A 109,901-nucleotide genomic window follows, 5' to 3' on the forward strand; every position below is an offset into this window, starting at 1 on the left:
CGCTTTCCCCTCTCGGAGGTGCGGTCTGCAGAATGGGAGCCGGGACGCTCGGGCTCGCACGCTCCTGGGTCGCGCCCGATCCCGGCCCATCTAGACTGGTTCTGGCTGATTTTTTCCTCGGGTAACCGGAGTCCGCCCCACTGGGGCGAAGCTGAGCGGCCTCGAGAGGGGAGCGTGCAGGCGTGGGGGCCAGCCCCGGGCTAGCAGGAGGGGTCGTCGGGGCCGGGGGCAAGGGGCGGGGCCGGAAACGAGGAGGCCGCGCGGGACCCAAACAAAGCGCGGCCGGGTGCCCGCAGTCCTCCGGTTTCTCCCGCATCCTTCCGGTGGGTCAGCTCGCCGCGGTCTCGGAGGGCACGAGCGGGTTGTGTCCAGCGAGACAGAGCCCGGGGAAACCCCGCTCGCGCGGCCGCCAACGTTTGGCTTAACCCTGCTGCGCTCCGGTCGCGCCCGCGGACTCTCTGGTGGAGGGTGAGGGGCGAGGGGCCGCTACTCGTCCTCTAGTCCAGGTGGGCTCGTTGGTTGTGGCTTTGTTCTGAGAGATCCCGGGAATGCCACCCGCGACCCATTGCCCCCACGGGGCCGGTCAAGGTGCCAGGAAACCACCGTCCTTCCCCGGGAGAACTGCATTCCTCTGGCTGAAGATATTCTTTTTCTCAGTTTCTCTCTTTGGCCCTTTGCGTACTTCATCCCGCCACTTCATCCCGCCGGGCAACAAGAGTAGCATTGGGGAGAAGCCCCGAGGGGGGAAGCCCCAGTGCTCGCTAAAGAGAACCTGCCAGGCTTTCTTTTTTAAAACGTGTATTAAATTGTGCAATTTGTAGGCAAACCTGCAGCTTTGTAATCCGTCTATTTGAGGCCACACCTGCATGTCTGAGTACTTTCAATATTTTACGTTACAGTGTATCTTTTCCTTAGCTATTCCCTGGCCGGATAAACCAGAGTGTTCGGTTCTTCAACCTTTACAAAAGGCGCAAACCAAAACCTTTGCGCGGGTGGCGCGCTCCGTGGGGCATGGCGTCTTCAGGGTCCTCACAGGTTCAACAGGATAGGGGCGTTTTTATTGCGGTTGATACACTGTCAAACTCCTTTCCAAAGCAAAGCGCACGGGCATTTGTTTGCGGTTGTGTCGGGCAGAGTGTGGTGCTAGCGGTCAGGGGCGTGGGGACCCAGCCCCGCGGCTCCTTCCCCGCTCTTGTGCCCCGAGCCTTTGCAGAACGGGGGAGCTCCGAGGGCGAAGCCGAGGCCTGGGGCTTGGGGGGAGATGTAGGACGGGGTGGGGAAGGACAGCCAGGGAAACTTTCACAGCCCAGGTGAGGCCCTCAGACAGCTGCGGGCTGGCGGTTGTCAGGTGGAAACCGAGGCCGGCGGGGTCTGGCCAGACGAAGAGGGCAGGGGCGCCCACATTTCGGAGGGAGTTCTGAAAGGTGAGCGCTCACCTTTCTGATGAGGGCCATTGGAAACAGACAGCCTCATTACTGGGTGGCAGCTTTATTTTAAAAGATCGCTGTATTTAATAGAGGCATGATTGCATAATCATTGTTGTAATCGATTTTTTTTGAAAGGGAGTTTACAATTCTCTATTTTAAATACAAATTGTCCTCTAAGAAACAGTTCCTTCTCTCTAAGCTAGAGAAATGAGGGCACTTCAAAAAGTTCGTAAAAAATGGAATTAAGACGACTTAATTTTGCTCAAAAGGGTTGAAATCCAGTATATGAGGGGCTTACAAAAAGCTTATGAAAACTGCATATTATGGGAAAAGTACACATGGATTTTAGCCCAATTTTTTTGCATGAAAAGTAGACTTACATTTCATTCTGTTTTTCCATAAATTTTGGAGGTAGCCTCCTATGTATATTTTTTAAAGACTTGTTTATTTATTTGAAAGGCAGAGAGAGAGGGAGAGGTCTTCCATCTGCTGGCTCACTCCCCAAATGGCCACAACTAGCTGGAGCTGAACTGATCTGAAGCCAGGAGCCTCCCCTGGTCTCCCGCTCAGGTGCAGGGGCCCAACCACCTTTGCCATCATCTACTGCTTTCCCAGGCCATAACAGAGAGCTGGATCGGCAGAGGAGCAGCAGGGACCTGAACCAGTGCCTATGTGGGTTGCCGGCACTGCAGGCGGTGGCTTTGCCCGCTGCGCCACAGCGCTGGCCCAAACATTCTATGTATTTTTTTTAATAAAAGATTTATTTATTTGATTATTTTAAAGGCAGAGGTACAAAGAGGCAGAGGCAGAGAGAGAGGGAGAGAGGTCTTGGATCTGCTGGCTCACTCCCCAAATGGCCGCTACAGTCAGAGCCGGGCTGATCCGAAGTCAGGAGCCAGATGCTTCTTCCAGGTCTCCCATGCAGGTGCAGGGGCCCAAGGACTTGGGCCATCTTCTACTGCTTTCCCAGGCCATAGCAGAGAGCTGGATCGGCAATGGAGCAGCGGATCCAAACTGGCGCCCATATGGGATGCCGGCACTGCAGGCGGTGGCTTTACCCGCTTATACCACAGCACTGGTCCCGCCTGCTATGTGTTTTAAATCCTAAAAGCACTACATATATTATTTAAGCTTTCCTGTAGTGAGGCTATATTTATATATTACTTAATTAAAATAATAAATTAACATAAATTTGTAACATAATCAGAATGAAGTAAATACAATTCCATCTCCTGAATGTTTCCCCCAGAATTGCTTGGCTTATTTACAGTATTGCATGTGCAAATCATTTGTATATTTTCTCAACAATGATTTATACTATTCCAGCTACTCTGCAAATTGCCCTAAAAAATAGGTCATGATCTTACATGCTAGTGGACATAGCACTACATTTCTTTTAATAGCTGTCTAGATAACATTATATGAATTTGCTTCTATTTCCTTTGTAACAATTGTAACATTGTTTTGGAGTATTTGAGAATAAGTTGTCCACAGTATGTTCCCTTTTGCTGGCCTTATATTCCCTTGTGTGTATTTCCTAAGGAGAGCCTTTTCCTACATGATCATAGAATGGTTATCAAAGTCAGGAAATTTAACATTGATTCAATGCTGTTATATAGTCTTCAGGTTTTATTAGGATTTTTCCAAATTGTTCCAATAAAATCTCTTACACTATTTTTTTTCTGGTCCAGGATTTAATATAGTATTTTTAGGGTATTTCAAAAAGTTCATAGAAAGTGAAATTAAAAGATATTTATCGTGGTGCAAAATTTTTAAAAATCATGCATAGCTTTTAAATAATATTTATTTCCCATGAAAATTTTGAAGATCCCTTGAAAGCATAATTTCAAAATTTTTTTGCCCCAAAACAAACAAATCTTTTAATTTCATTTCCCACAAAAAATCCTGAGGTTCCTGTGGATTCATTACATTTAGTTTTCAAGTTCTTGCTAGTCTCCTTTAGCTGGAAACAGTCAACTTTTCATTGTCTTGTATCAAGATATTTTTGAAGAATATGGGTCAGTTATTTTGCATGCAACATGGTTTCTTGTTTTGTTTTAAACGGTCTGAAATGTACAGAAGAATTGTCAAGGGCAATGCAAAAACTGTCCTCTCTCACCAATCAACTGAGCATGCATGGTTTCTTCTGTGTTTCTAACAAACAAGGATATCTTGCCTCATAATTACAGCACAGTCATCAAAATCAGAAAAATTAACATTGTCTCATTGACTCCTTAAACATCACAAAGTTTCGCCACAGGTCCTGAAAATGTCCCTGGTTATCCAAGGATTCCAGCTGAGGCTTGTTCAGTTGTAATGCCTCTTTCGCCTCCTTCAAGCTGTGACAGTTCAGTCTTCACTTGACTTTCATGGGCTGTTATGTAGAGTGTCTCTCGGTGAGGATTTGTTTGATGTTTCCCAATGATTCACTTCAGGAGACGCATCTTTGGCAGGAATATCACAACAGTGATGCTGAATTATTCCCACTGTGGCCTGTGACCCATCAGGTGGGATGTGATTTTAATTTGTCACTGGTGATGTTAACTTTGATCATTCGAGTAAGGTGGTGCCTGCCGTTTCTCCCTGTGACATTATTGTTTCCCCCTTTGTAATTAGTAAGTCTTTTGTAGTGAGGATCTTTGAGACTATTGTGTGTATCCTGCTTCTCATCATAGTTTATATCAGTGTCAACAAATGGATTCCACTGTCTCTAGTGGGCTATAACTTGTTCTTATCGCTATTTAATTTACAAATTGTCCCAACTATGGGAGTCCCTTCAAAGTGTCTTCTTTGTCCTTCCTCACCCTGTAAGAGCTCCATTGAGCTATAATCTATATATCATAGACATCACCTAGCTAACTGCACTATTTCATTGTTTTCTAATGCATTCGCAGAATTGTGCAACCACCACCACAATCGGTTGTGGAGTATTTCCACTTCCCTCACAGGAAACCTCTTACTCTGAAGTTACCACCTTCTGACTCTTTGGTGCTATAGGCAACTATTAATCTACATTCTGCCTCCATAGCATTATCATTTCTAAACGTTTCATATAAATGATATTGTGCAATATGTAGCCTTTTGTGACATGTTGTTTTTAAGGTTCAACCATAATGCAGCATGTCTTACCAGCCCATCCTTTTTTGAGGTGGAATAATTTTCCAGTGTGTGGACATCCCCCATTTTGTATAACCATCCATCAGCTGATGGACATCTGGCTGGTATGAATCAGGTTGCTGTGAGCGCTCTTGTGAAAGTCATTGTGTGGCCGCATGTTCACAATGCTATTGGGTGTTTGAATATAACGGAGCAAGATTGTTGGGTCCATTAGTTCTGCATTGGAGAACTGCCACCCCTTTTCCCAAGTGGCTGCACCATTTTATGTCCCTTCACCTCCCAGCAGTGAATGAGCATTTCAGTCTCCACATTTTCACGAATGCTTGTTACTGGCTCTTTGATGGTAGCCATCCTAGTGGGCATGAAGCAGTACTTCATTATGATTTTCACCTTCATTTTCCTGGTGATTCGTGTGTTCACTGGCCATCTGTGTATCTTCTGTGAAGAAGTATGCATTTGGACTCTTTGCCTATTTTTATAGTGGGTTATTTGTCTTTATATCATTCACTTTTAAGTATTGTTTATCTATTCTAGGTGCACTTCTCATCACATATATGATTGGCCAATATTTTCTCTCATTCTGTGTTTTTTCACTTTCTTGATAATATCCTTTGACATACAAAAGTGTTTACTTTTGATGCAGTCTGATTTATGATTTTTTCCTTTGTTGCTTGTATGTTTGATATTATTTCTAAAAAGCCATTGCCAAATCCAAGATTTTTAAGATGTAGACTTATATTTTCTTCTAAAAGACAAAGTTTGGCTTTTACATTTAGAACTTTAATTTTGAGATAATTTTTGTATATTGTGTGATTAAGGACCCAATTTGATTATTATGCATATGAACATCCAGTTATTCCAGCACTATTCTTTGAAAAGACTACTCTTTCTTCACTGGACTGTCAACACCATTGTTTAAAGGTCTTGTTTTCTATGGGCATGTCTCTGGCACAGGACAGATCAATTTTACTTTGTACTTTTTCACACTCTAGATTTTGACCCTGCCATTTCCCCCCCAAGGCATCTTGGCTCTCTTAGTGGATAATGTCATTTAGAAGTCAAGGGCTGGATGCTAGCTTTGGTCCTTGCTCTTGGGGATTGCAGCTCCAAGACTGTCCCAGTGCTCCGAGCAGGGAGTGTGTGTGTGTCTGCTTCTATGCACATTTGCATGTATATTTATTGAGTCTTATGTGTTTGCACCAGTGACTCCAGTTCCATTCCAACCACAGGGCTCTTTCTAGTTTTTTCCTTTTCTGTATTAGTAACTCCCTCTCAGACACTGAGAGTCCTAATTCCTAGAATCCTTGATGTTTGTTTCATTAGCTCTCCAGGAGGCAACCAGTTTCTTGGTCCCCTACCCTCCCTTTATGGAAGTCTTTCTCACCCCACAGGGTCTGGAAACCCAGCTCCCCTACTGTGTTGATGTCTCCCTACTTGGATCCCAACACCCATGCTAGGCGTTCTCTCCTTTGTAGGGATGCTTGCCTTGCTTGGCGCCACCTGGTGGTCATGGAGTGGAATTACCAGGAAGGGAGGAGAAGGGAAGAGCAGCCTTAGGTTTGGAAAAATCCACACTCCTGTCGCTTCCCATTGATGTATGACTCCACGATGTGTGGCCACTTTATCTTCCTTCTCTGCTGTCCTAGGGGAAGATATCCAGGTGACTCCAACTCCCCTGCTACCCCAAATAATGCCACAACAAGCACCTTGTCCAGGCTTCCTTAAGCACGTATGGGAAAATGTCTTTGGGATCTGTACCCAGGATTGGTGTTTCTGGGTCTCATGTTATAAAAATGTCTACCTTGCCTGAATGTTGCCGGCTCACTGTCCATGCAGAGCGGCTGCTCCCACCACACTAACCAACAGCACACTCAGACTTCCGTGTCCACATCCCCTCCGCCCTCAACGTGATATTTCCCACTCTCGAGTTCTTGCCAATCAACAACAGGCATCAAGACATTTTGTTGTTGTTTTAATGTACATGCCTCTGATTAGCAATGCTCCTGAGCATCTCACGTGTGTTTATTGGCCGCTTGGCTTTCCCAGGTCTATGCATTTAGCTATGTGTGGCCCTCTATTTTCTTAGAACCTATATGGAATATGGAATATGGAATCTGTTCACATTCTTTTCTTTTCTTTTCTTTTCTTTTCTTTTCTTTTCTTTTCTTTTCTTTCTTTCTTTCTTTCTTTCTTTCTTTCTTTCTTTCTTTCTTTTTCTTTCTTTCTTTCTTTCTTTTTGACAGGCAGAGTGGACAGTGTGAGAGAGAGACAGAGAGAAAGGTCTTCCTTTGCCATTGGTTCACCCTCCAATGGCCGCCATGGCCGGCGCACTGCGCTGATCCGATGGCAGGAGGCAGGTGCTTCTCCTGGTCTCCCATAGGGTGCAGGGCCCAAGCACTTGGGCCATCCTCCACTGCACTCCCGGGCCACAGCAGAGAGCTGGCCTGGAAGAGGGGCAACCGGGACAGAATCTGGTGCCCCGACCGGAACTAGAGCCCCGTGTGCCTGCGCTGCAAGGCAGAGGATTAGCCCACTGAGCCGTGGCGCCGGCCCACATTATTTTCTTTCTTTCTTTTTTTTTTTAAAGATTTATTTATTTATTTGAAAGAGTTACACAGAGAGAGGAGAGGGAGAGAGAGAGATTTTCCAGCCCCAAATGCTTACACCAGCCAGCCTGGGCCAGGTCAAAGCCTGGAGCCAGGAACTCCATCTGGGTCTCCTATGTGGGTGACAGGGACCCACCTACTTGGGCTGTTACCTGCTGACTTCTGGAGGGGTGCATTAGCAGGAATCTTGGTTAGAAGCAGGGGCGGGGCTGGTGCTGTGACTCAGTGGGTAAACGCCTTGGCCTGAAGCCATGGCATCCCATATGCTGGTTTGAGACCTGGCTGCTCCACTTTGATCCAGCTCTCTGCTATGGCCTGGGAAAGCAGTAGAAGATGGCCCAAGTCCTTGGGCCCCTGCACCCATGTGGGAGACCTGGAAGAAGCTCCTGGTTCCTGGCTTTGGATCGGCACAGCCCCGGCCATTGCAGCCATCTGGGGAGTGAACCAATGGATGGAAGACCTCTCTCTCTCTCTCTCTCTCTCTCTCTTTCTCTCCCCACTCTCTTTCTCTGCCTCTCCTCTCTCTGTGTAACAGTGACTTTCAAATAAAATAAATAAATCTTAAAAAAAAAAAAAAAAGAAGCAGAGGTAAGACTGAAACCCAGGCACTATGATATGGGATTCTGGCATCTCAAGAGGTGGCTTACCCCACTGCCCCACAGTGCCTGCCCTCCGGTGCTCTGAGGAGCACTATATCAGCTCCACAGATACCTATAGCTTGAGTGGTCCCTAAAGTATTAAAGCCTTAAAGGTTTTCATTAGCACAAACAGTTGTCCCCACAACCACTCTTCAAGGCGCATCTTTGCAGCTATGCCAGAATTTCCTTAGATGAGCTCTTAGAAGTGCTGTTTTCAGCTCAGGACACATATAACAGAGTCCTCAAGTGTGGGAAGAAGTGCTCCCAGCTTTAGAAATGGGAAGCGGCACTGAGGCTGGAGTTAGGTAGTGAGGAGGTAGTCAGCAGCGGCAGAGCTGAGCACAGAGGAGTGGACAGCCATCTTAGTCGCTATGTCAGTGGAGGGGTTGGGGGGACCAGCTTCCCAAAGCTGCCCTATGAATCCTGTGGACTCCCTCAGGTCCAGAGGCAAGGACAGGAGTTGTGAGGACACTGACAGGTCTAAGAAGTACTTTCTCATACACCCCCCCCCCCCCAGCCCACGGTCCCGGAGTGGAGAGATGGACAGACATTTGCCTGGTCACAGACTTATTCACAGCCTGAAATTCTACTTCCCTGGGACTAACAGGATCAGAGTTCTATCATGTACAGCTGGGCAGGTTGTGCATTGCACAGAAGTTACATAGCTCAGAAGTTAAATTAGCCTGAGCTGATTTAAAAAAAAAACATTTATTTTACTTATTTGAAAGAGTTACAGAGACAGGTAGATCCAGAGAGAGAGAGAGAAAGAGAGAGGGAGAGAGAGAGAGAGAGAGAGAGAGAGAGAGAGAGAAACATCTTTCACCCTCTGGTTCACTTCCCAAATGGCCGCAACAGCCTAAGCTTAGCTGATTGGAAGCCAGGAGCCAGGAGCCAGAAGCTTCTTCCAGGTCTTCCACGTGGTGCACAGACCCAAGGACTTGGGCCATCCTCTGCTGCTTTCCCAGATGCATTAGCAGGGAGCTGGATTGGAAGTGGAGCAGCCGGGACTCATATGGGATGCTGGTGTTTGGGCTGCATGGGTTAGATGTGCTCTGGGCCTAGGGGGAAGACCAGGCTCCCTGGTCTCAGGCCAGCCACACAAAACTGTCCAGGGGGAGGGTCCCCAGTATCTCTCTCACAGCCTCCTCTGAAGAGGACTTGGTTCTCTTCCAAGCAGTCCAGCAGCCTCCTGGGAGAAGCCCACGCCGAGCTCCTTTGGCCAGGTCTGAGTGGGGCTGGGCAGCCTGCAGAAGAGTAGAATCTCCATGGGTTGCAGCTTGGGGCACCCGGGCAAGCTTCCAGGGACTCGTGGGCTCTGGGCAGAGGTGAGGGGGCTAGTAACAGACACGTATTCTAGCAGCTGAAGAGGCCGTGTCCCCTTCCTGTTGTTGGCATCCCCAGACTCGGTGACAGACTCAGAGGCAGAGGGGTGGGACTTGAAGTGGGTGGAGATCCCCACGTGGGCCAGGCTAGGGGAGAGAGCAGCTCTTCCCTTCACACAACAAGGTGGGCGCACTGCCTGCCCCAGGGCTCCCTGGGCCGGGTCTGAGAGGATCCGGATAGGGTGCGAGGGGCTGATGTCTGAGCCAGGGGCGTTCTGAGTTCCTGGCGTGGAACCCAGACAATCTCCTTCAGCTCTTCGGCTTCGGGCCAGCCTGGCCTGGGATGGTGCGGGCCCAGGCAATGCGGGGTGACGGACAGGCGCGGATACTCGCGCTCGGGTTCCGAGGCACCTTTTCATAACTTGTGACCCAGGTACCCGAAGCCTGGGTACAGAGCTCAGACACCCACGGGTGATTAAGGAAGCCCGGGCCAGGAGAAAGGCGCCCAGATAGGCGCCTTGTGTCTGCTCATGATTCAATCAGAAAGGTGCATGTAGCAAGCACCTGTAGTGCGTGTGTCCTTCTAACGACCCTGCAAGGTGGACCCTGTCTCTCCACTCAGTACACGGGCGCCCTGAGGCTCAGACGGGTTAGGTTTTTCGCCCGAAGTCACACAGCGCACGGCGGGCAGGGCCCGTCCCCTTAACCGTAGCGGGCGGCCTGCGGTGTAAACCGAGCGCCTGCACGCGCGCCCAGCGCCCCGCCTATGCCGCAGCGGCCAGCAGCTGAGCCCCCTCCGCTCGCGCGCTCCCGGGCCGGGCCCGGCCGCGCCGCCTCGCCCGCGGGCTCCTGAGATGCAGCCTCGTGCTGCCCTCTGCCGGTGGCGCTCGCGTCCCTGCGCAGGCGCCCTGGGACGCGGGCCGACTCAGCTGCCCTGCTTGCTTCCCCCATTTCGCCCCCAGCAGGCGGAGGAGGGGGCGGGGAGGATCTCTAATCCTGGTGGGGACCGGGGAGCGGGTCCCGCGTCTAGCTTGTCTGGTCACGCCTGTGTCTGCCTGGCACTGGAGCCCACGCTCCCTAATCCCTGTCTATCTGGAGCCGGCAGGAAGGGAGCAGACACTAGGGCCTCCTCCCCGCCACCTCCCCTCTCCCCCCAGCCCCAGGTCGCGAGCCCCCGGCGCCTCCTTGCTTCGCTGCTGAAATCCCTCTGGCGCCCTGGGGGTATAGGATGCTGCGGTGAACAACGGTGTGACCCCACTGTCCCACTCCCAGGGGCTGGGAGCCGCTGTGAGTGTCCGCAGGGGAGACCGACGTGGGCACAAATGCCACGGGTGACGCACACACGAATAACTGTGGGCGCAGAGCCCCGCGCAAGGCTTGGGCGACTCTGGGGAGGCTGGGCAAGGGCATTCCAGGCTGCACCTGGGTCTCTCTCCAGCTTCCAGTCGCGCATCTCGGCAGCTGCTGGCGATGAGGCGCTTTGAGGCCACAGAGCGCTCGTTCTTCCTCACCGCGTTTGCCTGCTTCACAGGTCCACCATTGGCTTTAGCTGAGCGGATGCAAGGCGACGTTGTGGAAACTGGAAACGTCGCGGCCGGGGGTTGGGGGGCTCGCGCGTGCTCAGGAGGACGGCGGGCCATTCTAGCCCGGCTTGCTGTCCCTGGTAGGGTACCCCGGGCAGAGGGCTCTTGTGCAGGGAAACAGCCACAGACGGAGGTAAGAGGCCTGGGCTTATTACGTCACATCCCCCCCCCCCCATTCATACGTTGAAACCTGGTGACTAGTGTGATGGTTTTTGGAGATGGGGCTTGGGAGGTGATGAGGTCATAGGGCTGAGTCCTTTACGAAAGAGGCTCCTTCCACCTGCCAGCGCCATGTGTAGACGTTGGGAGGAGGTGGCCAGCTGCCTAGGAGGCAGGTCCTCACCTGACACAGAGTGCTGGCACTTCCCCCAGAACCGGGAGAAATAAATGTCTGTCGTTTGTAAGCCGCTCCACAGCAGCCTGGGTGGACTAGGATGTGACCCTAAACCTGGCCCCTTTGAGCTGTTGGTTTCTGTGGCTTTGTTTTTTGTGCGTGCAGAAATTGGAGGCACTGGCCCTGGCCACTGGTTTGTGAGTCTATCTGAACATGGGGTTATGGTCAAGTCCCTGGCCCAGGATGTGGTGGTCCTTTGACGAGGACTGTGGTGAGCAGGTGGCATTCCCGTGGGCCAGTGTGTGGTTGTTGGTGTGACAATAGTGGGGGGGATGCCCCAGTAACTCATATGGGATACGGGGGTCCCTTGTGGCACCATGTAGATGATTCCTCAAGGCCAGAGGAGTGCTTGAGTTGGGGAGACGTGGCAGATATGCAGAGAAGTAGACCATGTGGTAGGAGGTGACCAGGGCCTGGAGCTGGCACCCCCCAAACTGCTGAGAGTTCACAGGAGAGAGAGAGCCTCATCTTGCTATGGGGTCCAGAGAAGGCTTAATGAAAGAATTGGCATTCTGATGGGCTGTGAAAAATGGCTCAGGCGTATCGCAGCATTAGGATATTAATGAGTCTCAGGTTGGGACCTGATGATCTGAAACTTCTGTTAACTTTTTAAAAATCCCATCGTTTAAAAATTCAGAGATTAAAAAACAGCATAAGAGCTTAAATTCCCTATTGCAGTCTGCAGTCACCTAAGTGGCCTTGGGAGGCCCTCAGTGCTGTTAAGTCCCTTGTGGAGCTTTCCAGGGTGTCCCCTCCATGGGCAAACAGAGGCAGCACACCCACAGATGCCTCCCTCTTCCCACAAGTGGCTGCACCCTCCCCCCACCCCCACCCTGGTCTGGAGATGGTTCCATGCCTGTGTGAAGGCTGGAGGCCAGCTCACCCAGATGGAGAGCTGAGACCCTCACACTCCACCTCTGAACAGCCCTGATCCCAGAAAGCTGCAAAGAGGTAGCAGTGGCCTTCTCACTTTGGGAAGGCTATGATCTTCATTCTGATTTGTCCTGCCTCAGCCAGTTGCTCTGTGAGAATGGCCTGGAAGGACTGTGCAGGTATCCACAGAGCACTATCAGAACAGAACACAGTCCCCGTGGGGGTGAGTTAACAGGGGAAAATGATTGGGAACACACTGGCCTCATGTGTTACCCTGTTGCGACTCTCCCACACACCAGGGCTGATGGGTCACTCTCCAGAGAGGACTCTATAAGGCTTTGCCAGGGCCCTGAAGTTGAAAGCTTGACTTGAAGTTGAAGTTGCCTTGTGGGATGATGGAAAGCAGGTGTGATTGATTACCTGTGGTTCTGGCTCTAATCCCTTGAGTTCACCCCCTTCCTTCTCTTTGTGCTCACAGGGCTGACAAGGACTGGGGTTTGATTCTTGGTCCTTCCCCCACACTCACTATTGGATGGAGTGATGAGAATTCTTCAGTTAATGTAAGCTCACCTGAACAGCTGAGACCAACTATCTCATCATGACAAACGAGACCATCTACGTCCCCTGATGTCTGAGTAGATGGACCAGTACTTCAGGATGAATTTGATAAATACGTGTAGGGAGACAAGGGAATAATGAATTGTAAAAAAGGAACCAAATAGAGGTTCTGAATATGGACAGCAGTTAAAATAGAGGCCACAACAGGTGTGAATGGGTAGCAGGTAGAATGGATGCAGTTGATAAAGAAATGGTGAGTTGGCAGATCCACAAGAAGTGCCCCAGAAGGGAGCAAAGATAACAAAGTAGGACATTTAGATAGGAGTATGGTGGATGGAAGTGCCAGTGCCAGGATGCAGATAACAGCAGTCACAGGAAAAGAGAAAATTCAATGTGCAGAAGAGTATATCTTCGGAGAGATTATAGACCTAAATGTCTTGAAATGTTAGAAGGGTGAACACCCTCAAATTGAAAAGGTTCACAGCATAGCAAACAGGACAGAAAGGGAAAACGCACTCCTACGTATGGAGTAATGTAAGAATATCCAGGAGAAGCAGAAAATTCTAAAAACTTCCAAAGAAACCATCTAGCATCTTAAGCAAATAGACGACTGCAGTGATCTTGCATGTACCCATTATCCAGACTGAACAATTGACTCTTCTTATTTTATCTGCATCCCGATGGTTCTCACTCCAGTTACTTTATTTTCTGTAAATACTTGAGTAAGGATCTCTGAGAAATAAGAACTCTTCTAAAAGACACATTAACCATAGCTGCAGTTGAGTATCAATTCTTTTTTTTAAATTTTTATTTATTTTTTTGACAGGCAGAGTGGACAGTGAGAGAGAGAGACAGAGAGAAAGGTCTTCCTTTTCCATTGGTTCACCCTCCAATGGCTGCTGTGGCTGGCGCGCTGCGGCCGGCGCACCACGCTGATCCGAAGGCAGGAGCCAGGTGCTTCTCCTGGTCTCCCATGGGGTGCAGGGCCCAAGGACTTGGGCCATCCTCCACTGCACTCCTGGGCCATAGAAGAGAGTTGGCCTGGAAGAGGGGCAACCGAGACAGAATCCGGTGCCCTGACTGGGATTAGAACCCGGTGTGCTGGTGCTGCAGGTGGAGGATTAGCCTATTGAGCCACGGCGCCGGCTGAGTATCAATTCTTAATACCACCAAACAGATAGTAATTATTCACATCTTCTCTTTTGTCTCATATGTGTCTTTTTACAGGCAGCCTGTTTCAGTCGGCTTCCAACCAAATGTCATACATTGTATTTATTTGTCACAAGGTCAAATACATTGTATTTATTTGTCACAAGGTCAAAGCTTTGACAGTCTGGAATGGTGCACCTTCCTCTGTGTGAAAACCAGAGCCTCTGACCTAGAAATGCCCACACTCTGGGCTATCTACCATGTTACTCTGTACTTCCTTCATCTGGCTGCTAGATCCAGAAGTCTGATCAGATTGAGGTTTGAATCTCAATTTGGATTTCACAGAAAGTCATGCACAGTGCTGGGTGCTTCCCCTTGTGCCTCCCCTGCCTGGCTGTCTCTTGTGGTGGGGACTTCTGGACAGACCAGCAAGGGAGGAGAGCTCTCTTCTTCTCTGGCTCCCTCCTGGCACTACTGCACCTTTAGGGCCCGGTGGGTCTCCTGGCCCCATAACCTTTTCTGGGGTTCATAGCGACCCCAGGTCTACATTTCCTGGACAAACTCAGGAAATGTTAGCTAACTTGTCAGGCCTGTGGTGCCTCTAGTTTGCCTTTGCTAACCAAAACATCAATTACTTATTTCCACAAATGGTTGAGTGGAGCATTATGGGTCAGAGTGGACCCTGGAGCTAGGCTGCCTATGTTGTCATACCAGGTTTGCCCCTTAATTGCTTCACAACTTTGAACAAATTACCTTATTTCTTTGGGTCTCAGTTTCTACATCTGAAAAATGGGACTGCTGCTATCTGACCACCTCATGCTGCTGTTGAGGAGGGCCTACGTGTTCGTGCTGGTCATGTGCTGAGGCATCTCTGACCCACGCTGGTCGCCCTCGGCACTCACTGCTCTCAGATGCCAGGTGCTAAGTGCAGGGGCTGCGTGGTGCACATGACCCAGCGCCTGCTCTCAAGGAAGACACAGCTGCTACGGAAGACGTGGCCTGGGGAGCTGGGAGCACCCCAAGGGGAACCTAAGTTGGTTTGGGGGTCAGGGATATCTGACTAAAGTATCCGTATCTGACTTGACACTTGGAAGAGTTGCAGAGGGGGAGAAGGGTGGCAGTAAGGTGAGGGCTTGGGAGTATGCATTTTAGCTACCTTGTCGGGCCTGTGGTGCTTCTGGTTTATGTTAGTTATCCAAAACATCAATGAATTATTGCCGCAGATAGTTGAGTGGAGCATTATTGGTCAGAGTCCATGGGCACTGCAAGGTGAGTGCATTGGTCCAGGTGGGCTCAGAACATGAGAAAGGGGGTGGGGTCAGGCCCGGGAGGAGGGCAGGGCAATTTCCAGAGACCCTGGGGGTCCGTGGTGTACTGGTTGAGGAGCCAAGCCCTTCTCCCAAGGGTGCTGTGAGTGTGTGTGGGGAAGGTTGTGAGGTATGCTACAGGGTTTGGTCTGCTTTGGAAGGCACTGGGTAGAAGGCAAGACTGGGGGCCTGGAGACCTGGGGCCGTGGTCCTGGAGGTGGTGGCGTGACCATGTGGATTGAGAGGTATGGGTGGACTCAAAAGACATTGAAGAGGTAACATCTAGTGAGTTAGACTGCAGGGGAAGTGGAGTACTTACAGGGAGCCACATTCCCCTAAATCTCAGGATGCAACCTTACTTGGAACAGGGTCTTTGCTGATGCAGTTAAGGTGAAGCTGAAGACAAGATTCTGGGAGTGTGTGTGTGTTTGACAGACAGAGTGGACAGTGAGAGAGAGACAGAGAGAAAGGTCTTCCTTTTGCCGTTGGTTCACCTTCCAATGTCTGCCGTGACTGGCACGCTGCGGCCGGCGTACTGCGCTGATCCAAAGCTGGGAGCTAGGTGCTTCTCCTGGTCTCCCATGCGGGTGCAGGGCCCAAGAACTTGGGCCATCCTCTGGGAGTGTTCATATGTGACACCAGGACACAGAGACAGTGAAGGCCTGTGAAAATGGACGTGGAGGCTGGGGTCACGCAGCCCTAGGCCAGGAATCGCCAGGACTGGGAGGGGCAGGGAGTGTGGTTTTGCTTGCATCTTGCTTTCCAACTCAGACCTTCTGAACTACGCCAGGGGAAATTTCTGTTTCTCTAACCCCCGGTTTTAGTCATTTGTATCAGCACTTTGGAACACTAGCACAGGAATCACCGAGGACACTCAAGTCTGGGACACCAGCCCAGGTCAGACCCGGTGGCCTTGATGGGGATGGGAGCTGTGGTGGACAGACGGTGAGGTTTGCTTCCGGTTGTGATGTTTTATTCTTGAAGCATCTGTGTGACACTCAAGGGAAGATCACCAGAGTCACTGGATCCCAGACGTAGGTGTCTGTCGCTCCCCGTCTTCGTGGAGGAACGACACAGGACCCTGCGCTGTTCTTTTGTCTGCTCGGCCCTCCCAGGGTTTGCTGCTGGTTCTTCCCGGGTTGGCTACCGTCCCTTCCACCTCCGTGGAAGGGCGGTTCCCCCTGCCACCTTCCCCACTTCCGCGGGGGAGCGGCACACCGCCGGCCGGCTCTCTCGGGGGCTGCACAGATGTTCCTTCAGATAGATGTTCCTCGTGCATGGTGCATGGTGTCTCTCTCCTCCTTTATAGTCCTCTTCCACCAATCCCAACTCTGCTACCCACACGCCAAGTACGCTGCTCTCCTCCAATCAGGAGTAGGTCCTACAGTTTATTGGTTGAACTGGAGGCAGCTGTGTAGAAGCTGTTTCTCCCTTCTCAGCGCCATATTGTGGGAGAGCAGATGCATAGAATAAGTCTTAATTCCAGTAACTTAGTCTAGTCCGAGTTGCTCCCCACAGGTGTCAGTGGACTTGGGGGGGGGGGAGGAAGGAGCCCACCCCCGGGAGAGCATAGAGGATGGTCAGAAGAGACCTCTGCAGAAGACTGGCATCTGGGGAGAGAAGGAGAGGAGGAAGTCAGGAAGGTTTCTGAGCAGCTGGGGAGATGGGGGGAGACCGGGAGCCTGTGGGGCCACCCACTTCCAGGGGCGCAGGGCGTTTCAAGGGGTGGAAGGTAAAAGGTCAGAGATGGAGGGACTGGCACTATGGTGTAGTGGGTTAAAGCCCTGGCCTGAAGTGCCAGCATCCCATATGGGCGCTAGTTCTAGTCCCTGCTGCTCCTCTTCTGATCCAGCTCTCTGCTATGGCCTGGGAAAGCAGTAGAAGATGGCCCAAGTCCCAGAAGAATCTCCTGGCTCCTGGCTTCAGATCAGTGTAGCTCTGGCCATTGCGGCCATCTAGGGAGTGAACCAGCGGATGGAAGACCTCTCTCTTTGTCTCTACCTCTCTCTGTAACTCTGTCTTTCAAATAAATAAAAAAATAAATCTTAAAGAAAAAAGGTCAGAGATGGAAAGTTCTGTTTGGATTTGGTTGTTTCACCGTGACCTTGGCAAAAACAGCCTTGGTTGGAGTAGGGGAAATGTGGAGCCCCTCCTCCTCCTGGCTCCGGTGCGCAGGAGTCACCTCGGAGCAGACAGCCCTGCGTTTTTAGAGGGTGCAGATTCTTTAACAGTCAGACTCCACTTCCGCAGCCTAACTCACTGGATGCTACCTCTTCAATGTCTTTTGAGTCCACCCATACCTCTCTAGAGGGTGCAGGGTCTTTAACTGTCAGCAGCCAGCGGGAGCGAGGCCACCTCCACTCCAGCTGCGTCCTGAAGACCCAGACTCTCTGTGTCGGCTTTTTGGGGCCAAGGCTGGAAGTTGTCTGTCTCCCATGACACCATCGCCTGTCACTCTGTTTCAAGAACCAACAACTTCATCTCTTTCCTGGGGCTTCATGGGAGTGAAAGAGAGGAGAACTCGTTTTCCTAGCAGCATTTGTGGGGGCCTAGGGTCCCTCTAAGGCCAGGATTCTGTTATAACTCATCTAGTCTTCAAAGATCCAAGGGGCAGTGGGCTCACCCTGGTGGGAAAACCAGGAACAGCGGGTCTTTCTGGGCCCTGGCAGAGGTAATGGCGTGTTCGCGTCACTGATGGAGAGAGCATGGTTTTTGTCGAAGCAGTGCAGCTGCAGGAATTTCAGGAACTGGATTCCTCGCTTCCTGTTGGTTGACGAGAAGTGAACCCTACAAAATCCTGATGAGCAGTCAGATGTTTCAAAGCACCATGAGAGAAAGATGACCTGACGTGAACTTGGCGTGAGCCAGGGAGGGGAAACAGCAAGCATCCGCCTGGGTGGTGCCAAGGCAGGGCTCACGGGAACGCTCTGTGCAGAGTGCTCCCCAGAAACCGACACAAGGGCAGGGGGCTGGGGGGGCGCACCTGTGTGGGGAGGGCCAGTGGGCCGCACACAGTCTGGGGACAAGGTTCGGACTGGACGCAGCCCACCTGCAGCCTGGTAGTCAAGCCTGTATATGGATCTTCTTCATGACACACTGTACTCTGTTAGCAGGACCAGCCATTCTCCCAGGCCTTTCAAGCCACGATTTGTTATTATTATTTTTTTTAAGATTTATTTATTTATTTGAAAGGTGAAATGAGAGAGAGAGAGAGAGATATCTTCCATTTGCTGGTCCATTCCCCAGATATCTGCCAAAGCTGGAGCTGTGCTGATCTGAAGCCAGGAGCCAGGAGATTCTTCTGGGTCTCCCGTGCAGGTGCAGGGGTCCAAGGACTTGGGCCATCTTCTATTGCTTTCCCAGGCCATAGCAGAGAACTGGATCAGAAGTGGAGCAACCAGGGCTTGAATCAGTGCCCACATGGGATGCCAGCTCTGCAGGCAGAGGATTAACCTACTACACCACAGTGCTGGCCCCAATAAATACAATTTTTAAAAGAAATAAATTAAAAAAAATGGATCCTGAGGAACATCAAATGTGCATTTGTTGATGGCTCTGATTAAAGTGCCAGTTGTCTCCAACTGCGCTGGTGCAGGGCTGGCTTCAGATGGGTGCCCTCAGCTGTCAGGTCATTCTGGGCATCTGAGGTCTCCTCTGTAGATGTTACCCTGCAGGGGAGGAAAGCGAAGGCAGTGATTAAAGCAGGGGAGTGACATGGTCGGGTTTAGGTTACTGGAACTGGTTTTGGTATTCTCCAAGGGTAATGGACCTGGTCACCTGGCAGTGACCTTGAAGCCAGAGCTCTTGCATGTGTGACCTCCTGTCCTGGCCTCTGGAGACTGGTATAGGGGGAGGGTGTGGGAGTGAGGAGAGGGCAGTCTGGAGGAGTGAGGTGAGCTGGGGTGACATACCCTGTCTCCTGCTCTCTGCACCCAGTGCCCCACGTGACTGCGGCCTGACCTGGAGCTCCACCTATCCAGATCACTTGTCTTGCCTGGACACTGGCCTCTGCCCCACTCCCTCCTGCTTTGCTGGGATGGGGGCCTCCAGAAATGTCCTAACACTCCTTCAATGCAGTTGTGGTTGATTGGCACTTGAATCAAAACCATGTTTATGTTATGGTCTTTTTTTTTTTTTTTTTTTTTTTTGACAGGCAGAGTGGACAGTGAGAGAGAGAGACAGAGAGAAAGGTCTTCCTTTGCCATTGGTTCACCCTCCAATGGCTGCCGCGGCCAGCGCGCTGCGGCCGGCGCACCACGCTGATCCGATGGCAGGAGCCAGGTACTTCTCCTGGTCTCCCATGGGGTGCAGGGCCCAAGCACTTGGGCCATCCTCCACTGCACTCCCGGGCCACAGCAGAGAGCTGGCCTGGAAGTGGGGCAACCGGGACAGAATCCGGCGCCCTGACTGGGACTAGAACCCGGTGTGCCGGTGTTGCAAGGCGGAGGATTAGCCTAGTGAGCCATGGCGCCGGCCATGTTATGGTCTTTACCCTCCAATTTAAAGATTTATTTATTTGAGAGGCAGAGGAGAGAGAGAAAGAGAGAAAGAGAGGAAAAGGTGGGCCGGCACTGCGGCTCACTTGGCTAATCCTCCGCCTGTGGCGCCAGCACCCCGGGTTCTAGTCCTGGTTGGGGCACCAGGTTCTGTCCTAATTGCTCCTCTTCCAGTCCAGCTCTCTGCTGTGGCCCGGGAAGGCAGTGGAGGATGGCCCACGTGCTTGGGCGCCTGCACCCGCATGGGAGACCAGGAGGAAGCACCTGGCTCCTGGCTTCGGAGCGGTGCAGCGCGCTGGCTGCAACGGCCATTTGGGGGGTGAACCAATGGAAAGGAAGACCTTTCTCTCTGTCTCTCTCTCTCTCTCACTGTCTAACTCTGCCTGTCAAAAAAAAAAAAAAAAAAAAAAAAAAAAGAGAGAGAGAGAGAGAGAGAGAGCTCTTCCATCCCATGATTCACTCCCCAAATGACCACAATGGCCAGGTTTGGGCCAGGCCAAAGCCAGGAGCAGGTACTCCGTCCAGGTCTCCCACATAGGATGCAGGGGTCCAAACTTTGGGCCATCATTGGCTACCTTCTCAGGGAGCTGGATGGGAAGTAGAGCCATGGGGGCTTGAGCTGGCACGCCGATATGGGATGCTGGCATAAGTGGTGGCTTAATCTGCTGTTCCACAATGCAGCCCCAACTCACGCTCCATTTTAAAAGGCAGGTGACAGCGGTGGGCATTTGGTGCAGTGGTTAGGATGCTGTTTGGAGTGCTGCAACCCTATCAGAGTGCCTGGGTTCATGTCCTGGTGGTGTTGCCACCTCCTGCCTGTGGCACCTGCTTGTGGGGGCTCCCTGTTAGGATGGGCTGTGTCTGGGCCAGAGGCTGGGTGAGGTGACCCATTGGTCCTTTCTGGAGTGGCCACCTTCTTTTTCCTTTCCCACTGGGTTGTGTGCTGCAGGAACACAGCAGGAACAGTGGGGTCTCCGAGCAGGAGGAGGAGGGATCTTGAGCAGGCAGAGACAGGTGGGTGAAGAGGAAGGAGTTGGAGGACCGGAGGCAGGAGACGAAGGAGGGAGCAGAGCTGTGCTTACAGGGAGGCTTCGAGAAGGCCCAGGGCAGTGCGATGGAGAGCAGTTCCAGCCACTTTCAGAGAGGCAGGTGCCTCGCACGGTTTCTGCAAGAGCCCTTCTACCCACTTCCCATCTTCAGCCTCCGCTCTTTGCACGTGTGGGACCTCCCCCTGCAGGGAGTGCACGGGCTGAAGTCCAGCTGCCGAGTCTGATGTCCGTCCCCTCCTTGGTGCTGAGGCCATGACAGAGCATGCTGGGGACGTTAAAGCAGGACACTAAGAGGACACCTGGGAGACACAAGGCTCCTGGAGTGGGCAGCTTTGACTCGAGGACTCCCTACTGGCCTGGCCTAGCCCTCCCTGTACCAATAGCACCATAGCACTGCAGCTTCCGCCCCTTCTCTTCAACTGGGGTCAGGCTCCCCCAGCCTCCTCCAGTTCCCTCTGGATTTCCCCTCAGAGGCGTCTCCCCCATCTGTCCGCTGTGTGTTTAACCCTGTCTTGGCATCTGCTTCATGGAGGACTGGAACTGACCTGGCTCAGTATAGAAGTCTCATTTGGGCTCTTCCTCCCTGGGGGCCAGCCCAGATCCCCCACCCTGGAGCAGAGGTGTGCCCCGCTTCCTCTCCAGACTCAGGAGCCCCGGAGCCGGGAGACCCTGTTTTCCTGTGAGGCAGCTGTTCTGGCTTGCGTGCATCACCGGGGATGATGGCAGCAGAGCACGGAGGACAGAGGTCCACCTGCACTCCTTGCCTGCCTCCTCACCTCCCTGCCCATGGCTTTTGAATTCAGCCATTCTCCCAAACTGTGTCATTTTGGATGGAGGTGCATGCTTTCTGCACCTCAAAAGCCCCCCTTTTTGGCAGCCTCACACATCCCTCATAAGGCCTGTGTAGCCTAATTTTAGGAAAGTAGAGAACTGTGAAGTACAAAAATTCTTCCAGAACAAAAGGCAAGACAGGTGGCCAGGACACCATAACTAGTTTCCTTCATTTTTAAAACATTTACTGGGTGTTTATTGTGATCCATGCTGCTTGTCAGTGTTATGGGTTCCAGAGTGAATCCTCACGACTCTATGGGGCAGTGACTGCTGATCACTAACCTCGCTTTGCAGGGGACTTACCCTGACGTCATAAAGCCAAGAAATAGGGGAGCCAAGGTCTGACCTCTTGTGGTCCGCCTTTAAGGCTGTGTACTCCTTCAGCAGATGTCTGTTTGAGTGTTGGACATTGTTCTGGGCACTTGGGGAGTCAACAGAACTCCAAATAGGTAAAAATGTTTTTAAAAACTTCTTTTTTTTAAAGTTTATTTGTTGGGACTGGTGTTGTGGCACTGGCATCCCATTTGGAGTGCCAGTTTGAGTCCTAGCTGCTCTGTTTCCTCTCCAGCTTCAGCTAATGCACCTGGGAAAGCAGCAGCAGATGGCCCAAGTGGTTGGGGCCCTGCCAATGGAGTTCCAGGGTCCTGGCTTTGCCCCGGCCCAGCCCTGCCATTGCGGCCATATAGGGAGTGAGCCAGCAGACAGAAGACTGTCACTCAGCCTTTCAGAAGTAAAGGTAAGACTTGATCCCAGGCACTGCCTCTGACAGTTCTGTGCCACTCCTAGTTGGTTTCAATGGATTGATTATTCTTCTCGTGATGGAACTTTTTTCCTGCCTCTTTGCATGCCTGGTAATCTTTATTTAAATGCTAGACATGATGAAATTTTCCTTTCTGGGTGCTGGATGTTTTTGCATACTTAGAAATCTCCTTTACTTCATCCTGTGGTGCAGTGTAGCTGTTTGGTGGTAGTTTTGTGCCTTCAGATCGAGCTTTCTGTGAGTTGGGAGGCGTGTGCAGAGAACTGCTTACCTCTACAACTGAGTGCTCTGCCCAGTGCCTTGTGGGTTATGCATTTCCCAGTCCGGCTGATGGAAACAGGCTCTGCTGCAGGCTTCATGTGCGTGCCAGCTGCTGTTCCTCCTAATCCCTTTGCATGGTTCTCTCCCTGGCCTTGGTGGTCTTCCTCATGCATTCGTGCTCATCAGTGCTTTGCTGGACGCTTGAGGGGGCCCCTCGGCATCTCCCTCCTCTCTGATGCTCTGACCTACTCCCCTGGATGCCTTGGGCTCACTGGACTCAGCTCTTTTTTTTTTTTTTTAAAGATTTATTTATTTATTTGAAAGTCAGAGTCACACACACACAGAGAAAGAGGGAGAGGCAGAGAGAGAGAGAGAGAGGTCTTCCATCTGCTGGTTCGCTCCCCAGATGGCCACAACAGCTGAAGCTGTGCAGATCCAAAGCCAGGAGCCAGGAGCCAGGAACTGCTTCCAGGTCTCCCATGTGGGTGCAGGGCCCCAAGGACTTGGGCCATCTTCCACTGCTTTTCCAAGGCCAATAGCAGAGAGCTGGATCGGAAGTGGAGCAGCCAGGACTCAAACTGGTGCCCATATGGGATGCTGGCACTATAGGCAGCGGCTTTACCCACTACGCCACAGTGCTGGCCCCTAGCTCTGTCTTAACTCAGGGAGTATGCCTGGTTCTGCAGTTTCTTCCTTCCTGTGCTGAGACCTGGAGACTTCGCAGGCAATAATCCAGGCTGGTCACAGGGCTCACCTCACTGCTTCCTGTATCTCAGGGATTCCCACTCATCATTGCCTGATGTCCGCTGTCTTGAAAACCATTGTTTCCTATATGTCATGTGTTGTCCCAGGTGGGTGAGAACACATGGTTTCCATTACTTAGTCTTGGCCAGAAGCAGAAATCTTCCTTTGGCCATTTTAGCTTTGAATTGGGCCCAGCCAAATTGCTGGGTGACTTGGAAGACAGCCCTGGGGTGTCTTGGGGCATCTCGGTGGATTTGCTTCAAGCCCCTGTTCTCAAGGCGCCCCAGGACACACATAGCTTCTCCCCATGGTCAGGGGCAGTTGGGGTCACAGGTGAAGGTGAAACATGGGGATCCCTCAGGGAGATAAACTTGATGGGTGATGCAGGCAGAAAACAGGCTCCTGCCTTGTGAAGCTTCTTCTGGGTCTTGGTCAGGGTCTCTGGAGACAGGGACTTCTGCACAGAATGACTTCCCAGTTTTTGTGTTTTCCAATACCTGTCTCAGTGGTTCAGGCATTGCGATCTGAATTTAACAAACACTTAGTCCCAAGAGCTCTGGTGCACTTGTTGGTCTAGAAAATTCTCTACAAGTGTTCCAGCAGGGGAGGGCTCTGGACACAGCAGTATCAGGACTATGGAGGCCGGGGAGACACCTGGAGGCCGGGCTGGGCAGCAGTTGGTGCACACCTGCTGGGCTCCTTCCTTGAGAGTGTGTTCAGTATTGCTAGCCCAGAACAATTGGGAATTCTCTACAGAATAATGACATTTATTTGGGAATAGCTGAGCAGTGCAGTGGAACACGTATGCCATGTAAACTATGGGCTAATCAATTCAAAGAGGTTGAGGCCAGGGAAGTTTTTAAAGACACAAGGGAGGATTACATCAGTTGTTTTGAAACAATGATCTCTGTCTGCGATGATGAATGACTAAGGTGATGTTGGTCTGAGGTTCAACAGGTGTTTGCTGGGCAAAACTCCTACAGGAAGTACTTTTTGCATAACATTGTGCTGACTTCTGTGCAAAGTTGTGGTTTTGGCAGAGTCTTTTGTGATAGTTACTGGCAGGCAATCATGTTCTTAGATAAGAACCCTTCCTTCCTAACCTCCTGTATTTTTTTTTCTTATGTTTTGGTTAGAATTGACATAAGTGACTCCATTTTGATTCTGGCAGCTTTTACATTTCTCTCACCATACCCTGACCACAGGGGCTGTCAAGTCACACTAACAGCTTGTTTGAAAGGAAAACCACAACTTGGGTATAATCATGAAGAAACCATCAGACAAATCCGGAATGGAGGGGACTGTGTGGAAATCGGCAGAACTCTCTGATATGTCAGGAGAGAGAAAAGAAGGGGGCGTGTGTGTGTGTGTGTGTGTGTGGTGATAGTGGTGGTAGTGGTGGTGGTGAGAGTGTTCCAGGTTAAAGGAAACTAAACAACCCCAACAATCAGGGCCCAGTGTTGTGGTGCAGTGTTTCTGATACTGGCATCCCTTGGGTGCTAGTTGGTGTCTCGGCTGCCCCACTTCCCATCCAGCTCCCTGTTGATGCACCTGGGAAAGCAAAATGACTCAACTGCTTGGGCCCCTGCCACCCACGTGGGAGACCCGGATGAAGCTCCTGACTTCTGGCTTTAGCCTGGACCAGCCCTGGCTGATGCGACCATTTGTGGAATGAACCAACAGATGGAGGATCTCTCTCTCTGCATCTCCCTCTCTCTCTATCTCACTCTTTCTTTCTTTTTTTTTTTTTCAAAGATTTATTTATTTATTTGAAAGTCAGAGTTACACACAGAGAGAGGAAAGGCAGAGAGAGAGAGAGAGAGAGAGAGAGGTCTTCCATCCGCTGGTTCACTCCCTAGTTGGCCACAATGGCCGGAGCTTCGCTGATCCGAAGCCGGGAGCCAGGAGCTTCCTCCGGGTTTCCCACGTGGATGCAGGGCCCAAGGACTTGGGCCATCTTCTACTGCTTTCCCAGGCCATGGCAGAGAGTTGGATCAGAAGTAGAGCAGCTGGGACTAGAACCAGCGCCCATACGGGATGCTGGCGCTTCAGGCCAGGGTGTTAACCTGCTGCGCCACAGCACTGGACCCTCTAATTCTTTCAAATAAATACATCAGTATTTTTAAAAAATTTAAAGAACCCCAACAACAAAATGCAAAGTATGACCTTTGATTGGATCCTGGAATCAGGAAATAAAGCCAGCTAGGAGGGATTTTTAGACTTTAGCAAGCAGTTTTGATATTCATGTTAAATCCCTTGGATGTTATGATTATAGAGGAGGCTGTCCTTGTTTTTAGGGGATAAATGATGAAATATCAAATAATGCTGAAATAGGGCAATTTACTTCCAAGTGGTTCAGCAAGAAAATGACGTATGTCTATGTGTATAGTTGCACACACACACTTCTGCAGGTGCCACAGACCTGAGGTAGAAACTGGCCTGGCATCTTTCTACATATAAAGAAAGTCAGTGAGAGGGAGAGTGAGAGAGAGGTCTTCCATCCACTGGTTCACTCCTCAAATGGCCGCAGTGGCCAGAGCTGCACCAATCTGAAGCCAGGAGCCAGGAGCTTCTTCTAGGTCTCCTACATGGGTGCAGGAGCCGAAGGACTTGGGCCATCTTCTACTGCTTTCCCAGGCCACAGCAGAGAGCTGGATTGGATGTGGAACACCTGGGACTTGAACCAGTGGCCATATGGGATGCTGGCACTGCAGGCAGTAGCTTTACCTGCTATACTACAGCGCCAGCCCCAGATTTATGTTTTAAAAGTCCCATCACTCATCTCAAATCACCCAGGAAATGTCCTTGAGTTCTTGTCCTCGTAGACATGTAACTGTCCTCCCTCTGTCTCTGGTGGCCAAACCCAGGGCCCATGTGGTCCTGGTGGTTCTTGCTCCCAGGAAAGCACCCAGGAACCAGGGGATTTCTCTGCCAAGTCACCTGCTCCTGAGAAGATGACCACAGCCACAGTCAGGAAAAGGAGCCTTGGCCACATCAGGGAACTGTGGTGGTGATGACGGGGCAGGGAAGAGGAACAGTTCATTCTGAGGTATAGGTGTACAGACAGAACGCACAGCAAGCAGTAGCACGTCACTAGTGGAAAGTGGTGGAAATGGAAAAGTTCTCAGAATGGAGATCCCCAAGAGCCTGGGGAGCTCGTTCCTTCATGTCGTGCGGGGCATTTGCCTCATCGCCCTTCTCTGGATCTCCCTGGTGGCCGTTAAAAATTATTCTAAAGACAGACAAACACAACCCAGACCCACACACAGAGGGAGGGATGGAGGAAGAGTGAGTGACAGCGCCCATCTCCTGGTTCTCTCTCCAGTGGCTGCAACGGCCAGGACTGGGTCAGGCTGAGCCAGGAGCTGGGAACTCAATTCTGGTCTCCTACACGGTCACTGTACATGGGTGTTAGGAACTCAGCTACTTGAAGCATCACCTGCTCCTCCCAGGGTGCACATCAGCATGAAGCAGGAGTCAGGAGCCAGAGCTGAGTGCTGCACCCAGATACTCGGATGTGGGGATACAGGTGTCTTAATTGGCATCTTGATTACTAGGCTAAATGCTCGCCTCCATGATATCATTTTCATAGTGTCATACTCCTAGTACCTGTAATTTCTGTCTCAACCTATAGCCAGTTGTCTTCTCCTTCCTGGAGAGCCAGGCTGGGCAAGAACCACACAACTGTATAGATTGGAGCTGTAAGAGGAACAATTACTCGTCCCTCAGTGATGCAGTAGTGCTGGACCTTATAATTTCTCAAGAGCCTATTGTGTGCCTCTCTTCTCAATTCTGTGTTCAGTGAAATCGTGTTGACCTGAAATGGGCCATGTAGAGAAATACTTACATGGTTGTAATTGGCAGGTACTACCAATCAGATTTGCCATCTAGCGTGAGGGCCAGTGTGAAACATGGATGAGTGTGTCATTGCACATGCTATTTATTTCAAATTTTCTTCCACCATTGAATTTTCCATATTGAAAATTTTCTGGACTTTTCTCCTGGACTAATAGACGTAACCTTGAGAATAGGCTTAAGATGGAGAATGGTGCCCAGTAAAATGATCTTAGAAACATAAAGAGAAAAAAATCCTTCCCATAAAGCTATTGGAAAGCAGATTTATTTCAAGGAGTTCTGACAAAGAGGTATTTTGGGAATATTCACAAAGAATATCACTTTCAGGGCCAGTGTTGTGGCAAAGTGGGGCAAGCTGCTGCTTGCAACACTGGCATCCTCTGTTAGAGTGCTGGTTTGAGTCCTGGCTATTCCACTTCCAATCCAACTCCTTGCTAACACACCTAGAAGGCAGCAGAAGATGGCCCAAGTACTTGGAGTCCTCCCACTCATGTGGGAGACCTGGATGGGGTTTCTGGCTTTCCCCTGATGCTCTGCTTTTCAAATACATACATACATACATATTGAAAATACCACTTTTGCTCTCCTGCCCCTTAGAGACTTGATGAAAGTGTTTAATCCTTTTCTATGTCATATGACAGAGGAGTCTTTTAAGATGTCTGGATTATGTTTTGTCTTTAACTCTGTAAAGTCTGTAATTCTGATCGGTTGTGGCTCAGTAATTGGTGCCCTTGACATTTTGAACGTCACAGGAGTGCTGTGAGTGGCTGCGCATGTCCTTGTCTTTGTGCAGCTCCCTCTTTTATTCTCCTTTACTATCCCTGTGAATCTTCACTCTCTCAGTTCCCCAGTGCAACTCTAGCAGATGATCTTTCCTCGGACTTTATCAAAACTGCCAGACAAGAGTGAGGGGAGATAGCCATAAAGAATGCTGCAGACAGATTTCAGGAACTGATGGTGGGGTAGGAGCTGACGAGCCAGCTGAACCCACTTCCACCCAACCAAGCTGAGAAGAACAAAGTGGCCAAGACCATGGCAGCAGTGCTGAAACTGGGAATGCCGAGACCCTTGAGATGCGACGTCTGGAGGCAAACATTTGGCCCAGAATTGACATGGGGCTGTGTGATTCATCACGCCCCTCTCCCACAGAACGACAGCTCATCGGTGCTCCCACCCAGCTTTGTCTGCACCAGACCACCACTGAGCCTTGTTAATTCTATTCCTAAATGTCACAATCCCCCAATTTCTCTGCATATCCATATTCTCTAATGAGTTATTGTTGGTATACAGCAAAGTTTTTGAGGTGGACTGTTTTTGTCTGTATGATCATTGAATTCATTGAATTCTCTCTTTTTTTTTTTTAGATTTATTTATTTGAAAGACAGAGTTACAGAGAGGTTGAGTCAGAGAGAAAGAGAGGTCTTCCATCCATTGGTTCACTCCCCAGATGGCTGCAGTGGCCAGAGCTGAGCTGATCTGAAGCCAGGAGCCAGGAGCTTCTTCCAGGTCTTCCATGGGGGCACAGTGGTCCACGGACTTGGGCCATATCTTCTGTTGCTATCCCAGGCCATAGCAGAGAGCTGGATCAGAAGTGGAACAGCCGGGACTCGAACCGGTGCCCATATGGGATGCTGGCGCTTCAGGCTGCAGTTTTAACCCACTGCACCACAGCACCGGCCCCAATCATTGAATACTTACCAATTTAAGTAACTCTTCCAGATGCTTTTGTATAAATTTCATAGGTAAAAATCACATCATCTATGAATAACTTAATCTTCTCTTAAAAAGGGGGCATGGGAGAGGTGGGCATTTGGCCTAGTGATTAGGTCACTGCTTGGGATGCAGATGCTCACATCCCAAATCAGAGTGCCTGGTCCAAGTCCCAGATACTATACATCTGAGCCAGGTTTTTGCTAGCGGGTGCCCTGGAAGGGAACAGATGATGGCTCTCATGCTTGGGTCCCTGTCACCCATGGTGGAGACCTGGATGGAGTTCTGGGCTCCTGGCTTTGCTGTTGCGAGCACTGGGAGTGAGCCAGTAGATGGAAGATCTCTGTCTCTCGGTTCCTCTCTCTCTGCCTCTGTGCCTTTCAAATAAAAATGGAAATCACTAACAGACATAAAGGAAATAGAGAGCTGTTAGGTGCATGTAGATGTAGGCTATTTATTTTAAGGACAAGTCTGCTTGTATCACTTACACTTTTACTAAAATTTCAATTAACATCATGGTAGGACTTGCCAAAAGTTAATTTGAAAGAACATGTTAAGATTGCCTAAGAAATTTCTAAGTACAAAGGATTAAAGGGAGACATGCCACATTTATGATGTTTTATCAAGCAATAATTAATTTGGTAATAATAAGAGAATTTGAAGATCAATGAAACAGAATAGAGAGGCCCTAACAGACTCCAGACTGAATACTTTATGAGTGTCTAAGGAAGCTTCTGGAATGAATAGGGAAGGTGGTGACTACTCAAGAGAATGGTGCTGATACTCCATGGGTGGCATGACTTCCTTTGAAAGGGGTGATGGCTCTTGGTGTGATTCAGCTGGGGAAGTGGCAAGGTCTCACAGAGCAGACTGGAACTTGGAAATCAGAGGGCACTACAGTCTCTCTTGGGTTCAAGCTATTGTAAGAAGAATCATCCATTAAATGAGTTTAAAGAGGAATGATAATTGAAATCCCAGTATGGAGCCATTAAACAGATGTCTTTTTAAATAATATTTATTTCTTATTTGAAAGAGTCACACAGAGAGAACAGGAGAGGCAGAGAGAGAGTCCTCCATCCGTTAGTATACTCCCCAGTTGGCTGCAACGGCCAGAGCTGCACCGATCCGAAGCCAGGAGCCAGGAGCTTCTTCTGGGTCTCCCACGCAGGTGCAGAGCCCCAAGGACTTGGGTCATCTTCTGCTGCTTTCCCAGGCCATAGCAGAGAACTGGATCAGAAGTGGAGCAGCCGGAACTCGAAGTGGTGCCCATATGGGATGCCAGCACTGCAGGTGGCGGCTTTATCTGCTATACCACAGCGCCGGCCCTAAAAGATTTTTTTTAACATGGGACTTCTCAGAAATGTTAAGACACTTGTGTCCCCATGAGTCTCCAAGAAAGGCATACAGCATGGACTGTTTCACACACTTATTTAATCTTGGAAATCTAGGAAAGATCGTATTTCTGGACTAGTGTTCCTGTGAAACACGCTGTGAAGTACAGGTCATCTCTGTATCTGCTTTTGGAGGATCCAGTCTGAGACACTGTGAAATCTGTGATAATTTTTTAGAGACCTCTGTCTTCTCCATGGTACGAGGTGTTCACGATAGCCTGGGGGCAGTCTCAGCCCTCAATTCAGTGGCTCTCCTGAGGACTGTCATTACGTGTCACCGTGAGACTGCTCCCTTTTGTTTTTTTGTTTGTTTGTTTGTTTGTTTTTGGATAGGCAGTTAGACAGTGAGAGAGAGAGAGGAGAGAGAAAGGACTTCCTTCCGTTGGTTCACCCCCCATAGCGGCCATTTGAGGAGTGAACCAGTGGACGGAAGACCTCTCTTTCTGTCTCTGTAACTCTACTTCTCAAATAAATAAATAAATAAATAAAATCTTTTTAAAAAAGGGCTATGCTATATAGGATGCCATTTAATAAGTGACTGTGGTTGGTGTTGCTGGCAGAAGCACATCAAACAATGAGGGCAAATCCAAATCTGAAATAAGTTTCTTTGTCATTGGGGCCAAGACACTGCCCTCTCTAGGATGGCAGGGGCCCAGTGCAGTCAACCTGCCATCAGGGGGAGAGGGGAAGCGCACGCTGCTGAGGCCATGCGTAGGCGCCACACACGACACTGACCGCGGCCCCACTGCATAATCCTTGAAGAGGCTGGGCAGAGAGGCCAACTTTCATCCACAGAAAGGCCATCTGGGCCACTGATTACTGAGTGTATCCTCTCCTGGGAGCTAGGGAGTATTGATGTGGGACAGAAATAGCTCCCATTCTGGGCCAATTCAGCATTGCACTCCTAATGGAACAGTTCAATACAGTAGTGAATATGTTACTAGGTAGATGAGTGTTCCCACCCCCAAGGTTATCATTACTGTTAATAACAATCACAATAATAACACTTAATGAGTGCTAACTATATTCTTGTGCTTGTAATTAACCCACTGAATCCCTTTCAAAACATATGAGGTAGATATCATCAAATCCATTTAACAGATGAGGCAGAGTTGCTTTACAGAGATGTGAGGTGAGCTGCCCAGAGTTTTTCTTGAAAGGGCCAACCCAGATTTGAAGCCAGGTGGTCTGGCCTTAAAGCCTTTGCTGGGCCACCTTTCACCCCAGCCTCTCTGACCCGCTGCTTTCTTCCAATGGGCACATATCCTTAGGTCTGCACCTGCGGGAGTGCTTTTTCCTCTGCCGTGAGAATTTCCTCTCACTTCTCCCTCTGATTGCAGCTCGAGTGTCACTTTCCAGGGAAGCCTCTCCTAATCCCTGAGACAAAGCTGGCTTCTCTTTCACATGCTCTGATGGCTCCCAGTATTTGTCGTGCATGTCACCCAACACGGCATGGGGTGTGCTCACGTGTGTGATAGTTATTGTAAGCGCCTCACTGTTTGCTCACCACCTATGCAGGGCCTGGCGTGCAGAAGGCATACGATAAACAATGGTTGAATGTGTCTGGTGACGGGCCCTGGGTGTGTCCTTGAGAGCTGGGGATGGATCTTATGCTGTGTGTGTGACTGGCGGGTGGTGAATTGCTGTTTTTGAGCCCCCGTCGCCACATACTTGGTGCCTGAGAGCAGTTGAAGCTGTGGAGCCTGGAGGTTTATTTTTCTGTCCACAAATAGCTTTCTTCTCTTTTTCCTTCCAGGCTCAAGATTATTCAGTCTGGGCAAGTGTGGCTGGGCACTTTTGTTGGGCCATCATCCAGACGGAGCCATTCTTGCCTTTTGGCTCTGAGCTGCAGGTTTCCACATGATGTCATCTCACTTCACGTGCAGTGTCTTAGGGGACAGAGACTACCTCAAACCGTCTGGTGTGTGGCAGACACATGGTTTTCACCGGATCATGGTTTTCAACCCTGTCTGCATGAAGGACTCACCTGCAGAGTTACTGAAAATACTGATGGGGCTGGTGCTGTGGCGTGGTAGGTTAAGCCACTGCCTGCAATGCCGGGATCCCATATGGGCACAGGTTTGAGCGATCCCATCCTGGCTGCTCCATTTCCCATCCAGCTCCCTGCTAATGTGCTTGGGAAGGCAGCAGGGATGGCCCAAGTGCTTGGGCCCTTGAACCTGCATGGGAGACCTGGATGAAGCTCCTGGCTCCTGGCTTTGGACTGGCCCAGCTCTAGCCATTACGGCCGTTTGGAGAATGAGCCAGCAGATGGAAGACCTCTCTCTCTCTCTATGTCTCCTTCTGTCTCTCTGCAACTCTGCCTTTCAAATAAATAAATCTTTTTTGTTTTTAAAAAAAGAAAGAAAATACTGATGCCCGAGGCCCAACTAACACTGATTAGGTCACAGTCCCTGGTGATGGATGCTGGCATTTCCACAGATGTGCTCTTAAGGCCGAGAACCACTAGAGCAGGGTCTAGACATGCAGCTCTCGTTCTCTCCTGCCTCCCTCAAAGAAGAGGGGCAGTGTACACATGCAGTTTGTGCAGGGTTGACTAGTTGTCCATCAGCTACCTTGTGAGAAACAGAAGTATTGGTAGGAAATGAAAGCATAGAACATGTGATCTTTGTATTGTGTTTTAAATAACAGTAGTTCAGACAGATGTCTTGTTTCATTCCAGTTTAAACTACAATTTTGTTGTTATTTTAGGATTATTGAGCCTGTGCTTTATTTTTCTTACCTGCAAGAAGGCCAAGAATTGTCCAGAGAGAATTAGACTCTGCTGCAGGGCAGGGCCCATGGTGGTTTTGTTCCAAGCTGAAGCCTGAGCGTGTAGCGTAGAGCTTGGCATTCAGAGGGAATCTGAGAAGTTTTTCTGTGTTAATAACCAAGTGCTGGAATGCATGAGTGGGTGAACGAGACAACACGGCACATGCACTTCTGTGGGGGTGTTCCTGATAGGATGTGAAGGAAGATGCACACGATAAGGGGCCTGGGTGCAAACAGCAGCTGCAGGGACATCTCTGGGGAGCAGTGGGAGGCAAGAAAAGGTTTAGGGTCCCAGTTAGGGAGACTGACCCAACCTCAGACGTTTGCAACCTTAAAGAGATGGGAAAGGAAACCAAAAACATAACACTGCAGCTGCGAGTTGTCTCACCTACTTTCTGAAAAAGAGCAGAGTGGAAATGTTTGGAGAAAGAAATCTTTTTAAACTGGGGGGGAACCACACAGCCCTTTGGGTATGCATACCATATGGACATATGTCGCGATTGCATGATTTATGGTGTAATGATTTTAGTTTGTAGAGGACAGAATGTCCTGTTGTGATATTGGATGCGTCATTGTGGGATTTTGTCTTTGGAAGTCCTGTTCTTCTGTGTGGGTTGCATGGTTGGAGCACATGCAGCACAAAAAAGTGGACTGGACACTTGGTGGGTTTTGCCTACTCGGGGCACTGGGAACTTTACTCCAGTTACCATGCAAGATCCAAATGGTCACAGACCAAGCGTTTGTTGTGCAAGTTATCTCATATGCATGGGAGATCATATTATATACTACACATGTGCATAATGTGACACCTCCACATGGGAGAGCAGCTCACATCCCATTACCTCCCTGGGGTGGCGAGGGGACCCTGGTTGAGAGCTCTGTGGATGGATGACCCAGAAACCTGTGCCTCGGGCTATGCTGTCATCGTTTTCAGTTCCTCCTTGCTAAGGAACCAGTGCTGACTTCCATGTGGTCAAGGGGATGGTTTCGGTCCTGTGGATTCTCCTCTGGTCTTCGTCACCATGAAGGCAGAAGCAACACTCACTTTCACTCTCTTCCTTTTCTCTGTTCGAGGTAATAATTGCCAGTTCACCATAGTAGCTTGTTTTTTTTGTGGTTCTGAGAAGAATGCCTGGGGCTTGGGGTGATGAGAGAGGCTGGGACTCTCCTCCCCTGTTGGGTCTCGGGTCTTCACGCCTGGGGACTCAAGTTAGCTACTGAACAAGCCAGGCTGTTTAGAACACAACTGTGTTGCCTCTTTTTTTTTTTTTTTTTTTTTTTGACAGGCAGAGTGGACAGTGACAGTGAGAGAGAGAGAAAGGTCTTCCTTTTACCGTTGGTTCACCCCCCAGTGGCCGTTGCAGCTGGCGTGTTGCGGCCGGCACACTGTGCTGATCCGAAGCCAGGAGCCAGGTACTTCTCCTGGTCTCCCATGGGGTGCAGGGCCCAAGCACTTGGGCCATCCTCCACTGCCCTCCCGGGCCACAGTAGAGAGCTGGCCTGGAAGAGGGGCAACTGGGACAGAATCCGGCGCCCTGACCGGGACTAGAACTGGGTGTGCTGGCGCCGCAGGTGGAGGGTTAGCCTATTGAGCCACGGCACCGGCCTGTGTTATCTCTTAGCACTTCCCGTTGAACTTGATTTCCTGACTCATTCCTCCTCACTGGATTTCGGGTGGCTATTATAGCCTTTCTTGTTACAATGACATAATACGCTGAAAGACTCAGTCAGATAATCAGAAAACTGCGAACTCCCATCGAGTTAGCTTTTCTCCCCTCGCCCAGCCCAGGCTCCGTCTTGGACAGCTGAGACGGTGCAGGTGGAGCTTGGTCAGCCTTTGTCTCCTCCGGACTCCCTTGTTTGGAATGACTGAGGCCAGGTATTTGCAACTGTAGGTGCCATTTTCTTGTCTTAGTTGTGCTTCCGGGGTATCTTCAGCATACCTGCACTGCTGGGATCGCTCCTGGCAGCTCTCGTGGGCACAGGTGGTGCCTCTTCTGGTTGCCGGCTACTGCCTCGCCACAGCCCTGCTTCCCTGAGCGGCAGCTCCTCCAGCTGCTCCTAATTGGCACAGCCCCTCTCAGCCCATCGAGAATCTTCCTGCTGGACAGAGTCCATGTCTGGTCCATCAACAGATGGCTTTTTCCTCACCGAACTCTAGACAAGCATACTATTCCCTATGTTACCTTTCTTCCCTTCTCTGCTGTTCGAAGGCAGGCTTCTTGCCTTATACTTTCATTTGTATGTAAAGCATCAAAGCCCTCATCTCACACATTCCAGGAATATATGCCAGGCTTTCTGAATGGCTCTAGTAAGGCTACCCTAACTTAATACGTTGAGGAAGTGTGGTAGGCAGAATAATGGTCCCAAAGACATCCAAGTCCTGGAGTCATGGGTTCTTACAGCCACTGTGACTAAATTAAATTATGTAGCAAAGTGGAATGAAGGCTGCTAATGTAGTTGACTTTAAGGCAGGGAAATTATCCTGAATTATCTTCATGGGCTCAGTGTGGGGCCCATAGGAGCAGAAATGAAAGGCGGAAGCAGGTTCAGTGTCCAGGGACAGGATGTGAGAATTCAGCCTGCTGTTGCTCGCCGTGTGCCAGGCCTCGAGAAGCAAGTGCGTTTCCTCAGAGCCTCTAGAAAGAAAGGGAGCTCTGACATATCTGGATTTTACTCCACTGAGACCGTGTTTGACTTTTTTTTTTTTTTTTTTTTTGACAGGCAGAGTTAGACAGAGAGAAAGGTCTTCCTTCGTGTTTGACTTTTGACATCCAAAACTGTAAGTAAAACATAAGATGTTTTAAGCCCCTCAGTGTGTGGTGATTTGTTATAGCAGCAGTAGAAAAACAGTATAGGAGGCAAATCTGCCTGTCTTCCACGTGGAAGTGGGTGAGAGGCAGACAGGAAGTGCATGAGAGTAACCACTTCATTTTAGAAGTCTTCATTGGAAACGTTGAAAGCTTTTCCTTTCAGGTCAGGAATGAGACATGGATTCCCCAAACCTCCACTTCTGTTCAACAACCGGAGGTCCTTGCCAGTGTAATTAAGCAAGAAAACAAAAAAGTAGAATTGGAAAGAAAGAAAAATGACTTTATTCACAGATGATATGATTGTATACACAGAAAACCCCACAGCAGCTCCAGGCAAGTTACTGGAATTAATAAGGGTGTTGTGTTAGGTTATTATTATGAAGCCAACATACATCAGTCAGTTGGGAGTAGGGAAGAATTAAGCTCCACCTGCTGGAGGGGGGAGTACCTATGTATATTACTTGGGATTGTTCTGAGGAAGATTTGTTTCTTTGGTTCCATTTATTTATTTATTAAGTTATTTACTTATATCTGTATGGACTCATGCACATATACTTTGTACTTTGGATTCTAATCCTTTGTTTGTTTGTTTGTTTGTTTTTTGACAGGCAGAGTGGACAGTGAGAGAGAGAGACAGAGAGAAAGGTCTTCCTTTGCCATTGGTTCACCCTCCAATGGCCGCCGCGGCTGGCGCGCTGCGGCCGGCGCACCGCGCTGATCCGATGGCAGGAGCCAGGTACTTCTCCTGGTCTCCCATGGGGTGCAGGGCCCAAGCACTTGGGCCATCCTCCACTGCACTCCTGGGCCACAGCAGAGAGCTGGCCTGGAAGAGGGGCAAGCGGGACAGAATCCAGCACCCTGACCGGGACTAGAACCTGGTGTGCCGGTGCCGCAAGGCAGAGGATTAGCCTAGTGAGCCGTGGCACTGGCCTCTAATCCTTTTAATTTATTGCCCAAATTGCTCTAGCTTTGGCCATTGAAAGCTCTTTCAAGTTGGTTCCTGTGTCCTTTATATATGCCATCATTCTTCTGTTTTTTGAGAACTTTCTTCTCCTTTTTTTTTTTTTTAAAGATTTTATTTATTTATTTGAGAGGTAGAGTTACAGACACAGAGAGGGAGAGACAGAGAAAGGTCTTCCATTTGCTGGTTCACTCCCCCAAATGGCCACAGAGGCTGGAGCTGAGCTGACCTGAAGCCAGGAGCAAGGAGCTTCTTTGGGGTTTTCCATGTGGGTGCAGGGGCCCGAGCACTTGGGCCATCTTCTGCTGCTTTCCCAGGCCATAGCAGAGAGCTAGATCGGAAGAGGAGCAGCCAGGACTTGAATCGGCACCCATATGGGATGCAGGCACCACAGGCGGAGGCTTAGCCCATTACTCCACAGCACTGGCCCCAGCTTTCTTTCTTTTTTTTTTTTTTAAAGATTTATTTTACTGATTTGAAAGAGTAACAGAGAGAGGCAGAGAGAAAGAGAGAGAGAGAGAGAGAGAGAGAGGTCTTCCATCTGCTGGTTCACTCCCCAGATGGCTGCAACAGCCAGAGCTGAGCTGATCTGAAGCTGGGAGCCAGGAGCTTCCTCCAGGCCTCCCACGCGGTGCAGGGGCCCAAGGACTTGGGCCATCTTCTACTGCTATCCAGGCCATAGCAGAGAGCTGGATCAGAAGAGAAGCAGCTGGGACTAGAACCAACGCCCATATGGGATGCCGGTGCTTCAGGCCAGGGCGTTGACCCCTGCACCACAGTGCCCGCCCCTGACCCCAGCTTTCTTACTTTCTGACACTACAGGTACTGCAGGGTCATCTGTGTTTCTCCATCCCAGCCCTGTGTCATCCGTTTCTCCAAGGACCCCTGACTTCTGTTGGAGAATGGCGTTTAGGAACTAAGATCCACGTGTTGGATGTGCTTGTTGCTGCTGGAGTGTCATTGCTTCAAGCTCTCTCGGCCAACAAATCCAGATAATACACACACGTGTATGTATTTCTGCACTCATACATCTGTGATTATGTTAAGGAAACTGATTTCATGTTGATGTCCCAACGCTAATTCATTACATTAGTGCTAATTTTAGTGTTCGCATAACCAAACTAAGGAAGGAAATGGGATTCAGGTTCAACTGACCCAGCACTCAAAGGCATCAAGCTTTTAGTCCCATTATTTTTTTACTCTCATGCATTTTGGAATTGGCCATTTTCTGTTGGATTCTTCTGTATTTCTGGGGGACTGGTTACTAGCAGGCCTAGAGTCACATGTAGATAGCTCTCAGTTTAAGGAGAGAAGGGGGCTAACTTCCTACCCACCCCTTGTGCGCTCTTGCTGTGATGGGTTCTTTTGTGCTTAGGGCAGCAGTGGGAGTGCAGGGACTGAGTTTAGCAGCCCCATTTGAATACGTGATTGCCAGGAAGGAGTTTCCCAGTGGAAGGGGATTCTTGGTGTCAGCAATGAGGATGGAGCGGAGAAGGATGCTGGCGAATATAACCAGGAGCTGGTCTGTTCTGTATATCAGCTTAGTCACTGTCATGGTTCACAAGGCTGTGGATACAGATGCGGCTATATAAACATGTACATGTTCCTAGGAAGAATGGACTCTGGATATGACTGCTCTTTCTTTCCTGTATGATAGGTATTCTTTTTTTTTTTTTTTTGCCAACCTGTTTTTTTTTTTTTTACCATTAATGTCATTTGTTATATAATGAAGAAATAGAATACTTAAAAGAAACTATGAATATTTTTTCTAGATTTTTGTTACTTTCCAAAAATGAATTTACCCTTCCCAATGAGAGTTCTTTTTATTTTTTTAGTTTTTAAATTTTATCTATTTGAAAGGCAGAGTGACAGGGAGAAAGAGAGAGAGAGGAGAGAGAGAGAGAGTGATTGATTGATTTTCCATCTGTTGGTTTGCTCCCCAAATGACCACAACAGCCGAAACTCCATCTAGGTCTCACATAGGGGTGGCAAGGGTCTAAGTAACTGGGCCATCTTCTTTCCCAGGTGCATTAGCTCCAATCCAGGAGCTGGATTGGAAGTGGAGCAGCTAGAACTTAAACCAGCACTCATATTTGATACTGGGGTCTTGGGTGGTGGTTTAACCCACAATGCCCCCCACTAAGAGTTTTTTTTTAAGATTTATTTATTTATTTGAAAGGCAGAGTTACAGAGAGGTAGAGGCAGAGAGAGAGCGAGAGACAGAGAGGGAAGTCTTCCATCTACTGGTTCACTCGCCAAATGGCTGCAACAGCCGGTGCTAGGCCAATCCAAAGCCAGGAACCACAAGCCTCTTCCAGGTCCCATGTGGGTGCAGGGGCCCAAGGACTTGGGCCATCTTCTACTTCTTTCCCAGGCCACAGCAGAGAGCTAAATTGGAATTGGAGCAGCCGGAACTTGAACCGGTGCCCATATGGGATGCTGGCAGTGCAGGCGACAGCTTTACCTGCTACACCACAGCGCCGGCCCCTAAGAGTTCTTTGACCTGAACTTTCAGAGTGGTCTCCTCTGCCTGCTCTACAGCAGTGCTTCTGCCCACCTGTGTGCATGTCGCACTGTCTGTGGTGGCCCTGGGTGGAAGGGCCTGTTCCCCAGGCTCTGGCCCATTGTCAGTGTTCTAGAGAAACCTGGACCCACATAATGTCATCAAAAGGAGGAACTCATTCCCCGACTCAAGGCCCGGGAAGACTCCATGCAGCAGCCCCAGTCCTTTTTAGTGTAAGAGAGTCTCCCCAGGTTAAGGATGCTGTATTTGTCCAAGCAGGGGAGCACGACTTCTGAGGGCGGGGTCTGTGGCTGCCCCTTCCTTGTGCTCTCCTCCTGGTGCACAGCAGGCACTCAAGAGGAATGAGGGGTCCCACCCCTTGGTTTTCCTGCTGGGTTTCCTGTTCTCAGGGCACACAAACAGAGGACAGCACGGACTCCCTGGAGGGTCTGGGGTCTGCTGGCCAAGTCTCCCATCACATTCTGTGCAGGAGTCCCTGTGAGGCCTGTGGGCCAGTCTGAGCAGCTAAAATAGTCACTGTTCTGTGTGTGTGTGTGTTTTAAAGATTTATTTATTTGAAAGTCAGAGTTATACAGAGAGAAGGAGAGGCAGAGAGAGAGAGACAGAGAGAGAGAGAGAGAGAGGTCTTCCATTCGCTGGTTCACTCCTCAGTTGGCCTCAATGGCCAGAGCTGCATGGATCTAAAGCCAGGAGCCAGGAGCTTCTTCCGGGTCTCCCACATGAGTGCAGGGGCCCAAGCACTCAGGCCATCTTCTACTGCTTTCCCAGGCCATAGCAGAGAGCTGGATCAGAAGTGGAGCAGTGGGGACTCAAACCATTGCCCATATGGGATGCCAGCACTGCAGGCGGAAGCTCCTCCCACGATGCCACAGCACCGGCCCCAGCTGCTCTAATTTTTCAGCCATTCTTCTCCCTTCTCTCCACGCACCCCTCCTTTCCTGTCCCCGGCCTCCAGCTTGTTGCCCGTGCTTGTTTCCCACGGGCTTTGACGGGAGGGACCCAGCCGCACCTCTTGGAGAAGTTGATGCATGTCAACCAACCTGGGTCTCTCCCGCTCTGCTCCACCTCCATCATAAGGCTGGTCCCCAGCCAAGAAGGGGAAATGTGGCCAAGCTATTTACTTCCCCCACCCCTATTCAGAGAAAGTCTTAGCACCCCAGGTACCCGGGGACGCAGGAACAGAAACATGAGCAGGACTTCCCTTTCTCTCACCACAGCAGTGATTATCTTTTTTTTGGCCACTTTAGGTTTGGCCAAGATTCCTCGTCTGTTTGGAAGAGTTGGGCAGCTCCTGAGTGTGCAGGGAGTGCACACTCTCCAGGCTGGCAAGTGTGGCTGGGACACCTGCCTCCCACTCCGCTTCCTGCAGTCAGGCCAGGATCCGGATGGAGCCCCTGAGGCCTTCCTGGCAGAGCTGCTCCGTCAGCACCTGCAGACGAGCATGGCCAGGGGGAGGTGGAGGTGACTCACTCCTCCCCCGTATATGGAAAATGACGTGGTTTGGGACTTTCACATCCACCTCTGCTGAAACCCCAGAGGGTGCACAACCAGGATTCCATGCTTCTTATGGTGGTTCCTCTTTCTCTCTCCCTCCCTCTTTCTCCCTCTTTCTCTCTCTCTCTCCCCCTTTCTGTCTTTCTTTGTTTTGAGATTGAAGGAGGGAGGAAGTAGAGTTAGGGGCAGAGATCTCCCATCCACTTGTTCATTCTTGAAATCTCCAAATTCCCACCATGGCCAGCGGCTGGGCCAGGCTGAAGCCAGGAGCCAGGAACTCAACCCAGGTCTCCCTCAGGGGAGCCAAGTACTTATGTTACCATCATCCTGCTGCCTCCTGTAGTGTGCACTAGCTGGAAGCTGGAATAGGGAGCAGAGCCAGAACTTGAACTCAGGAACTTCAGTACGGGATGCAGGCATCCCAAGCGGCATCTTCACAGCTGTGCCACACGCCTGCTCCTGGATCAGCGGAATGTGCACTGGAGGCTTCCACTTCCATCACTTGGAGCCATCGCTCCCCAGCCTCAGCCTCTGCTTATGAATAGGCTCTGGCCCATTGAAGCTGCCTGGCTTCCTGGGAGGGCATCTGGGAGCCACATCAATAACTCATGCTACAACCCAGCATGGTTGGGAAAAGCCAACACTTGGCCAAGGAGAAGGGACCAGGTATTCCTCAGCATGTTGTGGGGCAGCTTTTCTCCCACAAGGGCCCCAGGAGGAGACCAGAAACCCCAAAGGGCCCCTTGTACCAGAACCCTCATTTGGTTTGAAAGTCCATACCACATTCACGTTGAAATTTAATCCCAGTTGCGAAGTATGAAGACTATTTGGCAGGTGTTGTGGCATAGTGGGTCAGGCTGCAGCTTGCAAAGCTCAATCCCATATCAGAGCGTTGGTTCAAGTTCCAGCTGTTCTGCTTCTGAGCCGGTTCCCCACTAATGTACCTGAAAGCAGTGGAAGATGGCCCAAGTGCTTGGGTCCCTGCTACCCAGGTGGGAGACCTGGATGGAGTTCCAAGCTCCTGACTTTGGCCTGCCTCAGCCCTGGCTATTGCAAGCATCTGGAGAGAGAACCAGAGATGGAAGATTCTCTCTCTCTCTCTCTCTCTCTCTCTCTCTCTCCCCCCTCCCTCCTTCTCTCCCTCTCTCTTACTCTGCCTTTCAGATAAATAAATAAATACATAAATCTTGAAAAACAGAGATGGGATCAGGTGGAACCTTCATGTGGTGATTAGTGGACTGACAGGCTAATGGGTTACCTGGAGAATGAGTGTGTTCTAAAAGCCACTCTGGCTCCGACTCTTGCACCTGTCACCATGGGGAGCACACAATGCTGTCCTGTGCTGCTGTGGGGCTTTGCAGAGTCCCCCTCACCAGATGTGACCCCTCGACCTTGGAGCTCCCAGCCTCGACCTGTGAGCTGAATGAAACTGTGTAAGTTCCCAGTCAGTGGTGATCAGAAAGACCAACAGAAAATGGACTTGCATGTTCTCCACCACCAGGCCCTGGCCCCTGACAGATTGTGGACATAGGCCAGGAGCTGGGAGCAGAGGAGTTGAGATGATGCTGGGGTAGGTCCCAGGCACCTGAGTCTGGAAGCAGGATATTCCAGCCTCTTCTACTCTCTGATAGAACCAAGACTCTCCAACTAGACAAGCATCCTGCAGGGGCTGGGTCTGTTCACAGAATCCCAGGAGCAGGCAGAGAGTTAGGCCCCTGCCTCACCAATCAGCTGATGTCCAAGGATAGAGCAGACAGCCAGGCTGGAGGCTACAGAGAGATGCTGGACAAACAAGACACCTTCCCAGGGATCTTCTCTGGGTTCCCTCATCTAGTCAGAGAAGTGGCTCTAGCCCGAGGCCAGGTCAGGTGGCGAGGGAGCGGCAAGGTCCTGTCCATGCAATCAGGTGCTGGACGGGGCCAGGGGAGCAAGGTGGCAGGGTGCTCGCAGACGCCACAGGCAGCAGAAGCCACCGCAAGCACAGGGTGCTTTTCCCCCAGCCCTGCTAATTTAGGCTGCGGCTCTGGCCCCTGACACCCCCGTCATCAGCTCCACTGGCTCTGACCCACTGGCTTTCTAGTCCCATGGCCACAGCTTATATTCATTTCCACGTAAGGTAAAAATCACACTCGCTCTTAGTCTTGGTGGTGGAAACAAATGAGAACTCCTGGAGGCAGTGGAAAGAAGCGGTAACCTCTGGAATGCAGATCCCAGTCCATGGGCTGTGTAGAGTTCAGAGTGGAACCATGATCAGCCATCAGATTTTCCGTTCATTTGTTACCCATCTGTCCATCCACCTGTCCATCCAGTAATCTGGATTGACTTCCTTTTCTCTGCCCCTCCTTCCCCTCTTCCTTACCTTCCCAGGCGTATTCATCTGGAGTCTGGCACGGAGCAGCCTTCTCACATTTGATGGATGTCTTTGAAGCCTGACAAGCTGTACAGGAGAAAGGCCAGTCCTTGCCCGAGTTCTGGGTCAACCCCTCGCTCCCAGAGGGAGGTGGGGACAGAGAGGAAGGGAGAGCAGCTTACAGGGAGCAGGGAGGAGGACCAGAGCCTTTTTTATTTTTTCATATTTGTTTATTTGTGAGGCACAGTTGGTTGTAGACAGAGACAGACAGAGAGAGGTCTTCCATCTGCTGGTTCATTCCCCATATGGCGGCAGTGGCCAGATGTGGGCAGATCCAATGCCAGGAGCTGCTTCTAGGGGTCTCCCATGTGGCTGCAGGGGCCCAAGCACTGGGGCCAAACTCCACTGCTTTCCCAGGCTCATTAGCAGGGAGCTGGTGGAAGTGGAGCAGCCAGGACATGAACTGGGGCCCATATGGGATGCACAGGCTTGACTGCTACAGTGCCAGCCCAGAACCCAAGCCTTACATTTACACTTTGAATCTCCAAGCTGCATTTTATAAAGGGCACTGTGTCAGCTGAGATGCCTTGGTAGCAAGATGTAGAACATTCTATTGTAGTGTGCTCCTACCTGGTCTCCCTGCTTCCAGCTTCCCACACCCTCATCTCTGCTCCTCATGATCAGAGTGACTTTCCCACCACGTCCCCGTCCTTGTCTCTCCTGCCTGAAGCCCTTCGAGGGCCCCGTTTCACTCACAAGCTAGCTCCTCAATGTGACCCAAAGGGACCCTCACCAGAGCCCTTCGACTTGCTGTCTGTGCCCCGTATAGGGGAATGTGCTCATCCACCTGCAGCTCTGTCCTCTGTGCCTCCCGTGAACTCTGCGTGTTAATCCAGTGTCCTCCTCGCAGCTTATAGTGTAATTTATTGCTCACATCCGTCTCTCCCATCAGACTGAGCCACTCGAGTGTGAGAATTGTCAGTTTGTCTGTCTTTCTGGCCTTGTGCCTGATACGGTGCCTGTAACCTGGTCTGGAGGACTCAGGATGCATTTGTGTGGTGGGTGGGCGGGTGATGGGGGAGATGGTCTTGTAAGAGAAGTGGGATGGCCTTGGGACAGGTCAGGAGAGTGGCCACAGAATGGGCTCCCAGAGGGGAAGACGGATGACTTCCTTCTGAAAGTCTAGCCCTTTGAGGAGGGGATCAAGTTGTGGCCCAGGCCAGACAAACTGTCTCAGCCAGGAACGGGGAACTTCAGGATGACAGGGAGTCTGCCATGGGACCACTTCCTGTTTCCTCCAGATAAAAAGTCCGTGGGCAGACAGGCACAGACAGCACCTGAGGGCCAGGGCCAGGGCCGGCACGCAGGATGCAGGCCGCAGACCGGGAGGCCCTGGACGCGCACTTCACCGTGGACAAGCAGAACATCTCCCTCTGGCCCCGAGGCAAGTGCCCGCCCCTGCTGGAGACCAACGGAGGGCTCTGGGCCCACGTCCTCTGTCCTTTCCTGCTCCTTCAACCCACGTTTGCTGCTTCTCCCAACAGAGCCTTCTCCCAAGCCGGCGCCGTCTCCACTGCTGAGGGAGCCTGTCTCGGTCCGAGCTGCCTTAATCTGCCTGTCGCTGGTCCTGGCCGCCTCCGTAGTGCTGCAGGCCGTCCTCTGTAAGTCCCTGGGTGTCACTGGCAGCTGCGTCCTTATCCAGGGCCAGCCAGCTTCCCGAGATCCAGGCCCCACCTCCCCTGCCTGGGCTATGGCCATTTGCCTGCTTCCTCGTCCTCCTCGTCCTCCTCCTCGTCCTCCTCCTCCTCCTCTTCACACGCGCAGCAGCAGCAGGTGGGACCCCTCCCCTGCCACTTCCTCACCCAGTCCCCCCACGCCAGCTCCAGTCCCTGGACTTCAGAGCCCTGTGGGAGCCCTGGCAGTGAGTGTGGTTTCCTGGGTCCCAAGTGTGTCCTCAGCCCCAGCGGACCTGATGGAGAACCTGGCCCTGAAGGCTCACCAGGGCCGTCGTGCCCTCTGTGTTCTCCTGTCCCAGTGAAGACCCCGTAAGGAAGCGTCCTGCTCACATGTGCCAAGCTCCATGGCTCTGCGGCTGGCAGGGCCCTCCTCCCACCCCCAGGCCACCAGAGAGCAGAGCAGGGGGCTGTCTGCCTTCTCCTGTCATAGCCTTGTGACAGATAGGGTCTTCGACCACAGCCTCAGTGCACAGCCCCCCTGCCCTAGTCTCCTGCCTCATGCCGGGCCTCTGATCTCTCCCATGGCCTGTTCCACTGGATTCTCCTTTGAGTCTTTGCATGTGGTCCTGTCCACGGCAACCGTGCCTGTGCCCCGAGCAGAGGGAAGGTAGGTGAGTGCGGCAAGGGACGTGGACATGGTTTCATGATCTCCCTTCCTGTGCTCTCTGGAGAAGAAGTCACTTCCAGGCTGGGAGTCTTGGTGGCTGGCTCTTCCTGTGGCCTTGGAGGGCCTGTGGGCAGTGTGGGAGGTATGGTGAGGCTCAGCAGAGGGCCGCTGTGGGGTCCCGGAAAGGCTGGGGATCAAGTGGTGGGGCTCAGAGGGAATAACGGGGAGGAACAAGGGGTTGATTGGGGGCAGCCCTTTACCAAATGTGTCCTGAACACTCCCAGGACATTCAGCAGGGGTGGGCATTTAGTGCAGCCAAGAAGATGCTGCTTGGGACGCCCTCACCCCATATCAGACTGCCTGGGTGCCAGTCCTGGCCCCTCTGCTTCTGAGTCCAGCTTCCTGCTGCAGTGCCTGTGGGAGGCAGCAGGTGATGGTCAAGGGCAAGGGTTCTGGCTATCCTTGTGGGGGACCCAGACTGAGATCCAGGCTCCTGGCTTCAGCCTGGTGGCCCTAGGTGTTGCAGGCATCTGGGGAGTCTGTCTATGTCTCTCTGCCTTTCAAATAAAGTGAAAGTAAATAAATAAAAATTTAAAAGAAAAAGGAAATCCAGGACTGGGTTCTGTTCCCTGCTTCTGCTTGCTTGTGGGGCCTATCTCGTGTGTTAGATAAAAAGTCTCTGCACTGTCTGCCTCCGCCAGAGTTCAGGGCACGTGCAGGTGCCCGTGGCTGTACATTCATGATTTCAGGGTGGGTGGCAGCTCCTGGGGAAGCTCGAGCCTGCTCCTTCCTTTCCTTTTATCGCCCCAACGGCACCCCTACTCCTGCCCGGGTGATGCCCTCAGCCAACCTCTTGACTTTCTCAAACCCAGATCCCTGGTTTATGGGCAGAATTTCAGACATGAAGACTGATGCCCAGTTGCTGAAAGACCGTGTGGGTAACATCAGCTCCTTGGGCTCTGAAGTGAGGAAGAACGGTGTCGGCGTGCAGGCGGCTGGTGCCCAGATTCACACGGTGAATGCCAGCCTGGACCGTGTGTACTCTCAGATCCTGACGCTGAAAACCAGCGTGGAGAGAGCCAGCGCACAGATCCAGATCTTGACGGAAAGTTGGGAAGAAGTCCACAGTTTAAACGCCCGAATCCCAGAGTTAAAAAGTGACTTGGATAAAGCTAGCACGTTACATGCCAAGGTCCGGGGCCTGCAGAGCAGTTTGGAAAACATCAGTGAGGTGCTCAAACAGCAAAGTAAGTGACGGAAAACAGCCCTGCAAGCTGACTGGGCACCTGCGGGACCTTCTGTGCCTCAGCTATGCTGCCCCTGGGCTGGTGGTGTGAGGGAGGGGAGAGGAGGCCAGCGGGCAGGTGCTAGAAAGTTTAGAAGAGACGGGTTGGGACTGATGCTGTGGCGTAGCAGGTAAAGCCTCCACCTGCCATGCCAGCATCCCATATGGGTGCTGGCTCATGTCCTGGCTGCTCCACTTCCTGAAGATCAGCTCCCTGCTAATGGCCTGGGAAAAGTAGTGGAAGATGGCCCAAGTCCTTGGGTCTCTGCCACTCATGTGGGAGACCCAGATGAAGCTCCTGGCTTCAGGGTGGCCGGGAGTGAACTAGCAGATGGAAGATTCTCTCTCTCTCTCTCTCTCTCTCTCTCTCTCTCTCTCTCTCCCTCTCCCTCTCCCTCTCCCTCTTCCTCTCTCTCTGTGTATAACTCTGACTTTCAAATAAATATACATCTTAAAACAAAAAAACAAAGAGAGGGATTAGCACCAGGCTTGGGGAAGACTTAGGGCTGTTGGGAGAAGAGCCCACAAGGACCCAGTGTGGGTTCCCACAGCAAGTTGCAGAGCATGAAAACATTAGGTCTGCCCTGGCCCAGACCTCACCCTTTCCCATTCTGTTCCTGACCTGGACCCAGGGGCTGAGCCACTGCCGTGGCCAGAGGAGAACTGCTTCTCCTTCGTGGGAAAGACAGATCCATTGTCTGTCCTCTCTCACTCTGTCCTCTTCAGTGCCAGAGGCTCCATCAGTCTCAGACTTTCAGGGCCTAAGAGAGTGTCCCTGAGTCTCTACCAGGACTCCAGGGCTCCGGAGCCAGCCCCACCCACCGCTGTCTGTGGCACCCCCTCAAGTGCCACCCAGCCATTCCCCTGAGGACACAGAGAGACCAGTGCTCACTGTGGCCCTTCTCCCCAGATGACATCCTGCAAATGGTGTATCAGGGCTGGAAGTACTTCAAGGGGAACTTCTACTACTTTTCCCGCATCGCAAAGACCTGGTACAGTGCCCAGCAGTTCTGCATGTCCAGGGATTCGCACTTGACCTCAGTGACGTCTGAGAGCGAGCAGGTGAGTGCTGTGCCTTCTGTGAAGGGAAGATGTTGCCAGCTGCCTCAGGGAGATTGGGCAAGATTATGCTGTGGTATCAAAAATCTCCAAACATTGATAACCTAATAATGCAAGGAAAAATTTTATATATATATATAAATTTATATAAAATATATATACAATTCTTCCTTGCATTATATGTATTAAATATATATATACATTACATATATATTAAAGATTTATTTATTTATTCAAAAGGCAGAGAGGCAGAGGCAGAGAGAGAGAAGTCTTCCATCCACTGGTTTACTTCCTAAATGGCCGAACAGCCAGAGCTAGGCCGATCTGAAGCCAGGAGTCAGGAGATTCTTCCAGGTCTTCCACACAGGTGCAGAGGCCCAAGGAATTGGGCCATCTTCTACAGCTTTCCCAGGCCATAGCAAGGAGCTGGCTCAGAAGTGGAGCAGTCGGAACTCGAGACTGCGCCCTTATGGGATGCCAGTGCTGCAGGTGACGGCTTTACCCTCTTTACCCTCTATGCCACAGCGCCGTCCCATATATACAAATATAAATAATATATCATATTATATAATATATTAATATTAATAATCATTAATAAATATTAATATATTCATAGTATTCATATTATAAATATATTTATAATATTACTAAATATATCCCACATATAAATATATAAATAATATATATTTAATATATTATATATTAGTATTAATAATTATTAATAAATATATATAAATAAAATATATATTTTATTTATTTGAAAGAGTTACAAAGAGAGAGGGAAAACAGAGAGAGAGAGAAAGAGAGAGAAAGAGAAATATCTTCCATCTGCTGGTTTTCTCCCCAGATGGCTGCAGTGGGCAGACCAAAGCCATGAGTCAGGAGCTTTTTCCAGGTCTCCCTCATGGGTACAGGGGCTCAAGCATTTGGGCCATCTTCTGCTGCTCTCTCAGGTGTATTAGCACAGAGCTGGATAGTAAGTGGAGCAGCCGGGACTCAAACCAATGCCTGTATGGGATGCCAGCATTGCAGGTGGCAGGTTAACTTACTGAGCCACAAGGCCAGCCCCGAGTTATTCCTCACTGTTCCCATCTGGTGGAGGCTCTGCCTCTGTGGCTTCTCAAGGACCTAGGGGGCAGGAGGCTTCATTCACATGTTCCCACGGTTGCTGGGGCAGGGAACGCATGCAAGGCAAATTGGGTACTCAATGTTGCGATGCTTCTGCTAGAACACCTGGCCCGTTGGCTTCCATTTCACTGGCCAAGCAGATCGCACACTGTTCACAGCTTCATGAGGGTGGGGAGGGGCCCTCTCCAGGCATCTCGCAAAAGAAAGGTTTGTCGGGAGCAGTGATGATGTCAGGTGACTCAGGACAGTCACACTTGAGGAGGGAGAAAGTGACCAGGCCACATTCACCTGGGAGGTGGGAGAGCAGAGCAGGTGATTCTCGATTCTAGAGCCCTGACCTGCAGTCCCACTCGTCCTAGACCCTTGGGTAGTCACTAGGCCTCAGCCCATTAACTGATGACACCCGCATGGCCGGAGAAGAAAGGAGGAGAGGGGTACCAGGGACTTAGCACAGGTCCTGGCCAAGCCTATGCCGAGAGCCTGAGGGCTCAGGGAATGTAGCTGTTGGCACCTGGGCTGTCTTCTGTGGTCCCTGCTCTGGGGTTCATCTGGGTTTTCTTATGCTCCAGCACCTGATTCCTAAGGAGCAGAAAGGCCCAAGCCCTGAGTTTGTTGATGGGACAAAGACAAACCAGAACTTGGGAGATGGACTCTGGGCTCTGGTGGAGGGCAGGGGGAGGCTAGGCCAGGTGTGCAGCACGGTGTCCCTGAGGACAGGTGAAGGAAACCTAGAGTCAGGGCTCAGTGGTGCCCCCCTACAGGAGTTTCTGTACAAGACGGCGGGCGGCCTGGTGTACTGGATTGGCCTGACCAAAGCAGGCAGCGAGGGACACTGGTACTGGGCAGACGGCACGTCTTTTAACGAGGCCCAGAGTGTGAGGTAAGTCCCCCTGCACCCTCCCTCCTAGCCTGACTTTCCAGGTGGGGCAGGGCATGCAGGTGGTGGGGGAGGGGGTCGGGGGGGGGTGCTTCCCTTGAGTGCAGGATTGCTGAGTTTTCCCTACTGAGTGGCTGTGGGGCGTCGGGACTAATCTGTTGTCTTCCACTCAGCATCATCAGGGACCCTAGCCCAAGTCTGGGGCTGGAGAGCAGTGGTCCGTGTAGGCCCTGGCTAGGGCCTGGTTGGAGATCTTACCAGCGCCTTCCCTTTGAGGCTTGGGTGCAGAAATCCATGCCAGCAGTCAGCCAGGAGCAGAGCTGGTGCGGAGGGCGCACGTGCCTTTCCTAGGGAGAAGCTTTGCAGCTGTAAATCCGTCCTGCTGTGCTCTTTCGCTGGGTAGGTTCTGGATTCCAGGTGAGCCCAACAACATGGGGAACGGCGAACACTGTGTCAGCATCAAGGTGTCCTTGCTTCAGTCCTGGAACGATGCCTCCTGTGACAATAAGCTGCTCTTCGTCTGTAAGCGGCCCTACGCCGCGGCAGGACCCTGACGAGCCTGCCGCCGGGCTCCCTCTGCGCTCCCAAGCTGTCCAACTCTTACCAAACGCCTCTGTCTTCCCCAGACTCCAGGATGCCTTTGCACCTCTGTTGTTCTTGCTTCACGATTGTTGCAAAGGCGTCCTGGTGCCCGTCCACCCCGCCTGGGGAGCCTCTAAGCCCACAGGGGCAGTTGGAGTAGAGAGAATTTGGGTTGAGCGGGAGGGCAGGTGGAGAGAACATGCTAGTTCACACGGCCTCGGTGAGCTGAGTAGGACCTGCAGTCCGGGGCCGCGCTCGGCTCCCTCGTGCCTTCAGAGAAGCCTCAGTCTCATTGCATAAAATGAGGCCCAGGATCATTCCCCACGCTGCTACCCAGGGCTTTTCCTGGCAGGTCCCACACCTTCTTGTTTGTCTGCTTGGGAGTGCCGGTGGCTGCCAGACGGCGGTGTTTTTGACAGCTCTGGCCCTGCCGTGTTCCCATCGCCTTCTGCATCCACATCCTCCAAAGGCTGAACTCCTTCTTCCTGGGGAAGTGCTAACCTGGCTCAGGGCAGGTGCCGGGCCAGCCCTTCCACCTCTCCCCACCACTCACTGAACTCTGATGCAGGCCCCGCCTTCCACCATCCTCCTGGGCCCAGCCCCTCTCCCTCGCCAGTCTGGGCATCCTTTGTCCTCCTCTTGCCTTGTAGCTGTTGGCACCTGGCAATGGCAGGTGCACATTCAGTGCCTTCCAGAGTTCACTTCAAGCTTTCTTTAGAATAAAATGCTGCCTGGGTGAAGGCCTCTCTCCACCTCTCTGCTTTCCCATTCCTGTTGCACACACAGGTGAATGCGTGGGGAAAGACAGTCCACTGTGTTAGACATAAAGTTCTGGGGTATCCGCAGGAAACAGGGGTGAGGTTGGAAATAACAAGGAGGAGAACATGCCTGGCCTTGGGAATGCCACAGCATGTGAATAGCACCCGTCTCTAGCTTTTATTGAACTCAAGTAGAGCAAGATTGACAGCATCACGGCCTTGGGTGATCTTCCTTCCTGGGTGATCACTGGGTGGTGCTCTGGCTTTATTGCCACGATGGAACCTTATCTCACACCCTGCTCACAGGCATTGGTTCCAAACCCCAAGTTCAGGAGCTAAGGCAGGGACCAGGGAGGGGCTGCCCCAGACAGGAGGGGAGCAGAGAGAAGCAGGAAGCAGCACATGTGAGTGCAGGGTTGGGCTCAGCCGGGCACCCCTGGGAAAGGGCACTTTCCTTCCACGTCTGTGACCAGCAGTGAGGTGTCCTGGGTGTACAGGGGCCAGAGGTGAGGGCCCGGACAGGTGTTGGAAGTCTTGAAATATTGTGTGCTTCTGTGACATCTCTGAGCGTCACAGGCCACAAAGACCTATCTCAAGTTCCCTACTCTCCCCAGATATGCCTCACTCCGCCCCAGCACCTGGCTAGCTCCCTGCCACCTGCATGTTGGAGTTACAGAGAGGGAGGGAGAGATGGTGGGAGAGATCTTCCGTCTGCTGGTTCACCCCTGAGATGGCTGCAATGGCCATGGCTGAGTCAGGCAGAATCCAGGAGCTTCTTCCAGTTCTCCCCATGTGGGTGGTAGGGGCTCAAACACTTGGGCCATCTTCTGCTGTTTTTCTCAGGCCACTTAGCAGGCAGATGGATCAGAAGTGGAGCAGCTGGGACTTGAACTGGTGTCCATACGGGATGTTGGCGTTGCAGGAGGTGGCTTAACCCACTGCACCACAGCGCCGGCCCTCTGAAAGGAGATGCTTTTTTCTTGTTCCATGGGAGTATAGCGTAAAAGGATTACCCGGACCTTTCTGAGGGAGTGACAGTAAAGTAAGCTGAGCCTTGAATGATGAGAAGACTTTAGACAGTGAGTTGGAATGCAGGGCAGAGATGAAGAAGGGAAGAAGGAACAGAAAATGCAAAGAGCACAACACGTGGAATGAAGCAAGGGTAGGGCAGCTCGCGCGGGACTGCAAAGTCACATGAAGACTTTGGATTTTATTTAAAGCACAAAGGAAGCCGCTGAATGTGTTTTAAACGCAGGAGTGACTGCCGTGTGGGATGCCCCCAGCCTGTGTCTCTGTGCCCAGCAACAGGGACAGGAAAAAGCAGTGGGTGTGACCCAGCTGTGCAGTGGTTCTGTGCTCAAAGTAGAAAATGCCCACTTCTTCCTCTGTGGCCAGGGAACAGAGACCACGCTGAGTTCTCTTTCCTGGGGGCAGATGTGTTCCTGGGGCTCCTGGGGGCTCGGGTCCGGGGAGGGGGCTGGGGGAAGCCAGGAGGGCTCTGCCCCTCTTCTGGCCCCGACTTCTCTATTCCAGCTGAGCAAGGGATCCCAAAGTTCTGCTTTCGAGCCTCGTCCAGTGTCTTGGGCCCTGGGAGGAACTAGCTTCCGAGAGGTCCAATGCGGCCCTTCCTGTGTGTGGGGAAATGGAAACCAAGACAGGCTCCTCTTCTCCGCCAAACCCCTGGGTCTCTGATAAGGGCTTTGGGGAATGGGACGGCACCTCCTGCTGCCCCCATCCCAACTGGAAGAGAAGGGCTTGACCGCAGGTGCCAGTGAGATTTTAGCCAGAGCTGTTGACTGGCCCAGAAATGGCACCTTCAGACTCAGTGTGGGGAGCAACTGGGAGCAACTCGGACTAGACTAAGTTACTGGAATTAAGACTTATTCTATGCATCTGCTCTCCCACAATATGGCGCTGGGAGAGGAGGAAACAACTTCTACCCAGCTGCCTCTTACCAACTTGACAAGCTGCAGGACCTGCTCCTGATTGGAGGAGAGCAGCGTACTCGGCGTGTGGGTAGCAGAGTTGGGATTGGTGGAAGAGGACTATAAAGGAGGAGAGAGACAACATGCACCAGGAACATCTAAGGGGAACATCTATCTGAAGGAACACCTGTGCAGCCCCCGAGAGAGCTGGCTGGCGGTGTGCTGCTCCCCCGCGGAAGTGGGGAAAGTGGCTGGGGGAACCGCCCTTCCATGGAGGTGGAAGGGACGGTAGCCAACCCGGGAAGAACCAGCAGCAAACCCGGGGAGGGCCGAGCAGACAAAAGAACAGCACAGGGTCCTGTGTCGTTCCCCTACGAAGACGGGGAGCGACACTCAGTTTCCAGTAGATAGGAGGAAGGAGGCCAGATGATGGTTGCTTTGTGCCGTACACACTGTATGTCTCCTGTGCACCGCTCACACCCCCCCCCCCCCATGCACAGTGGCACACACGGGCATACACATCCACACAGCATCCTGAGCTGGGTGAGGACCCACACCTCCGCCCCTCTGCAGATCAGCTACTGGGAGAGCTGATTGCTCACTGGGCTCCCCCCGGCCACGGCTGCCCTCTTGGCCTGTCTCAGAGTGGGTCGCTCTGCCACTGGAAATGGTCAGCAGCCTTTGTAGTTAGCATCCAGGAGCCCATGGGAGGCTGACTCCAGCATTTGTGAAGATGTTGGAGGAGCTGATATTGTAGCATAACGGGTGAACCTGCCTCCTGCAAGGCTGGCATCCCATATGGGAGCACCAGTTTGTGTCCCAGCTGTATCATTTCTGTTCCAGCTTCCTACTAATGCACCTGAGAAAGCAGCACAAGGTGGCCCAAGTGTCCTGACATCCATGTGGGAGACCCGGATGGAGTTCCTGGCTCCTGGCTTTGGCCTGGCTCAGCCCCAACCATCCTGGCCATTTGGGGAGTGAACCAAAAGATGGAGATCTGTTTCTCTCTCTCTCTTTCTCTCTCTTCCTCCCTCTTTCCCTCCCTCTCTGTCATTCTGCCTTTCAAATAAGTCAACAACACCAATCTTTTTAAAAAAGAGGGAAAGATGATATAAAAGATGATATAAAAGAAAGATGATATAAAAGATGATATAAAAAGAAAGAAAAAGATATCAGAATGGAATTTAAAAACTGAGAGTGAAAATGGGGACTGAAACCCAAAAGCAGTGCAGCTGGTACAAGATGTTGCAAGGCTGACTGACAGCTTGTCAGAGCTGCTGGAGTGGGTGGCTAATACATAGGCTGTGTCCACTTCAACGAGATGGGGCTGTCTGAAGTGAGGGGGGAGGGGAGTCCCGGGGCAAGAGACTGCCCGGGGTGGGGGGGTCCCCAGAACTGGCTGTGGGGACCTGGGCTCTGGTGGGGGCTCTGGTGGGCTCAAGACGTCAGGCTCCTGCTCGGTGCTGCCCTGGACCCAGCCTTCCTGCTCTGCTCATGCTGGCCCCTGGAGCAGAATGCTTCCACCTGGAAGTCTCTTGGTCCTCACAGGAGAGCAACACCTGGGCCCCAGTCTTGTCCCTCAGCTTCCTCTGAGTCCTGAGAACCTGGTAAGCCGGGAGGAGGGGGTGACATCTTGGATCAGCTGGGCCCTGCCTGGTGCATTCTGACTCCACTTCTGACCCCAAATGTGGTTTCCCGGGCTACCTGCTGACTCTCCGACACCAGCGGGGCATCCAACAATCCAACTTTTTGTGTACAGTAACCCCCGAGGCAGATGGCCCTGGTGAGCAGCTCTGTCGTCTAGGTGAACACTTCAACCTGGCAGACTACAAACCTGGGGGTTCCCATGACACCCCCTCAGTGTCCAGATTAACTGGAGCAATGCAGAGAACTCAAGAAAACACTAGACCTACCATTCAGGTTTGCCACAAGGGGTACGGGCAGGTGAAGAGGCTTCAGGGCAAGCTTCAGAGGGATTTCAAAAATTCTTGCACCGAAATAAACTGATCTTTTAATTCCGTTTTACATGAGCTTTTTGAAGTTCTTTTGCTTATTTTTATTTATATGATTCATTTATTTATTTGAAAGGTAGAGTAACAGAGACAGAGAGGCATAGAGAGAGAGAGAGAGAGAGAGCGAGTGAGCACAATCTTCCATTTGCTGGTCTACTCCCCAAATGCCCACAACAGCCAGGACTGGTCCAGGCTGAAGCCAGGAGCCAGGATCTTTATCCTGGTCTCCCATGTGGGTGCTAGAGGCCCAAGTACATGGGCCATCTTCTGCTTTCCCAGGTGCATTGGCAGGGAGCTGGATCAGAAGCAGAGTTTGAGCCTAGGCTCAAACTGCTGCTCCAATATGGGATGCCTGCATTGCAGGTGGTAGCTCACCCACTGTGCCACAATGCCAGCCCCTATTTTTCTAACACTACCTCAGTCCCTTTCCTGTAATCCACTTGAGAGGATCTGAGTGGCCAGTGAGTCACCATACCCTCTTCTCTGACTTGCAAACACCTGCTACACTGCCCCCCTCCTTTTTGAAAATATTTATTTATTTGGAAGGCAGAGTGAGAGAGAGAGAGAGAGAGAGAGAATCTTTCTGCTGGTTCACGCCCCAGATGACTGCAATGACTAATGCAGGGCTGGACAAGGCTGAAGACAGGAACCAGGAGCTTCTTCCAGGTCTCCCACATGGGTAACAGGGGCCCAGACACTTCGGTCATCTTTTGCTGCTTTTCCCAGGTCATTAGCAGGAAGCTGGATTAGAAGTGGAACAGCTGGGACCCAAACCGGTGCCCATATGGGATGCTGATGTCAGAGGTGGTGGCTTTATCTGCTATGCCACAGTGCCAGCCCCATCCCTTTTTAAATTTTTTATTTGAGAGGCAGAATTACAGAGAGAAGAGAGAGGGAGAGAGAGAGCATGTGTCAGGATTGGGCCAGGCTGAAGCCAAGAGCCAGGAGCTTCATCCAGATCTCCCGTTGTGGGTGCAGGGACCCAAGCACTTGGGGCATCCTCCACTGCTTTCCCAGGTGCATTAGCAGGGATCCGTATTAGAAGTGGAGCGGATAATTGCATTGCACGTGGTAGTTTAACCTGCTACACCACAGCGGTGGCCCTAACTGTCCTTTTTACTTCAGAGAGATGGGGGTAGGATTAAGGGTCAGCCACACTCACATATTTGCTTTCTTTGCAAAGCAGAGGCCCACATGTGCCACGGTGGCCAGTCCCAGCACCCAGAGAGCAGGTGAGTGACCCTGGAGCACAGGCTGGTGGGAGCTCTGCTGGTCACGTCTAAGGTTGGGATGATGGCAGATAGGGAGGAGCTCATCAGAAGAGGAAGTGGAAGAGGATGGGGCTCTGGACAGATGTGAGCCTTGGAGCCCTGAGGGGAGGAGCCATACTGGGGTGTTTCTGCAGAATCAGCAGGGGGTGGGCAGAGCCTGGAGGGTGGGCAGGACCCCATTAGAAGCATATAAGGCCGGTGTCTCAGCTGTGTGCCCCCTGCTACTGGCCTGCAGGACAGCCCTTCTGGAGCCGGCGGCTGGGAGCAGCATTGGAGGATGAAGGACATGAAGATGAGCAGTGACACAGTCCGCTTCTGCACAGATGACCAGGGTGTCTTCCTGAACCCCCAAGGTGAGGACGCTGGGCCTGGCCCACCCCCAGTCAGGGTCCACCAGCCTGCTTGTCCCCCAGCCCCCTGCCCTTTCTCAGAGCCCAGCAGGCTGGAGCTGGCCTCCTCACTGCCTCAGCCTGTGGAGCGAAGAGGTAAGGGCAGGAAGGGAGCCAGGCAGAGGAGGGGGGCCCAAGTGCAGCTCAGAGCCAGAGACGCCACCATGAGGGCTCCCCAGACCCTCTCCCTCTGGGACAGCCACCCGATAAGGGAAAGCAGGTGGACTCTGAATTCAGATGGACCTGGTTTTGGTTTATTTAATTTATTTGAAAGGCAGAGTTACAAAATAGGGAGAGACAAAGAAAGAGATCTTCCATCCTCTGGTTCACTCCCCAAATGGCTGCAAGGGCCTAAGCTAGGAGCCTGGAACTCCATTTGCACTCCCATGTGGGTGCAGGGGCCTAAGCACTTGAGCCATCTTCTGCCATTTTCCCAGGCCATTAGCAGGGAGCTGGATGGGAAGCAGAGCAGTTGGGTCTTAAATTGGTGCTCTGGTATGGAATGCCAGCTTTGCAAGTAGTGGCTTAATCTGCTGTCCTACGGAGCTGGCCCCAGGTGGACCTGGTTTTGAACCCCAGCTCTGCACCCTGGTGAGGCCCTAGGAGCTCTGAGCTGATCACTCCTTGAGTGGGTTTCTCTGAAGACCCTTTGTTTCTATCCACAGTTCCCAGCATGTTCAGGCACAGTCCTTGTCAGGTCATTCTGGATGGAGGCTCTAGGACTGACCTGTGCCAGCCTCGGGGAGGGGAGGTAGCAGTGCCACCCAAAGGGCTGTGACTTTTGCTCTGGTCAGGATTCGTGAGCAAGACTGGCCTTGAGTCTCCAGGGTCAGGGCTCCTGCTCTGCCCTCTCCTCTTTCTCTCTCCCACCTTCCTCTCATTTTTCTCCTCTCACTCAAGCCACATCTTTGTTGCCTTTCCCTCTGAGCCACATTCTGTGTCCCGTGCGCCTCTGAAACCTCCTGTAGATGCAGAGGGCCACGACAGCCCTGGGGAACGGTCAACATGGCTCCTTCTGTCTTCTCTATGAGCACCTGATGACAGGTGCAGCAGGAGACTGAGTCAGAGCCAGCCCACCCAGCACCCTCTCATCCTGGGCCCTGGCTTCTCCCTGCAGGGGCGGACTCCATGGCAGTGGCTCCTGCAGCCCTCAGGATTCCAAGGCACCTTCAGGCCACCTTGGCATTCGTGGCTGTGGCCGTGGTCTCTTCTCTCGTGGCCCTCTTTGTGGTGGGTAAGTCCCCAGATGACCCAAGCCCCACCGACTCCCCTTGCACAGAGGCCCAAAGGGCCCCAGTGTACTTTCTTCAGGTCTCTCTGCTCCTGAAGGGTCTGTCTCCCCGTTCCCAGGCCCACACCACACAGAGAAGCCATGGAGCTCAGGGGAGTTCCCCAAGACCTGGGACTCATGAGGGATACTCTGAGAGGGTCCTCAGTGCCCACTCCCTCCTCCTGGAACCCCAGGTGGGCCTGGGGCAGCCTGTTCTCCCAGGCTTGGGGTTGGAGTTGCGCTGACCCAGGAATGGGGTGTCTCAGCCCTGTACTCTGAGGACCTGTGCCGGAGGCCCCAGGCTTCAAGCCACACTTCTGTGAGACAGCTACTGGGCAGTTACCTGTGGGGCCCCACAGTGAGCAGCCACGGGGTGGTGGAGGAGGTGGGAGGGAGCGAAGGTGTTCAGATGCCCAGACCCTGGGACTAGCTTCTCCCCAACCCTCCTAGGCTCCTAAATGGGTTCCACTGTCCTCACAGTAAGAAATATTTTGTTCAAAAATGATAACTGAATTGAAGTATAATGGGCACATAATTTAGTACACACATTTAAAGCATACAGTCTGGTCAGTTTTGAAGTATGTATATGCAGTGACTGTCACTACCATCAAGATAACAAACAGATTTGTTAGCCTGTACCCCCAAATGCTTAAATGTAATGCTACCTCTCCCCTGTTCCCCTCCACCCATGTACCCACGGCTCTGCTGCCATAACTGCAGATCAGTCTGCTTTTTCTAGTGTTCTATACAAAAGGGATCATGTACTACGTACCTTGTTTGCCTTTGCTGGTCATATGATTTGCACTTTCTTAGTCTCTGACTTCTTTTTTTAAAAGATTTATTTATTTATTTGAAAGCAGAGATACCTAGACAAGAGGCAGAGAGAGAGAGAGAGAGAGAGAGAGAGGTCTTCCATCTGCTGGTTCACTCCTCAGAGGGCTGTAACGGCCAGAGCTGCGCCAATCCGAAGCCAGGAGCCAGGAGCTTCTTCCCAGTCTCCCACATGGGTGCAGGGGCCCAAGGACTTGGGCCATCTTCTACTGCTTTCCCAGGTCATAGCAGAGAGCTGGGTCAGATGTGGAGCATCTGGGACTTGAACCGGTGCCCATGTGGGATACTGGCAATGCAGGCAGAGGCTTTACCTGCTACACCACAGTGCTGGCCCTAATCCCTGACTTTTTACACTTGATCTTAGCCAAAAGACTGAGAAATGATTGACTTTTTATTCTCTTCACCAGATCTCAGTTTTTATAATCTAATTTACCAAAATCTTTTCTCTCATAGATTGTGCTTTTGGTCTGGTATCTGAGAAGTCTTCACTTAATCCAAGTCCACAATGACATTCTGCTATGTTTTCATAGCAGAATGTCATATTTTACAGATTCTGGTTTTACCTTTAGGTCTGTGCTTCATTTGGAGCCCCCCCCCCTTTTAGAGATTGCCCCCTTTTTCATGAACTGCTTTTGTACCTCTGTTAAAAGTCATTGTGTGAGTCCACTTCCAGATTCTGCATTCTGTTGTCTTGATTCATTCACTATCTTGATAAAGCAAGATCTTTGGCTGGCCTTCGCACACTGTCAAGGGCCACTTGGCATTTGGCCTAGCCCACTAAGATGCCTGCACCCCACACTGGGATGCTCGGGTTCAAGGCCTGGTGTGGGGCGAGGAGCAGTGTGTTCGTGCTGGTGAGTCCTCCTCCCTGCTCTGAGGGGAGGCTGGGCTCAGCAGGGGACCAGGTCACAGTTCATGAGGCTGCTCGCAGGTGGGGCCGGAGGACAGGCCTTTTGGCAGCGTGGTGCTGCAGTCTCCCTATCTGGCCACCGTGACCAAGGCCTTTCCTTCAGGTCCCCCACATCCTCAAACTGCTCTGCAGGGATGCTGGGGTGCTGCTGGCCCTTTATAAGACCATTCCAGCTGCGGTCCAGTGTCACCTGCAGGGTGTGGCTTCCTCTACCCCAGCCCTGGGGATCACAGTGCTTCCACCCAGGGCACAGATTTTGCTTTATTTCCTTTTTTCTTTGTGTTTTTTTCACCCCTGAAGTTTGTGATGGGAAAATTCAGGTTTGTGGTCTGCACAGCTTTTAGAGGGTGACAGTGGTGACCCACAAGGTTTCATGCTTGTACAAATGTTCCCTAGGACTCAGTGTGTGCCTCATTGCTACCTGTTTGCTTCCTCATCATGATCCATGGATATTGAGACCTCAGTGGAATTAAGCTGCAACAGCTCCAAATGATAGAATCAGTTGCTTTTGGGTTGAGCAATTACCCAATCCCTACCAACATCCCCGTCAGGGGCAGCTGGTCTGCGGGAGGCCAGCATCTCAATCCTTCGACCCCTTTGTCCTTGTGTGATAGCTGTGCTTCGGCCACCACCTCAGCTGGCCTGTCCCTAGGTCTTCTGCCTGAGGGATTCTCAGAGCTGCACCTGCACGGTTCCCTGGAACGCTGTGGTTAGCACATTCACTGCTTCCCTGATTAATGGTCTCTTTGGCTGCCTTCTCCACTTCTTCCCTCCAGATCACTGCATCTTTGGAGAGATAGACGAAGTAAAAGAGGCTTTTCAGATGTTTAAAAGCCACATGGAGAATTGCAGCACCTCGCAAAGGGAGATCCAGATGCTGATGTGCCGAGTGAATGACGTCAGATCTCAGCTGCGGGTGCTCTGCGGCGACTATCCAGGAAACACCAGCACTGATGTGCAGACGAAGAAAGGCTCCCTGTGGGCCACCAGCGTGGACAACACCAGTGCTGAGATCCAGGTCCTGCGAGGCCACTGGGAAGGGGCTGCCAGTGACATCCACTTGTTGAAAGGAGAATTGGAAACTGTCACTGCCCAGACCCGGCTAGCAATTGGCCATCTAGGTCAGATAGATGGTCAGCTCCAAGTGCTAAAGGCACAACTGGAAGATGTCAACGGCTTAAATTCCCAGATTCAGGTGTTAGGTGGTCAACTGAACAATGCCAGCAGAGAGATAGAGACTTTAAGACAAGGGATGCAGGCTGCTGAGGCCCTGGGCTCCAAGACCCAAGCATTAGAGAGTGGCCTGAAGCAGGCCAGTGCCGAGATCCAGAGGTTAAGAGGGGACTTAGAGAGCACCAGAGCTCTCACTGGGGGCCTCGCGGAGCAGCAGAGTCGCCTGGAGACCCTCAGTGCCACAGTTGCTTCCCAGGAACGGCTACAGAAGAACCAAAGTGAGTGTGTGTGCATGTGTGCATGCATGTGTGCGCGCATGCGTGGGGTTGGTTTGGGACGGCTGGCTGAGGAGTGACAGCCTCACTGGAGGATGGAGTTTCCTGTCCCTTTAGTCTCTCTGCTCATGCAACATGCATGTCCCTGGGGAGGAGTGTGGGTGCTGGAGAGGGGACCACATCCAACAAAAATAGGCTCCAGGGCCCCAGGCAGCATTGAACACGGCAGAGGGCAGCATTCGTCCTGGCCAGGGCGACAGAATGAGCGCTTGGGAAAGCATCTGTACGTGGTGAAGGTGCATGATAACGATGGTGTGGGCTGGGGGCCACACAGCCCTGGTTCTGACTTCCCGCTGTCACAAAGGCTGTGTTTGTGAGTTGCTCACCATCTCTGAGCTTCACTTTTTTTGTTTTTAAGATTTATTTATTTATTTGAAAGGCAGAGTTACAGAGAGGAAGAGGCAGAGAGAGAGAGAGAGAGAGAGAGAGAGAGAGATCTTCCATCTGCTTGTTCACTCCACTGATGGTCGCAATGGCCGGACTGTGCCAATTCGAAGCCAGGAGCTTCTTCCAGGTCTCCCATGAGGGTGCAGGGACCTGAGGACCTGGGCCATCTTCCACTGCTTTCCCAGGCCATAGCAGAGAGCTGGATCAGAAGTGGAGCAGCCAGGACTCAAACCGGTGCCCATAAGGGATGCCGGCACTGCAGGCGGTGGCTTTGCCCGCTACGCCACAGTGCCAGCCTCTGAGCTTCACTTTTCTCCTGCGCAAAGTGGGGATAGTAATATCTGCTTCACCGTGAGGAGCAAATGAGCTAACTCATGGGACGCATTCAGCGACATCCAGCGTTCATGGGCTCACTTGATGTTTCCTGAGAGGCTGCGTGCGATGTGTCAGGTGTAAAAGTGAGTGAGCCGTGCCATCCACCCCAGGGGCAGCTTTCAGGCTAGTGGGGCATAATGGCAGCAAAGCCACACAGATGCTGTAAGGGGCTAGGGACTGGGACAGGGAGCACGGAAAGACAGGAGAAGGAATCTGCAGGGGTGGGGAGAGATCTGTGGGGCAAGGATCCAAAGATGCTTGGCTGAGGGGATGAGCCCTGCGGGACAGGTAGACATTCTCCACCAGACAGGGTTAGAGAGCAATACGTTTGCAGGCAGGGAGACACAAAAGCCTGAGGTTCTGGAAACTTCTGGCAGTGAACGTGGGCAAGAGGATTACTGGGTGATGTGCAGACTGGAAGCACAGCAGACAGGGGGCAGAGCAGTGGCTCTTGCCACTGTTTCCAACATACATATGGCACGGAATTCATGCAAAACAAAGCTTTCACACCTGCTAATGGGTTGGTGGGTGTACTGGGCCGGCAGGCCAGCCCGGGGAGACACAGGCTGGAGGTGGACAGTGGCTGGGCTTGGGCCTCATCCTCCAGGAGATGAGGAACTACCCATAGGCATCAGGGAGGAGGGCGACCGAGTGGAATGAGAGGAAGAGAGTGGCGCGATTCGGGCGTGTCTGAGATGCTCTGGGGAGACCCAAGGATGTGCGGCACTCAGGATAGAGGACAGAAAGGCGGGAAAACATTTGTGCTTCCATGGGAATTTCTGTCTTTTCCGCGGGAACCCACTGCTAACTAGGCCCGCTCTGGGGATGTGAGAAAGGAGCCAGGCGGGAGGGGGCTAAGGATGGGGGTGGGAGGAGAGCGAGAGGAATGAAACACAGCTGAGTGTTCAAAACAAGTAGAGAGCGCTGGGGCAGTGCTGCCCCTCAGAGGCTGCTGGGGAGTGGTGTGCCGGTCCATGCTCTCAGGTTTGCAGATGGAACAGGAGCAAGGAGTTCCTGTTCAGTGCTGGGTGTTTCTGGTGGGGCAGGAGGCTACTTGATAAGAGTGAGGGAGGATGTGGAGCTGGGAAAGAAGAGGGCGGTTGGAGCAATTGCCAAAGGGATCGACTTGGTGGGCAGCACCTGGGACCCACCCGGCCTCTTTGCTGTGTCCCTAGGCTGGTGATAGCGGCCTGGAGCCTCCCTTCCTTCCTCCTCTCCCGCGCCCCTGCCCTCCTCCTCCCTTGCTCCTGGGCCTTGCTGCTGCTTTGGTAGAGACCAGTGCTTCTCCAGCATGGGGACATGCTTTATTTATTTTATTTGAAAGGCAGAGCAACAGAAAGAGACGGAAAGACAAAGAAAGTGATCTTCCATATTTCCGTAATAGCCAGGGCTGGGCCAGGCAGAAGCCAGGAGCCTGGAGCTAGAACTCCATCTAGGTCTCCCACATGGGTGTCAGGGACCCAAGGACTTGGGCCATCTTCTACTGCTTTCCCAGGCCATAGCAGAGAGCTGGATCGAAGTGGAGCAGCTGAGACTAGAACTGGCGTCCATATGGGATGCCGGCATTGGAGGCAGTGGCTTTACCTGCTATGCCACAGCGCTGGCCCCATGAAGATATTTTTAAAAGGCTCCTTAGGTGGTCCTAAAGGCATCAGGGCTAAGAACCATCTGTCTAGCTTTTTCTTAAGGAGCCAAATTGTAGTAGCTATTTTAGGCTTTTGGCTGGATGGTCTCTGCTGTTGTAGAAATACAACAGCCAAAAACAACATGCAAGTAAATAATAAATTTTTTATAAAAAGAAGCTGCTGGTGGGCTATATTTGCCAACCCTCAGTTTAGACTCCTGATTCTCAGACTTTGGAGTACATAGAATCACCTGAAGAGCTTGCCAACCTGCAGATTGCTAAAACAATTTCACATTCAGCAGGGCCGGCGCGAGCCTAAGAGTTTGGGTTTCTATCACTTTCCCAGGTGCTGCTGATGCTGCCAGTCTGGGCCCAGGCTCTGAGAACCCCTGGTGTATACACTGCCCCTCTCTTCCTGAGCCTTTGCTACTGGGTTATACTTGGGTTCAGCAGGTTGAAACTTTCACAGTCCAATCTGTGCATGTCACAGTTCTTTAGACCTTTTCTCGCTCATAGGGAAAAACCCACACTTACATGGGAAGTGTGTTAATGCTGGTGAACCTCCCCAGGGCCTCTCCCGCCTCTGTTGCTTTGAGCATCCCAAGTCGCTGTGTTGTAACATTGCTCGCCTCTGTGCTTTGCTGCCTATGCTTTCCCCTGCCTGGGATGCTGGCCTCTTGGCAACCTCCACCTGCAGCTCTTCCTCATTCTTTTTTTTTTTTTTTTTTTTGATTTATTTTATTTATTTGAAAGAGTTACAGAGAGAGGTAGAAACAGAGAGAGAGATCTTCCATCTGCTGGTACACTCCCCAGATAGCTGCAATGGCCTTAGCTCCACTGATCCAAATCCAGGAACCAGGAGCCAGGAGCTTCCTCCAGGTCTCCCATGTGGGTGCAGGGGCCTAAGGACTTGGGCTATCCTCTGCTATTCCAGGCCATAGTAGAGAGCTGGATTGGAAGAGGAGCAGCTGGGACTAGAACTGGCACCCATTTGGGATGCCGGCACTTCAGGCCAGGGCTTTAACCTACTGCACCACAGCGCCAGCCCCCTTCCTCATTCTTAAGATTCGGTTCAAGCGACATCTCTCGCAGGGCATCCTTCCTAAGCCACTTCTCCTGTCCAGGGGAAGCAGACCGTTGGATCATCTTTTGTGCCTCTGTTCAAATGTGCACCAAGATTTTATTCACAGCATCTTCAACACATTTTCTCTCCTGTCTCATTTACAAGATCCTATGTTCCCCGAGGGCGTACGTCATGTCTTAGTGTTCTTAATGTAACAGTCCCTGGGCCATAGAAGTTAAGGATTTTGCACCCTGGATCTTGAGCAGAAGAACAATTTAATAAGTAAGGAGCACCTGTGTCTCTAATGCAAACAGCTGTGGACAGAGAAAGTTGGGCGAACAGAGAGAATCGGGGTGTGTGCTCACAGGACGAGCTGTTAGAATTTGGTCAGGCAATACCTGCAGTTACTCGCTTTAGTTCTTCTAGAAGGGTCTGACTGTGTGACCCACAGTTTATAGCTCATGATGGAAAGAATGAAAACAACTCGAGTTCATAGCAGCCAGCCTGCTGCCATTTAGGTCTCCCTTGTTAAAACTGAGCCCAAGACTCCCATCAGCTGGTCTCACAATAGAACTGCACAGGAGCCATACATTTAAAGTCTGTAAATATGAACACCAATGCCATTTAACCTAATTTAAAAACAGAGAGGAGGGACTGGTGCTGTGGCATAGCTGGTAAAGCCATGGCCTGCAATGCTGGTATCCTATATGGGCACCGGTTCAAGTTCTGGCTGCTCTACTTCCGATCCAGTTCTCTGCTGATGTGCCTGGGAAAAGCAGCAGAAGATGGCCCGGGTGCCTTGGCCCCTGCTACCCATGTGGGAGACTTGGAAGAAGCTCTTGGCTCCAGCCTGGCCCAGCCCTGGCTGTTGCAACCATCTGGGAATAAACCAGCAGATGGAAGATCTATTTCTTTCTCTAATTCTGACTTTCAAATAAATAAATAAACCTTAAAAAGAAACAAAACACAGAAGAATTGAACCTTCTATACTGAGGGCTGCAGGCAGCACTTAGAATATTGGCAGCAATCTGAATGGGCCCACATGTAATCTGCTATGAAGAACCATCTGTATAGTGTGTTTCATTTTCTAATGTGTGAAAATAAAAGGAGAAAATGGAATTTGGTCAGGCCGAGCGGTGATGACAAGGTCCTGGAGTGGCCATGGGTGCAGGCAGCTGATGTGGGTGGAGGTGGAGTCGGGAACTGCGTGAGGCCAGTGGGTGGCTGCACTGTCTCCAGGGAGGAAGGCAGGAATAGGAGTGGAGAGCACTGGCAGCCCAGAACCATGAGCTGGGAGACAGGGCAGATGGGCAGAGAGCCAGGAAGTCTAGGAAGGAGTCTGGCAGCAGGGCTGAGTTTCCCAGGAGAGACCAAGTCAGTGTTGTCGGGCTGCTTCCTGGAGTACCAGGCAGTGGGATGGAGTGCGGCCTCTCAGGCCCTGCTGCTGGAGCTCTGGGCACCAAGAATGATCTGGGCTTGTGAATCTCAGTGGTCAGCCTCAGAGAAGGTGGGAAAGTCAGCTCCTGCTTCTCTCCTCCTCCATCTTCGCTGCAGCTCAACTTCTCCAGCTGTTCCTGCAAGGCTGGAAGTTGGACAGGGGCAACTTGTACTACTTCTCTCACGTCAAGAAGTCCTGGCACGAGGCTGAGCAGTTCTGTGCATCCCACGGAGCCCACCTGGCATCGGTGACCTCTGAGGAGGAGCAGGTCAGAGCTGCACGCGGCCTGGGTCTGGTAGACTTGGCATGTGATGTGGGACTTGGGTGCTTGGGCCTGCCTGCTCAGTGGGGGTGGCGAAAACCTCCATGTCTCCTCTGTCAGTGAGCAAATACTGATTGAGTTCGGGCGAGCACCTTACACTGGAGGCAGAAGCACCAAAGCACCCACTTCCTCAGTGAGCAAGGGAGACTCCCGGAGACCCGTGGATGTCGGGGGTGGGGTGCGGTGGGGGGAATCAGGCCCCAGGTGCCTGCCCTTAAAGTGATTTCCCACGCCCCTGCTTTCTCTCTCAGGCTGCGTTTCCAATCAGCTTGATTCAAGGTCATTTACCCCAGTGGCCATAGAGGGTCCGGGAGCAGGAGTACCAGCTTCTCTGAAGGGCCAGATACACCCATCTGAGCCTGGGGACCACCAAAGGCAGTGCTGCCCAGATGGCCCGTCTGCCGAGGTCCCCATCAGAACTTGCCAGAGTTGTGAAAGCACCACAATGGGTTGGGTCAATTCAGCCTGCACAACCGCCCACCCCTGGGCTCTGCTTTGTGCTGTAGGCCTGACAAAGCCCAGGCCGCCTCAGAAAACACATTCTCCTTCTGAGCGATGGCCTGGTCATTGTCCTTCATCAAGGGCTGGGCTATCTTGGAGTAGTCAGCCTGGGAGAAGCTGGGCTTTCCTGGTGGGGCTGGGCTGCTGCCCTGGGCCCTGGGCAAGGCATGGAAGGTACAGAGAGGGGGCCAGCTCTGCAGAGAAGCGGCCTTCAGGCCCCTGGGACCACGGAGACAGCCCGGAGAACCAGCTCCTCCCGCCCAGGGTCAAAGCAGAACAAAGCCTCTCTCTGCAGGCATTCCTGAGGCAGTTCACAAGCAGCCTTTACCACTGGATCGGCCTCACCGACAGCGGCATGGAGGGCTCCTGGCGCTGGACAGATGGGACACCGTTCAGCAGTTCCCGGAGCACAACGTGAGTCCAGTGCTGGCCTTGTCCCACGCACTGTCTGCGGCAGGCTTGGCTAGCGACCTTGTGTGCCTCCGTCCTTCATGTATATCCCTGCTCAGTGGGCATTACTGTTATGGGTGTGGTGTGTGTAGACACACAGACACAGCTGTGGTCCTCACGTGGACCCCTCCACAGAGGGGCTGGCAGGCAGCCTGTGAAGGGGTCTTCCCATTGTTGTGTTTCCTGTTTTCCTTATCCTATAGCCTGCTCAGGCCTGGTCCCAAGGGATCCCTTCTCCCTTGGAAGGTATTGTGGCTTCATAGAACCCTGCCCCTGCCCCCATCCCTGGATCCTCAGTAACTGAGGCAGCCCCAGCAGAGCCACCTTCTGGGCCCCCCTGGCTCCGACCCTGTCCCTAATCCTGGGGCCACCAGAGCATGAGGGACCCATGTCAGTGCAGCTCGTGTCCCACCTAGCGGGGGGAGAGACACTGCCTTTGTCTAATGGAATGAAGGCCTGTTGTTCCCAGGTTTTGGGACAAGAACCAGCCAGACAACTGGCGACACAGCAATGGGCAGGCTGAAGACTGTGTCCAAATGCTGCAGAAGTGGAATGACATGGACTGTGGTGCCTCCTTTCACTGGGTCTGCAAGAAGCCCAAGGGCGGGCAGAGCTGAGGGGCCACTCTCAGTCGCCAGCGTGGGAGCCTCCTCCTCTGTGACCTCTCCTGAGCTTCTGAACTCAGCCTGCCCTCTGGGGCCTTCCATTGGCCTTCTGCACTTCCTGCCTCTGCCTCCTGGGACCCCGTGGGATCGATGAACAGCTTTCCTGGGCCTCTATATCTCCTCAGTCCAGCACAGGCCTGCAGTCAGTGGGTCCTCAATAAAGACTCTCTGTGCCAACGGAAGCTCTGTGCTGCTTGTCCCTGGGCCGGCCACCACGCTCCCTCCTCCATGGATTGCTGCTCCTTCCCTCAATGTCCTTTCTCTCCGTTTTAAGATTTATTTGAAAGGGAGAGAGAGAAAGAGAGAGGAGAGAGAAAGAGAGAGAGAGAGTTAGTTTTTTTTTTTTTTAAAGATTATTTATTTGAAAGACAGTTATAGACAGAGATGGGGAGAGGTCTCTGCTGGTTCACTCCCCATAATGATGCAACAGCCAGATGGATGCCAGGAGCCTGGAACTCCATCCAGGTCCCTCATGTGAGTGACAGGGGCACAGGCATTTGAGCCATTTTCCACTGCTATCCCAGGTGCTTTAGCAGGGAGCTGGATCAGAAGTGGAGCAGCTGGGACATAAACCAGTACTCCAATTAAGGCATTGCAAGCTGTGGCTTAACCTGCTATGCCATGAAACAGATCACTCAATGTCCCTTCTGTCCTGAAACGCCTTTATTTAAGGGCTTTTGAGCTAGTTTGTTGCAAATGGTGAGGTTTAACAAACTGTAGGGATGTCCTAAGAGGTACAAATCCCAGGAAGTCCTAGCCAGTCTGGTTGTTCCTTAGGAATTTTTCCAGCCTTTAAACCTCTCCAAATCTCTCCTGAGGGCTGGCCTCGCCTGGTCTTCAGACTGTTGACTCTCAGAGCCATGTATCTGGCTTCAGCCTGTTCCTGTGACCTCCACTCATCCGTCTGGGGACTCAGTTTCCTGCCTGCTCAGCTTAGAGTCTCCTGAGCAGTTCTTTGCCAGGTTTGTAGATGCCATCCCATGCACATTCCCAGAATCCTGCATGGCTCCCTCCTCTTACCCTGTGCTTCCCATGCCCCCATTCTAGTGCTCTCAGTCACTCCAAACTCTTATTTTTTTCCTTAGCTAGCAAGACTGTGAAGCTCCATTTAGGACCCTCCTCCCCGTGCTATAGTCTGGAAAGAGCCTCCTTATCTGGTCTGCTATCTCAGAGCGCAGCTAACTTGATCACAACTTTGCCTGTTGTCCAACAACTGCTTCCCATGCTGCCCAGTCTCCTAGCTGCTTATGGTAAAGGGCTGGCTCAGTTACTCCATCGTGACCAGAAGTAGAAGTCTGTTCTCACCTATACGATACCTTTGGCTGAACAGGACTTTCACTCATTTGAATTCCTGTTTATCAGCCTTTTCCTTTATGGATTCTTAGCTTTGTGTCAATGTTAGAAATTCCTCCTCTGATCCACCAAAATTTGCTGTGTTTCTTCTACAACTTTAGTAAATTCATGTTTTACACTGACATTATTAATCCACCTAGAATTTATTTTTGAGAATATTGTGATAGGCATCTATTTTTATTTAAAAAATTACTAAATCATAACCTGTTCCTTTTCACTCATTTGAAAAGCAACTTCCTCCAATATGAAACTCATGGGCTCTTTCTAGACTCTTGATTGGATTCCAGTAAACTCTTTTTTCCTTAATTGGGACCACATTAACTGTAGTTTAATTTTTTTTTCAAATAAACTTATTTTTATGTATTGGAAAGGCAGAGAGACACAAGATCTCCCATCCCTTGGTTCACTTCCCAAATGCCTGCAACAGCCAGGGCTGGGCCAGGCCAAAGCCAGGAGCCTCAAACTCAAGCTGGGTCTCCCCTGAAAGTGGCAGAGACCCGAGTACTTGAGCCACTGCCTGCTGCTCCCCAGGGTGTGCATTGGCAGGAAGCAGGAACTGGAAGTGGAGCCAGGGCTCAAACCCAGGCACTCCAACATGGGATGTGGGAACCCAAGTGGCATCTTAACGGCTGCACCCAAGAGCTGCCCTGTGGTCACATTATAATGTTTTCTTACCTGGTAGGGCAAGTGCTCCTTTAACTTTTCAGAAATGTTGAAGTGTGTTTGTAGAACAGGCTCTGATGATTGGTGAATTTCACTGAAGGGTGTGAGTTGGTGACTCACCCAATTTTTCATCAGTGCATCCCTGAACTTTTAATCCCAGTTGATCCAGTGGCCATGGAGGGCCCTCCGAAAGGCATTCCCCAGCCTTTTGCCCAGGAAAAAGGAGCCGAGCAGGCAGCTTTCCGCAGTGTGCAGGGTAGGAGCAGAGGAAGGAGGGCTGGCATCTCACTGCTGGGTGGGGATGGCCCCTGTGTGCCTGTGCTGGGCACAGCCTCCTAGTGTAGGCAGCGGAAGGGGTGCGGCTTGGTGCTGCAGGCAGAGGGAGGAGCGGCGAGCTCCATGTGGGCCTCCTAGCAGTTCCAGCCATTTCTGGATTCAGCCTTCCCTGCGCTCTGCTTGAGGAGCGAGGCAGAGTTCTGAGCTGCGGGTCTGCCAGGCTTCTCTGTCACAGAAAGCTCTGCCTTGTGTTCAGTCCTCCAGCTACTGCCTGTTAAAGATCCATTTTCTCAGTTCTGTTATATCAGTTATCACTCGGCTTCCACAGCCAGCTTCCAAATTTCGCTGAGGTTTCTTGTCTGCGGTTGATTCACACCCGACCTTTGCCTTGTGGATTTATTTCTGTTCCATGACTTACAGTAGGCTTGAGGAGGAAACGGAAATGTGCATCAAATCTCTCTCTGTCTCTCCTTCCTTCTCTCTGTCATTCTACCTTTCAAATAAACAAATCTTTAAAAAAATCCTGTATTCAGGGATAGACCCTGAGATAGGCATTTGATACAGCAGTTAAGATGCCACTTGGAGCCGGCACCGTGGCTCACTAGGCTAATCCTCCACCTGCGGTGCTGGTACCCTGGGTTCTAGTCCTGGTTAGGGTGCTGGATTCTGTCCTGGTTGCTCCTCTTCCAGTCCAGCTCTCTGCTGTGGCCTGGGAAGGCAGTGGAGGATGGCCCAAGTCCTTGGGTCCTGCACCTGCATAGGAGACCAGGAGGAAGCACCTGGCTCCTGGCTTCAGATCAGCGCAGCGCACCGGCCATAGCAGCCATTTGGGGGGTGAACCAACGGAAGTAAGACCTTTCTCTCTGTCTCTCTCTCTCACTGTCTAACTCCGCCTGTCAAAGAAAAAAAGATGCCACTTGGGACACTTGCATCCCATAGCAGGGTGCCTGGTTCAAGTCCCGGCTCCTCCACTTCTGCTCTAGCTGCGTACTGATACATACCCTGGTCGGCAGCACATGATCACTCAAGTACTTGGGTCCCCGCAACTCACATGGGAGACCCGAATGAAGTTCAAGGCTCCTGGCTTTAGCCCTGCCCAGCCCTGGGTATTTTGTGTGCAGAGAGGTCTGCACTGCCTGATTGAAAGCAGGGGCGCTCATCTCCACCAAGCACTGAGATGCCAACCCTCCTTCCCCTTTGCCCTTACCCTGCAGACTCTCCCTCCCCCTCTCTTCTCTCTCCCTCTTTCCCCCTTTCAAATAAGATGAAAATAAATACAGAAATGTTTTTAAAATGTATTTGTTGTCTCACTATGCTACAGCTGTTTTTCAGCTGCTCTTCCACGTTTCAGCCAGGGAGCGAAGGGGAGCTGTGTCTGATCCACAGCTGCTCAGTGTGGAGAGGGACCGCTGGTGCCCTGCAAGACCCAGGACGGGGGTGTTCCTCTCAGCTGAGACCTGGATAACCAACGGGGGAAAGGCAGAAGAGGTGGCTTCGGGGCAAGGGAGGGAGCGTGGGCAGCTTCTCCATGCCCCTGTGTCTCCCGATGGAGGATCTTGGGATTGGCTGCCTCGCCCCCCTCTTTCCTCCCCTTCTCGGAGATGCCTTTCCGCACTGCAGAGGCTCCATGTTCCAGAACCCCCGTCCCCAGGGTTCCGGAAGGCAGTTAAGATGATTTCTTTATTGGCAACAGTTGTGTGACACCCCGGCCAATCTTGGCTTCCCGTCCTTTGGGCTATTTTCTGTGGGAGGTAAAGTGGTGGGAGTTGGCACTCGCCCAGCACCATGGCGTTGGGGGACAGCTGCAGCGGCAGGAGCATCCCAGCCCCAGGACCGCAGCTTCGGCAGAGTGTTCTCCAACTCAGAGCTCCTCCTGCCCCTCCAGACCGCCCAACGATTGTGTAAGCACCTGAATCGAATCCCCTGGTACCTGCTTGGAGTAGCTAGAGGAGTTTCTGACCCTGCCTTGAACCTGGCCTGCAGCAAATGGCCTGGGGCCTTTGCTGCTGTGTGATGCCTGCCAGGTACCCGTGATGGCAGAAGCTACCAAAGAGACAGCTCCATCTTCAGAAATGACACCAACTCCCTCACCCTCAAGGCCTTTTCCTACCTAGGGCTGGGGAGGCCAGGAGGCAGGGGCGCGAGCTCCAGGGTGCAGGGAGAGATGTTTTGGTAAGGAGGCCACTTAAAGAAAGACAAGACACCTGGAGCCCTGGGGTTCTTTGCACTCTGCTCAACACAGCTGTTCCCTTCCTGACTTCAGGGATTTTTCTCTGTAGATCCCTTTGCACAGGTGAAAAAGGCTAGGATTTCAGAAAAGTCTAAGGATAAAACAAAAGGAACGCCAAAAGAGCCACAAACTTTTACATTCTCAAAATCCATGTTCTAACCCCAGCTTCTGCTCCCCTTGCCTTCCGCCTGTAGCCGCTGCCCAGATCCTGCAGCCTCCCAGCAGTCGAGGTTTGCCTCTTTCCTTCCTGTTCCTGCCCTGTTAGCGCAGGGATTCCGGAGGGGCACTGACATTTCTGCAGCTGCTTGGAGGGAAGCAGCTCAGCCAGCAGGAGACATGCACACAAGGATGGCCCTGCAGCACGTGCCAGCCCCGCATCATCATCTTGCCCAGCAGAGGTGAGATACTTTTACTACAAGTCTTCTAATTCTCCCCAAGAAATAGCTTTCTTAATTTTACATTTAAAAAATGTGCCATTTAGAGTCTGCATTAGGGGCAGTTTTACTTTAAGAAAAGATTTATTTATTTGGAAGGCAGAATTATAGAGATGGAGGGAGAAATCTTCCACCTGCTGGTTCAGTCTCCAAATGGCCACAAGCCAGAACCCTAGAACTCCATCCGGGTGTTCCATGTGAGTGGCAGGGGCACAAGTATCGCTTTCCTGTGTACATTAGCAAGGAGATGGATTGGAGGTGGAGTAATGGGCGATAATAATGGATCCCAGCATCATAGGAGTTGGCTTAATTCACCACACCATAGTGCTGGCTCCTGCAATTTTACTTTAAATGATATCTACCAGTCCCCTCATTTCCCTCTGAAATACCCAGTGAGAACCAGAAATAGACCAAACTGATGGTGGCAGCAGAGACAAAGACAGAAAGTGACTCAATTGCCCAGGACATTTTACCATCTGCAGTACCCATGAAGCCACATCTGGACAAGAGCTTACAGCGGACAGACCCAGGCTGAGGGACAGCCTGCAGAAGGAAAAGCCTCTGTACTCTTTCCAGCTGCCAAGGTCCTGAAGACAGGGACTGCTCCAGCATGACGGAGAATAAATGGACCAGATCCCAGCCCGATAGGGAGAGGGCATTGTTGGGACAGTGGGCAGGATCTGAGTACCACCTTCCTGTGTGGTTGCTTGGCAGGGGTGGCCTTGTTTAGGGGAACTGCCCACGTGGTGCTGGGGCTGGTGAGACATCACCTCTGCAACTTCAACACTTGAGGAGAAAAAAAAAAAAACCAGCTTGAGTAATTTGGCAACAGAATAATGACAACAGGAATATTCATAGAAAACATTCACAAGGAGGGAACCGCCAAGCAGCCCTTTGCTATTCTTCTTGCAACTTTTCTGTTGCTTCTATTTGTTTTAAAATGAAATTCTAATAAATTCTGTGTGTTGCCAGCACATTTTTCTGTTTAAATATATATTTACATACAACAGGTAGGTAGTTAAAAATGTTCACGGAGCATGCAATTGAAAAATGTCCATTTTGATGCAAAAAAATCTTTGAAATTCATCATTTTTTCACAGTACCCATTTCCGTTAACTTTTTGAAGGCCTTTCCTAGACTTGAACTTTTTTTTTTTTAACCAAAATTTACCTTGCAATTCTGCTTTCCATGAACCATTTGAACACCTATCATACACGTGTATTTGTAGACGCTTGGGTTCCAACTTAGACTGCTTAAGTCAGAATTTGGGGGATTGGTATCCTGATGTGGGGATTAAACCAAACAAACCCTCCCCGGGGAGATTCCGGTTGCAGTTTAAAGTGAGACCCAGCGAGGTAAATGACCATGGGCGGGGCGGGACCAGCCCGCGGACAGCGGCTCTGAGAGCGCGCCAGGTGCGCCGGCCCCGCCTACCCGAGGGCCCCGCCCCGCCTCGGGCGCCCCGCCCCTTCCCGAGCGCCCCGCCCTCCCCGGGGCGCCGGTGAAAGGCCGGGGCGTGCCGGCCTTCGCTCACCACCATGGACGCCGTGCTGCCCGCGCCTCAGGCCGAGGTGCTGGAGGATGTGCTGCGTGAGCAGTTCGGACCGCTACCGCGGCTGGCCGCCATCTGCCGGCTCAAGCGGCGGCCCTCGGGCGGCTACTCGTCCACGGAGGACCTGCAGCTGGTGCTGGAGCGGCGGCGCGTGGCCAACGCCAAGGAGCGCGAGCGGGTGAGCGGCCCCAGCCAGCCTGGCCTTCGCACCCGGCGCGCGCCCACCCGCGGGCCCCTGGCCACCTCGCCCTCCCGAGGCCCGGCCCCGCCCTCCCCTGATCGGCGCGTCCTGCGTTGGCGGCCTTGGGACCGCCGCCTCAGCGCTTCACCTCCTGGGCTCGTGAGAGACCCGGGCGTTGGAGGGGGCTCGAGGGGACCCATGGAGGCCCTCGACAGCCTCACAAACGTCTCGGTGGGCAAGTGCCCTGCACAGCTTGGCACGAGCGCGCTGAGCTTAACTCGCACCACTTAAGGGCGCCCCCGGCTCCTTTCCCCTGCCCACTGCATCTTGGCCTGGAAGTGGGGAGAGGGTGGGGGTCTGGCGGGATTACCTTTTTTTTTTTTTTTTTTAAGTGACGAAACACCACGCCCCAGGATGCAACCCACACTCCTAACCAACTACTCGCGACTGTCGGCCGCCAGGCACGGGACGCTTAACTCCCGGGTTGCAGCGGCACCTGCTGACGGTTTTTGCTATCTGTATGCTTGGCCCCCGACGCCAAGGATCCGCTCTGCTCTCTGCTTTCGCCCATTCGGGGTTTGGTTGAAGCAAAGGCAATTCGCAGCGGGCAGGTGGAGGCTGGGGTTTGGAGGAGTCAGTTCTGCTCGGAGGCTGTTCTGGACACCCCAGCCAGGCCCTTTAGACATTAGCCTCAGTGGTTCCCCCAGGAACTTTGGGAAAGGGCATGAGCAGAATACCGAAAGGACGCTTGCAAGATTGCGAGGGGGAGAGGTTTGCTTTTGACAGGCACCAGGCACTTTGAGAGTAACCGTTTTTTTTTTTTTTTTCCCTGCTTCGGCGGTCCTTAAAGGAGATTTTGACCCCATGATTTAAGTGGCCCATCCCACCAGGAAGCTATTGCCTTCTTCTTCAGAGTTGGTCCAGGTTTTAGCCACTAAAAAACTAACGACTTTTGCTGTTCTTTGTAATGATAAAACTGACACACCTGACTTGCCTTAAAAGAATGGAGACAATTCGGATAACTACATGGAACATCTTTTTAAAATTGACTTACTTTTTTTTTTGAGAGCGGGCGAGCGCGGGAGCGTGAGTGAGCTAGCTTTCATCCACTGGTTAATTCCCAAATGCCCCCAACAGTCAAGGCGGGGCCAGGTTGCAGCCAGGAGCCCAGAACCCCATTCAGGTGGGTGGCAGGGATGCCATTATCTGCTGCCTCCCGGGATGTTCCTGAGCAGGAATGGATTTGAAACAGAAGCCTGGGCTGGAACTCTGATACAGGACGTAGGTGTTCTAAGCAGTGACTTACTCTGCTATGCCAAACACCTGCCCCTACCTCAAATATCTATGTATCCTTCCAGTCTCTTTCTGTGTGTCATGTATGTAATCTTACAAAAATTGTGAGCTTCCAGTAGATATCCTTGTAATTTTTGTCATCGAACATTATAAAAAACATTTCCTCACTTTCTTAAATCTTTCAAGCTCTGTGTGTGACTGCGTGGCCTGTCATATGAACGCGCCTTCTCTCCTTCCATCTCCCACTGTCAGTAATGATGTTTGCAGCTTTTTTCTGGTCCCCAAAGCTATGTGCCTGTTTGATCATTGCCTTGGAATAAAATGCTGCAAGTGGAGTTCCTGGGATACAGGACATGCACAATCTCAGGACTTTTGATACAATTTGCCTAATTACTAAAAAAACTTAGTAACCCTTTATAGAAAGCAAAGGGTGCAATATTTTGTTTTTCATGCTATTCCTGTTGCTGGGTATGAATAACAAAGCAGAAATGTTACTTTTTACATGAAAACTGGTGTGTAATTTTTAAAATTGACATAGTTGTACTTTGGGTACAGTATTATAAATTAATACAGCTACACATGTGTTTCCGTATTCTCAAATGTATTTCTGTGTGGTTGGAACCTTTAACCTCTTCTAGTTATTTTGGAATATATAATTAATAGTAGTAGACTATAGATATCCTATGCATGGAGCATCAGAACCACTTCCCCTCCCCAAATGTATTTGGTATCCATTATCTGCCCTCCCTCCATCTGCCCTTCTCCTACCCCCAGCTCCAGTGGTGTCTGTTCTACTTCAATGTAATTGGCGTTTTTAGCGATTATAAATGAGCAAGAATATACAGGGGTTTTTATTCTGTGCCTGACTTGTGTTACACAACACAGCGTCCTCCAGTTCCATGTTGCTGCGGATGGTGGGATTCCACCCTTTTTAGGACTGAACAATACTCCACTGTGTGTGTACGCCACGTTTGCCTTATCCAGGCATCCATCAGTGAACATCTTGGTAGCTTTTGTGTCTTGGTTACTGTGAATACTGCTGCAGTGAGCATGGGCTTGCAGATATCTCTGACACAACGATTTCATTTTCTTTGAATATGTCTCCAGCTGTGCGATTGCTGGATCATATGGTAGTTCTGTTTTCAACTTTGAGGAAGCTCCTTTGTGTTTTCTATGGTGGCTGTACTAATTTTATTCTAAACATCAGCATCTGAGTTTCCCCTTTCCACACCCTTACCAGCGATTTTTTGTCTTTTTGATGATAACCATTCTAATGAGGGTGAGATGATATCTTGTGAATTTGATTTGCATTTCCTTTGATTAGTGATGTTGAGCATTTTTTCTATACTTGGCTGCTTGTATATCCTATGTGCATTCAGATTATCTGCTCATTTTTCAACTGAATTACTTAGTTTTCATTTTGCTGTTTTTTTTTTGAAATTTTTATATTTTCTGGGTATTAATCCCTTGTCCAGGGAATAACTTGTGAATCTTTTCTCTCATTCTGTAGGTTGTCTCTTAACTGTTGAGTGTTTTCTTTGCCATGAAGAAGCTGCTTGGCTTGATATCCCACTTGTCTTGTTTTGCTTTTGTTGCCTGTGCTTCTGGGGTATTACTCAAAATATCCTTGTCTATACTGAAATATTTTTTTAAGATTTATTTTGAGGGAGAGAGAGGTCTCCCATCTGCTGGTCCGCAACAGCCAGAGCTGAGCCAGGAGCAAGAAGCTTCCTCTAGGTCTCCCATATTAGGTGCAGGGGCCTAAGCACAGGGGCCATCTTCCACTGATTTCTCAGGCCATGGCAGAGAGCTGTATTGGAAGAGGAGCAGCGAGGACACTAATCGGCACCCATATGGGATGCCGATGCCTCAGGTGGAGGCTTAACCTACTATGCCACAGTGCTGGGCCCTATACTAAATTCTTGAAATATTTTCCCTGTTTTCTTCTGACAGTTTCATAGTTTCAAGTCTTATATTTAGATCTTTTATCCTTTTGTTTAAAATTTCATTAAAATATAGTATGCATATCAAGAAATGCATTTAAGTATACAGATCAGTGATTTTGTCATCTGACTGTTAGAGTCTGAAAAAGCCCACCGCCTGAGGAATGACTCCAAGAGACTTTTCTCTCATGCAACCAGCAAAGGGTTAAAGATTTATTGATTATCCAGCATGCTGGGGCTGTCTGATCATACATGAGCAAAGCAGCCCCGAATAACCAAAGGTTAGGGTTTATAAAGGCAAAAACCGCAAAACCGGGAAGGGGAGAATACATGGTTGCTATACACAGTTGCTAAAATCAAAAGAGTACATAAAATCAAAAGTATATGGTTACTGGGGTCAACATAACCTAAAACCTAAGTGAAATTAATATTCATCATAATCTTGACAATACCAGTTACAATATTACAATTAGCAATTAGGACTTGACATTAATGTAAGACACAGACAAATCACATCTTTATTAGCCCAGGTAACCCAGGTGCAACCTTTTTACTTTTAAGCTTGAGCAATCATGCTAGGGGGTTTTTGTGCTCTGCCAAGGGTGATGTAGTGCACTGCTATTGTCCGACTATTTGAGATCATAGTTTCAGACCAGAGTCTCAGAATGGAATCTCAAGTGCACCAAAATGGAGTCCCTACTGTCAAGGTGCTACTTCACTCTGTCTTATTTTTACAGCTGTACCAGGAAGGTTTAAACCTGTAAGCTTAAGCTTAACTTTTTACACCCGCACATATACTATTTTAACTCTTCATGACCATACTCATAACCAACACCCAAATTAAGAACAAAGCATTACTAGAACCTCAAGGATTTTCACCATTCCCCCATCACATTTCCTTTTTTTAAGCATGTGAAACAGTACGTTGTCACTTGCATGGTACAGTTAACACAGCAACATTGATTTATTTTTTATGGTATGTCTTTCCATTTATTTTTCCCAAAGAAACCTTTTGTTTAAGGAGTACAAATTTCATAAATACAACTTTAGGAATAAAGTGATTCTTCCCACCCCCATTCCCACCCCACCTCCTCCTCCCTCTCCCATTCTTAGTCCCATTCTCCATTAAGATTCATTTTCAGTTAACTTTATACACAGAAGACCAACTCTATACTAAGTAAAGATTTCAGCAATTTGTGTACATGCGCACACACACACAAACTGAGAATAAGTTTTACAGTTAATTCTCATACAACTCATTGAGGACAGAAGTCCTGCATGGGAAGTAAGTGCACAGTGATTCCTATTGTTAATTTAATAATAAACACTTGTGTATGAATTGGTGATCACTCAAGGCTCTTGGACGTGAGCTGTCAAGGTCATGGAAGCCTTTTGAATCCACAGTCTCTGTTAATATTTAGACAAGACCATAAGCAAAATAGAAATTCTCTCCTCCCTTCAGAGAAAAGTACATTTTTCTTTGATGGCCACTTCTTTCCACTGAGGTACCAGCCACAGAGATCCTTCATGTAAGACTTTTTTTTTTTTTTTTGCCACAGTGTCATAGCTTTCCATGCCTGAAATGCTCTCATGGGCTTTTCAGCCAGACTAGGATGCCTTAAGGGCTGTTTCTGAGGTCAGAGTGCTATTTGAAGTGATTGTAATTCTATGAGTCTGCTGTGTGGACTGCTTCCCATGTTAGAACATTCTCTCCTTTTTAATTATATCTATTATACTAGACACTTGATTTTATTTATATGATCCCTTTAACATTTAATCCTATCTATATGATCACTTTAACACTTAAGATAGCATTTTTACCACCCAGCTTAATGGGATTTGGGGTCCCATAGCAAGCTTTTAAACTGTACCCTTGGAAGTAAGTCCATAGGAATATATGCAGAACTATACAGCTTTATTGTCGCTCCCCCTCTTCGTGGAGGAACGACACAGGACCCTGCGCTGTTCTTTCGTCTGCTCGGCCCTCCCCGGGTTTGCTGCTGGTTCTTCCCGGGTTGGCTACTATCCCTTCCACCTCCGTGGAAGGGCAGTTCCCCCTGGCCGCATTCCCCACTTCCGCAGGGGAGCGGCACACCGCCGGCCGGCTCTCTGGGGGCTGCACGGGTTCCCTTAGATGTTCCCCATAGATGTTCCTGGTGCATGCCGTCTCTCTCCTCCTTTATAGTCCTCCTCCGCCAATCCCAACTCGGCTGAGTACGCTGCTCTCCAATCAGGAGCAAGTCCTACAGTTAATTGGTTGAACTGGAGGCAGCTGTGCGGAAGCTGTTTACTTCTCTCCCAGCGCCATATTGTGGGAGAGCAGATGCATAGAATAAGTCCTAATTCGAGTAACTTAGTCTAGTCCGGATTGCTCCCCACAGATCCCCCTTTCTTTTTATTTTTTGGCGTTGATACGCGCCTGTCTTCGGTGTCCCGCAGCACACACTCTGCTGTACTTGCTAGAGTTGCCACAGGCTCTTACAAGTCCTATCAATCAGGAAAACCGAATCCGGGTCCTCTCTTCGCCATTGTGAGGAGGTTTTTAGGCGCTGATGCGTGCCTGTGTTCGGTGCCCTGCAGCGCATGCTCTACTCTGCTAGAACTGCCTGCAGGTGTTTACAAAACCTATCAGGCAAACCGAATCCAAGCCTTCTCATTGCCGTATTGTGGGGGAGACTTATTAGTGTTGGTTCGTGCCTATCTTCGGTGACCTGCAGCTCATACTCTGGTCGAGCTTTGCTGGCGCTTACCGCCTTAATTAGGCAGACCGAATCCAAGCTTTCTAATTGTTGCGTTGTGGGGAAGCCTTACTGATGTTAATTCGTGCCTGTCTTCGGTGACCTGCGGCGCATAAGCTGCTAGCTGCCCGCAGGTGCTCATCGTGCTCATCGCCTCACTTAATCAGGCAGACCGAATCCAAACTTTCTCGTTGCCATGTTGAGGGGAGGCCTTTCTATTTCTCTATTTCTCTATCTCCGGGCATTCCTATTTCTCCCATTTTACTTCTGTCTGCCAACATTCCCATTTCTCTTTTACTTCACTTCCAAACTTCTGTTTCTCTTATCCCCGCAGCTTCCCGGCACCTCGCCCCGCCGGCGGGTTCCCGGCTCTGCGCCGCTTCAGCCCGCGCGCCTCTCTCATCTGCGCAGCTTCCCGGCTTTGCGCGGTCCGCGGTTTCCACGCTTAACCCTTTCGCGTCTGAACCGTTCCCTATCTACTCACGCCCCGTGCTCTCTCTGCACGCGGCGGCTTCCGCGAGTAACACAGCGTAGCTTGCGTCTCCGCCACTAGGATTCAATCTAAGTTCCCCGGGCTAGCCTGGCGAATTCAACCCAGCGTACGTCTCCGCCCCACGATTTGGCTTCCCGTCCTTTGCTCCCCGGGCTAATCAGACGGATCCCAATCTGGCTTACGTCTCAGCTTCTAGTTTCAACTTTTCGCCCCCTATTCCCGGGCTAACTTGAGAATCCCAAAGTGGCTTTCGTTTCCGCCTTGGCCTGCCCCCCGCGGCTTCAATTTCCCTAACATTTTTCTCTACCCGGTATATTTCCCCAAGCTTTCCTCCAACGATATTCCTCCCTCATTTCTCCTGGCCTCTCCCCACAGTCCGCGTCCGAGTCTGTTTGTTCTAGCTTTCACTTTCGCTTTCGACCTTAGAGATTTCTCCCAGCTTCCCCCCGTAGTCCGTATCCGAGTCTATGCCTAGGCTTTCAATAGCTCCTTCCGGCACCCTTTTCGTCCGGCTTTTCCCTAGGCTGTTTGCTAGTCTCTCTCTCCGGTAATTTCCCTAGGCTGTTTGCTAGTTTCTCTCTCCGATATTTTCCCAGTTCTTCCCGTTTCTTCCCGTTTCTTCCCTCCTAAGTTTGCTATCCGTCCTAGGTTTCCTATCCGAGCTAGGTTTCCTATCCGAGTCACGGCACCATTATGTCGCTCCCCCTCTTCGTGGAGGAACGACACTAAACCCTGCCTAGGCTTCATATCCGAGTCACGGCACCATTATGTCGCTCCCCCTCTTCATGGAGGAACGACACAGGACCCTGCGCTGTTCTTTCGTCTGCTCGGCCCTCCCCGGGTTTGCTGCTGGTTCTTCCCGGGTTGGCTACTATCCCTTCCACCTCCGTGGAAGGGCAGTTCCCCCTGGCCGCATTCCCCACTTCCGCAGGGGAGCGGCACACCGCCGGCCGGCTCTCTGGGGGCTGCACGGGTTCCCTTAGATGTTCCCCATAGATGTTCCTGGTGCATGCCGTCTCTCTCCTCCTTTATAGTCCTCCTCCGCCAATCCCAACTCGGCTGAGTACGCTGCTCTCCAATCAGGAGCAAGTCCTACAGTTAATTGGTTGAACTGGAGGCAGCTGTGCGGAAGCTGTTTACTTCTCTCCCAGCGCCATATTGTGGGAGAGCAGATGCATAGAATAAGTCCTAATTCGAGTAACTTAGTCTAGTCCGGATTGCTCCCCACACTTTATAGTTACAAACTTTTTCCTCCCTTTCTCCCACTCATTTTTTAAAAAGATTTATTTATTTGGAAGAGTTACACAGAGAAGGAGAGGCAGAGCGACAAAAAGGTCCTCCATCCACTGGTTCACTCCCCAATTAGCTGCAATGGCTGGAGCTGTGTCAATTTGAAGCCAGGAAACAGGAGCTTCTTCTAGGTCTCCCACATGGGTACAAGGGTCCAAGGATTTGGGCCATCTTCTACTGCTTTCCCAGGCCATAGCAGAACGCTAAATCAGAAGTGGAGCAGCGGGACTTGAAACAGCACCCATATGAGATGCCAGCACTGTAGGTGATGGCTTTACTGCGATGCCACCGTGCAGCCCCCTCCACTTGTGTTTTTTACTGAGATCTATTTGCAATTGAATTTTTACACCTATGATTAATTCTCTGTTAAGTAAAGAGTTCAACAAATAGTATGAAGAAGAGAAAAAAAAATTGTTCCTCGATAGTCAAGACATGGGCTGTTCAAGTCATTGCTTCTCAAATTGTCAGTTTCACTTCTACAGATTTCCTTTTAGGTTCTCTGTTATCACAGATCAGGGAGAACATATGGTATTTGTCCCTTTGGGACTGGCTTATTTCACTAAGTGTGTATTTTCCAAATTCATCCATGTTGAGCAGCATTTATTAACTATATACCAAATGACTGGACATTCTCACAATTTTTATCTTCTCTATTAACTACTACAAAGAAGAGAAAACGTGGTTTTTCTTTTTGAGTCTCGCTTATTTCATTTAGCAAAATGACCTCCAGTTGCAATCATTTTGTTTCAAATGTCAGAATTTCTTTGAGTAATATTCCATTATGTATATATATGCCATTTTTGTTGGACATCTAGGTTGATTCTATATCTTAGAACTTGTGAATTGAGCCACTATACACATGGGAGTGTAGGTAACTCTTTCATATGTTGCTTTCATTTCCTTTGCATATATTCCCAGGAGTGGGAGAGCTGGGTCATATGGTAGATCTACTTTCAGATTTCTGAGAAATCTCCATCCTGTCTTCCACAATGGCTGTACTAGTTTACATTCCCACCAACAATGTATTAGAGTTCCTTTTTCTCTACATTCTCACCAGCACTTGTTTTTTTTTTAATTTTTGGATGAGAGCCATTCTAACTGGGGAGAAGTGATACCTCATTATGGTTTGCATTTTCATTTCCCTGCTGACTAGTGATCCTGAGCAGTTTTTCATGTGTCTGTTGGTCATTTGTATTTCCTCCTTTGAAAAATGACTATTTGTATCCTTTGTCCATTTGTTTTCTTTTTTGTGGTAACTTTTTAAAAAATTTGTTAATTTGAAAGGCAGAGTTACAGGGGGAGAGAGCGATTGACCTTCCATCTGCTGGTTTATTCCTGAAATTTCTGCAACTATCAGGACTGGGCCAGGCTGAAACCAGGAGTCTAGAACTTCATTAGAGTGTCTCACATGGGTGACAGGGGCCCGAGTACCTGGGCCAACTTCTGCCTTCCCAGGTGCATGAGCAAAGACCTGGATTGGAAGTGGAGCATCCAGGACTCAAATCAGTGCTCATATGGGATGCTGGCATCACAGGTGGTGGCTTAATCTGCTCTGCCACAATGCTGGTCCCCTTGCCCATTTCTTAAACTGAATTATTTATTAAGTTTCTTGAGCTTGTTATATATTCTGGATATTGATCTTTTATCAGATGCCTAGTTTGCAAATATTTTCTCCCATTCTATTGATTGCCTCTTCACTTTGATGGTTGGTTTTGCTGTACAGAAGCTTCTTAGCTCGATGCAATCTCATTTGTCTATTCTTTTATTGCCTTTGCTTCTGGGGTCTTATCCCAGAAGTCCTTGTTTAGGCCAATGTCTTGCAGAGTTTCTCCTATGTTTCCCTCTAGTAATTTGATTTTAGATCCTTGATGCATTGTGAATTGGTTTTTGTATAGTATATAAGATAGGGGTCTTGTTTCAAACTCCTGCATGTGAAAATTCAATTTTCCCAACACCATTTGTTGAAGAGACTTTCTTTTCTCCAGGGAGTGACTTTGGGTCATTTGCCAAACATTAGCTGGTTTTAGATGTGTGGATTAATTTCTGGGATTTCTACTCTGATCCATTGGTCTACATCTCTCTTTTTGTGCCAGTACCAAGTTGTTTTGATTATAATAGCTTTGTAGTATTATGATATTTCCAGCTTTGTTTTCATTCTTTATGATTGCTTTGGCTATTTGGAATCTTTTGTGTTTCCATAGGAAGTTTAGGGTTTTTTCTAGATCTGAGAAAAATGCCCTTGGTATTTTCTTTGGGATCACATTAAATCTATAAATGCTTTTTGTAGTATGGACATTTTAATGGTATTAATTCCTGCAATCCATGAACATGGCAGATTTTTCCATGTTTTTTGTGTCTTCTATTTCTTTTATTAATGTTTTGTAATTTTCATTAGAGATTTTTCACAACCTTGGTTAAATTTATCCCAAGGTTTTAAAAAATGTTTTGTAGCTATTGTGAATGAAACTGATCCAACAAATTCTTCGTCAGCCAGAGCATTGTTGGTGTATAAGGATGCTAGTAACGTGTATAAGGATGCGGCATTGTGGTACAGTGGGTTTAGCTACTACCTCTGATGCCAGATGACTACTGGTTCAAGTCTCAGCTGCTCCACTTGTAATCCAGCACACAGGAAATTGCGTTTCTGCAGTCACACTGCATGGATGCACAGGGTCCCAGCTACAACCCATGTCCCTCTCGGCTCTGTGGCCTATGTTGAGAACTCTCACGGTCACAGGATGCAGGGGCCCACTCTCCATCATGCGAGCTACCCCATCCCTGGCGTGAGCTGCCCACCATTCCCTGAGTCAGGGCAGAGATTGACAGCTCCATCTCAGGAAATTGAGACTGGTGCTCTGGTGAGAGAAGGGACAGAAGCAATATGGTTTCCCTTCAAAGTATAGTTTCTCAGACCCCAGTCCGTTTTCCAGGCCAAACTCAAAGCCGGTGAGAACTGTGGCATTCCCTCTTAGTCTTAGGCTGTGGCAGCCTCCTCTCACCTTACCTGGGAAGATGGTGCCTCCCAGCTGGGCGCCAGCAGTGTATATGTAGAGTCGCTGGTGGACCCGCCTGGCTGCTGTGTCTGTCCTCTCTCCTCACTGCTCCATGGGATCTCTGATCTGTTTACCACTGAGAATTTCTCTCAGTCTGCTGGGAATGTGTTCCTTTTTTTTTTTTTTTCTTCCTGGTACTTGTGTGTGACTGAGGTCAGTGCGACTTCTCCATCCAAATCCATTTTGAGTTGATTTTGTATATGATGTCACTCTTCATAGGTACACCCAATTTCTGCAATACTATTTTTTTCAAAGTTGATTGATTTGAAAAGCAGAATGATAAAGAGGGAGAGAAAGACTTGCAGAGGGAGAGGGAGAGGGAGATGGAGAGAGATCTTCCATCTACTGATTCACTCCCCAAATAGCCACAACAGCCAGAGCTGAGCCAGACTGAAGCCAGGAGCCAGGAGCTTCATCGTGGTCTTCCCTGTGGGTGGCAGGGATTCAAGTACTTGAGCCATCACCTGCGAGGGTCTTTATAGCCACTCTTGAAATAGGATGTGTGCATCCCGCGCAGGGGCCTAACCTGCTGCACCACAAGTGAGCACCATTCCACCCTATACCATTTGTTGAAGAGACTGTTTTTTCTCTAATGTATGCTTTTGACAATTTGGTCAGAAGTCAGTTGGTTGTGAATACATAGGTTAAGTTTAATTTCTGGATTCTTGTATTTTGTTCCATTGGTTTATATGTCTGTTTTTGTGGAGGTGCTGTAATTTTTTAAGATTTATTTATTTGAAAGTCAGTTACAGAGAGAAAGAGAGAGAGAGAGAGGTCTTCCATCTGCTTGTTCACTCCTCAAATGGCTGCAACAGCTGAAGTTGGGCCAGGCCAAAGTCAGGAGCCAGGAGTTTCATCTATTTCTCCTGTGTGGGTGTAGGGGCCCAAGCATTTGAGCCATCTTCCACTGCTTCCCCAGGTCATCAGCAGGGAGTTAGATCCGAAGTGGAGCAGCCGGGGCTCAAACTGCCCATATGGGATGCTGGCGCTGCAGGTGGAGGCTTTACCTACTATGCCACAGCTCCAGCCCCAGCTTTGTGATATATTTTGAAGTCAGGTATTGTGATCCTCCAGTTTCATTCCTTTCTCTCAGAAAACTTTGACTATTCTGTATCTTTTGTGGTTCCAGATGAATTCTGTGATTGTTTGGTTCTGTGAAGAATATCATTGATATTTTCATGGCTTTTTGATTAAATCTGTAGATCACTTTTGGTAGTATGTACATTTAACACTATTCCAATCTGTGAGCATGGAGTATCTTTTGTTTTTGTGGCCTCTATAATTAGTGTTTTATAATTTTCACTGTAGAGATCTTTTACCTCCTTGATAAATTTATTCCTATTTTTTCTGGATATTCCTGATGGGATTGCTTTATTTTTTTTTCAGTTGATTTGTTATTGGTATATAAAATTATTATTTTTTAAAGACTTTATTTGAAAGAGTTACAGTGAGAGGGAGAGACAGAAAGAAAATTTTTACATTTCTTTTTTTTTTTTGATTTCTTCATTGACCCACTGGTAATCCAAGAGCGCATTGTGTCCATGTATTTGTACAATTTCTAAAGTTTCTCTTGTTGATTTCTAGTTTTATTTCATTGTGGTAACAGAAGATACATGATGAGATTTTTATTTTTTTTTTTATTTGGGATTTATTTTGAGGCCTAGCATTTGGTCATTCCTAGAGAATCCTCCATATGCTGATGAGGTTTCCATTTGCATGGAGTATCTTTTGCTAACCTTTTACTTTTAGTCTATGTCTTTTCTAGTGTAGCAGAGAGCTGGATCAGAAGTGGAGCAGCCAGGACTAGCACTGGCACCCATATGGGATGCTGGCACTGTAGGCAGTGGCTTTACCTGTTCTGCCATAGCACCAGCCCCACCCTTTACTTTTAGTCTGTCTTTACTGGTGTAGTGAGTTCAGACAGTAGGATCATCTCCTAGTTTTTAATCCATTCAGCTGCTCTGTATCTTGACTGGGAGATTTAATTCATTTACATTCAAGGTATTATTGGTAACGATTGATGCCATTTTGTTTTGTTTTCTGATTGTTTTGCATATTCTTTGTCCTTTCCATTTCTCTTATTGGTGTATGTATTGGGAGGGTTGGTTGTTTTGTATACTGAGATTTGGTTCTTTTTTTATTTGTGTATTTGTCAGTGAGTTTTATTTTTGCATGTGTTCTAATGCTGATTTTTTTTTAAATTTATTTTATTTGAAAGACAGAATTAGTGAGAGGCAGAGACAGAGCGAGGTCTTCCATCTACTGGTTCACTCCCCAGATGACCACAATGACCGGAGCTGCGCTGATCAGAAGCCAGGAGCCAGGAGCTTCTTCTGGGTCTCCCACACAGGTGCAAGGGCCCAAGGACTTGGGCCATATTCTACTGCTTTCCCAGACCACAGCAGAGAGCTATATCAGAAGAGGAGCAGCCAGGACTAGAACTGGCGCCTATATGTAATGTGGGCACTTCAGGCCAGGGCTTTAACCTGATGCGCCACAGCGCTGGCCCAATTTTTTGTTTGCTTTTGAAATAAATTTTTTAAAAAAGGGAGGGATATAGAGAGTGTACATGAGAGAGCGCTTCCATAAGCTGGTTCAATTCACAAATGACTCCAACCTCTGAGGCTGAGCCAGGCTGAAGCCAGGAGCCTGAAACTCCGTCTGGTCTTCCATGTGGTTAGAATTCCTTGGGCCATCTTTTGCCGCCTTCTCAGGCACATTACCAGGGAACTGGATTGGAAGTGGAACAGCTGGGACTCAGATAAGCACTCCAAGAGACAAAGATTTGTTTACTGAAAGGCAGAGTGACCAGGAGAGACAGAGAGTGAAAGATCTTTGAAAATTTTATAATTTAAAGTAATTATTTGTTTTCATCTACCCGAAAGGCAGAACAACATGGAGAGAGGGAGGGAGGAAGGGAAGAGGCGATCAAGAGATTTTCTATTCATGGTTCACTCCCAAATACCCTCAATGGCCAGGGCTGGGCCAGGCCAGAACCAGGAGCCTGGAATGCTATCTGGGTCTCCCACATGGCTGGCGGGGGCCCAACCATTGAAGACTTTGAGACAACATCAGAAGCCTCCCAGGGTGCGTTAGTAGGGAGCTGGATTGGAAGCAGAGCAGTCAGGACTTGAACCAAGCACTACAACATGGGATCCAGGTCCCAAGGGGTGGCCTAAGCGCCTGCACCACAGCAGCAGCCCCTGACAGGGTTAGTTTAAAAGACTTGTTCCCAAGTTCAGAAATTGTTTCTTCTCCTCGATCTAGACTGTTGTTGAGGCTCCCAGCTGACTTTTTTATTTGATTTTCTGAGTTCAATTCCAAGATTTTTCTTTGGCTCTTTTTCATGATCTCGATCTCTTGAGTTATTTTCCTAATTTCAGTAAATTGTTTGCCTGTATTCTTTTGTGTTTCACTGAGTTTCCTGAAAATCATTCTTCTAAATTCCTTTTCAGGCAACCCATCAATTTTGTCTTCTTTGGAGTTTGCTGCTAGAGAATTGTTATGTTTCTTTGAAGGTGTCATGGTTCCTTGCCTTTTAGGCTTCTGTACCCCCTTGTTGGTGTCTGTGTGTCTAGTGTAAGAGGGTCTCTCCTGTCTATGGCCGTACCACCCTGATCTCATCTGATCTCGGAAGAGTATCTCTCCTAATTGTATGGAGTGGCAGTCATAGAGAAAGACTTCTCCCTGTAGGTGAGTGGTAGTGTGTCCATTGGATAGAGTGCTTGGGCTTTGATTCTGAGGGAGCATGGGTGTGGCTGCTGAATGATTCTTCAGCTGTAATCAACAGCGGCAGTGTCTCAGTGGTCTTTAGACTGTAGGTGTTTATGTAGGTGACAGCACAGCTTTGCTGCTGATGTGGGCTTCCAGAGGTGGATGACCTCAGGACCTGGGGGCCCAGCATAGATCATGGCCAGGCCTTTAGTAGTGGCAAGGGCAGTGCCAAGGGGTATGGACCACAGGGGATGTGTCCTTCGGCCCTGTAGAGGTGGACACAGCCAGCAGTGGGGAAAGCTCTGGCAATGGGAGTGGTGGGACTGGGGGTATGCAGCATGGTGAATGTAGCCTCAGCCCTTCAAAGGCAAGCTCTGCCATCATAGGTAACCAGGGTCAAGGAACATGGGAGACGTGCCCCCAGGCTCTGTAGGAGTGAGCACCAGCAATGACAGTGGTGTCGTCGTGTCATTGTGTGATGTGTCCCTAGGCCCCATTTGAATGAGTGTCACAGCTACAGGATTAGTACCAGGGTGTGGACCTTCCCAGACTTGGGGGGCAGGGACAACAAGTACCACTAGCAGTGTTTGCCTGAAAGGGGAAGTGGCCTCTTCGGGACTCACAGTGATGGTGATAGCAGTGGCACTGTAGGGCTTGGACTTCAGAAGGTGCATCCTCAGGCTCTGCAGTGGCAAGTGTTGGTGGTAGCAGCAGGAGATGGGACTATTAGGAGACAACAGTGGGAGGAGACAGGCTCCATATCCCAGAGGGTATGCACCCTGGTTCCTCAGGTCTTGAGGGTGACACACCTGCAGTGCAGGATGCTGCATGACCTTGGGTGATAGGGTCCCCTGGCTGGGCTTATCCTGAGTTCTTACTCATGTGAAAGAATTCAAGGTGGAGGCACAAATGTGTACAGGGAAGTAAGATTTATGTAAAGCAAAGCAGAAGTGCATATTCAAGAACTAAGTGCAGGCAAGCTCAAGGGAAGGAATGAACAAAAAGTCACTACGTAAAAATATCAACTGAACAAGGTTCTGGTCACTTTTTTTATTTTTGCCCTCATAATAATTTTTAACTTTTAGTTAATATAAATTTCTGAAGTACAGCTTATGGATTACAATGCTTCCCCCCCCCCCCATAACTTCCCTCCCACCCACAACCCTCCCCTCTCCCGCTCCCTCTCCCTTTTCTGGCCATTCTTATATACTACCCAGAGGCATAGGGAATGGTGTCTGGGTTGGGACTTCAATTAATATTCAAAAGGGGGCAGGGTTTGGGGCAGGACTTGGTACCACCCATTTCTGTGCCCCTTTTTGGAACCATCCAAAGTGTTTTTAAGGCAGGTGCATGATGGGTGTGGGAGTACCGACCATGGTAATTTTACCATAATGTCATTATAATGTCGTCATGGGGACACATTCTGCAGCCATGTTGGATATTTCCAAGCTGGCGCTGGTTCTAAGTTTGCAACATTGTGGAACTTGCAGCTTCCATGGCATGGAAAAGGTGGGGTGGGGCAACCTGATGGTGTGGATCAGGCTGTCCTGTGGGGGCTTCTGTGTGGCTGGCTCCAGCTGTCCCATGGTGGGTTGGGCCGCCGGAGTTGTGACGCTGCAGTCAGCTGGAGCTATCAAATAGCAGCCCCTGTGGTCAGCTCCTTTCATCCAGCTGACACCTCCTACCTGTCTGTCCCAGTGGGGACTCTCCCATCTACCCTCTCCCCCACGATGCTGGGTCCCCAGCGGCGGGGTGGGGCTGGCGTTTGCTACTCTCTGCTGCCTAACAGGGTTCCCATTTCTCCCTTGTTCAATTCCTCGGCTCTCCCTCAGCCAATCACCTGGACATGCACTGGTCCATTTGTTGTCCTGGCTCTTCTCTGTGAGGACGATGAGCACTGGGCACCTCTGTTCAGCCATCTGAGAATCCCTAGTTTGTGTTGGTTTGTAGTTCTTTGTTGAGGAACACGAAACCTTTGCACATGTTCACTGGTCAATGTATCCTCCCATGAATTGGCTGTGTCCCTTTTCTATTTGCTCCCGAGTGGGAGGGGCTGTCTTGACATAATTGGGTATGTTGGCTTTATGGTGCAGTGGGTGCCAGTTCTTCCAGGGACTGTGTCCTCTGGGGCATGAGCATGAGAGTTCACGGCCTTTAAAACCAAAGTGTGAGACCCTGAAGAGTGGAGGAAATTAAAAGTGAGGAGTCTCTGAAGCCACGTCCACCTGCAGAATCTCAGACGGGGCATCTGTCTCTCACTCACGCGGTGGGAAGGAGCTTGAAGGGGCAGTGGAACAGCGCTCCAGTAGACAAGGCTTTGGGATGTTGGCTGCAGCAGCAGTACTGCCACTTAGGACTTTCTGGGTGGTGTTCCATGTGTGTATTATGTCGCTTAAACCCCCAACAGGTACCGACCGGGTCGGTGTTTTCCACTTTGAGGCTGGACAAGCTGAGGCTTAGGGATGTGAACTAAGCCACACACTTTAGTAAAGTCAGTAGTAAGTGGGGGAGCTGGGTTTTAAATCCTGGCACAGTTGACTCAGCTTTGAGCCAGCACTGCTGTCGCTGTGTTGTCATGCAGTGAGAATGCTTTCCTGAGTCTGAGGAGTGGGGTCAGTGTGCACACAGCCACACCTGCCTGCCCGTCCACCTGCAGGGCTGAGTTTATGCCACTCTATCTCCCTCACTGTCTGGGCACTGCCAGGGGAGTGGTGACTTTTGACTGTGCCTGCTTTCCTACCACAGTCCCTCCCCGCCTCCTCCGCCCCCAACAGGAGGGCTGTGGTGATGACCCCTCACAAACCCCACAGTGGTTTGGGGGATGTCTGTACAAATAGCCTCTCTGTGAATCACTATGCCTTTTTGTTTTCTAGATAAAAAACCTCAACCGTGGTTTTGCCAAACTGAAGGCACTTGTGCCATTTCTCCCCCAGAGCAGGAAGCCTAGCAAAGTTGATATTCTGAAAGGTGCGACTGAATACATACAGATTCTCAGTGATGTTTTGGAAGGAGCCAACGACTTGGAGGTAAAGGTTTTGAGAATTTAGAGTGATAATAGCCTCTCTGTTGAGCCTTCCTGTGTTGCAGGCACTGCACTAAGCAGTTTACATACACTTTCCAGTTAGCAGATAGAGCAGTCCTCTGAGCTACTTATGATCTCTTTTACAAGGAAGGAAACAAGGCCACACAGCCAAGGACTGGGATTTGAACCCAGATCTGCATGAGCTTTGAAGTCCCTGGACGTCTGTTCACCTGTCTTGTAGGGAATTCCTGTAGGGACCCTAGGTCCTAACTGCTGGGATATGAGAAGAGGCCTCTGTATACTTGCTTCTTGGAGGCAGTTTTCCTTCAGCAGAGCACACATCAGAGCAGACTCGGAAAGCAGTTTTGCCATCACTCAGTGGGTGACATAAAATGGACTTGCTTGGTAAACTGTGGAGCCCTCTAGTGTCAGCACCATTAGCAGGGTGAGTGGCTCACAGGTGTCCGTCAGGCAGTGGCAGGCATGGGCTGCTTTTATGGACCTGTTCCATGGAGAGGCCAAGAGTAAAGGCCTGAAAAATAAATTGGGAGAGATATGAAAAGAGGAAAGGCCTTAGCAATGAGCCATAAGTGATGCCAATGGCAGGAGGAACCATTAGGGAGGAGAAGGTGAAGGAACAAAGTTGAGGTGGAGAGAATCTTGAAAAACCGAGGGGGGAACAGAGAAGCCATGGACAAGGAAGGCAGTTGGGTACATCATTGGAGGGGGTAAAGAGGTCACCTGATGGAAGGTCGAGGCTGCACTTCTGGTCAATCCCTGCAGTCCAGACAGAGGGGCAAATTTCAAGACCACTTTACGTGGAGATCTGAGAGTAGAAAGCAGAATTGAGAGAGCTGTTAGATGACGTGATGGTCTTTTCCAAGTAGCACTGTGATTGAGTTTAGGGACAGAACAGGAGGAGAGATACTAGACAGAAGAGAGACATTTGAAAACTTAGGGCAGAAATAGCCAGCTGTACAGTCGTACTTTGGGTTTTTTCCTCTTGTTCTTGCCCACTTAGTCCTGCTTAGATGCCTGATGGGAAGATACATTTTGCAATGGATTATCCTATTGGCCAAGTTGGATGGTCATAGTGTTTGCACATGTGCGGGTGGCTCCCTTAGTTTTTCCTTGCATGTTAATTGTATAACAGAAGTGCTTTGTTGTATGCTGCATTCATTATAAAATATAGGCTGTTTCATGCCATTGTATTTCTAGCACAGTTCCCCATCATACAGCCGTTTTTAAGGTCAGAGAAGAGCAAACATACCATTAGTGCCCTGAGCAACATTTTTCCCTCCATGATAACTTCAGCATTGCCCTTATCACCTACATGAAAACTCATCAGTTAAAACTTTGAAATATATTGATTTCAGTCTTCAAAACTTGTCATATTATACCACTTGACAACTGAATATGGTTTCCAGAAGCAAGACTCAGATGAGCAGAACTATAGCAAAAATACTTCAGAACCACCCATATCCTTGGCTAGAGAGCTATCGAGAAATGTTACTCAGCATTCCAGCTGTGCCATCGTCAGCTTGAAGAGTGAGGAGGAAGGGCCCTGGGCAGAACACAGTGGTGAGCCAGTGTACGCCTGTCGCCACAGCATGACGTCCACAGCTGGAGCTACCTGCCCGGCCAGAAGTCTGGTAAAGTATTCCTTCGGAAATAGCTCACTGTGTGCTCTGAGGGGTGTGGCATTTTCCGTACTATACGTGATTAAAGCAAAACTGATGGGTAAAAGCACCAGAATGGAGAGACGGAGCTCGGTAGTTTGGAAGATTGTTAACATACTTACATTGATTGACAGGCAGCTAGCTGCTCAGGGCTGGGGGCGTTCCTCCAGAGAAACCCAATGCAGACCCAAGCTTATTTTTGTAATTTCTCCATTTAACACATTAAAAGGTTGCTAGACAGTGCAGTCTGCAGAAAAAGAAGTAGCTTGCCATACCATAGATTCATGGTGCTAGTGTTTTGTTTGTTATTTTGTTTTGGTGTGGAGACATTTTCTGTGCAATGGCCAAGAGTTTATCGTGACAGTTCTTATTACTTTGTCAAACTTAAAGAGGCAGCTGAAGTAGCAGCCTGCTCCTCCAAGTCTAGAGGTGGATGCTTTGCCCTTGCTCTGGATCCGAGGAGCCCCTTGATCTGTCCCTCCCTGTAACATGATTGTTATTCAAATAAGTCTTGTGGGAAACACAACCAAGTATACTGTGATAAGCTAGTTTCTTGGCATGATAAAGAGACGTGGGGTAGGGGGCTGTGGATTCACAAATGATGGTTGATTTAGAATAGCAATTGAATGTAGCAGAGAATAGCAAAAAAGTGTACCACTTGCCAGCTGTGTGACCTTGAGTGAGTGCCTCAGTTTCCCCATCAGTAGAATGGACATGAGAATTTTAGCTTGTACATAAGATAGCTAGGAGATTCAAATAGCATCACATCAGCAAAGTGCGTAACTCAGTAACTGGCGTGTCAGTGTTCACTTGGACACATTTTTATCAAGTTTGCTTGGCTCACCATGAGCAAGTCAGTATTGACTGGTGAGCGGTAGGAAGCCACAGACATCCCAGCTCTGTTGTGATAAGTGGTTTGGGTGTTCTCTCTAGACTATCACTGATACTGTGTTCAGATTTGAGGTCTTACAGGCTTTCTGCTGGCTGACCAGTCTTGGCTTCTGTTTCTGACTTGGTGACTGTTCTCTAAGGATTCCATCTGTGTGTGTGTGTGCAGTCTAGGTTTTCATATTCTGGCCACCTGAGATACAAACCTTTCCCTACTGGTCAACCCTTTAGAAAGCAGAATTCCTGTTGCTCCAACATGAGCTGACATGGGGTGACTGTGAGTTTGGAAGGCAGGACAACAGAGACAGGGAAGGACACACACACACACAGTCCATCTGTTGGTTTACTTCCCAAACGGCCGCAACAGTTCTGGCTGGGCCAGGCTAAAGCCAGGAGCCAGGAACTCTGTCCTGTTCTACCACATGGTGACAGAGGTCCAAGTACCTGGGCCATCATCGTCTGCTTTCCCAGGCACATTAGAGACCTGAATCGGAAATAGAGCAGCTAGGACTCCAGCTGGATCTCTGATATGGGTTGCTGGCCTCCCATGCTGTGGCTTGACCTGTGGTACCACAGTGCTGGCCCCTATCATGTCATTTTCTTTTATTTCTCATTGCCTTCCTTCCTCCCCTTCTTTCAAGGCAGAGTTAGAGAGATATCTTCCATCCATTGGTTCATTCCCCAAATGGCCACAACAGCCAGGGTTGGGCCAAGCTGAAGCCAGGAGCCAGGAGCTCCATTCTGGTCTCCCACATAGATGGCAGGGGCCAAGTACTTGGGCCATGCTCCACTGCTTTCCCAGAGCATTAGCAGGGATCTAGATCAGAAAGTGGAGCAGCTGGGACTTGAACTGATGCTTATATGGGATGGCTGCATCATAGGTGGCGGCTTTACCCACTTTGCTGTAACACTGGCCCCCATCATGTCTTTTTTCATGGTGCTTTAATGTAGGTGTACCTTCCTGCCAGTCCTGGTGGGCTTGGGACTGGACAGGTGTGCGTGCAGTAGCAGAGCAGGCTGGTGCTTACCCTCACCAGTGGCAGGTGTGTCCTGGAAGTCTTTGTTTTCCAAGGATGCTCTTCAGGGCGACAGACCACTTAACAGCACATCCATTAGAAGAGGGGGCTGATATTTCCTAGAAAAGAATAGCCATGTTCTGACTATAATTATTTTCAAAAAGAAATGGAACAAAACACTAGTTTTTTTTTTTTTTTTTAACCAAGTTTGTTGTCCTTTGGAAGGAGAGTATGCTGATTTTAGAATGAACACAGAATGAATCAGCCATTTGAGATTTTTGCATACATGTAACTCCTGTCAAGTGTGGCTGCTTTGAAGACACATCCTGGGATTTCACCAGTGTCGACCAAGGTTCCTTAGCCTTCACGTTCAAATCCAGATCACTCATTTAAAAATAGTAAGGTTACTCTGCAACAGTGATCAGCTTGTAGAAAGGTTACAAGTGCAGCACCAAGAACTTCTGACCCATGTGAGAGTAAGTTTCCAGTCTGATGCCCCGTGCTCCTAATTACTTCAGTGTGTTTTCTTACCAATGGGGGCGCTCTCCTGTGTGATCAGAGTAGCTACAAAATCGGGAAGCTGATGTCGCATTGCTGCCATGCCATCCTTGGGTCCCATTCAGGTTTCAATGGTGTCTCAGTAATGTCCTGCCCAGCAAAAGGCCCCAGCTGAGAATCACGAACTGCACTTGGTTTCCTTCAGTCTGGAACAGCTCCTGGGCCTTTCTGTGGCTTTAAAACCTGGGCACTTTTGAAGATGACAGGCCAGTTGTTTCCCGGAATGGTTCTCTCTCTGCATTTGCACGCTTCCTCCTGATTAGATTCAAATGTGCGTCTTTGACAGGAGTCACAGAAGTGAGCCATTTTCTACTCCAGCCTCTTGAAGATGGGGCACATTTTGGTCTATTTCTAGTGATACTCAGCTTTGATCACTTGCAAGCTTTCCCACTTTAGTCTTTTTCTTTTGTAATTAGTATGTGTTTTGTGAGGAGGTACTTTGAAGCTATCTAAATATCTTGTTACTCATCAAACATTCTATTTTTGTTAAACTTCTCACTTTGAAGTAATTACAGATTCACAGAAGTCGCAAAGATAGTACAGAGAAGTCCCTGGTACCCTTCACTCGGATACCCCCAATAGCTGCGTCTTATGTGACCTGCAGTACCCACACGTGTGGCTACCACATGTATATTGTTCTGTGTCATTTGGTCACATGGGTGGAACCAGCACTGCAGACAAAGGGCTCCGTCACCGCAAAGGTCTCTGTGCTTCCGTCAGACTCACACCCTCCATCTGCCCCGCTCCTTCACTCTTCCTGATCCCTGACAACCGCTTGTCCTTTCTCTGTCTCTGCAGTTTACTTTGGGAATGTTACAACAATGGAATGTTAGCATATATAACTTCAGAGATTGGATTTTTTCCCCCAGTAATGCAAGTTTATATTAATCCTTTGTACTTGCTTTTGTTTGCTGAGCAGTAGTCTATGGCATGTACCACAATTTTTATTTCTGTATTTACTTTTTTGCATGGGTATAAATGTATGATTTTCTGTTTAATTTAGTAGTATTTATATATCTTCACAATATCATATTTCATTATTGATCTTATTACTCAAGTCATCCTCATTGTGGCCAGTGAAAGCCCCTTCAAGCATGCTACCTTTCTGTTTGGCATGTCTGATCATTCTTTGATCACTGGCCCTCCAGCACAAGTTGCTCCAAGTTTATCTTGCGTTTTCCACCCTGAGTCCTGGAATTGACCATTGATCCCAGGATACTCCTGTGTCTAACCCCTCTCTCACCTCTGCTGCCACCTCCTCCCTGCGTGGCTATTCTCACCTGCCATGGGCTTTTTTTTGACACACTCCGTATTCCCTGAAAACCCTCATGGCTCCAGTTCCACTCGGGCCACCCTCACTCCCGGCATGGATGTCTCCTCTTGGGTGGATGCCGACTTGTCTGTCTTAGATCTTGATACCTCATTTCAGTCACCGTGTCTCCTCCTATCTTGCTGTCACTCAACTAATGGCTTTAGGACTGAATTGTTTAGGAAGGAAACGTGGAAATCATTTTTGTTTGGAGTGCTTGCTGTGCAGCCATCTTTTTGGCTAGTTTTTCCTGTTAGAGTTAACTCTGGATCTTTGTTTGCATTTGAGTTGAGCAGTTGTCCATTATCACTTTTACTGATTTTATTAAAAGTTTGCATTTATAGTTGGGTGAGGATGGTCCAAGAGAAAGGGGCCAAGGAAGTGATGCCCTGGCTGGCCTTTATTTGACAAGGGATTCTCAAGAGGGTTCAGACAAGCTTACCCAAAAGGTGACTACATAGGGTTTCAGGGTGCTGGCCAGATACCCTGCCTGCAGGCCCAGTGATGGGGGACAGGGCTCATGGGACTGAAATGCTCATGTTCAGAAGTACCTGGGAGCTGGGAGACATGGCCTCTCCAGCTTCAGTTTACAGGTGTGCTACCTTTCTCCCTGCTTCGGAGAGGGTCAGGAGTAGGATCCTGGTGCTGGCAGAGATGGGCATTTTTGGGGATTTGAAGATGAAGTCAGAACAGCCTGTGCAAGATCAACAACATTCCTGGGAGGCAAAATCCCGAATGAAGTACATAAGAATCCGCTGATGGCAGGGGTGGAGATTAACCTCGGGGGCCAGGGCAGCTTCACTTGGGGATTGAATTGGCAACTGTGAGTGTAGACAGAGGACTGCGAGCCATGTGAAGCCACAGCGTCTGGTCTGGTGGGGACAAAGATTAACAAGAGCGCTTATTGAAAATTGGAGCTTTGGAGCGAGACTTTCTTGCGTTTGGGATGCATATATTCCATATTGAGCATGTTCTAGTCTCGGCTCTTTTGATCCAGTTACCTGCTAATGCACAGACTGCCAGACTACAGGTGATGGCTCAAGTGCTTTGGTCCCTTCCACCTACGTGAGAGACCTAGATTGGTTCTGGGCTCCTGGCCCAGGTCCAAACGTTACAGGAATTTGAGAAGTGAACAAGTGGCTAGAAGAACTGCCTCTCTGCCTTTCAAACAAAATGAAAATAAATATTTGTAAATAAGTAAATTTAGAGTTCCAAAGGGTAGGTTTGTTGTATTGGAGTTGGGCATTGCTGGATGGCAATGCAGTCACTGCCCCACTATGTTTCTTCTTTGGATTTGTCACCTGTGGCTGTGGTTTGGGTCTTACATCATGCATGACTCTAGTTTTTTTTTTTTTTTTTTTAAAGATTTATTTATTTGAAAGGCAGATTTAGAGAGAGAGAATGAATGTAACTTTCCTTTTTGCCCCGAATTCCACCCATTCCTGAGACCTAGGTAAGGCTCTCAGGGCCTGGATGGTGGTAAGACTGATGGTCTGGCCACACTGAGGTGGGCCTTCTTGAGTGAATACTGTATCGGTTCACGTGCAGGCTCCTGCTGGGGTTCTTTGCCTCCTGAGTGACTCCTGCCCCCAGCCCAGGTATGAGGAATGTACTGTGCAGGCTAGAAAGACACCAGCTCGTTTCTAGCCGCCTCAGTCTTGGGTGGTGGCGAGCTGACGTCTCCTGTGAACGCCCGTGGCCCCGTTGTGCTTTTGCATCTCTAAGTAGATCTGCTGTGTCTTTTCTGTTTGGAACCCAGGCCTCTGTGGCTTCCTCACCCCTAGTCGGGCAGTGAGGCTCAGGTGCCTGGTGATGTCCCTCAGCTGTGTGTAGTCACTGGAGTCTCAGAGGCTGTCTTATGAGAAGTGGATGCAAGTTCTTGCTTTCCTTTGTTGGATTCTGTTGTCTTCAGTAACTTTCCCCTGTCCCTGGGTTGAGGTCCTGGGTGGTAGGTAGAGCGTGGAGTCCTTCCTGCCATTTCAGGTCTTCAGGTTGGGTAGCAGGAAGACTTCCTCATGTCCTGCCTTGCCTCCTTCCTCTAGAACTACCTGATGGGTGCTCATCTAAGCTCTGTTCCACCAGAATAGTACATTTTTATTCCCCCTTTCAACAAAGTCCGCTTCTTCCAAATGAAAGCCTTACTTTTCAGGCTACTGTAAGTTTGGGGACTGAACTCTAAAGCTGAGTGAGCAAGGACTTCTATCTACTGCATCTTCTCTACCAAGCCTTAGTTCAGTGAGTACAGGAAAAGTGGACTGGATAACACTGGATAGCAAATTATCCAGCTGGGCAACCAAGTGAGGGGATGCACCTGCCTCCCTAAATAAGTGAAGCAAAGATGGGGTTTCCATTCCTCACATCACCCCCTTCGTGCGCCTTAACCTCTTTGGGGTTAATGAAGCCAATAGCAATTTTTTTTTTTAATGAACTGTGACATTAAAGGCAATATGGATAAGCTTCAGCAAGTGTTCTTACTTTGATGCTTAAATATTCCTGGAAATTTCCAGCCAATTCTTAAAAACAGACAGTGATGTAAAATGTACTTTATTATAAGCTGATAAGATTCAGTTATCCTTTAACCCTTCAGGTAAACACAGCAATATGTGAATTTGTCCCTGAAGTTTGAAACATTCTTTAAATATAAAAAAAGTTAGTTAAAAAACTTAAAGCTAAATATGAACCAAAAACCTTAATCTTGTGTGTAGTAGAAAGACTTGATCAAGAGTAGATAAAAATAGTTATTCATACTTATTTTGCACTCAATTACATGGTACCAGGCACTTTATACATATTAACCTATTTAATTTATACCCATTTTACATGTGAGAAAACTTAGGAGCTGCAAAAACTTGCCCAATATCGAGGATGTCTGCAAAGTGTCAGAGTTGGGATGTGGGTAACTGTGAAATCCCTTTTAATTCTGTCGCTCTAGCAAAACCCAACCTGGAAATGTAAAGGGGAATGGATAGAAAATAGGCAAATTTTTTAGAGTAAATGAAGGCAACTGATTGCAGTGCTTTATCACCCACCGTGATACACTTAATGGGTTCCAATACCTTAAATGGGTTCCAATATCTAAACCTGATTCAAGTGATTATTTCTTAGTCATGGGTTTTTCTTCAAGTTGAGCTTTCAGAAAATTAAAGTCACAGAATTATGTAACCATCCTAGCAGAACTGCTAAGAGATATACCAAAATGTGTCCAAATTTTTCCCTCTGCAACTAAAATCATCAGAGGGTACATGTTATTAATGCACTATTTTGGATTTTTCTGTCATTGACATGTTTAAATGATCCATTCAGTAAGACAGTTTCCTAATTGTTGGGTATATTCTGTTCTCATAAAGATGACAAAAAAACCTTCATTTGTTTAGCACTTTCTGTATTTTGTATTATTTTTTTTCAGGCTAGATTCCCAGAAGTAGAACTCCTGAGTCACAGGTAGGTATATTCTATGACTTGATGCATAGTGCCAATTCATAACACCACCAGCAATGTAAGAGTACTGCTGGCATCACTTTTTTTTTTTTTTTTTTAAGATTTTTTTTTTTTTATTGGACAGAGAGAGGGACACATACACACAGAACCTCCCATTACTGGGTCATTCCTTAAATGGCCAGAGCTGGGCCAACTTGAAGCTTAGAGCCTGTACCTCATTCAGGGTCTCCCCTATGAGCGGCATTGGGCCTAAGTCCTTGGATCATCTTTTGTTGATTTCTTAGGCGCTTCAGCAGGGACTTTAACCAGCACTTCTATGGGATGCCAGCATCACAAACAATGGCTTAACCTATTGTACTACATCACATTCTTGTCAACAATGAGATCTATTAAAACAATAGAATTTTAATGGCTAAAACATGTTATCTTTAAACATCTTTGATTATGAATGAAATTAAGGTTTTTTTTTAACATGTGAGGACTTCAAAATGTTTATGGAAATTAGAATGAAAAGATAATTTTATTTGGTATAATTTTGAAATCCACGCATATGAGGGCCTTCAAAAAGTTTGTGGAAAATATGCATTATGAAAAAACAGCATGGATTTCAAAATTTTTTCCATTAAACATAAAATTTTATTCATGAACTTTTTGAAGCACCTGTTGGTCCTCCTCCTTTAGCCATTTGTAATGGACTTTCTTCTCTGTTTCAGACTCCAAGTGTGAGAAGTGGAAAGCCCAGGGTTACCTTCTAGAGACAATAAATGCAGAATTGAAAGCTTTGGAGTCCGTTTTTTTTTTGTTGTTTTTAATTTTGCAATAATTAACGTCTAATAACTACCCTTAACTTGCCTATCACAGATTATTTTTTAAGATTTATTTATTTGAAAGTTACAGTTAGAGAAGGAGAGGCAGAGAGAGAGGGAGGTCTTCCATCCGCTGGTTTACTCCCCAGTTGGCCTCAACAGCTGGAGCTGTGCCCATCCAAAGCTGGGAGCCAGGAGCTTCCCCTGGGTCTCCCACGGTGCAGGGCTCAAAGACTTAGGCAATCCTCCACTGCTTTCCCAGGCCATAGCAGAGAGATGAGTTGGAAGTGGAGTAGCCAGGACTGAAACCGGCACCCATATGGGATGCTGACACTGTAGATGGTGGCTTCACCTGCTACACCACAGTACCAGCCCCTGTCACAGATGTTTTTAACTCAACTTTTTCCTTATGTTCATGCTTTGAAGAAATAGGTGTCGGGGCCTTCAGTCTTGCTCCCAGCCCCTCCTGAGGCTGCTGTCCTCATCCTCTCAGGACCTTGCACCTAGTATCTCCATCCCCCTGTTTCTCATCACTTTGGGGAGAAGGTGATTGTTACCCTTCCCAGGGAAATGAATGCGTATCAGGAGTGCAGACTTAAACTAGAGGAATGTGGAGTCATAAGCAAAGGCCAAGGCAGGTTTATAAATACTCTGTCAAGGCCAAGTGCACCTTTGTGACATTAGACACCCAAGCACCTTGAACATAAAGAGGTAGAGCTTAACATCTGCTGGGGTCCGTTCTCCACAGTTTACATTGGCTAACTTTTACTGGCTGCTGTACTGTAGACTGGGTGAATTAGCAACACATTTATTACTATCAGTTCTTTTTTTTTATCTTTTATTTAATGAATATAAATTTCCAAAGTACGACTTACGGATTACAATGGCTTCCCCCCCATACCGTCCCTCCCACCCACAACCCTCCCCTTTCCCACTCCCTCTCCCCTTCCATTCACATCAAGATTCATTTTCGATTATCTTAATATACAGAAGATCAGCTTAGTATACATTAAGTAAGGATTTCAACAGTTTGCTCCCACACAGAAACATAAAGTGAAAAATAATAGATGATTTTTTTTTAAATGATGATGAAATCAGATCAGACCTTACTATCAGTTCTAAAAGCTGGGAAGTTCAAGATCAGAAATGCCATCCAGCAGCTTCAGTTTCCAATGAGGGCTCTTGTCCTGGCTTGCAGACTGCTGCCTTTCCCTGTGTCTACCTGGCTGGGAGCTGGCTACCTCTGACCTCTCCACCTTCGTTCATGAGGACACACCAATCCTATCAGATTAGGGTCCCACCCTTAGGACCTCATTTAACTTTATTTACCTCTTAAAGACTCTCTCCAAATATAGTCACGTTGAAGGTTAGGGCCACAATACAAATTTTGGGGGAACACAGTTCTTTTATTTATTTTTTTATTTGACAGGTAGAGTTATAGACAGAAAGGTCTTCCTTCCGTTGGTTCACTCCCCTAATGGTGCTGCGCTGATCTGAAGCCAGGAGCCAGGTGCTTCTCTCTGGTCTTCCATGGGGGTGCAGGGGCCCAAGCACTTGGGCCATCTTCCACTGCCCTCCCGGGCCACAGCAGAGAGCTGGACTAGAAGAGGAGCAACCAGGACTAGTACCCAGTGCCCCAACTGGGACTAGAACTCGGGGTGCTGGTGCTGCAGGCGGAGGATTAGCCAAGTGAGCCGTGGCGCCGGCGGGGGAACACAGTTCTGTCTGTAGCATTCTTTCTTTCTCCAAAATGTGTGTCCTCATTACACATAGAATATATCCATTCCAACCTGACAGCCTCAAAAGATTTAATTCATTGCAGCATCAACTCTGAAGGCCAAAGTCTCATCTAAATGTCTGAGCTGGGCATGGGGAAGACTTGTAGTGCAATTCCACTGTGTAGTAGGATTCCCATTGTGTAGCACGGTTCTCAGCTCAGAACCTGTGACACCAGATGAATTCCTTGTTTCCCAGGCCTAGGTTACTCATATTCTTCCCAGAGTACACATTATACTAACCTTTTTAACCGAGTCTGTTTACTTCTGCCAAGAATTCCTTCTCTAACTCCTCTCTGTCCTCTCATGTTGTACTATAATCGGTGAGGAGAACCCAAGCCACATCTTCAATACTTTGATCAATTCACAAAGAAGTCTAAGCAGTTTCATTGATTGTGAGTTGTACTGTCCACAAAACAGTAGAACACAGTTCATTCAGGCTCATTGCCATCTTGTAATAAAGATCCCCTTTCCTCCAGTTTCCAGTCACCTCTTCCTCATTTCTGAGACTTCACCAAAATGATCTGTAATGCCTATTAGCCTCATGTTCATGGTTATTTATTGTCTAAGAGTGTGGAAGCTTTCTCTCCAACTCTCCCTCTTTCTTGTTGAAGACTTACCAAAATCATCTCTAGCATATAAAAATATATAAGATTTTATTTACTTGAGAGGTAGAGCTATAAAGAGTGAGACACAGAGAAAGGTCTTCTGTCCTCTAGTTTACTCCCCAAATGGCCACAATGGCTGGAGCTGGGCCTATCTGAAGCCAGGAGCTTCTTCTGGGTCTCCTACATGGATGCAGGGGCCCAAGCACTGGGGCCATCTTCTACTGCTTTCCTAGGCCATAAGCAGAGAGCTGGATCAAAGAGGAGCAGCCGGAACACGAATTGGCACCATGTGGGATGTGGGCACTGTGGGCAAAGGCTTAGCCTACTATGTCACAGTGGCCCCAATATTCATATTTCTTCTAGCACTCCCTTTAATTCAGTTTTTTATGGCATGTATCTCAAAACCTCTACAGCCAGTACCTATCACCGTGCTAACAGTGCCTCCATGTTGCTATGGAATTTTGACTGCAGTGCCCCACTCTCAGTACCACCGTGTGTATTTGAGTTCTCGAGAGAAATAGGAGGTTACCTGAGCCTTTGTTGTAGGGGATTGGCTCAGGCCATTAGGAAGTCTCGCAGTCGGCAAGCCAGGGACTGAGGAGAGCTCATGGTGTACAGGTGCAGGCCGAGTCCAAGGGCCTGAAAACCAGGAGTGCCAATGCTTTATGTTCCAGTAAAATACCAGCAACTAGGGAAAAGACCTGAGAACTGAAGTTTGACTTGTTGGGAAAGACTGATGTCCCGGCTCAAGCTTGTGGGAGGAGCTCCCTCTTAATAGTGGGTGTCACAGCTTTTTTTTTTTTTTCTTCAGGCCGTCAGCTGAATGAGTGAGGGGCACCCACGTGGGAGGGGAATGTGCCTGTCTACAGAGATACTCATTCAGACACAGCCTCCGGGGCACACCATGTTTGATCATGCCTGCCCTTTTCTTTGCAGGGAGAATTTTTATCTGCTTGTGTGCTGGGCTTTGGGGCCTTTGCTGTCCCCGTTGAAGCAATGGGTGGAAGCATATAAGAATGAAGGGCTGGGGGTGGCCAGCTTTATTACAGCAGAAAAACTCGAGGAGGAGAAGGGTTTAGGAGTTTCCAGGGACACTTCCACTGGTGTTGGACAAAGGATGAGGGGAAACCCCCACACCCTGTACCCCATCTCTTCAATGACTCAAACTTTTCAAGGATTGGCAGTGGGGTTTATTTTTTTAAAATATTTTTTACTTTTTTAAAAGATTTGAGAGGTAGGCTTACAGAGCAGGAGAGACCGAGAAAGGTCTTCCATCTGCTGGTTCTCTCCCCAAATGGTCGCAATGGTCAGAGCTGAGTCAATCAGGAGCCAGGAGCTTCTTCTGGGTCTCCCACATGGTTGCGGGGGCCCAAGGACTTGGGCCATCTTCTGCTTTCCCAGGCACATTAGCAGGGAGCTGGATCAGAAGTGGAGTAGTTGGGACTTGGATCCCAACTATGGATCATATGGGATGCAGGCATTCCAAGTGGAGAATCTTTTTTTAAGATTTATTTGAAAGAGTTACACAGAGAAGGAGAGGCAGAGAGAGAGGTTTTCTATCTCCCAATTGGCCACAGCAGGTGGAGCTGTACCAATCTGAATATGGATCAGATCCATACGGATGCCAGCACCACAGGTGGAGGCTTAGCCTACTAGGCCACAGTGCTGGCCCCTCTTTTTTTCTTTTTCTTGTGTTTTTAAGATTTTATTTGAAAGGCAGGATGAGAGAGAGATGCATCTGTTCATTGACTCCCCAAATGCCTGCAACAGCCAGGACTGGGCAAGGCCAAAGCCAGGAGTTGGGAACTCCATCTGGGTCTCCCGTGTGGGTGTCAGGAACCCAAGAACTTGCTCCATCACCTACTTCCTCCTAGGATGCATTAGCAGGAAGCTGATCAGAAGTAGACATGTCAGGGGCTGGCGTTGTGCTGTACCAGGTAGAACTGCCGCCTGTGACGCCAACATCCCACATGGGTGCCAGTTCATGTCCCAGCTGCTCCTTTTCAGATCCACCTCCTTGCTAATGACCTGGGCAAATCAGCAGAAGATGGTCCAAGTCCTTGGGCCCCTGCTACCCACTTGGGAGACCTAGAAGAAGCTCCTGGCTTCGGCCTGGACTAGCCCAGGCTCTTGCGGCCATCTGGGGAGTGAACCAGTGGGTGGAAGATCTCCTTCTGACTCTTTCAATAAATAAATCTTAGGAAGTAGAGATGCCAGGATCTGAACCAGACTCTCTGATGTGGGGTGCGGGCATTCCAAGTGGAGAATCTTTTTTTTTTTTTTTTTTGAAAGAGTTACACAGAGAAGGAGAGGCAGAGAGAGAGGTCTTCTATCTCCCACAGCAGGTGGAGCTGCACCAATCTGAAGCCAGGAGCTTCTTCCGGGTCTCCCACATGGGTGCAGGGGTCATCTTCTGCTTCCCCAGGCCATAGCAGAGAGCTGGATTGGAAGTGGAGCAGCCAGGACTCGAATCGGCACCCATATAGGATGCCAGCACTGCAGGCGGCAGCTTTACCCACTATACCACAGTGCCAGCCCCCAAAGTGGTGACTTAACTACTTGGACCACACACAGTCATGGTTTCTTTCTTTTGAATGTGATGTTGTTTGGGACTGGGTCCCGGGGTGAGGCCCAGAAGGCCTTTACTGATGTAAGTTGCACATAGCCTAAGTGAGGTTCACTGGTAGTAGAATGAGCGCTGCCTCCTGGCTCCTGCTGCCTGGGGAGTGCTGGGTAGTGAGAATCGCGTTCCCGGGGACAGAATCCCTGCTTCTGTAGGAAGCATCACGTTTTAGACCAGTTTATAAAGCTTTAACACTTCCTAGGAATAGCAGCTCCTGGATAATAAATCCTGGTGAATAAGCAGTGATCGTGAAAAATGTTTTTATTCTGGAATCTTCTTGTGGATTTCAAAGGGCTGTGAAGAAGAACCAATGCATTTGATCTCTGGGTCAGCGGGGGCTTCCCCAAGCACTGGCGCTCAAAGTGGTTTTGCTCATGGCCCTTGAGGTCTGGACTAAAGGTGAGGGTGGGAACTGGAGACTGGGGCCTCTGTGCACCAGTTCTGCCATTAAAAGTCTGTTTTGTTCCCCCAAGAGGCCTTGCAGCACCGTGATGAGGGCCTACAAGCTCTGGAGGGTCACAGTGCTGGAGTGTAAATCCTGGCCTGACCACCTACTGCTGACCACCTGTGTAGCCATTGGCAATTTACCGAATCTCTGTGTTTCGTTTTTTTTTTTTTTTTATCTGTAAAATGGGAATGATAATAGCACCACCCTCCTAGAGTTTTTGTGAAGATTGTGTAAAAATACATGTAAAGCCCTCAAAACAGCGCCAGGAGCCCACAAGGGTTTGCTGCTGTTACTTTGAGAAAGCACACACACAAGGAAGTAGAGTGATGGGATGATTGGGGCATTTATGAAATCCGCTTCTGGACTAATCAATTTGTTCCCTTTTTGGGGTTCTATTTAGTAACAGAGCCCACCTTACCTGTGACTTCTGTGCTCTGGAGAAGGGTTTCCTGATTCCCCAGGTCTCATCACCTGTTGGCACCAGTAGTCTCAAACACAGCACTTCTGTCTGCCCTGGCCAGACTCAGGTCCCTGTTGAGTGGGGTACTTCACTATGGATGGCTGAGTTTGTAATTCCAGCAGGTTCTCACAGAAGGGGGAGATAGCTTATGGACCTGGGTTCTGAAGGAGCAATGGGAATGCATAAGAAGCTATGAGTAGGGAAGGGGGGTGCAGGAAAGAGGGGGTGTTAGAGCTAAAGTAGACAAAGTTTAGCCTAGCATCTGTAACAGAATGCCTACCAGTTGTTCCAGTCTTGCTACGATGTACATTTTCTCTTTTCTGAATCAGTAGCTCACATATGAGCATACCCCAAAAAAATTTGTAGGAAAAAGGAATTAAAAGATAATTTAAAGAAATATTTATTTGAAAGGCAAAGTGACAGACAAGGAGGTCTTTCATCCATTGGTTCACTTCCTGAATGGCTGTGACAGTAAGGGCTGGTCCAGGCTGAAGTCAGGAGCCAGGTACTCCATCCAGGTTTCACACATGAGTGCAGGAGCCCAAGCTTGGACCATCTTCCTCTGCTTTCCCAGGCACATTAGCAAGGAGCTGGACCAAAAGTGGAGCAGCCAGGACTCCAGACTCTGATATGGGATCCAGCATCAGTGGTAGCTGCTGTACTGATGTAGCTGTACTACAACACTGGCTCCATAAATTAGTTTGCTGCAAAAATTTTAGAAATCCATGCATTTTTTTCATAAACTTTCATAACCTTTCCATGAACTTTTTTTTTTAATATTTATTTACTTGAAAGAATACACTGAAGGAGAGGCAGAGAAAGAGAAGTCTTCCATCCACTGGTTCACTCCCCAGCTGGCCACAATGGCTGGAGATGTGTTGATCCAAAGCCAGAAGCTTCTTCCAGGTCTCCTGCGTGGATGGAGGAGCCCAAGGACCTGGCCATCTTCCTGGGAAAGCACTGGGCCATAGCAGAGAGCTGGATTGGAAGTGGAACGGCTGGGACTCGAACCGGTGCCCATGTGGGATGCCGGCACTTCAGATGGTGACTTTATCCTCTTCACCACAGTGCTGGGCCCTCCATGAACTTCTAAAATTATTGGCCCTATGTTGTGGCATAACAAGCTGCCACCTCCAATGCTGAGATCCCATGTGGTTGTTGGTTGGAATTCAGGCTTTTCCTTCTGATCCAGCTTGCTGCTAGTGGCCTAGGAAAGCAGCGGAAGATGGCCCAGGTCCTTGGGCCCCTGTACCCATGTGGAAGACCCAGATGAAGCTCCTGGCTTCAGCCTGGCCCAGCCCTGGCTGTTGCAACTCTTTGGGGAAGACTTAACTTTCTTGGTCTCTAATTCTGCCTCTCAAATAAGTAAATTTGAGAGTAAGTAAGTAAATTTGAGAGTAAGTAAATTTGAGAGGCAGAGTTAGAGGGAAAGAGAAAGACTTTCCATTTGTTGGTTCATTACCCAGGTGGCTACAACTGCCAGGGCTGGGCCAGGCTGAAGCTAGGAGCCGGGAACTCCATCTCTCTCCCATGTGGGTAGGTGGCAGGGGCCCAAGCTCTTGGGCTATTTTTTTTTTTTTTTTTTTGCTGCCTTCCCAGGCACATTGGCAGGGAGCTGCATGGGAAGCAGAGCAGCAGGGACTGGGACAGGTGCTGTGATAAGGGATGCCATCTTGCAGGCAGCGGCTTAAGGTGCTGCACCACAGTGCCGGCCCCTCTGTGAGCTCTCTGAAGACTGCCTGCTGAGGGATGGCTCTTGAACATTAGTGTGCAGAGGGGCCCGTGGGGGCGCTTGTTACAACTGCTGACTTCTGGGCCCACCTCTGGAGACTGCTCCACACAGCACTCTGGAGTCCAGTGAGTTGCATGGGGGTGTCTGAGAGCTGTGGTGCCCCAGAACCAAGAAGCAGAAGGACCGAGATCTGGTTTGAGATCAGTGGGGAGAGGCTTTTTTGGAAGCTGTACTTTATGACCAACACACTTTTAAAAAAGATTTATTTATTTAAAAGAGTTAGAGCTTCCATATGCTGGCCCATTCCTGCACTGCCAGGCTGAAGCGAGGAGCTTCATCCAGGTCTCCCAGGTGGGTAGCAGGGGCCA

At 49.8% G+C, this 109,901-nt stretch overlaps 3 protein-coding genes across 11 annotated transcripts; all 3 read left to right on the forward strand.

The window, feature by feature from the left end:
- Positions 1-10,574: 10,574 nt before the first annotated feature.
- On the forward strand, positions 10,575-54,264 carry CD207 (CD207 molecule). The gene is made up of 9 exons (XM_089327580.1): positions 10,575-10,826; positions 35,568-35,625; positions 37,440-37,624; positions 43,003-44,429; positions 44,530-44,646; positions 46,201-46,575; positions 47,524-47,675; positions 49,562-49,680; positions 50,081-54,264. The coding sequence occupies exons 4-9, from the start codon at positions 44,354-44,356 to the stop codon at positions 50,229-50,231; spliced, it is 990 nt and encodes a 329-aa protein (XP_089183706.1). The 5' UTR covers positions 10,575-10,826; positions 35,568-35,625; positions 37,440-37,624; positions 43,003-44,353; the 3' UTR covers positions 50,232-54,264.
- Positions 46,377-73,863, forward strand: CLEC4F (C-type lectin domain family 4 member F). 4 transcript variants are annotated; one of them, XM_070068992.2, is made up of 11 exons: positions 46,377-46,575; positions 47,524-47,675; positions 49,562-49,680; positions 50,081-50,199; positions 56,138-56,186; positions 56,461-56,578; positions 57,732-57,848; positions 60,402-61,076; positions 66,137-66,288; positions 67,139-67,257; positions 67,763-68,140. In XM_070068992.2, the coding sequence occupies exons 6-11, from the start codon at positions 56,503-56,505 to the stop codon at positions 67,908-67,910; spliced, it is 1,287 nt and encodes a 428-aa protein (XP_069925093.2). In that variant the 5' UTR covers positions 46,377-46,575; positions 47,524-47,675; positions 49,562-49,680; positions 50,081-50,199; positions 56,138-56,186; positions 56,461-56,502; the 3' UTR covers positions 67,911-68,140. The 4 variants fall into 4 exon arrangements, with proteins under 4 accessions (XP_069925093.2, XP_089183705.1, XP_069925096.2 ...); XM_089327578.1 differs by lacking the exons at positions 46,377-46,575; positions 47,524-47,675; positions 49,562-49,680; ... (1 more) ...; positions 56,138-56,186; positions 67,763-68,140 and adding exons at positions 72,675-72,878; positions 73,308-73,863 and having other exon boundaries at positions 56,447-56,578; XM_070068995.2 differs by lacking the exons at positions 46,377-46,575; positions 47,524-47,675; positions 49,562-49,680; positions 50,081-50,199; positions 56,138-56,186 and having other exon boundaries at positions 56,444-56,578; positions 57,732-57,844.
- A 519-nt stretch (positions 73,864-74,382) lies between these two features.
- Positions 74,383-101,859, forward strand: FIGLA (folliculogenesis specific bHLH transcription factor). Of its 6 annotated transcripts, none has more exons than XM_089327582.1 (5): positions 74,383-74,644; positions 92,105-92,197; positions 93,570-93,845; positions 101,050-101,084; positions 101,795-101,859. In XM_089327582.1, the coding sequence occupies exons 1-5, from the start codon at positions 74,453-74,455 to the stop codon at positions 101,805-101,807; spliced, it is 609 nt and encodes a 202-aa protein (XP_089183708.1). In that variant the 5' UTR covers positions 74,383-74,452; the 3' UTR covers positions 101,808-101,859. The 6 variants fall into 6 exon arrangements, with proteins under 6 accessions (XP_089183708.1, XP_089183707.1, XP_089183709.1 ...); XM_089327581.1 differs by having other exon boundaries at positions 74,385-74,644; positions 92,045-92,197; XM_089327583.1 differs by having other exon boundaries at positions 74,385-74,644; positions 93,621-93,845.
- The last annotated feature ends 8,042 nt before the right edge of the window (positions 101,860-109,901 follow it).

This window comes from Oryctolagus cuniculus, chromosome 2, assembly GCF_051225735.1.
Source record: "Oryctolagus cuniculus isolate XC-2025 breed Fujian yellow rabbit chromosome 2, ASM5122573v1, whole genome shotgun sequence".
Lineage (NCBI taxonomy): Eukaryota > Metazoa > Chordata > Mammalia > Lagomorpha > Leporidae > Oryctolagus > Oryctolagus cuniculus.

Coding starts and splice junctions, on each gene's coding strand:
- CD207 (XM_089327580.1), top strand. CDS start 44,354: ATGCAGGCCGCAGACCGGGAGGCCCTGGACGCGCACTTCACCGTGGAC. Junction 44,430..44,529: donor CATCTCCCTCTGGCCCCGAG/GCAAGTGCCCGC, acceptor TTCTCCCAACAG/AGCCTTCTCCCAAGCCGGCG. Junction 46,576..47,523: donor TGAGGTGCTCAAACAGCAAA/GTAAGTGACGGA, acceptor CCTTCTCCCCAG/ATGACATCCTGCAAATGGTG.
- CLEC4F (XM_089327578.1), top strand. CDS start 56,503: ATGAAGGACATGAAGATGAGCAGTGACACAGTCCGCTTCTGCACAGAT. Junction 56,579..57,731: donor TGTCTTCCTGAACCCCCAAG/GTGAGGACGCTG, acceptor TTCTCCCTGCAG/GGGCGGACTCCATGGCAGTG. Junction 57,849..60,401: donor CGTGGCCCTCTTTGTGGTGG/GTAAGTCCCCAG, acceptor TCTTCCCTCCAG/ATCACTGCATCTTTGGAGAG.
- FIGLA (XM_089327581.1), top strand. CDS start 74,453: ATGGACGCCGTGCTGCCCGCGCCTCAGGCCGAGGTGCTGGAGGATGTG. Junction 74,645..92,044: donor ACGCCAAGGAGCGCGAGCGG/GTGAGCGGCCCC, acceptor TTTGTTTTCTAG/ATAAAAAACCTCAACCGTGG. Junction 92,198..93,569: donor AAGGAGCCAACGACTTGGAG/GTAAAGGTTTTG, acceptor TATTGATTTCAG/TCTTCAAAACTTGTCATATT.